At 36.3% G+C, this 144,179-nt stretch overlaps 1 protein-coding gene and 1 pseudogene across 4 annotated transcripts; both read right to left on the bottom strand.

The window, feature by feature from the left end:
- Positions 1-35,351: 35,351 nt before the first annotated feature.
- Positions 35,352-143,761, bottom strand: SCFD1 (sec1 family domain containing 1). Of its 3 annotated transcripts, XM_080809046.1 has the most exons (26): positions 143,688-143,752; positions 140,372-140,510; positions 137,716-137,786; positions 135,225-135,313; positions 132,214-132,304; positions 125,973-126,095; positions 124,362-124,449; positions 120,592-120,681; positions 118,524-118,579; positions 117,409-117,494; positions 115,157-115,256; positions 104,133-104,272; positions 101,342-101,432; positions 100,520-100,593; positions 99,759-99,840; positions 84,188-84,284; positions 79,004-79,074; positions 76,907-76,986; positions 66,916-66,978; positions 60,981-61,056; positions 53,330-53,383; positions 49,656-49,708; positions 47,250-47,283; positions 45,663-45,728; positions 38,757-38,825; positions 35,352-35,569 (listed from the first exon to the last, which is right to left on the bottom strand). In XM_080809046.1, the coding sequence occupies exons 3-26, from the start codon at positions 137,770-137,772 to the stop codon at positions 35,546-35,548; spliced, it is 1,854 nt and encodes a 617-aa protein (XP_080665172.1). In that variant the 5' UTR covers positions 137,773-137,786; positions 140,372-140,510; positions 143,688-143,752; the 3' UTR covers positions 35,352-35,545. The 3 variants fall into 3 exon arrangements, with proteins under 3 accessions (XP_080665172.1, XP_080665170.1, XP_080665171.1); XM_080809044.1 differs by lacking the exon at positions 140,372-140,510 and having other exon boundaries at positions 143,688-143,761; XM_080809045.1 differs by lacking the exons at positions 45,663-45,728; positions 140,372-140,510 and having other exon boundaries at positions 143,688-143,761.
- LOC308346047 (small ribosomal subunit protein eS6-like) lies at positions 62,010-62,786 on the bottom strand (annotated as a pseudogene). Its single transcript has 2 exons — positions 62,744-62,786; positions 62,010-62,585 (listed from the first exon to the last, which is right to left on the bottom strand). The product of its transcript is annotated as a small ribosomal subunit protein eS6-like (transcript).
- Positions 143,762-144,179: the final 418 nt, after the last annotated feature.

Raw genomic sequence — 144,179 nt, 5'->3', positions numbered from 1 at the left:
TCATCCATTTGAATTTATTTTGTTGTATGGTATATGAAATTGGTCCTGTTTCATTCTTCTGCATGTGGCAAAATTTTCCCAACACCTTTTTGTTGAAGAGACCGTCTTTTTTCCATTGGATATTCTTTCCTGCTTTGTCGAAGATTAGTTGACCATAGAGTTGAGGGTCCATGTCTGGTTTTGGGCCAGTACCATAGTGTCTTGATGATTATAGCTTTATAATAGAGCTTGAAGTCCAGAATTGTGATGCCACCAGTTTTGGTGTACTTTTCCAACAATCCTCTGGCTATTTGAGGTTTATTCTGGTTCCATATACTGGCTAAGGGTTTATTGATCTTAGTAATTCTTTCAAAGAACCAGTTCCTACTTTGGTGATTTGTTTTACTGGGTTTTGTTTTGCTTTGTGTTTTTAATTTCTATTTCATTGATTTCTGCTCTGATCTTTATTATTTCTCTTCTCTTGCTGGGTTTAGGCTTTATTAGCTGTTCTTTCTCCAGCTCTTTTAGGTATAGGGTTAGGTTAGGTTGTGTATTTGAGACTTTTATAGTTTCTTGAGAAAGGCTTGTGTTGCTGTATACATCCCTCTTAGGACCATCTTTGCTGCATCCCAAAGGTTCTGATCTGTAGTGTTTGATTTTCATTTGCTTCCATGTATTTTTTTTTGGATTCTTCTTTAATTTCCTATTTGACCCATTCATTCTTTAGTAGGATGGTCTTTAACCTCTATGTATTTGAATTCATTCCAAATGTTATCTTGAGATTAAGTTCAAGTTTTAAAGCATTGTTATCTGAGAATATGCAGGAAATAATCTCAGTCTTTTGCTACAGGTTGAGACCTGATTTGTGACCTAGTATGTGATCTATTCTGAAGAATGTTGGATGTGCACTTGAGAAGAATGTGTCTTTCATTGCTTTAGGATGGAACATGATAAGTATATCTGTGAAGTCCATCTGGACCAGTGTGTCATTTAAAGCCCATTTTTCCTTGTTGCTCTTCTGCTTAGATGATCTGTCCAGTGCTGTGAGTCAGGGGTCAAAGTCCCCCACTGTTATTATATTATTATCAATGTGTTTCTTTAGTTTTGTTAGTAATTGGCTTATATAATTGGCTTCTCCCAAGTTAGGAGCATAAATATTTATAATTGTTAGATATTCTTGTTGGATAGACCCTTTTATTATGATATATTGTCTTTCCTCATCTCTTATTACGGTCTTTGGTTTAAAATGTAGTTTGCCTGATATAAGTATGGCTATTCCAGCTTTCTTCTGATAAATGGTTCTCCATCCCTCACTTTCAATCTGGAGGTGTCTTTGGGTCTAAAATGAGTCTCTTGTGGGTGTCTGGGTGGCTCAGTCAGTTAAGCATCTGCCTTTGGCTTGGGTCATGATCCCAGGGTCCTGGGATTGAGCCTCACATCAGGATCCCTGCTCAGCAGGGAGTCTGCTTCTCCCTTTCTCTCCCACTGCTTGTCTTCTCTCTCTCAAATAAATAAAATCTTTTTTAAAAAAGATTTTATTTATTTATTTGACACAGAGAGAGATCACAAGTAGGCAGAGAGGCAGGCAGAGAGAGAAGGGGAAGCAGGCTCCCTGCTGAGCAGAGATCCTGATGCGGGCCTTGATCCCAGGACCCTAGGATCATGACCTGAGCCGAAAGCAGAGGCTTTAACCCACTGAGCCACCCAAGTGCCCAAATAAAATATTTTTAAAGAAAATTTTAAAAAAATGAGTCTCTTATAGGCAGTGTATCAATGGGTCTTATTTTTTCTTTATATCTAATCTGATACCCTGTGTCTTTGATTGGAGCATTTAGTCTTTTCACATTCAGAGTAATTATTGGTAGATATGAATTTAGTGCCATTGTATTACCTGTAAAGTCACTGTTTCTGTAGATTGTCTGTGTTCCTTTCTGGTCTTTGTTATTTTGGGTTCTCTCTTTGCTCAAAGAATCCCCTTTAATATTTTCTTGCAGGTCTGGCTTAGTGTTCATGAATTCCTTTAGTTTTTGTTTCTCATGGAAACTCTTTATCTCGGCTTCTATTCTGAATGACAGCCTTCTTGGATCAAGTATTCTTGGCTGCATATTTTTCCCATTTAGCATTGAATATATAATGCCAGTCCTTTCTGGCCTGCCAGGTCTCTGGGGACAGGTCTGCTGTCAGTCTTACATTTATACCCTCGTAAGTCAAGGACCTCTTGTCCTGAACTGCTTTCAGGATTTTCTCTTTAATCTCTGAAATTTGCAAACTTCACTATGGTATGTTGAAGGGTTGACCTATTTTAATTTTTATTTTTTTTCAAGGGGGTTCTTTGTGCCTCCTGAACTTGAGCGACTGTTTCCTTCCCCAGATGAGGGAAATTCTCAGCTATAATTTGTTCAAATAAACCTTCTGCCCCCCCCCCCCATCTTCTGGGACCTCTATTATTTGGATATTATTTTGCTTTATGGTATTGCTGATTTCTTGAAGTCTCCCTTCAAGAAAGGGAGTCTCCTGTAGTTTTCTGTCTTTTTCCTCAGCTTCCTTATTCTCCATCATTTTGTCTTCTATATCACTGACTCTTCTGTCTCACTTATTCTAGTTGTTAGAGGCTCCATTTTTTTACTGCATCTCAGTAATAACATTTTAAATTTTGGCCTGATTAGATTTTTATTCTTCTAGTTCTACAGTAAGGGATTCTTGAGTGTCTTCCATGCTTTTTTCAAGCCCAGCTAGTATCTTTATAATTGTTGTTTTGAGTTCTATTTCTCACATTTTACTTATATCTATATTGATTAAATCCCTGGCAGTGAGTTCTTCCTCTTTCTCTTGGAGTAAGTTTCTCTATCTCTTTATGACCAAAAAAGAATAGAAGAGAGAAAAGACAAAAATAAACAGCAGAAAAAACAAACAAAACTAACCAGAAGAAAACAGAAAACGGGAAGGGGGGAGGGGTGTGGGGCAGGAAGAGTGAGGAAAAAAATCAAGAAGTAAAACAGAACAGAACAATTAACTAGATCCTGGGTGTATTTTGGTCTGTTTGTTAAAAGAAACAAATCCCAAAATAGGAAAGAAAGAAAAACTAATATATATATACAAAAATAAAATAAAATACAATGAAAGGAAATAAAAAATAAATAAAACCTATATATGAAAATAAAAATTTAAAAATTGGAAAAATAAAAAACAGCTGAAAAAACTTGTAAGACTATTGAATAATAATAGGAACCCCCCCCCCCCATTAATGCTGTATACTGTTCTCCCCAAGAGCTGAAGTTTTGTAGTTCTCTATGATCAGTAAACTTGGTGTGAGCTAGTTGTTCCTTCTGGTCTTCTGGGGGAGGGGCCTGTTGCACCAATTCTCTTTCTCTTTCTTTCTCTCTCTCTCTCTTTAAATATTTTATTTATTTGAGAGAGAGAGGGAGAGCACAAGTGGGGAGGAGAGGGAGAAGCAGGCTCCCTGCTGAGCAGGGAGCCCAGTGTGGGCTTGATCCCAGGACCCTGGGATCAGGACCTGAGCCAAAGGCAGGCATCAACTGACTGAGCCACCCAGGTGCCCTGTGCTGATTCTCAAGTTCCCTTGCCCTGGTGGAATTTCACCTCCCCTGGTAGGGGGCTGGGCTCAGTGTAAGCAGGTTTGGAATTGCACTGTGTGGTGTGGTTTTGCTCCCTGAAGGCTTTCAGAACCAACTAGGGGGTGGGGAGGGTGAAAAGAGTGGTGCCCCATCTCTAGTCCCAGAGCTGAAAGTTTGAACCCTCCATCAGGTGATATACTTTGTAGTATATATTTTCTATGAGGAAAAGCGGTCATAATCACTCTTGTCTCCCTGGTTTCTGTCCAAACTCTGTGTTTACCCACCCTGTGACTGAGCATTTTTATTTGAGTCTCTAAATTTTATGGACTCCTGTGGCATGCACCTGCACTGTTCTTCTTGGGGGAGAAGGGGGATTGGCCAAGCTTCTGCCTTTTGCTGGTCCCTTCCCAGAAAGCAGTTGCACAACTGTGCAGCACTTCGCAGTTTATGGCAACACAGAGCAGAAAGTCAGCGCCTAGACATGCTGTTTTCATCCAGTTTCCCTGCTCTGATGCCTGGGAACTCTGCCACTCTGAGGCACCCCTATTCTTTTTGTGACCCTCGGAATCTTAAGACTACTGTCCCACCTAGGATTCCACCTCACTTCACCATCTGAGCACCTTTAAGCCAGGAATGTCTCCCACCGTAACTGTCTTATTTCCTCTTTTGTTGAAGATTAATTGATCATATAATTGTGGTTGTTTTTGTTTTTTGTTTTTTAAGATTTTTATTTGTTTGACAGAAAGAGAGAAAGCAAGAGCAGGAGCCCAAGCAGGGGGAGTGGGAGAGGGAGAAGAAGGCTTCCCGCCAAGTAAGGAGCCTGATGTGGGGCTTGATCCCAGGACCCTGGGATGATGACCCGAGCAGAAGGCAGACACTTAATGACCCGGGTGCCACCACCTCCCTTTTAAAAGATATAATTGTGGGGGCACCTGGGTGGCTCAGTGGGTTAAAGCTTCTGCCTTTGGCTCAGGTCATGATCCCAGGGTCCTGGGATCAAGCCCCACATCGGGCTCTCTGCTCAACGGGGAGCCTGCTTCTCCCTCTCTCTCTGCCTGCCTCTCTGCCTACTTGTGATCTCTGTCTGTCAAATAAATAAAATCTTAAAAAAAAAAAGATATAATTGTGGGTTTGTTTCTTGACTTTTTATTCTGTTCTATTCATCTATTTTGTGCCAGTACCATGCTGTTTTGATGACTACAGCTTTGCAGTATAACTTGAAATCTGGAATTGTGATATCTTCTTCTTTGGCTAATCAGGCTATTCTTTCATGACTCCATACAAATTTTAGAAATATTCTAGTTCTGTGAAAAATTCTTGTTTTGATAGGGATTGCATTAAATGTGTAGATTGCTTTGGGTCGTATAAATATTTCTACAATATTTGTTTTTCCAATCCATGAACATGGAATATCTTTCCATCTGTTTGTGTCATTTTTAATTTCTTTAATTAGTGTTCTATAGTTTTCAGAGTACAGGTCTTTGGCCTCCTGGGTTAAGTTTATTCCTAGGTATTTTATTCTTTTTGTGCAGTTGTAAATGTAACTTTTCTTTCTGTTGATTCTATTGGTATATAGAAATATAGTAGATTTCTTACATTGATTTGTATCCTGTAAACTTACTGAATTTGTTTATCAGTTCTAGTACTTTTTGGTGGCATCTTTAGGGTTTTCTATGTGTAGTATCACGTCATCTGCAAAGAGAAAGTTTTACTTCTTCCTTACCAATTTGGATGCCTTTTATTTCTCTCTGTTGTCTGATTGCTGTGACTAGGACTTCCAGTCCTATGTTGAATAAAAGTGGTGAGCGTGGACATCCTTCTTATTCCTAATCTTAGGAGACTAGTTTTTAGTTTTTCACCAATGAGTATAATGTTAGCTGTGGGTTTTTCACATAAAACCTTTATTATGTTGAGGTTTATTTCCTCTAAACCTACTTTGTTGAGGGTTTTTATCAGGAATACATGCTGTACTTCATCAAATGCTTTTTTCTGCATCTATTAAAATGATCATATGGTTTTAATCTTTCATTGATGTGATGTATCATGTTGATTTTTGTAAATACTGAATTACCCTGTCATCCTGGAAATAAATCCCATTTGATGGTAGTGGATGATTTTTTTTTTAAATGCATTGTTGGATTTGGTTTTTTGAGGATTTTTGCATCCATGTTCACCAGAGATAATCACCTATAGTTACCTTTGTTTGTGGTGTCTTTATCTGGTTTTAGTAGTGCATGCCTAGTAGAACAAATTTGGCAGTTTTCTTTCCTCTCTTCTGACTCCATTTTAAATGAAGTTTCCTCTATTCAATTTCATACTAGTATATGCAGTTGATTTTTGTATATTGGCTTAAAACTTGTCACTTTGCTAAACTTAACTATCAATTTTTGCAACATTCTTTGGTATTCTCTGTGCAGATAATCTAGTCATCTGTGAAAAAGATTTGCTCCTTTCAAATTGGATGCTCTTTATTTCCTTACCTCATCATTATTATTTTTTTTAAAGATTTGAGAGAGAGAGTACATGAGTGGGAGGGGCAAAGAGAGAAGGAGAGAACATCTCAAGCAGACTCCCTGCTGAGCACGGAGCAGATGCAGGGCTGGAATTTGTGACCCTGAGGTCGCGACCTGAGCTGAAACCAAGAGCCAACTCCTTAACTGACTGGGCCACCTACACACCATTTTCTTTACCTAAAGGACCTATGTAGGTTCTTTAATGGTTGTTGAGTGAGAGCAGTGAGAACAGACTCAATTTGAAGTCTCTCACCACCAAGTATGATGGTAACCATAGGTTTTCATATGTATTCATTACTAGTTTCAGACACACTAGTGATGAAACTAATGAAACACTAGTTTCATTACACTACGTGGTTGAAAATGTTTATTACAAAGGGATGTTGAATGCAGTCAAGTGTGTTTTGTTTTTTCTGCATCTGTTGAGATCATGGGCTTTTTCTTTTCTCCTCTTTCGTGGTGTATTAGACTGATTGATTTGCAAATGTAGAACCAGTTTTGCCTAGACCCTCCTTGGTCGGGATGTATTCTTTCATAGTCGTGGCTTTAGGTTGCTAATACTTTGTTGAAGACAAATTTATTTTTCAAATGTATTTTTCTTCAGTATGTTGTTTGGTTTTGGTGTTAGGATAATGCTGACCTCATATAATGAATTTGGAAGAGATTGAGTAGAATAGTTGTTTTTTTTCCCTTAAGTGTCTGGTAGAATTAATCAGTGAAATCATCTGAGCATGAAGTTTTTTGTGGGGACTTTTAAAACTAGGCCTCCAATTTAATAAATACTGGGTTACTCAGGTCATGTATTGTTTTTTAAGTGAGTTTTGGTAGTGAAGTGTCTTAAGTCACCCATTTTACCTAAGTTATCAAATTATTGCCCTAAGTTCCTAATTTTTCCTTATTATCCTTTATATCTTTGACATCTGCAGTGACTTATGTATCATTGTCAATATTGATAATTTGTGTCTTTCTTCTTCTAGATCAGTGTGGCTAAAAGTTTATACATTTTATTGAAATTTTTAAAGAACTAGCTTTTAGTTTCATGTATGTTCTGTATTTTTCTCTTTTCTACTTTACTGGTTTCTGTTCTTCATCATTTGTTTCCTTCTGCTTATTGTGATAAAACTTGCTCTTTTCCAGGTTTTTAGCATAGAAACTTAATTATTAAGACTGTTCAGGTTTGTTTTATGGCCCATTATGTCGTCTATACTGATGAATGTTTGATGCTCACTTGGAAAAAAAAAGTGCTTATTCTCCTACTTCTGGGTGGAGTATCCTATTAATATCAATTAGGTCAAGTTAGTTTAAGATACTGCTTAAGTTATCTACACCATTGCTGATTTTTTTGGTACTTGTTCTATCCAATCCTAAGAGAAGAACATTGAAGTTTCCACATAATTGTGCATTTGTCTGTTTTTCCTTTTAGTTTTATCAGTTGCCCCTTACATAACTTGCTGTTACTAGGTGCAAAGATATTTAGGATTGTTAGGTCTCCTTGATGAATTGGCCCACTTACCATAGATAAATGCTTCTCTTTACCTTATACTCCAAAGATAACTTTGTTTGACTAATGTAATGTAATGTAATGTAATGTAATGTAATGTAATGTAATCTCTATAGCTTCTTTTTGACTAAATGTTCACATTTTCCCATCCTTTGTGCTATTGGTTTATTTTTTGCTTCTATATATGTTATTAACTTCACAATACTCAGTTATTACTTATGCTTTAGACAACTGATAATCCTTTTAAAATGCTAAAGAAAAACTCTTAAAAAATCTATCTCCACTTTTTACCATCTTCAGGACTCTTTAATCCTTTGTATGACTCCAAATTGCAATCTAGTTTCAGTCTTTCAGCCGGAAGAATTACCTGTTAACATTCATGCTGCACCAGAGCTGATAATGCATCCTCTTTGTCTAAAAAAAGTTTTTATTTAGTCATTATTTTTGAAAGATGTTTTGTTGGGCATAAAATTCTGACCTGACCTTTTTTTACTGTTGTTTATGCACCGTAAGATAATGTCACTTGTATGATCTTGGGGTTTACAATTTTTCTGAGAAAAAGGTTTGCTCTCTTTCTTTCTTACTACATGATATTTCTTACTTCTCTGATTGCTATCTAGCTTTTCTCTTGAATATTGATTTCTAGCAGCTCGACTTTGATGTGTCTAAGAGTGTGTGTGTGTGTGCTCTGGTTGGATTCTCTGAGCCTTTTGGTTTTGTGGTTCATGAATTTTGGAAAAATGAATAACTATTTCCAAATATTTATTTTGCTCCATTATTTATCTTTTCTCCTTTTGTATCTTCAGTTACTTCTTTTCAAAATTATGTCACAATATCTTGAATGCATTTTATACCCCTCACTCTTTTTTCTGTTTGTGCTTCAGTTTGCATAATTTCCATTTACCTATTTTCAGGATCACTAAGTCTTTTCTCTGCTGTGTTGAGTCTTCTGGTAAACCCATTAAAGGAGTATTTCATCTCTGATAGGTTTTTACTTCTCGAATTTCTATTTGACTTAAAATTTTCACCTATCTGCTGAAATTCTCCATCTGTTGCTCTTGTCAAATTAGTTTTCATTTTCTTTGGATAAATACCCAGTAGTGAAATTACTAGATCATAGGACATTTCTATTTTTAATGTTTTGAGGGACCTGTGTGCAGTTTACTACAGTGGTTGTACCACTTTACATTCCTTCCAATGCTGCACAAGTGTTCCTTTTTCTCCACATCATCACCAGCACTTGTTACTTATCTCCTTGATACTCCCCATTCTGACAGGTGTGAAGTGGTATCATTGTCATGCTTATATGCTCCTGGCTAAAGTGAAACTTTTCATGTATTTGTTTGCTATCTATATGTCTTTGGGAAAATGTCTATTAAGATACTCTGCCCATTTTTTAAGTGGATTATTTGGGGCTTCTTGGTGTTGAGTTGTGTAAGTTCTCCATACAGTTTGGATATTAACCCTTTATTGGACATAACATTTGCAAATATTTTCTCCATTCAGTAGATTGCTTTTTCATTTTATTGATAGTTTTCTTTGGATGAAATTTTTTAAATTTGGTATACTCCCAATAGTTGATTTTTTTTCTTTGTTTCCTTTGCCTGAGGAGACAGATCCATAAATATGTAGCAAAAGCTAATGTCCAAGAAATTACTGCTTGTACTTTGTTCCAGGAATTTTATGGTTTCAGGTCTCCCATTTGGGTCTTTAATCTATTATTTTGAGTTTATTTTTACATATGGTGTAAGGAAGTGGCCCAGTTTCATTCTTTTGCACGTAGTTATCTAGTTTTCCCAGCATCACTTGTTGAAGAGGCTGTCTTTTCCCCATTATATATTCTTGCCTGCTTTGCCATAGATTAATTGATCATACAAGTGTGGGTTCTCTATCCCTGGGTCCTCTATCTGGGTTCTCTATTCTGTTCCATTGATCTGTGTTTGTTTTTGTCCCTGTACTGTATTGCTTTGGTTGTCATAACTTTGTAGTATATCTTAAAATCCTTTTCCAAGATTGCCTTAGCTATTTGAGGTCTTTTGTGGTTCCATACAAATTTTGGTATTATTTGTTCTAGTTCTGTGAAAAATGTTGGTATTTTGAAAGAGTTTACATTGAATCCTTACATTATTGCCTTAGGCAGTATGAACAATATTCTTCCAGTCCATAAGCATGGACTATCTTTCTATGTGTTTGTGTCATATTCAATTTTTCTCATCAATGTTCTTTAGCTTTCAGAGTTCACATCTTTGTCCTTTTGGATTAAGTTTATTCCTAGGTATTTTATTCCTTTCGGTGCAATTGTAAATGGAATTATTTATTTTTTTTTTTGGAGTCAACATTGTTTCCTGATTTATGATGATTTAACTTGTTATTTAGGTGTGTTAAATGGAATTATTTTCTTACTCTCTTCTTTGTTACTGGTGTATGGAAACACAACAGATTTCTGTGTATTAATTTTGTGTCCTGAAACTAAATTTACTTATCAGTTCTAATAGCTTTTTGGTAGACTTTTTAGGGTTTTCTCTGTATAGTATCAAGTCATCTACAAATAGTGACAGTTTTACTTCTTCCTTACCAATTTGGATGCCTTTTATTTCTTGTATGATTGCTGTGGCTAGGACTTTCAGTACTCTGGTGAACAAAAGTGGAGAGAAGCTCTGTTTTTCACCATTGAACATGATGTTACCCATGGAATTTTTTTTTTTTTAAGATCTTATTTATTTGACAGAAATCATAAGTAGGCAGAGAAGCAGGCAGAGAGAGGAGGAAGCAGGCTTCCCGCTGAGCAGAGAGCCCGACGCATGGCTCGATGCCACGGTCCCGGGATCATGACCTGAGCTGAAGGCAGAGGCTCTAACCTACTGAGCCACCCAGGTGCCCCACCCATGGAATTTTTATATGTGGCTCTTCTGTCTCTCATATTGTAGGAAGGTTTTCTCATAACTTATCAACAGATGTTGAATTTTGTCAAATGCTTTTCTGTATCTGTTGAGGTGGTCAATATAATTTTTATCTTTCATTTTGTTAATGTGTATCACATTCATTGATTTGTGGATATGGAACAGTTCTTACATTTCTGGAATAAATCCCACTTGATTATGGTGAGTGATTCTTTTTTTTTTTTTTTTTTTTAAGTAGGATCCATGCTGAGTGTGGAGCCCAATGTGGGGCTTGAATTCATGACCCTGATATTGAGACCTGAGCTGAGATCAAGGTTTAGATGCTTAACCAACTGAGCCACTCAGGCACCCCACTGATCCTTTTAATGTATTGTTGAATTTAATTTGCTAAACATCCTCTGGTTGAGGATGTTTTCATCTATGTTCATCAGGGATATTGGCCTATAGCTTTCTTATTTATTTATTTATTTATTTATTGGTGTCTGTCTGATTTTGGTATCAGGATAATGCTGGATTCGTAGAATGTATTTGGAAGCCTTCCTTCTTCTTCTACTTTTTAGAATAGTTTGAGGAGAATAGGTATTAACTCTTTCTTGATTATTTGGTAGAATTCACCTGTGACTCTACCTGTCCTATACTCTTTTGTGGGGGGGAGTTGTTTTTTTTTTTAAAGTTGGTGTGTGTGTGTGTATGTATGTATGTGTATGTATGTATGTATGTAAATCTTTATACCCAACATGGAGCTTGAACTCATGACCCCGAGATGAAGAGCTGCATGCTCTTCAGACTGAGCCAGCCAGGTGGCCTTCATAGGTTTTTCATTACTGAATCAATTTTGTTACTTCTAATTGGTCTGTTCAGCTTTTCCACTTCTTCCCAATTTCATTCTGGAAGTTATGTTTCTAGGCATTTACATATTTTTCTAGGTTGTCTAATTAATTGGCATGTAGTTTTTTGTAGTGTTTTATTATAACCCTTTATATTTCTTTGGTGTTAGTTATATTTCTCCTTCATTTCTGATTTTATTATTCATTTAGGTCCTTTTTTTTCCCCCTGAATAAATCTGGCTAAGGGTTTATCAATTTTTTTTTTCCTAAAAAACCAGGTTTTGGTTTCATTGATCTTTTCTATTGTAGTGTATGTGTGTGTGTGTGTGTGTGTGTGTGTGTCTATTTCATTTATTTCCCCTTTGATCTGTATTATTTCCTTTCTTCCACTAAACTTGGGCTTTGTTCTTCTTTCTCTAGTTCCCTTAGGTGTAGGATTAGATTGTTTGAGATTCTTCTTGTTTCTTGAGGTAGGCCCGTGTTTCTCTAAATTTCATGACGTTCACTGTAGCTTAAAGATTGTAGACTGTTGTGTTCTCATTTTCATATGCCTCCATGTATTTTTGGATATCCTTTTTTTTTTAAATTGACCCATTGCTTGTTTACTAGCCTGTTGCTTAGTCTCCATGTGTTTGTGTTTTTCCAGGTTTTTTTTTTTGTAACTGATTTTTAGTTCCATTCCATTGTAGTTGGAAAATATCCTTGATATGATTTCCATCTTCTTAAATTTATTGAGACTTGTTTTGTTGCCTAACATGTAATCTATCCTTAAGAATGTTCCATGTGCACTTCAAAAGAATGTGTATCCTGTTGTTGTTGGATGGAATGTTCTGTATGTATCTGTTAAGTCCACCTGAGCTAATGTGTCATTCACAGCCACTGTTTCCTAATTGATTGTCAGCTTGGATGATCTATCCATTGATGTAGTAGAGTGTTAAAGTCCCCTACTCTCATTATATTATTGTCCAATTCTGAGAAACCTGTTATGTCAGTGAAGATTTACTTTATGTATTAAGGTGCTCCAATGTAGAGTGCATAAATATTGATAATTGTTAAATTCTTTTGTCTGATTGATTGCCTTCATTATTATGCATTGTGCTTTGTGTCTTGTTAGTATTTGTTTTAAACTTTATTTTGTCTGATATAAGTATTGATGCACTGACTTTTTTTCCACTTTCATTTGCATGGAATATCTTTTTTTATCCTTTCACTTGCAATTTGTATGTATCTTTGGGTCTGAAGTTAGTCTCTTGTAGATAGCATATTAGATGGGTCTTGGTTTATTTTTATTTTTTATTCATTCTGTCACTCTGTCTTAATAGGAATATTTCAGTCCTTTAAATTTAAAGTGATAAAAGGTAGATATTTACTCATTTCCATTTTGTTAATTATTTTCAGGTGGCTTTTGTAGGTTTCTATTGCTTTTGCCCTCTTTCCTTGTAATTGATGATTTTCTTTAGTATTGTGCTTGTTTTCTGATTACTTTTTGTGTATCTATTACAGATTTTTGGTTTGTGGTTCCAAGAGGTTCATATATAATAACATCCTAAGTATATAGCAGTGTATATTAAGTTGATGGTCACTTAAGTTGAACACTTTCTAAAAGAACTTCATTTTTACTCCCTGCATCCATTTCCTAATGTGTAATGTTGCCTCTTTTACATATTTTTATTCTGTGAATCTCCTTTCCTTTCATGATTTTCTTACTTTTAATTATTACCTTTTATTTTCCACCTTAAAGAAGTTTCTTCAACATTTATTGTAAGGCCAGTGGTGATAAACTTAACTTTTGTTTGTCTGGGACACTGTTTTTCTCTCCTTCGATTCTTAATTATAACCTTGTTGGTTAGAATATTCTTGGATATAGATTTTTTTCCTTTTAACACTTTGCAGGACATTAGGGAGTAGTTTGATGATAATCAAAGTTTTTGCTGAAAAAAAAGCTGATAGCCTTATGGGGTTTCCCTTATACGTAACTAATTGCTTCTCTTTGTTGCTTTAAAAATTCTCTCTTTATCTTTAATTCTTGATATTGTAATATGTGTCATGTGTGGGCTTCCTTGGGTTCATCTTCTTTGGAACTCTCTGTGATTCCTGAACATAGATGTCTCCAGGCTAGGAAAAGTTTCCACTATCATTTCTTTAAATTAGTTTTAAAGAATAGGCTGACTCACTTGTTAGGGTCTAATGCAGCTAGTTACTCTAAGTTGAAGCCATTGTTCATTTATCATTCCAAAAATTCTAGGGCTTTCAAGAATCATGCTAAGTCTATATTACCTGTGCTCTATAAAAACAACAAAATCTGGATGTTAACACATTTCTTTACAACATGGTTTAATGAGTATTCAAAGCCTCCTGTTGAGACTTACTGCTCAAGGAAAAAAAAAATCCCTTTCTCAATATTGCTTCTCATTGACAATACATCAGGTCACCCAAGAACTCCAATGGAGATGTACAGTAAGATTAATTTCCATGCCTGCTAACACATGCATTATGTAGCCCATGGATCAAGGAGTAATTTTAACTTCCAAGTCTTATTATTTAAAAAAAAATGTTTTGTAAAGTGATAGCTGCCATAGACAGTGATTCCTCTGATGGATCCGTGAAAGCTAAATTGCCATCCTTTTAGAAAGGAGGACAAAATAGTAACATTAACAGGAGTTTAGAAGAAATTGATTTCAACCCTCATGGATGACTTTGAGGGGCTTAAGACTTCAGTGGAGGAAGTAACTGCAAATATGGTGGAAATAACAAGAGAGCTAGAAATAGAAGCAGAGCCTGAAGATGAGACTGAATTGTCGCAATCTTATAATAAAACTTGAACAGATGAAGAGTTGCTTCTTACTGATGAGCAAAGAAAGTAGTTTATTGAAATAGAAATCTACTCCTGGTGAAGATGTTTTAAATATCCTTGAAATGACAAAAAAATAAAAGATTTATAATATCACATAAACTTGATAAAGTTTGTGGTAGAGTTTGAGGGGATTGACTCCAATTTTGAAAGAAGTTCTACAGTGGATAAAATGCTATTAAACCATCATATGCTCGATAGAAATCACTTCTGAAAGGAGTGACTTCATTGTTTTATTTTAAGAAATTGCCACAGCCACCCCAACCTTCAGCATTCACCACTCTGATTCACCAGCAACCATTACTATTGAGTCAAGACCCTTCACCAGTGAGAAGATTACAACTTGCTGAAAGCTCATATGATGGTTAGCATTCTTCTTAGCAGTAAAGTTTTTTAGCAATGAAATTTTTATAATGAAGGTACATTGTTTTAGACATCATGCTATTGCACACTAGACAGACTATATAGTATTGTATAACCATAACTTTGTATGCACTGGGAAACCAAAAAAATCTTTTGACTCACTTGATTGTGATATGCCCTTTTTTGCAGTGGTCTGGAACTGAACCTACAGTATCTGAGGTATACCTACATTTTGTAACTTTTCGCTGAATGCTGGACACTGTGTTTAGAATAGTAGATAATGAGAGAAATAGAATAAAAAGTGTGCCTATTTTTTATCAGTCCATGACTGTGGGAAGTTGAGTTAATCTAATCAGCAGTTTAGACGGACTTGAGTTTTGTTGTTTGTATGGTTATCTGCTGTTGAAATTCTTCTGGTAGTTGTTGGCTGGTACCTTATGTGTAGTAAGTGGCCTTAGATGCTCAAAGGTTTTTTTAAATTTTGTTTTGTTTTGTTTTGTTGCAATGTGTGTTCTCTACCTGCAGCTTTTAGGAGACCTTTGTGACCTGATCATCTCAACAAAAATTAAAAATTTTTATACTTAATTACCCAGTTTTCATATGGTTAGGGTATCTTGTATTCTATCTCTTAAGTGGAATTATAACTATACAATATTTTTTTAATAAACCACTTTTCTGTTTAAATCAGTTTACACAATAAGAATTTTGGCTGATAAACGAGGCAATATATGGCAGTAGTTTAGGGCAAGAAAAAGCATTCAGACAGAACTGGTTTTGAATCCCAGCTCTACCACTTAGCTTGTTAATTTTTTTTTAAATTTATTTATTTGTTAGAGAGAGCGAGTGAGCACAGGCAGACAGAGTGGCAGGCAGAGGCAGAGGGAGAAGCAGGCTCCCCGCCGAGCAAGGAGCCCGATGTGGGACTCGATCCCAGGACGCTGAGACCATGACCTGAGCCGAAGGCAGCTGCTCAACCAAATGAGCCACCCAGGCATCCCTTAGCTTGTTAATTTTATTAGCTAGGTGATCTTGAGCAAATTATTAAACCCTGTCCTTCACTTTACTCATTTGTGAGGGAAGGATTGAATGAAATAATGTAAAAAGGTTAACAATTCCCGACCATAGAAAATGCTCAGTGAATGGTCATTATTGCCAGATTTAAATTTTGTGTGAGTAAGCATGGTTAGAGTGGATCACAGGTAGTAGGGAAGAGACCCCATGAGTCTGGAAGAGCAGTTAGCAAATACATTCAGGAGACGAGATGAGAATCATGAGGGCTTGAAATAAGACTGCAACAGAAGAGATGGAGAAGATGAATTTAAAAAGGCTTATGTATAATCACCAGTTCCCTCATGTGGTGCCAAGGACCTTTTCTTCCATCATCCCTCTGCTTCTCTCCTTTTCCATTAACCTCTGTTCAGTCTAGTATGCCATAATCTTAAAGTTGTTTGTCTAGATGTCTTTCTCTCACTATTCAATGGGAATCCTTTGAGGGATGGGCCAAGTGTGACTCTCCTAGTGCTTCATACAGTATCTGGCATATAGTAAGCATCAGCAGGTTTTTTGTAACTCAACAGAAAAGTTGTTCTGTTCTCTTTATTGCTAGTACAGCTATTGTTCAGGTTGTTATTTAATGTACAATTGTTGGAACATTTCCAGTAGCCACATCAGGCTGAGTAACTCTTCATTTTGATTTTAGCTAGATTGTAGATTTTCTGGTGATCTTGTCTTATCTCTCGGTGTTCTGGAGGGGGAAACAAGGGTAGTACATATGCTGTGAAATATGTTGGGGCTTGGGGCCTCAATCAAACAGCTAGACAATCCCACTGCTTTGATTTGTTTGAGAGTTTCATACTCTGTTACTCTCTATTTATGTCCTATTCCACAGAGATAATTTTCTTGATTTAGGTCCCTATTTCATTGCCTATTAGTACACAGTTAACTAACGGGTAACCTGAAGGGCAGAAGTTACCTGTGCTGCCAGTGTCTTTTCCCTCCTCACAGGAAACCCATGATGGGGTGTGCTTGCTGGCTTCTAGGGTTTATCAGTTTATTTCCCCATGTGTAGGGTCCTTATGTAACAAGATGAAGGAAATTATATTTAGCAGAATTCCTTTCAGCAGGAGAGTTGTTTTGTTCAGAAGAATTTCCTTGACAAATTTTCTTGGGGTGAAAAAGAGACCTCAAGGGACCTCACTGGGAAGAGAACAAATAGTGAAAAGATGGGAGGTTTGTCTCTGGCACCTGCAGGAGACCCAGGATCTGGGGCCAGAGAGATGAGGGAAAGCAGCTCGCTTTGTAATGTGACTCCTCTTGACTCTGCTTCACCATCTCCCACATTATTAGTAAACCTACCAGGTTCCTATCATACTTGTAGTGAGTGGCTTTAAAAAAAATTTAATGTAAGAAAGAATCAAAAACAAAAAAACTTGTACGTGAATGTTCATAGCAGCACTATACATAGTAGCCAAAGGTGGAAATAGTCCAAGGGTCCGTCAGTGAACGAACACATGAATAGAATGTGGTACATCCATACAGTGGAGTATTACTCAGCCATTGTAAAGAATGGAGTACTGAGGCAGGCTCCAACATGGACAAACCATGCAAACACTGCTAAGTGAAAGGGGCCAGGCACAGAAGACCACATACTGTATCATTCCACTTATGTGAAATATCCGAATAGGCAAATCCATAGAGACAGAAAGCAGAGGTTCTAGTGTGTAAGGCATGTAGCGCGGAGTGAGTGCTTCCTGGTTACGAGGACTCTGCGGTGATGAAAACCAGAGCCAGATAGTGATGACAGTTGTACAACATTGTGAATATGCATAGTGCCACTCGATGGTGCACTTCAAAATAGCATATTTTACCACATACACGCAGTGTAGGGGCTGGGCTCTGAATGCACATGGGTGGGAGAGGGCAGCCAGGACGGACAAGGGGATGTGAAATCAGAAGAAGTAAATTACAAGAATACCTAGAGAAATGTGGAAGGCCTTTGACTCCTTCAGCCCATGGCATTCGGGTTTGGGTTGAGGTTAACCAGATATTTGGCAGCCCTGATGGATACCCAAAGAGAAATGAGAAGTTTAGAAGCTGTTAATTAAAATTTGAAAGTGCAAGCCACATCTGAATGATGTGTAGTATAATGAAATCCAAAGTACATAGACATTTATAGACTTGCAGTTGATCTAAATTTATAGTATTGTGAAGAATGATTTTTTTTAGGGGGCACTTGTGTGGCTCAGTCAGTTAAGCATCTGCCTTGGGCTCAGGTCATGATTCTGGGGTCCTGGGATCGAGCTCCACGTTGGGCTCCCTGCTCAGCAGGGAGCCTACCTCTCCCTCTGCTATTCCCCCTGCTTGTGTTTTCTCTCTCTCTCAAATAAATAGATACTTTAAAAAATGATTTTTAAGTAGTTTTATGGGATGAATGTTTATATCCCCCAACTCCAAATTCTTACGTTGAAATCCTAAATCCCTATATAGTTGTATTAAGTAGTAGGGTCTGTAGGAGGTAATTAGGTCATAAGGGTGGGGCCTTCATGAATGGGATTAGTATCCTTCTTTTTTTTTTTTTTAAAGATTTTATTTATTTGACAGACAGAGATCACAAGGAGGCAGAGAGGCAGACAGAGAGAGAGAGGAGGAAGCAGGCTCCCTGTTGAGCAGAGAGCCCGATGCGGGGCTCGATCCCAGGACCCTGAGATCATGACCTGAGCCAAAGGCAGAGGCTTAACCCACTGAGCCACCCAGGCTCCCCAGGATTAGTCTCCTTCTAAGAAGAGACAAGAGAGAACTTGTTTCCTCCCTCTGCTCTCTCCACTATGTTTGGATATGACAAGAAGATGGCCATTTACAAACCTGAAAGTGGCCCTCGTCAGACACAGAATCTGCTGGCACTTTGATCTCAGATTTCCCAGCCTCTAGAAGTGGGAGAAATAAATGTTTGTTGTTCAAGCCTGTGGTAATTTGTTATAGCAGCCTAAACTGACTAAGACCTATAGTTCTGGGTGATCACTTGATCTACTTATCATTATCAATTGTGGGTTTGGTTTAAGTCTGTTCAGCGATAGAATTCTCAGATCAAAGTTGAGCTTGGTGAATATGGAAGTAAGACTGATTCCAGTTTTTACCACCATTACTATATTTCAAATATGGATATAGGAAAAATGACCCTAGTATAAAGCTTTCCTTACAGTTGCCTATGGAGGATGATGCTGGGGAATCCCAAAATACTAGAGATGCAGGCTGGGGCAGAGGAAAAAGAAGGGACCTTGTCATTGGAACACATGCTTGCATCGCAGCTCGCTAGCACGGATGGGCCTGGTTGTGAACGTTGCTAAAGAGCTGGTGTGGGACCAGCACCAGCAGCTCATCCTGAAGAAGAGCAGAGAGATGCTAGGATTGTTGTCTTTAGCCCCCATGTCTCCATTGGAATCTTGGAGGGCCACTTGATCCTGAGTGCTGAGTCACGGTGGCAACACTTTTGTATGAAGAGATCACAAAGTTTCATCTCCTTCAAGTCTTTGCTCAACTCTGACCTTTTCAACAAACCCAGCCCTGAACCATTGAACACTACTTTTCCCAAACCTACTTCCCATCCCTGACCTTGTAGTACTTTTTCTTTCTCTAGTAGAATTTATGATCTTTTAACATAATAGGTCATTTATCAAAGTAGTTATTTATGTTGTGTCCTCTCTCTAGAATATAAACTCCATGAGGGTGATGGATTTGTCCTTTGCTTGTGAGAAATTATAATCCTTTTCAGTATAAATTATATTGACCTTCTGCCAACTTAGAGATGACTTTACCTATATCATGTCACCCTCCCGTTGGCCCTCAGGGATAAAATTATCGTTATACCTCACCAAGGTCATTCCTGCTGGAAATCCAGTTCATAGGTACCTGACTTCTGTGGAAATCTTCTCAGCAAAAATTAGTTTTTATTTTGCATGTTAACAATGTTGATTTTGAACTTCAGTGAAGTAGTTGAAAGTGCAGTATGTACAATTTCAACCACATTGGAAAACAGATAATGATGTTGCCAATTCTTAAAATAGACCTTGTTTGGCTAGTAAGAGCCACTTTTTTAAATAGAAGCTTTAGCTACATAATTTAACATTTAAATTTTAGCTTAAAAGTAATTTGTATACTTATTATAGCCACAGTAGCTCTGTTCTGGAATGACTCTCAGTGGGGGGACATCTAAGAGGACATCCAGTAAGACCACACTGTCCAGCAACATCTCCAAACATTTTCTTAAAAACACAAAGAGAATAGCCACATTGTTATAGACACAAACAGGTCAGTTTTAGTCCTACGTGGAGATGGGCTGAGGACTTTGATGATTTCATCTTTTTTTTTTTTTTTTAAATGTATGACAGAATGTACGTGTTCAAAGGATAATTTGACCTGAGAAAAAAATGTGGTGGTCAGGAAAAGTGAGGACAGCTTGTGCTTCTTTGTAATGGGTAAGCTCAGGAGATTTTATAATATCAAACATACAATTTTGATGTGTGGTCCTAAAATTTATTCATGTGTGCTGCCCTCTCACCCCTTCCCATTCTCCATCAATCCATGATTTCTGAGCCTTTTTCAAGTATCAGGCCTCATTCTAGTTGGGGGGTGCAGACTGAGACGAATAAAACTCTGATTCTGTACCAGGTAACACCTTCTGGCTTAGTGAGTAGGTCAGTTTACATATTGTAAACCTCTATCACTTAGATGTGTAACAGGCATTGTGAAGATCTGGTATGGTGGAGAGACACTCTTATGAATAATGCACTAACAGGCCCGAACTAACACACATTTTTCATACCTGAAGAAATATTTTCTTCAAAATTAAGTGTTAAATATTTTCAGGCCTTCCTAATAAGAACAACAAATCAGAGTCCAAGCTAAGGGGTCACTGAAATTTTCCTAGCCCCATAGCCATCCAAAGTCCCAGGCATGAGAAAAACACGAAAGGATTTTTGATTAAGGCCAGCAGTGTGCCTTAGAGTGGAAGAGCGGTCACATTTGTTAAATGCAGAAGAGAGTAAAAACTCCAGTGGCAAACCTTGGCTAGCATGGGATGTTCTGCAATGCCTGGAAAGGAGGCCAGACCACTGTTGCTTTTGTTTGGTTGTAGATTGGCCAAGGGAAGTAGACAAAAGTCAATGAAGACATGGTAATGTTTGTAAGAAAGAGATGGCAGTGGCAGGCTCCAATCTATGTAACAGTGGTTTCTTTTTTTTTTTTTTTTCCTTTTTAAAATCAGTGCTTTTTGCCTCTCAACTCCAAGAGTATCAGATCTCATTGTCAGAAAGGAAATAAGATCATGAGTGCGGATAAGTTGGTGGAGATACTGAGACTACATAGAAGTGCTCGTATGATTTGGGATGAGGACCAGGAAGAGTACCAGGGCAGTAACAGCATGGAAAAGCCAGGCCAGACACATTCCCCATAAGGCACAGTGTCTCAGCTTGTTTGCTTCCTGCTCTGCCTTTGCTAAATCTTGATGTGGTGTTGGAAGAAGTAATCATTCCTCAAATATTTTCATTGAACTAGAAACTGACTTTGGTTGGTACGTAGTGTAACAGTATAGTTCTTTTGGTGGTTACTAGCTGTGTGATCAGAGACTCACTCAGCCTAACTCCAAGATTGTGTGGCTTCACTGCATGGACTTACACAGACCCAGGTAACAGTCCTGTTGCCAGGCTCATGGGAACCCAGGAACACCCATGGCCAGGCTTCATGAGCCGGGGAAAGAGTTCAGTCCCCAAAAGGTCAATGAGGACCCATTGTGACTCCAGTGGTATAGTCTTCTCCCTTCAGGATCAGGACTTCACAAAACCAGCCCTAGTTCTCTACCATCGCCCACCTCAGCCAAGCTGAGTTCCCTTTGTTCTAACAGTCTCTGAATGTCATTCTGCCTAGGAAGCTGGTCCTAACTGCTCCTTCTTCCCGAAAACTCCTTGAGAGAGAAAATCTTTGGGTTTAGTCACCACCCAATGTGGGATTCCCCTCTCAGGCTAAGATTGCCTTACAACAGCTTATAGGTTGAGGTGACAATCTGGTCACCAGTGGCTTGGGTGGTAAGTCACATGCTACAGAATGTGCTCAGGGCAGCGGGGTCAGTAAATAAGGCAGTTCCTCTCAGAAAGGGCCAAGCAAGGGGTAGGTACTCAAGGTTCTTGCTAGAGCAGTTTCACTATTACTAGAAGGCAACTAACCATAGTCCAATTCCCTTGGGGCGGGGTGATGTATGTCACGTGCAAAAGATCAAGGATGGCCATGATGTCAGACCCTATCCAGAGGTTTATAAATAAACTGACAAAATTCACACGAACACATCCCTAGTCTCTCTTACACATCTGTGGGGCCATGTCCAGATAATCCAAATGCTGCCAAGGGGATGGGGTGGCAAAGTCAGGTGAGAGTGAGTCTTGGGAACCACAGTCCTGGCTTCTACTCCCAGCACTGTGACTTGCCTTTCTACACCTGTGATGTTATCTAACTTCTTTCTCTCTTTGTGTGTGTGTTCTAAGGTTTTATTTCTAAGTAATCCTTATACTCACCCGTGGGTTCGGACTCACAGCCCCAAGACCAACAGTTGTGTGCCCACCAACTGAGCCAGCTGGGCGTCCCCAGAAAACCTCTTTCTATGCCTCAGTTGCCTTACCTATAAAATGTATATGAATACCTATCTTATGGAGCTGTGACGAGGCTAGAGAAGAGGGAGTATTGTATTCGGGATGTTCTAGGCTTTGTCGGCACAGTGCAAATACACGTGTGCTGCTTAATGCCTCTGATGTTAGCTGGGTAGACTCTCACATCTCCCTGTTCTTGGGGCCATTTTGGTGTCCCCTGGAAGAGTCTGGTTATCCACCTTGTTGAAGTGAATTCCTGTGAATCTGTAGTTCTTGAGACACAATAGATATTTCTTCCAGCCACTTGGCCCTCTTTCTACTGAACTTTCTCTCCAACAGGAAGGGAACTCCCTCTTTCCCCCTTATTTCTAGTTCTTGTTGGGAGACCAGCAGAATCTACCATGGTAGCAGCTTTCATTGCCTACTTCACCCCCTTGGAATTGGGTACTTCCAGCAGCATGGGTTGGCTTTGGTGGCGCATTTGGTTTTTACCCCAGAACCTTCCCTTTCCTGGACCTCTAGATTGTCTGCAAAGGGCTGGTTTCACTATATTTCTTCCCCCTTTACTGGTGATGATCTTCCTCCGGGGGCTTCTCCTGGCTCTCCTCCTTGTCCATTACCTGCATCCAAATACAAGCCATGGACAGGGATTGAGTTCTCCATCATGCGGCTCAGAGAAAAGTGAGAAGGTGTTTGATACAGAACACAGCTCTTCTGTCTGTGTTGTGGACCCAGCAGAACTCTTGAAGGATGGTCATGCCTTAAACCCACAGCCAGGGCCTTTCAGTCCTCTCCCCTCCTGGCTGCAGCCCCAGGATGCATATGTGGAGTGCTTGGCCCTTTTCCAGCACAGGAAGAAGCTCAGGCACTGGTGGTTACAATCATTTTTATTGCTGCCCAGGACTACTTTAAAATTGCTTTCTGATTTTGTCAATCTAATCTAATCTAATCTATCCATCCAGCCATCCAACTTATCTGGTCTCTCGGTGTTGGAGTTCTCCAGAGAAACAGGAACAAAGTCAGTAGGAAAACATACATATGTAAATCTATATCCTTACATGTATATCTATATGTGATATATTCCTGCATGAATGTGTATATATGCACATACGAAAACAGATATAATGGGAGCTTTGTTATGAGGACTGGGCTTCCATGATTGAGGGGGCTGGGAAGTCCTAGAGTCTGTTGTCTGCAAACTGGACCTCCTGGAAAGCCTGGGGTAGAATTCTAGCCTGGATCTGAAGCCCCGCAAACCAGGGGAGCTGATGGTGTAAGTCTCAGTCCAAGGGCAGCAGAAGACCAGTGTCCCAGTGCAAGAAAGGGGACAAACTCTTCCTCTCTCCACCCTTTGTTTTATCCATGTCCTCCATGGATTAGGTGATGCCCACTCACCAGGGGAAGGGCAGTCTGCTCTACTGAGTCCACAGACTCAAATGCTTATCTCATCAGGAAACACCCTCAAAAACACACCCAGGGATGTTTTGCCTGAAAACCCAGTGGTACTGCTAAGCTGACACAAAATTAAACCTCCCACTATACTATCTCGTGTGTGTGTGTGTGTGTGTATAAATATATATTACATATGATATATGTATAATAAATACATAAATAGTATATGTAGTAAGTATGTACATATAACCCCCAGAATATCCCCACACACAATATACATTATACACACATATGCATACGCACACCTATGTAATTGGTTCTTTGAAATAACAGGCATTCTGGATGGTTGCTCACCGTACTTGGTATTTTCAAGGATGTTTAGGTAGTTTGTGTCAAGCTTTTATAACTTCAGCAACTGTTAAAAAGAGACAGCAGCTTCTTAAGGAGAAATTAGCCTTGGACCTTGTTGGTAAGAACAGGCAGAACTTCTGCAGGACATTTGGATTTTCCTCCTTCTGGTCTCCTTTGTACACAACCAAACCTCTCCCCTGAAACGACATGAGGGAGATGCTGAGTCTCACTGGGGTTCATTTGTGCTGATGACCAGGGGCCCACCTCTCTGGGTCCATGGGGCACCAGAGAAATCAGAAGACGAGCAAAAGGAAGGCCGGCTGTGATCTGACGCCTGAGTCTTCCTGCGATGAAGGAGCTTTCCTCGTGTTTTCTGCTCATGGTGGCAGGTGCCTTTCATCGGGGAGGATACCGGCAGACCTATTTCCTATAATTCTGTTTGTGGATTCTAGTCCTCATGAACACCTGTGCTGCCCCACAGAGATGATTTCCAGCAAGTGGAACTGATAAATCCTGTGTCATGATTCGTAGTCCCTTTATGACCAGGAAGACTTGAGGAGCCTTTGTTAGGCTTCTCCCTGCAAGGAGACTTCTTTTAGAGACACATGGGAACTTGTAGAATTACCTGCTTTCTGATGGCTGGTTGATAAGCATTTGCTTTAAGTCAGCTCGTGATCTGTATGGTTAGCAGTTTGTTGTGCCCATGCTTACATGAAGGTGATGTTCTGGAACTTTCTTGTAGTTTGGTTCTGCTGTGAGGATGCCACATGTTGCCTCTGTCTCGGGAAGAAAATACAGCCCCATGCCTGGAGGGCTGCTGGCCTGGGTGGGGGCCAGCTTGGTGGAGGGGGTCACGGAGGGGATTGGAGCAGTTCAGCTGGGTCTCTTAGGATCCCCCTTCAATTCTGAGTGGCTTTAATCTTACAGTTTCAGAGGTGTTATTGAAGAGAATAATAAGGCAAGGGCTCCTAAACCCTGATGTGCTCTATTCACTTACTACCATTCTCTCTTTCTCTTTCCTTTAAAATGAAATGATTTCTGTACAGTATTTGAAAATAGGACATGCAGTCTGGACATGCAAACATAGGGACCTAGTGTGAGGTCTCATGACCCAGTGCTCTGGCTCCTTAATGAGAGTGCATAAGAGCTTCAGATTCAAAGTGGTCTCCTCCACTCTCACCGTTGGATTGCTTTCCTCCCAAACACGAGCAGTTCATTACAAACCTGAGCATCATGAGCCCTGGAGCCAAAGCCTTGTCTCTGGAGCTGGCTCTGCCCTGAGGTCAGCATGAGGGCTGCCACAGTCCAACATTTCTCTGGATTCAGGGAGCCCGAATGCCAGGGCTCATAAAGCTGAATCCTGGTCTTTAGGGAGACACGGGGGCAGGCTCTTGATGTCGTGTCAGGATTCAGAGTCCATGCCAAGGCAGATACACGGGGTGTAGACACTGGTGGATTTGTCCACCCAAGCATCCAGGGGAGAGGTGACAGCTGGCATGCGTTCCACAGGCAGACCACACGGGGCTGGTCCCACAGGATGCGGTGCCAGGAGGGACATGGAGCAAATCACAGATGGCACCTGGGGAATGAGAAAATTGGTTGACTTATTTCCTTCCCTTCCTGTTACAACAGCTTGGAGACAACTGGGGACACTGTGTGGTGTTCCGAGAGGAGTTGTTTGAACTGCTGCCTACACAGAGGCTGGTGAGGGAGACTTGCCTCCTTAGCTGGGGGAATATGATTGTGTACACACTGGGGGGTGCGCCTTTGATCCCAATGTTGAGCAGCTGGGAGAGGTGCAGAATGGGGATTCTTGCCTTGCTGTCTACAGAATTGGACGCCCATGCCCCGAAGCTTGTGTGATGGCCGTGGCAGCCTTTTGAACAAGCGACACCAGTCTTCAGAAAGGTCTTGGGACGTCTCTGAGGGGGCCACACACAGCCTAAAGATGGCAGCGCTGAGGGGCGGCTCCTGGGTTGTGGCCTGTGAGAACTACTCTAAGACAGCCCACCGCACCTTGTGACTGGAAAGGTCTCTGTGTGGGCGAGTTAGCAGCCCCCTGAAGGGAACAGACTGTCCTGCCCTTTGAACTTAGGGTGCGGCCCCTACTTGTAGCTGACATGTCCTGAGCTTCAGACCCTGTAACGGGCACTTGCGTGGGTGATGTCATTGAATCTGCACAGCGACTTTATGAAGTTGTGATGAGGAGATCGAAGTTTATAGAAATTAAATAGCCTACCTAGGGCCACACAGTCACTGAGCATTAAGGCTGTGGTTGAATTCAGGCTGTCTGGCTCCAGATGTTCTGTTGGGGATTAATATATTTTTAAAAGATTTTATTTATTTATTTGACAGACAGAGATCACAAGTAGGCAGAGAGGCAGGCAGAGAGAGAGAGGGGGAACCAGGCTCCCCGCCGAGCAGAGAGCCCGATGTGGGACTCCATCCCAGAACCCTGAGATCATGACCTGGGCCAAAGGCAGAGGCTTAACACACTGAGCCACCCAGGCGCCCTGGGGATTAATATTTTTTAATAGAGACATTAGCAACAACTCTTGTAGTATCAAATAGCTCTTTTAAATTTTTCACTCATGTCAAGATAGAAGGAAGTGAGTGGTACTTAAAGTATTCTATGACAAATTCAGTGACACTTTCTTAACTTGATTTTTTAAAAATATTTATTTATTTTGGGGGACAGTGGGGCACAGGGAGAGGAAGAATCTCAAGCAGACTCCCCCCTGAGCATGGAGCCCAACGTGGGGCCTGATCCCACAACCCTGAGTGGAAACCAATTTGGACACTCAACTGACTGAGCCATGCAGGTTGCCCCTCTTACCTTGATGCTTAACCAGGGTGTGTGACTCTCAGGAATGACTCTAATTGGTACTTTAAGACAAGGAGTCCAACAAAAGAGAATCTCAAGAAGGGGCTAGCCAACAGTGTCCCAGGCTAGAGAGGGAGAGAGTAAAATAGGAAGTTGGAAGACTCCATCAGACTTGTGACTAGAGTTTGTGAGCTAAAACTACCTATTGTCTCCTTGTATAGCAAAAGAGGTCTTTCCCCTCTCTCACTTTTATTTTTTATTATTTTTTTATTAATATATAATGTATTCTTTGCCCCAGGGGTACAGGTCTGTGAATCATAACATTTCACAGCACTCACCATAGCACATACTGTTCCCAATGTCCATAACCCAGCCACCCTCTCCCTATCCCCTCACCCCCCACCCAACAACCCTCAGTTTGTTTTGTGAGATTAAGAGTCTTTTAAGGTTTGTCTCCCTCCCGATCCCATCTTGTTTCATTTTGCCCCCCTCCTACCCCCCACGACCCCTCGCCCTGCCTCTCAAATTCTTCCTATCTTCCCTCTCTCACTTTTACTGAAGTAGATAATATACACCTGGAACTCAGTTCTAAGCACAGAAAGGGTCTACAGTGAAAGCCCCACTGTCTCCCTCCCATCCCTTACCCCAGACACCTAGTTCCCTTTCCAGGAAGCAAATAATAGCCTGTTTATTGTGTATCCTTCCTGAGATTCTCTATACACACCTAGTAAACCTAAATAACTTTTTTTTTTTTTACACATAGATCATCGTACTATATGTAGTGTTTTACAGCTTTTTGTTGTTTCTAATTTAACAATATATCTGTAGTCTTGTAGACCATCCTATAATAGTACATTAAGAGTTTCCTCATGACTTTTTATAGCTTCATGGGGTTCCACGGTATGGATGTATTCAAATTTATATAATGAGGGCATATCTGATACCCTACCCCCAAACACTGACATTTAGGAAAGATACTGGAAATGGGTATTTCTTTCAAGGACAGAGATGTGTTATCTGGAGCAGGGGAATAGAGTGGAGGACCAGTCATTTGCTGAGGGTTGTCTCTACTGGGTCTAACTGAACCCAGTGAGAGGCTGGGTTTACTTCTGAGAGGCTTTCTTAAAAACTACCACCCTGAATTATGACTTAAAAACTTTATTTCTGAAAATGGCATACCTTCCATACACTGGTTAGAAGCGGCCTGGATACTATCTCCAGTCTTTTGGCAAAGGAAGCAAGTTATAAGTGTTTTTGTTTCTAACTTTGGCATCCCCAGAGTATCTAAGTATCTTTTCTATCTTTTAATTCCTAATATCCTAATATTCCTATTATCCTCTAATTCCTCATGTCAAATGGAAAAGGTTCTAGACTCAGATCTGGCCAGTTCAAATTCCACTACTTACTTGCTGAATGATCTTGGGTAGTAACTGAACTCTACCTTGTAGTTCCTTATCTGTAAAGCAGGATTTGTATTACCTATTTTCTTAAGTTGTTTTTTTTTAATTAGGATTAAATGAGCTAACGTTTAGAGCACCTAACAAAGTTCTTGTCATATATTGTTGAATTAACAACAACAAGCTGTAGAACACTACACATAGTATGATGCTCTATGTGTAAAAAAATAAAAAAATTATTTATGCTTATTACATGTGTATAGAGAATCTCAGGAAGGATCCAGAAGTTTAAATTGTTCTCTTCCTATTCTTTGCTCTTCTGCCTCTTCTATGATCCATGCAATTGATCATTGCTGATTCTTGGATTATATTAATTTATAAACTGGAAAAAGATATTTGTAAATCATTCTTCTGTGACTTTGTTGTAATCTTGGAATATTAATGATGGTAGCACACTTGAAGATTACATAATCTGAGCGCTTTTTTTTAAAAAAGATTTTGAAAAATTATTATTTATTTGACACAGAGAGAGATCACAAGTAAGCAGAGCAGCAGGCAGAGACAGAGGGAGAAGCAGGCTCCCCACTGAGCAGAGAGCCCGATGTGGGGCTCAATCCCAGGGCCCTGGGACCACGACCTGAGCTGAAGGCAGAGGCCCAACCCACTGAGCCACCCAGGCACCCCCTAAGCTTTTTATAAAGTAGAAGATACTGGACCAGAAACTCATTTGTGCGTGAACTGCATAATTTTAAAAAAATGCTCACAGAATTAACAATTTAAAACATATTTCAGCAGCACAAACAAAAAGGAGTCCAAAAACAGTTTAGTCAGTCTTATTCTCACTAAAGTTTATGGTTGTAGACTTAGTGTAAGTAACTGTGGAACAATAAAAATCAGTGAAAATTCTGATATCTAGGGGTGCCTGGATGGCTGGGTTGGTTAGGCATCTGCCTTGGGCTCAGGTCATGATCCTGAAGTCCCGCGATCGAGCCCCGCATCCGGGCTCCCTGCTCAGCGGGGAGTTTGTTTCTCCCTCTCTCACTGCCCCTCCACTCCGCTCGTTATCTCTTTCTCTCTCATAAATAAATAAATAAATAGATAGATAGAGAGATACCAGAATTTTCTTTTCTTTTTTTTTTTTTTTTAAGATATCTAACAGAATAGGGACTTCTTAATTTGTGGCTTGTATTCTCCTGGCGCATTTCAATTCTGAATCTGCGTCCACATCAGCATCAGTTTTAGCAGTTCTGTGAAACAATGTGTTTCCTCAAAACCAGTTAGACTGATACATTGTCCAGAATTTGTCAATTACTTCATGACTTATTTTTCCCCGCAAATAGTAGAAACTGCTCTCAAACTGTCTTAAGCCCAAAAGTAAACATACTGATATGGGAAAGAAAAAAGAAAAAGAAGAGCTCCAGGTATGTCTTGATCCTGTCTATGTACATTTTTGGTCATAAAAAATATGTAGGAGCTATTTTTGTTCAAAAAGTTTACTTCTGGGGTTTCTGGGTGGCTCAGTTGGTTAAGCATCAAATTCTTGATTTTGGCTCAGGTCATGATCCTCAAAGTTATGAGAGCGAGCCCCACATTAGGCTCCCCATGCAGCAGAGAGTCTCCTTGGGACTCTCCCTCTCCCTCAGCCTCTCTCCCCACTTGTGCACACACACACACTCTCAGTCTCGCTCTGAAATTTTTTTTTTAAAGATTTATATTTTGGGGGAGCCTGGGTGGCTCAGTGGGTTGAGCCTCTGCCTTTGGCTCAGGTCATGGTCTCAGGGTCCTGGGATCGAGTCCCGCATTAGGCTCTCTGCTGGGTGGGGAGCCTGCTTCCCCCTCTCTCCCTGCCTGCCTCTCTGCCTACTTGTGATCTCTCTCTGTCAAAATAAATAAAAATCTTAAAAAAAAAAATTTATATTTTTTTTAAAAAGGTGACTTCTGGTTCAGTAAACCTGATCTGAAAAACCCAGTCCTTCTTAAGGTTTAAATTCTATTCTATTCTATTTCAGATTTTATTTATTTATGATTTTATTTTATTCATTTGACAAAGCGAGAGACACAGCAAGAGAGGGACCACAAGCAGGGGGAGTGAGAAAGGGTGAAGCAGGCTTCCACTGAGCAGGGAGCCTGATGTAGGGCTCCATCCCAGACCCTGGCCTCATGACCTGAGCTGAAGGCAGATGTTTAATCACCCAGACACCCCTAAATTCAATTTATAAATGATATTATTCTACAGATATATCTAGCATTTTCTTCATCTCTGACATTGAAGTTTATCATTTCTAGGAGTCCTTTATGGGCCTTTAAAAATATTTTCTATATCTTAATGTCCTACCTTCTTGAATATATGGAATATAGTTATAATAACTATTTCAGGGGCACCTGGGTGGCTCAGTGGGTTAAGCCTCTGCCTTTGGCTCAGGTCATGATCTCAGGGTCCTGGGATCGAGTCCCACATCAGGCTCTCTGCTCAGCAGGGAGCTTGCTTCCCCTCCCTCTCTGCCTTCCTCTCTGCCTACTTGTGATCTCTGTCAAATTAATAAAATCTTTAAAAAAATTATTTCAATGTCTTTGTTTATTAATTCTGTCATCGGTGGCATTTCTCTGTTTGTGTTGAAATGTTTTCTCTTCATGATGCTCTTTCTTGCCCTGTGTCTCATCTGATAAGATTTCATTGGATTGCAGACACTAAACTTACTTTGTTGGGTGCCTCCTTTTGTATTCCTCTATTCCTGAGCTTTCTTACATGTGGTTAAGTTGCTTGGAACAGTTTGATCCTTCTGAGCTTTGCTTTTAAGGTTTATTAGGAGGGACTAGAGCAGCATTTAGTCTAGGCCTAATCTTCCCTATCACTGATGAGTACTTGGCAAATCCTCCATGAATTATGAGGTAATTGGTTGAAGGGAACAGATGCTATTCCTGGCCTCACTTGAGCAAAGAAGGTTGTTCCTGCTTCCTGTGATCGTTGTAGGTAGATCTTTGCCTGGCCTCTGGTTATTTCCTCACCATCTGCCCTGATCAGCATTCATCTGATCCTCTGCAGTTCTCTAGAACTTTCTTCCTGTGTAGCTCTCTTTGCTGTATTACTCTGCCCTGTGACTGCTAGCTGCCTTAACCTAATGCCCAGCTTTGTCTCAGAAATTCAGGGAGCCCTCTCCCTCAGCTCTACTTGTGCTGCAGCCTAGAAAAAAGAAAAAATCCTAACAGGAAGAAAGATGGAGCAAAGAAAAATGGGGAAAGATGTAGGACTCCTCTTTTGCTTTCCTTCTCTTAGGGATCACTGGCCTGTGCTTCCTGATGTTCAGTGTCTGAGAATCACTGTTTCTTACATTTGGGGTGGCATTTCTTTGGCTCTTGTAGGATGTTTAAATCATCCATTGGATTTTGTATCTCGTTTAAGGCTGTGTCTGCTACTGGCTGCAACACTCAAGTTATACTAATGATAGACCCAAGGGTTCAAATGATGTCATTATGACATGTCTGAGCTCTGCATTGTCTTCATTCTCAGGTGCCTTGTGGCCATATCCATAGCCTCATTTTAAGGCCCTCCAGTTTATGTCAGGCAGATGGTGGCCCTCTTGTGCCTTTCCAAGCAGTGACATCAGCAGGAATCTAATTGCTTCTTATTGGCTGGGTTTGACTTCTCCTCTATCCCTTGGTCAATTACTGTTGTTGTCGGAGTATAGTCAGCTCCACCCAACACACAGGAGTGAATGAAGAGGAAGACAGGATTAGGGTGACAAATATAGGAGAAGATGATGCTGAGAAGCAAATCAGCTTATGACAGTCACTTAGCCATAATCCTTCAGGAGATCCTGGAGTTCCTGGGGCTGTCTCTGCATTCTTAGGACACAGTGTCATCATCTTGGTACCTGGAGCCTGCTTTTTCAGCACAATCAACTGTTCCTGTTTCAAGCGAGTCACACTGATGGGGTTGATGCTTGGTAATTTAGAACCATCCTGAGGTTTCTGTTGTAAAAGTAGTTACAAATATGTATTTATTTATTTATTTATTTATTTTTAAAGATTTTATTTATTTATTTGACAGAGATCACAAGCAGGCAGAGAGGCAGGCAGAGAGAGAGAGGGGAAAGCAGGCTCCCTGCTGAGCAGAGAGCCCGATGCGGGGCTCGATCCCAGGACCCTGGGATCATGACCTGAGCTGAAGGCAGAGGCTTTAACCCACTGAGCCACCCAAGTGCCCCAGTAGTTACAAATATTTAAAGTCTGGCACACACTCATCAATATTCAGGGGTATCAATTTTTGGTTATCAAATTTTGAAATTCCATGATTCTTTTGAACCCAGGGTAACTAAAAAAAGTGAGGTCGAATAGTTCCTAGTTCTCTCTGCTTAGTCTGTGTTTATTTTGATGTGGTCATGACAACACATGAGAAATTGTTTCCAGTTGTCTTTATTCACCTGTCACCTCAATATAGTCTCCTCAGACTGTGGAGTCAGGTAGCTCTAGGCCTTGCAATTTGAAAACAAAAAATTTCTGTGAATGTCCACTGTCTGATGACCTGGGCATATTGAATGGAATTTCAATCTTCACACCTAGCTTCAAAATTCTTTTGAATATTACCTAAAAATTTTAAGTTTTAAGGGCATGATTGGAAGATGGACAATTTAGATCATACTAGGATGTGAGTTTGTCTTACAGTTTGTCCCAGAACTAAAGTATGTGATGGAGCTGAAACCGAAGCTTTGGTTTCAGGGCAAATGTTGTTTTGACTTGAATATTCTTCTAATCTTTTTTTACTTTGCCTTTTCCTTTTATTTTGGAGCCCCATCTATGCCCAGTGAACTGATCTTACTATGTCAATACCAAACTACTCAAATTCTGTCAGGTGTCTATGCTTGCCAGTCCATGCGTGAGCTCATCAGGTGGTTTTGGTGAAGGTCCTGTGCTGGCTAGCCCAGGTGAGCTGCATACCTTGAGGGCCCTGGGTTAGCCGCCCTTACTCTGCACAATTCATTCCACACAGGAGGAGAAAGAGGGGAAGTGCCTGGCTCAGGTTATCAGTGAGCAGTGGCTTGGCAAGACTTGAAGCCTCCTGCTTCTTTAGCTAGGCGGTTTCAAGCAGTGGAGAGAACAGATTTGGAGCAGACAGATGTGCATTCCATCTATGGCGCCACCATGTACCAGCTGTGACTTTGAGCAGGGTCCTGAGCTTTGTTTGAGCTTTGTTTCCATCTATAAAATTGGTGCTGTAGCACCTGTTAGTGCTACTGTGAGGACTGATGTAACTTTTGTAAATTGCCTGGCACAGCATTTCCCTTTCCTATTGACCTCTACTCCTGATGTGCACTTTACAATGGCAGGAATCAATTCCTGTGACACTCACCCTTGGGGGCAGATAAAACTGGTTCCTGAATCAGCCAAGCTAGGGGCTTGCTGGGTAGACTTGTTGAGCTGCCCATCCCAAGACCACAGCAAAGTGACCCTTGCCTTATTGTAGACTGCCTGCTGGGGAACCCACACCAGAACAGATGGTGCTAGGCTGTGGACAGCTACAGAAAGGCCAAGGCTGCCCCAGAACTTTTTTTTAAATAGGTCCCATAGAAAGGTTTCTATCTCAGAACCTTGGCAATGACCTTCTTTTGTGTGAATTTGAGGCAAACTTCGAAAAAAACTGTGCATTCATTGATGAGACTAGTTTATTTTTGGCTGCAAACACAACATGAAAAGAGACCACCTCCTGTGTCTTTCATGTAGTTTTAACCTAAAAAATACTTTCTGAACATAAAGTCAAACTTCTTTGTTACTGAGGAAACTGGGACATTGCTTTATCTTCTCTATAGCTTATCACCTTGATTAACATTACTGTCTCTATAACATTGTCTCCTTAAGCCCTGAGCAAGAAAGCACTTTGATCATTTTGGCAGATGATGTGGTATCAGGTACCAAATGTTCCTGTTCCTTACAAATTCTTTCATTGAAGCCCTTACTCCGAATATAATGGGATTTGAAGGTGGGGCCTTTGAGAGGTAATTGGGTTTGGGTGAGGTCGCAGAGGTGGACCCCCATGATAGGATTAGTACTCTTATAAGGGGATCACAGTATTAGGACTCCTCACTCTGTGAAGATACCAGAAGATGGCTCCCAGCGGTACCAGAAAGAGGGTCTTCACCAAACACAGATCTGCTGGTTTCTTAGCCTCCCAAGCTGTGTGAAATACGTATAAGCCATTCATCTATGGTTATGTGTTTTAGCAGTAAAAACATTAAATTCTATCTCAAGAGCAAGTCAGATTAGTAGGCCTCTAACCAAATAGACCTCTTTTTCTTGACCTGAGCTTAGAATGATGGCATTGACTCATGACGGTTGGGAGTACACAAACAGTCCTAGGACTCTTCCTTTTTATCTATTATCAGGATGTTATCTATAACATTATAGATTCCTCTTAATGAGGCCCATTAGGAGGAAAAGGTCCCTGGCTTTTCAGTAAGAATTTTTTCTCTCTAGCGACTGGCTTGCTTTTATCTTACAGCTGCCTTGAGTTTCAAGACTGATCAACATACCTTGTTGGTGCTACATACCAGGAAGGTCTGAACCAAATTTAACACTTAATTTTACATATTTTTAATTTTTTTAAAAATTTATTTATTTGTTAGAGAGAGAGAGAGAGAGCGAGCACAGGCAGACAGAGTGGTAGGCAGAGGCAGAGGTAGAAGCAGGCTCCCTGCGGAGCAAGGAGCCCGATGTGGGACTCGATCCCAGGACGCTGGGATCATGACCTGAGCTGAAGGCAGCTGCTTAACCAACTGAGCCACCCAGGCGTCCCAATTTTACATATTTTTTAGAACTTCATGGGATAAGTGTTTTGTATTGGTCCAATCCAGATATTTGTTGTTGCCTTTAGATAAAGAAGGATTCTGTGATAAAATGTACATAGGTGGGCCAGAGGAAGAAGATTATTAAAGTATCCACTTAAAGGCTAGAGGCAATATGGGGGGACCAGAAAAACATGGGAAAGTAATTTTACAATTAAAATGCATACAAGTAAAAAAAATGCATACAAATAGGAGATTCATGAACCAGTCAAGCAACATTTGGCTGTTTCTTAAATTTTCACTGGCTGCAATCATAACAAATCAGTTACCATACTGATATATATATATATATATATATTTTTTTTTTTTTTTTTAATTTTGCCATACTGATATTTTAACATTATATTCAGGCAGAGTTTTCTTTCCTTCCTAAGCACTTTGTTTCTCATTTGTCAAACATGAGAGAGAATGTACAATTTTAAAAATTTATTTCTGAAATACTTTATTCTTTTAGTTAGTACACATTATATTAAGTATAGAATTTCCTTAAAAATTAACTCTTAGTTTCACGGTTAGGACACTGATATGAAGAAGAAATCATCTGGCTCTTTTGACTTTTCTTCTACATTTATCCAAGTAGATTCTCATATTAAAGTTCTTCCGTGTTATTTCTGTCCGAGTTGTGACAGCTAAAACAAAACAGAATAACTTTAATCAAAAAAGAAATTTATGCATTCAAACATATTTGTAAACACCTTAAAAATGTATGCTTAAATCACGGTAAAATCCTAGGTTCTCATTTCGTTCACTGTGTTTGTATATAGAATAATAAATTTTCACTCAATGTTTACCACCAATTCAAATGTTTAAGTTGATCTTTTAAAACTGAATAATGATAAAGGCTGTCATGGTAAAAAAAAAAATCAATATAGGTAGAAATCAACAAATGGAAAACAAAAACTCTGAGAATAAAGTCAATATTAACTCAGTATGAGATGTAAAGGAAAATATCAGTTGCAGCTTTACTGCTGAGAGTTTACTTCTTCACATAATTAGTTTGATATCACTAGCACATCATTAAAAATTTTAAAAAAAGGTTTTCAATTCTGGAAGGCTGGATAAACTACTGGCCTAATTCTCCCAGGGATAGCAATCATAAACCTTAAACAAAATACAATAAACCAACTACTGGAAGGCCATGGAGAGCAACTGAAAGCTGGTAGGTTTGGGAAGAGAATAGATACTTGGAAGGGGAGACCAGTTAGCACTGGCTGAGTTCCCTGGTTCTTTGGCTCTTAGCCTAAAGAACCACAGTACAGGGAGCAACTAAAGCCTCTGAATATTAGAGGAAATCCTGGAAACGAGAGGGAAAGAGTGAGGGAGCCCTAAATTTTGTGTATAAATTTTTCCTAAACCTGTAGTGAAACCCTGAACCATGCATGAATGAGAGAGACTAAGAAGCAAGATGTGAGCTGCTACCCAAGAGACAGTTTGACACGTTGAGTCTAACCAAGTTAATTGCCTGCTCAAAGCCCAAATCAACACTCCAGAGAAACAGAATTTAGTTTCCAAAAAATATATTCACAATGTTTAGGATACAATCTATCTAAAATTAATATATGAAGGAACAGGAAGATTGGAACCATTCTCTAGGGGTAAAGACAGGAGCTAGTGAGATAGATGATCCATGTGCTGTAATTAAAAAAGACAAGGGTTTAAAACCAGCTATGACAACTATCCTCAGTGAAATAATGGAGAGTATGTTCACAATGAAAAGACAGAAAATCCCAGCAGAGAAATACAAACTCTATTAAAAAACAAAAAACACAAATGAATATTCAAGAACTGGTAAATACAAAATTATTCAAATAGCAAAAAGAAGATAACAAAAGAAAGAGTGAATCTGAAGATAGTACAACTTAAAGTATATACTCTAAAGAACAGAATCAGGGGTACCTGGTTGCCTGAGTTGGAATGGAATGCTACTCTTGATCTTGGGGTCCTGAGTTCAAGTCCCACATTGGGTGTAGAGATTACTTAAATAAGAAAACTTAAACAAAAAAACCCAAACAGAAATGTTCAGAGATGTTTGGCGTAATATAAAAGGTTGAACATATAGGTGACTGGAGTCCGAAAAGGAGAGGAGAAAATTGGGCATAAAATATTTGAAGAAAGAACAGCTGTAGATGGCCTAAATTTGGTGAAGGTACAAACTGACAGAGTCAAGAAGCTCAGTGATCCCCAAATAAGATAAATATACAAGAAGTCATAAATACACAAGAAATCATATATATATACACATCCTAACTGCTAAAAACCAAACATAATGAGGAAATCATGAAAGAAGCCAGAGAAAAATTTCACATCACATGTAAAATTGTATGAATCTTAATACTGCTGCCTTCCTATCAGAAACAATGGAGAGTATAAGACTGTGAAGTAACATCTTTAAAGTTTTGAAAAACTATCAATCCAGATTTCTATATCCAGCAAAAATATTTAAGAATAAAGGTAAAATACTTTCTCATATAAAAGAAAATTAAGAGAATTCACTGTTAGTATACCAGAGCTATAATAAATCCTAAAAGAAGTTTTGCAATCAACAGATGGAAATCAAAATCTACTAGAGGTGGTAGGGATGAAGAACGCTGGAAATCAAATCTGTGTAAATGCAACAGATGACTGAAATGGAAATGATAACACTGTCCACTGTCTTGTGAGGTTAATGATACGTAGACGTAAAATATATCACAATCACAGAAGAGCTGAGGGAATGGGTCTATAGGGTTGCAAGGTTTCTATATTTAATGCAAGTGGCAGAATATTAACTCTAGTTTCTAAATAGTTAAAGATGTATAGATTGTGATCTCTAGAGCAACTGTTAATAATGCAGAGCTCAGCTAAAATATAGAAGTGTTCAAATAATACAAAGGAAGGCAGGAAAGGAGGAACAGAGGATGGCCCAACTATTTCAAACTAAGAGAAAGCAAACAGTAGGGGTGCCTAGATGGCTCAGTGGATTAAAGTATCTGCCTTCAGCTCAGGTCATGATCCCAGGGTCCTGGAATCGAGCCCCGCATCAGGATCTCTGCTCAGTGGGGAGCCTGCTTCTTCCTCTCTCTCTGCCTACCTCCCTGCCTACTTGTGATCTCTGTCTGTCAAATAAATAAAATCTTAAAAAAAAACCAACACAAACAGTAAAATGCTGGATCTACACATTACTTTGAAATTACTGAAGTTGTAGCAATGAATTGAATAAAGAATGGATAAATGAGTAGGTATCTGAGAAAGCAAGTACAGTAAAATGTTAATGGGGAGTGTACCTGTGTTCACTCTACCTTCTTGAACTTTTCTGTATTCCCCTATCAGTGGGCAACTACGTTAAGGTTAAAAATACAAAAAAACACATCCTGAGGATAAGAAAGTTATGCCGGAAAAGGATGGCAGGGATAGGGCATTGTTGGGGTTTTTATGGCAGCCCAGACAAAAATGAGTGAACATTACTGGTTAGACTACAGAGCATTCCCAGTAGTTAGCTTCAAGAAAGTCAATTTCTTAGCCCAATTTGTGAGATGGTTGGCAAAGTCAGAAATGTGGACAGTATAAAAGGAAATGGTGAACCAAATTTTGCCTGAGTACACTACTCCACTTTTAAATTCTCTGAATTTATCTTTTCATAGATTTGGGATACTAGAAATAATGTTACTTATCAGAGTTTTCTGTATAGTTGTTCATAGCAAAATCTTATATTTTTATAGCTCTATGGGTTTTGGCGTCAGCTGGTTTAAATGAAGATGATGATTCTCTTGCTTTCTATTGAAAAACATCAACAGCAAGTTATGGTTTGTTAAGAGAAACTAACAAGGTGCACTTTACCTGTTTTATGAACTGTGTAGCATTAAAAAGCTCACTGCAGCCATATAAAATGTGTTTGCCTTGTTTCCCCTGTAAAAATAAGAGAAAACTCCTATAAGTAAGAAACAAGTAATATTTTCAATATTCCTAAGAACAGTGATCAAGGCTAATAAGACTTTTTATTATTCTTTAAGGTTTTCTTTGGGGGTGGGGGCAGCTGTTGAATTTTAGTGTACACATGTTGATCCTAAAACTAATGGGAAAAAAGTGGTGAAATGGGAATGTTTTTTGAAAAATGTATTAGGGTACCCTGTTGGTACCATTTATACTGAAAACAGAAGGAATCTGATGACCACCGTATTTCACAGGAACAACAACTGTCTACAAAATCCTAGGCCAACATTCTTCCAATGTAGGATCTGTAGTACTTGAAGAAAACATTCAATGGTTTGGTTATGCTGACAGTAGGATATGGTACAAATAGCATGAATTGTCACCGCAGTTTCATTTGTGCAATACAGTATTTATATATTAACACACTTCATTTTGTAACTCCTTATGAATTTCATTCCTAATTTTGGCAGAATGCTGTAACCCAATTATAGCAGTCAAAATGTCTACTGCAGAATTTTGGTAAGTCCTTAATTATTCTATGTATTGTGTACTTCAAGGAAAATTCATTTCTTCTTTAATGTAAAACGTTTATTCTACAACAAAGCAACTATGGTAATTTGTCAAGAAACAGAATTATGGCTTTGTAATATAAGAGAACTTTTTTTTGTGATGTATCAGCTGTATTAAACATGGTTGGCTCAATAAATGTCCTGGCTGGCCATTTCTGAGAACAAATAAATCAACAGTCACACATCACTCTCATTTTTTCAAAATGAGATGTTATGTGCAACAACTCCATAGGGTTAGTCATATAAGAGGGATTCTTGAGGTTCCACAGGATATACTTACACAAGACATTAATAAAGGTAGAGATCACAGCAAAGGAGGATAAAAAAAAAGCATAGGAAACATTAGAAGGGTCCAAATATCCCAGGCACAGCTTCCAGGATTCCATCTTAGTAGAATAGGGCACATTTAATTTTCAATCGTGAACCACCAAGTTACAGTGAAGATAGACACACCCTGGTTGCAGGGGAGTCCCAGTCTTGTCTAAGGGGTCTTTTATACCTCTCTGATCATGTAACCAAAATCAGGGTGCATAACCAGGCTCAGCAGTAGAAGAAAACATGATAGAAATTGGGTGCAAATCATCAATATTTACATTTCTATTAAACAGTGCTGACAAGCTAGTGCAAGTTGCCCCCAGTCTATCTTGGGCCCTAGCCCAGGACTGTATTAATGACTAGTTTAGTACATTACATTCACAGTTAGCCAGATGTCAGCACATGGCTCCCAAGGTTCCCAGAGATAAGTAAGCACAGGGTTGAAATGAACTAGCTGAGATTAATCCTGTACTATAGGTTTAAACATTGCAGTTTACCAATATTCCTGTGCAAACTTCTCAATTATGCACAAACTTGATACTTCCTTCTTCCATTAAAAACTGAACTTTAAGAAATATACCAATACCTGGATTTAAGGTAGCAATTATTAACTACATCTAGTTCATTCTCTAGCCAGTCATCTTCCATCAAGAGCACAATCTGTGGTGGCTTTAAGTTCAATTACCAATACATCTGGTTACTTATTACCAACTTTTTTTTTTCCTTTTGGGATCAGCACGCTTTTACTTCCAAATTGCTTTTGGATATCAGTGCATATTATTTCTGCAACTATAAGAAGAAACAAAAGGCTACAGCTACACTTATTCAAAGCCTATTGTATACTTTATATATTTGTTCAGAGCACCTATGCAAATGACTGAGTCCCCAAATACCCTCAAGAGTCTGAATTATTCCTTTTGGAAATTTACCTTATAACTTCAAAAAAAAAAAAAAAGGAAGATGGTTATTTGTATGATGAAGGATTGACTACCAGTTTCATTTCACAGCTGGTTCTACTGGTATGTTCAGAAGGTCAATGTCCATGCAGTTTTTGTAGTACATTTCATGTGTAAGGCAGGTACATCTTTGCAGAGATGTGAAAAGCCTTTGTGAAACATATTGATTTGGAGGCTACTAGAGTGTCATTTATCTAACCACTGTCGTGGCAGAGCTAGTATGTTCTATGTAACAATCACAAATAATTTTCTTATATTTTTGGAAAGTTGAGTCTTAGCCTCAGTATATTTGAATTTTTTTTTAACCTTTTGACCCCTTTCACCCATTTCTCCCATCTACCTCTGGCAACCACAAATATGTTCTCTAAATCTAAGAGCTTTTACAATTAATTAATTAATTAATTAATTTTTAGAGAGAGAACACGTGAACAGAGGGGGAGAGAGAATCTCAAGCACACTGTATGCTGAGTGTGGAGCCCGAAGCAGGGCTCAATCTCATGACCCCGAGATCATGACCTGAGCTGAAATGAAGAGTCGAATGCTTAACTGACTCAGCCACCCAGGTGCCCCATGAGTTTTTCTTTCTTTTTTTTTTTTAAATGAGTCCACATATAAGAGAAACCATATGGGGTTTGTCTTTCTTATTTCACTTAGGATAATGCCCCCTCCATCCATCCATGTTGTCACAAATGGCAAGATTTCATTCTTTTTTATGGCACATATGCATGCACAAGTTCTTTACCATTCATCTATCAATGGATATTTAAGTTGCTTCCATATCTTGGCCGCTGTAAACAATGCTGCAGTGACTATGAGGGTACATATATCTTCTCCAGTTAGTGTTTTTGTCTTCTTCACATAAATACTCAGAAGTCGAATTGCTGGATGGTAGTTCTATTTTTACTTTTTTGAGGAAACTCCATACCGTTTTCTGTAGTGGCTGCACCAATTTATGCACCAACAATGCATGAGGGTTTCCCTTCCTCTGTGTGGTTGACACACTTGTTATTTATTTATTTATTTTGAGGGGCCGGGGGGGGGGCGGTTAGCCATTTTAACAGGTGTGAGGTGTATTTCATTGTGATTTTGACTTACATTTCCCTGATGATTAATGATGTTGACCATCTTTTCATCTGTCTGTTGGCCATATGTATGTCTTGTTTGGAAAAGAATGTCTGTTCAGGTCCTCTGCACATTTTTAATTGGATTATTATTTTCTGGTGTTGAGTTGTGTAAGTTCTTTGTATATTCTGTATATTAATCCCTTGTCAGATACATCATTTGCAAACATATTTTCCCACTCAGTAGGCTGCCTTTTCATTTTGTTGATGGTTTCTGTTGCTGTGGAGAAACTTTTTACTATGATGTAGTCTCATTTACTTTTGCTTTTGTTGCTTTGGCTTTTGGTGTCAGATTAAAAAGATCACTGCCAAGACCTATGTCAGTCACGGAATTGACTGCTTGTTTTCTTCTATGAGTTTTATGATTTCAGGTCTTATGTTCAAATCCTTAATCCATTTTGAGCTGATGTGTGTGTATAGTATAAAACAGAGATCGATTTCATTTTATTCTTTTACATATGGCTGTCTAGTTTTCCTAGCACCATTTATTGAAGAGACTGTCCTGTGCCCCATTGTATATTCCTTACATCTTTGTTGTAAATTAATGTACCATATATTGTATGGGTTTATTTCTGGGCTTTCAGTTCTATTCCACTGATATATGTGATTGTTTTTATGCTAGTACCATACTGTTTTATTACCACAGCTTTGTAATACAGTTTGAAATTAGAACATGTGATGCCTCCAGCTTTATTCTTCTTTCTCAAGATTGCTTTGGCTATTAATGGTCTTCTGTGGCTTCTGACATTTAGGATTGTTTATTCTATTTCTGTGAAAAAGTGCCACTGGAATTTTGTCAGGGATTACGATGAACCTGTGGATTGGTTTGAGGAGTATGGACATTTCAACAATATTGATTCTTTCCATCATGAACACAGAATATCTCTCTGTGTCTTCAGTGGCTTATAGTTTATAATAAACACGGCTTTCATTAAATTTATTCCTAGGTACTTAATTTTTTAAAATGTGACTATAAATGGGACTGTTTTCTTGATTTATCTGATAGTTTGTTATTAGTGTATAGAAATGCAACAGATTATCTGGGTATTATTTTTGTATCCTGCAACTGTACTGAGTTCTGACAGTTTTTGATAGTCCTTGGTATTTTCTCTATATGTCATCTGCTAATAGTGACATGAGTTTTACCTTTCTTTCCCATTTGGATGCCTTTTCTTTCTTATTCTTGCCTAATTCATACTACATGCAAAATTAACTCAAAATGGATCAAAGATCTACATCTAAGAGCGAAAAGGTTTTTCTTTTCTTTTAGAAGCCTTTTCTTTTAGAAGTCTTTTCAAGACCTTAGATTTGGCAAAGGACTCCTAGATATGACCCCAAAAGCATGAGCAACAATACAAACTGGATTTCAAAAAAAAAAAAAAAACTCTTGTACTTTAAAAAACACCATCTAAAAGTACAAAGGTAAACTAAAGAATGGGAGAAAATATTTGTAAATCACATATCTGATAAGGGACTTGTTTCTAGATTATATAAGGTACTCTTAAAACTCAGTAATAAAAGGGCAGAGGGGTGCCTGGGTGGCTCAGTGGGTTAAAGCCTCTGCTTTCGGCTCAGGTCATGATCCCAGGGTCCTGGGATCGAGCCCCGCATCGGGCTCTCTGCTCAGCAGGGAGCCTGCTTCCTCCTCTCTCTGTCTGCCTCTCTGCCTACTTGTGATCTCTGTCTCTGTCGAATAAATAAATAAAATCTTAAAAAAAAAAAGGGCAGAATACCTAAATTTTTAAATGGGCAACAATCTGAATAGACATTTCTCCGAAGAAGAAAGAGAAATGACCAATAAGTAATGAAGATATGCTTCACATCCTAAGTCATCAGGGAAATGAAAATCAAAACCACACTGAGATACCACCTCACTCCCACTAGGATAGTCAGAATCAAAAAGTCCAATAACAAGTGTTGGTGATGACGTGGAGAAGTCAAAATCTTCATACACTGCTTCTGTAAATGCAGAATAGTGCAGTCTGTTTGGAAAACAGTCTAGCAATTCCTGAAATAGTTAATCATAGAAGTTACAGTGATCCAGGAATTCCACTCCTAGGTATACACCTAAGAGAAATGAAAACATATATTTACACAGAATGACAGCCTATGACCTTTGGTTCCAGGTGGACAGCAACAGGTTTCATCCAGAATAGACAATCATTTTGGATTTGGGTTTGTACACCTGGTTATTGCAGCAAACACCTTTAACACTCTATTAGAAGCCTCAGCAGAAACCATTTCATTTTGGGCTCTTTTTATATTTTACTTGACAAACCCATTTTGCTACAGGTGCAGTTCATTAAGTGTGCTAAGGAGCCTCATATATAACAGACTGACTTACATACCTCACCCGACACAAAGTAGCAGACTGACTAAAAACTGGAACAGACATTTAGACACTTATTTCCTAAACTGGACACCTGTCCTGCTGAGACAGAGTAGCTTGTATGATGGAATGTGTGTAAAATATAACAGGCATACAATTATAGGGGAGAATCAACAGGGGATTGATTTTTAAGACACTGCTGGAAGAATAAGGGAGAGATGAAGAGGGTAATAACATAGGAACTAACAAAAATTTATTCTGCATTTCTAAAAATGTTTTTTTTGTGATCCTATAGTACAGGGACATGGATTAATTGCAAACATGACACCAAAATACTACCTCTAAATCTGTCTGAGGCATGATGGAAAGGGCTGTTTCTACTTTCTGCCTGAAGGTCCAAGATGGGTTCCAGTTCAAAAGACTGAATTTGCAATTACCCATAGTGTAGGTCCTGATGATGCTAATAACATCTAGGAGATAGACACTTGCAATAATTCTAATCCTTTTTCTTTTACAGGTTCTCATTTTATAGGTTTGACGTATTTTCTAAGATCCCTCTGGGAGGCAAAATTAGGATACTACTGCCACTAAAATGTATACAAAATAATTCGTTCAACAACAGAGCTGAAGACCACAGTGTAGCTGTTAACCTAAGTAATGATCTGTTAAAGGTGCTTGGATATGGGAACTTAAAATATCTACTACATGCCTGACCGGTCATAGTATCATGTGCTCTACTACCTATATACCATGTTTTTGTGGGTGGAGGATAATAATCAGGGAAAAAAAATACTTAGTAAACTGTAATCACGTAAAAGATAAAGGGCTTACATACCTACTGCTGATAGTTTGATGTTCTTCTGATCAAAGTGACTGATCAGAGAAAAAACTAGATTTAGTTAATTATCAATTACTTGTTACAAAGAATCAACTTACTAAAACATTTCACAAAATTAAAAATTCTGTAGTAGAAAGAGATAAGCAGTCAAGCTTATACATGATTAAAAACAAGTCTGCAGTAAAATATTTTGGTAGACTGCAATGTTTCTTCAAAATTATGCCTGCAAAATCTCGACCTTTTTAAAGCCTTACATAACACAGGACATAAGGAATGATCATTATTTAATGTTAATTCTGTTGCCCGTACATTTTAAATGGTGTTTTCCTCTTAAAGTTACACCCTCTCCTTCATATACTTTTTGAACAGTTGTCTGTCATTCCCTGCTGCTGTGAGCTTTGAGTGGTCTCTGAATATTTAAAGTCAAATTAAGATAGCTTCCAAGTACATTACATCAAGAAGATACATTATTTTCCAGATTAACTACAATTTTAGGCTAGAAATGTGACAGGAACTGGAAAACAATGAGCTTACAGGCATTTCCCCTTTATGAGGACTTTTAGCCTACGTCCAGGAAAGAAGGTATGTAAGAGTCAGAAGAGCCATCAGAGAATGCTAGTATGCTAAAGACACAGAACAACTGTGAAACATCAAAGGATTAAAGAATAAAAAGGCCAACATGTACCTTTATATAGTCAACAAGATTTTGGTATTCAATGTAGTTGCCTCCTCCCACTACAAAAACAATTGCCTAAAAATGCAGACAAAAAAAAAAAAAAAAAAAAACAAGTTAAGTTGAAAGAAACAGTATTTTACCTTTTAAGCAACATGGTTTTTAGTTCAAAGCATTATTCTACAACTTACATAAAAAAAATACAAACTAGCAAAAGGTCACATCCTAAGCACCTAATGCTACTTCAATTAAAAAAAAATTTGTTTCTAAAAAGCGTAAAGAGGAAAGTAAACCTCATTCTTCAGTTAAGTAATAGCAAGTAAATCTAAAGGGCTTCCTCCAAAAGGCTTTTTAAAAATTTAAGGTTATTTATTGTAGGTAGGAAAAACGAAACTTCGCATATAATTTCTAAACGTTCTTTACTAATTTTTGTTAAGAAGCTTCTTGTATTTCAAATGAAAAGAGTCATGATTATCTTCACAAAAGTTTGGAAGCCAATTTTAGAAACAAGTTCCACACATATAAAACTTTTACCATAGTCTTAGACTTCTTTTTCATGAATTACCTAATTTTGTGTCCCTTTTTAAAAAGATTTTTACTTAAATTCCAGTTAGTTCTATACAGTGTAGTATTAGATTAAGTGTATAATATTAGATCAAGTGTATAATACAGGGATTCAACAGTTCCATAAACATCAGGCGCTCTTTGTAGCACGTGTACTTCTTAATCCCAGTCCCCCCACCCACATCCCCTCTTGTAACCATTAGCCTGTTCTCTATAGTTAAGAGTATGTTTCTTGGTTTGTCTCTTTTTTCTCCATGCTCATTTGTTTTGTTTGTTAATTCTACATATGAGTGAAATCATAAGGTAGGTCTTTCTCTGGCTTATTTCACTTAGCATAATATACTCTAGCTCTATCCATGCTGTTGCAAATGTCAAGATTTTGTTCTTTTTATGGCTAATAGTCCACTGTAAAAATACATCTTCTGTACCCATTCATCAGTCAATGGACACTTATATGAAAAGATGCTCAATCAGCATCACTCATCATCAGAGAAATAAAAATCAAAACCACCATAAGATACCACCTCACACCTGTTAGAATGGCTAAAATCAACAACACAAAAAACAACAGGTGTTGGGGAGGATGTGGAGTAAGAGGAACCCTCTTACACTGTTGGTGGGAATGCAAACTGGTGCAGCAACTGTGTAAAACGGTATGGTGTTTCCTTAAAAAGTTAAAAGAACTACCTTACAATCCAGCAATCATACTACTTGGTATTTACCCAAAGAAGACAAAATACTAATTCAAAGGGATACATGCACACCAATGTTTATAGCAGCACTGTCTACCACTGCCGAACTACGGCAACTGCCCAAGTACCCATTGACTGTATCAGTTATTTTTAGCTTAAACTATTCTAGGTAGTTTTATAAGTCAGGAAAAGATGGTTACTAATTTGGTTACACAGAATTGGATTTATGAAAATTATCATACAGTAATTTTAATAAAGTCATACTTAAGATGAAGACAATTCTTCAAGACTGCTTGGTAATCTTCCTTCTGTTTTAGAGACAGAATTTTTATACAGAACTTACCTCCTGGAATGGATTTTTGTTCCTTGGAACTGAGCTGCAACAAAGAAAAATGTTGGTGAAAATTTCACTGAAGACTTTCACTATGGATAAAAGAAGTAGGGGAAACACACGTACACACACAATTAGATACGTATTACAGTTCTTCCCCCTTCGCTTTCTTTGAGACAGGGTCCTTTAGTTCTGTGTACCCAAATAGTGAATTGGGATGCAGAGGAATATGAGGTACATGTGTCAGTATCTAAAAGGGAGTAGGGCAATCTGTTAACTTTAAAATAAAATCTAAGAGAAAACTGAAAGGGAGAAGGAAACACTGAGCAGCAGCTCTCAGAAGGAATAAGCTAAGTTGATAAAATATATTTTAGTGGTAAATTATATGAGATTTTACTATATTCAACATAATTTTACAGTTTGTCAGTATCTACATCTGTGGAAAAAATTATAAACACATGTATGGGAAGTAACAGGAGGAGATGGGGGAATGAGAGGAAGAATTTGCATTCTACTGCAGCTTATTTCTTTGTATTTCTATATACCATTATATATTATTACATGTATTAGCCTCATATTTATATACTTAAAATGTATTTTAAAAATACTTATTTGGTGTCCAAGAGATCTTTTAATAAAGATATTTTTCAAAGCTTTTGTGAATCACATATATTTGTTTTGGGGCTAAAACAGGCTATACAAAGAGAACTTAGGTTTTCCTCACAAGCAATTTTTTAAAAATCTCAATGAAGAGAAAAGTGCTATTACACCATCCTTAATTACTGAAAGGCCAATTTCACAGCTTTATCATCTTTTCATCATTTCTATGGCCTGTCTGAATGAATTCTCCATAGAAAGGGCCAGAAGCCCACTCGACTTCAACACCTCATCAGCGATTAACCTCCTTCCAGAGTGCTTTAGGTTCCTCTAAGAGTACACATAGAATGAAGAGAGATTTAAATAGCACAGTATTGGGGTGCCTGGGTGGCTCTGCCTTCGGCTCAGGTCATGATCCCAGGGTCCTGGGATCGAGCCCCGCATCGGGCTCTCTGCTCCGCAGGGTGCCTGCTTCCTCCTCTCTGTCTTTCTGCCTCTCTGCCTACTTGTGATCTCTGTCTGTCAAATAAATAAAATAAAATCTTTTAAAAATATTTTAAATTATTAAATAATTTTATTTAATAAAATTATTTAAAATAATTTTAAATTATTTTAAAAATAAATAGCACAGTATTACTAGTTATTAATAACCAAGGTTAATTGTGATGAAATAGCTCAGGAGAAGGCAAAGAAGAAGTTTCTAAGCAGCAAAATATGCCTACTTGTTAGCCATATGCAAATATAAGGATAAAATGTAAGCCGGAGAAAATCAAGACAGGAAAAGAGTTGTAAATCCACTGTCTTAAAGTATACAAATCAGTGGGTTTTACTATATTTACAGAGTTGTACAACTGTCACCACTAACTTCAGAACATTTTTTACCACTCTCAAAAGAAGCCCCATACTCATTATCTGTCACTCCTCATCTCTCCCTTCTAGAATTTATTCTTTGTCAAATTCTCCTTTGCCAGCTGCAGCTGCTCTTAGCAGCTTCTTTCGCAACTTTAGCAACATTTCTGTTAAGAAAATAACCTTTTAAGTTACAGTATAATCTAACAATCAACTATCTAGTACTAGATTATCTGTTCTATTGATAAAGATAAAAGCTTAGGATAAAGCAGAGACAAAGTCCTAAAGATCCCAAACATAAAATGTAGGCAAGAAACCAGCTTCATTCAAGTCTAGGTGAGAAAGAAGATCATTCTAAGAAGGTTTTTTCCCCCTCCTATTTAGGCCTATTCTTTCTCTATGTCTTGTAGGCTATTTTTCATACTCCCATGAAGTAAATCCTGAAAAATGATATCCATAGTGAAGCAAACAAGAACCTTACCATACCATGTTTGTTATAGAGAAATCATCTGTAGAATGTTTCACTGCCATAAAGAACTATTTACAATAATCTATGGGGGCTTAGCTTTTATGGGCCAGTTAAATAAAAATAACAACTGGTATCCAACATAAAGTTCCTGTCTTTGCTTTGGTTCTATAAGAATGTTCATTTAAATACACATCCAAATTCCCCTGCCCCAAACGGTCTGTAATACTGCCATCTTGTCATAAAAAAACAAAAACAAAACAACAAGCCCAATGTATTTTTTTGGTGTGTGAGTATATATACTTGAAAAGAACCGAATGTCAAGTAAGATTAGCAGTGATTATCTCTAGGTAATAGGATTATATATTCTGTTTACTTACCAGTTTTCTACATAGTTTGAATTTTTTAATAAGCAATTACTGATTTGTAACAAAAATTAAGTTATTTCCATTCTTAGCCAGGCGGGAAGACCTACAAACCAATTACACAAGTCAAGAGCTGCTTACCTGTCATTGCCCCGCAGCATTTTGGGATCAAAATATCTATAGTCATCAGTTTCCTATTAAAAAAACAAAACAAAACAAAACAGAACTTGATTTCTCTGTAGAAAGTTCCTGTTTGGCTTTGAATATGTTATTTAATTAAGCTATTAATCTGGTAGATTAATTAAATAAATCTGTGTCACCACCACTACTACTAACAGAACACTTACTACATGTTAAACATTATTCTAAATCCTTTAGATGAAATTACTCACTTAAATCCTCATAACATCTATGAGGTAGTTATTGTTACCTCTGTTTTTTTCAGATGGGCAAAGTGGAGTACAGAGAAGTTATCTAAATTTCCTAAGGTCACATAACTAGTAAGTATGGGAAGTACAGGTTTTGAACCCAAGTAACCTAGTTTCAATGCCCAAGCTCTTAACCACTGTACTATACTACACTAATATTGCTATACTGTCTTGAAAATATACCCATTTTATAAACCAATATAATTATTTTTATTTTGTTTCTGTTTTAGAATTTTATGTCCATGATTTTACTGAATATACAGAAGAACCTAATACAGGTTCATAATCTCTTATTATTTGAAACATTCGGAGTTAGATGTATTCTGGCATTTTGAATTTAAAAAGTTTTTAGATGGTATCATGCATGAACGATACAGTATGACATTCCCAGTTATGGGAGTACAGGTATACAAAATCCTTCACTTTTCAGAACTTTGTAGATTTCTGACGTTGTGGATAAGGAGTTATGGAATCTCTCACCTGGAGATCAGCTTCTAAATAGTAAAGGATCTGCAAAGTACTGTTTTACTGCTGGCAGTGTAACCACTCCCTAATCTCTGCCTCCCTCTCCTTCTGCAACACAGTCAGCCGAAGTAGTCTGTGGCTTGCTGGAGCACAGATGGCTCCATGCAAACCCGACTGATGACAAACCATGCATTGGTTGCCACCACGTAGTACTGTGCTCAGTGGTGGACAGTGCCTAACCAATCACAAAACTCTCAGTGCACTCAAGAGTAGCATCAGAACCCTTCAGCACGTTGCTCCAGGAAACTATTACCGACCAGAGTTACAAGACGAAACCCATCTGATATTTCTTTAATTCCCTTTTAATTTATCCAGTCAAGACAAATCAAAGGGGAACACCTACTAATTGGTAAAAATGCATCTAGAATTAGGTTATAGCATTTTCAGGCCTTTGATATAAGATGCACTGAAGATTACTAGCCAGATCTAACTTAGTCCACTTTGCTAAGCTCTTAAGTATTTTGCTAATCTCTCTTTAATGCCTCCAAATCAAGTTGTCTATCTGGGAACAGGAAAAGGATAAGAGAAAGTGCAGGTAACTGCCTCATCTAGCAGATGAATAAAGAAATGCTTTCAAAGCAGAAAAAATTTAACTTTCTAGTTAAAAAATATCTGTCTGTAGTAATGTGTTTTCAGTTATACAGTTAGAGTTACCAGTTAACTAATAAAGGAACTTACATAATCTGGAGACACATTAGAATAAGAACCATAATTTAGCCCTCCATGTGCCTGACAAATATTGTGGAACACATGTGTATGCTGGAATGAGCAGTAAGCAGAAATACAGGAATAGTAGGTTTTTGGTTCCAATTCTGCTATTAAAAATAGTGTGGCTTGGGAGAAGTCATTTAATATCTTTTGGTTTCCTCTTCCCCACTGTTTAAATTACTTCTAACGGTTCTTTAAACTCTAAAGGTCTGTGATTCCATGAAAAGCATGTTTCTTGCCCTCAGCAATATAGCACAGTGGTGAAAAATGTGGCCTGCCCAGCTCTGCCATTTATTAACTTTGTGTCCTTGGGCAAGTTAATTAACTTTATTGCGCAAAGTTTCCTCACCCATAAAATGAAAATAACAATAAAACGGTATTTTGGGGGGGCGCCTGGGTGGCTCAGTGGGTTAAGCCTTGGCCTTCGGCTCAGGTCATGATCTCAGGGTCCTGGGATCGAGTTCCACATCAGGCTCTCTGCTTGGCAGGGAGCCTTCCTCCTCCTCTCTCTCTACCTTCCTCTTTGCCTACTTGTGATCTCTCTCTGTCAAATAAATAAATTTAAAACAACAACAACAACAAAACCCCCCCCAAATAACAAAAAAAACCAGTATTTTTTGTAGAAGGTTCTAATAAAAACTAAAGGTGAAAAATGTTTTGAATGGTTCCTGACACATAAAAAGTATGTAATAAAAATGAGCTATCATCTTTATTAATGTCATTATTCATTATCTCAACTTCAAAATTAGGGAGAGTAACAAAATATCCTAAATTTCCTTAACCCCGTGTGTATTTGGCATCTAAAATTCTGCATTTATTTATATTTTTAATCTTATTAGTGTTTGGGACAGTATCTCCCATAAATTGAGAGTTTATTATGAAGCAGTGTTCTCTAAGATAATTAGTTATAAATGTATACTTCTCTCAAGCTTTCAGGCTTTTCAAGAACTACGTCTTTGTATATTCCAGGATGTTTTAAGGAAATCTATTGTTACACTACACTGTATACCATTTTCTCTGTATAAATTCCTAGATTGAAGAATCCAACCCTTTTTAGCTTATCATTCTAGAACATCCTCTCGTTCCTTTCATAATTGTAATTGTCCCCCTCGGGGATGTTTTACTACACTCTTTGTTTTCACATGGGCGGATTATTAAATATGTTTATTTGTTAATTTAATGTTATTATTATGTTTCAACAATTACAAAAAGTGACATATTTATCTCAAGATTCTGTTCCATCTTTCTTAGCATGGGATTTTTTTTTTTTTTTAAAGATTTTATTTATTTATTTATTTGACAGACAGAGATCACAAGTAGGCAGAGAGGCAGACAGAGAGAGAGAGAGAGAGAGAGAGAGAGAGAGGAGGAGGAAGCAGGCTCCCTGCCGAGCAGAGAACCCAATGCGGGGCTCGATCCCAGGACCCTGGGATCATGACCTGCGCCGAAGGCAGAGGCTTTAACCCACTGAGCCACACAGGCGCCCCTCTTAGCATGGGATCTTAAGCCTTGCTGCCAAAATCTCCAGAGACCCAGATCCACCCAAACTGATGCTGCCTTTCTTGATTCTAGACTCATGATAACCACTTTCTAGTCGCCACAATAACAGGATGACCTGTTGTATGAAACGGACTGTGACGACCTTCACATTCCTTTCTTGAATTGTGAATGGATAGCCTGGAAAGCCAGTAAATGCTAACAATATTTACCCATTTCTTTATTCACCCAACAATTTCTCCCTCTCAATTTACTTTTCAGCCCAAGACTTCTGTGCCATCTGAACATATGCACTGTGTACTCCTCTCCTAATTTTCATAAGTTAAATTGGTCTGGTATTCCTTATACTACACCAGCTGATGCCCACTAGTTCTTTGTCATTTACAGAAGCTTGCTCTTTAGGATATGTTTTACTATATAGAGAATACAATCTGCAATTAATTTCAATGAGAGCTGGCGAGAACAGTTAGAGCACCTGAGAAAACCAATTCTCATTATCTGTTGATAATGGCTAACAAGGCTCTTTGAGAACACGGACTCTTTCCTTTATGTAGTCTGCTGTGATTAAGCCCACAATGAACTCAGATTTTACTGCTTTTCATGTACCGAGTTTGATATGTTCATGAACTTATAAGTACACTGTTAGATGCTACTCACAGGATTTGACTTCATCTCCATGAGATTGTCTAAAATACGAGTAACAGGTAGATTCTGTGGAAGAGATAAGTATTTAGTTAAATATCAGAAGAAAAACGGAAGTTTTTCTCTATTAAAAAAACAGGTGAATCATTCCAGTTAAGTATGCTTACTTTTCCATTAAACACATTCTAAAATTAAGTATTCTGTGAATGGTGATGTAGATGTAAATACCCCCGGCACTACTCAAGTTTCCAGAGAAAAAATGTAATTCTAAATCAAAAGGTCCTTTTGATGTGAAAGTGTAACCAGGTTTTAATACAAATACATGTTTGGGATTTTTACTTTGTTGGAATGTTTGCTTTTTAATATGACCAATTGCAAACTTTTGATCAAATAAGAATCCCATTTTTTCCCCTATTTCCTTTGTGCAGGTAGTAAGAGTTTCTTTAGAAACAGAGTAACTTAGAGTTTGAAAATGTATGAGATTAAAGAACCTCAAGAGTCTTTCATTTCTAATGTATATTCTCCTGAGCCAAAAGGATACTTGTGCTGTTTGAAAAATGGGGAAATGGATACATAAATCTTATTGACCATTTTTGTTTTGCCTGGGATAAATTCCAAATTTCCAATGACATACTGCACTGTCTTCTTACAAAAGAAATTCCACTCTGAACGTGAAATGTGTAACACTGGTGTTGGCAGAAGACTGCCTCTTGACATGCTTACATGCCTTGGGATAAGAAACAGTATTGCGACATTTCAATCTACTTTTGCCCTTATTTTGGACATAAGACATGAAGTACAGAAACTTTACTAACTATTAGGCTTATTCAAAATGCATTCCTACTGGGATGGTATTCTGCCTACTTTGAACTGATTATTTTCTTTGTAAACTGTGCAGGATGTTTTATAAAGAATATTTTGTATCTTAGAGACTTCCTACAACAAAGGCAACATTAAATCTGATTATTTAAATAAATGTAGATAAAACATTACTATTTTACAAGAGTTTTGCTTTAGTTAGGTTATAAAACATTTTATTGTTACTAAAATGGACTACCACTAGAGAAAATGCTGCTTTGGCCAGACAAAAATATGAATTTTCTTTTCTTTCTCTAAATTAGCAAATAAAACCTTTTAATATAATCTTTCCTAAGTAAAATTAAAGCTATTTCATTATCCCCTGATATCTGTGTTGGCCAGAAACTTTTTAATATAAACAAAAGCACCCAAGGTTCAATCTAACTGAATGTACTTCCTGAAATCTATTATTTGGAATTGAACAAAATAGCGTAGCTCTAAATTTTAACCTGTAAGTTTGGTTTCAAATAAAATTGAGTTTGTACATGTAGGAATAAGTCTAAACCATGACTTTCTCTGAAGAATGACAGGGGGCAGATTTACATCTATAAAAATGTTTTATCCCAAAGAAATAACTATAGTTATATATTTGTTCCAAGTAACACTAACAAACAATGAAGTACTTTGCAAAATAAAAGGAGGGAATAATTTTTAAAGACATTTGGAGAAAGAACACATTAAAATTGTAAGATTATACTAAAATCAGTTTTATACCAATTTCTCTATTTACTACAGCTCTCCATTGAGCTCCCTGAATTGCACTACTAGATCTGTGCCATGGAGAAAAATTCAGAAAAGATGTCATATAATGATAAAGCTGTAAGAGTCATATTATTTTTATATTTGTGACAATAATTGGAAATTTGAATATATCAATGTGTTAACGATAAATCCTCATGGAGTACAAAAACGAGATTTTTCTAAAAAGGTACAACTAAATTTTGCTTTGTATTTTATAGCAATACAAAATAGGTATCTACAATACCTAAAGACAAGCCTGCTAGTGAACAGGTCATTAAATAATGCAAGAAAAACTTCTTTCTAGCAGAATAATCCCAAACTTCATGAGCCCAGGGACAGTTCTTTATGTTTTTGTCTGATCTTTACAACCACATAACACCCAAAGAATCATCTACCACTGCTGCACCATAGGATATTTGCATACTACCAGAGATTTAAGGAAAACTTCAAGTGTAAAGAATGATAAAGGTCCATAATGTTGTTAAAGGCATAAGAGTACTTCAGAAAACAACTTCTGAGATCCTTCTCACCAACTAATGCTCTACCTAGCTTTTGTTCTTTACTTAAATGAAGACTTGAACTGAGTTAATCATTAAATTAATATTTTTGAGAGAGAGTTAGCAAGAATGGGGGTGGGGGGTGGGCAGGGAGTGGCAGAGGGAGAGGGAAAGAGGAGAGAGAATTCTAAGCAGGCTCCACGCCCAGCATGGAGCCTGAGCCTGACATGGCACTCGACCTCACAACCCTGAGATCATGACCTAAGCCAAATCAAGAGTCAGACACTTAACCCACTAAGCCACCCAGTTAATCATTTAAAAGTTTTTTTTTTTTTTTTCTTGAGAGAGATGGGGATGGGGCAGGGAAGGGCAGAGGAAGGAGAGAGAGAATCTTAAGAAGGCTCCATGCCCAGCCTGATGCAGGGCTCGATCTCACAGTCCTGAGATCACGACCTGAGCTAAAATCAAGGGTTGGACACAACTGACTGAACCATCCAGGTGCCCCCAAAATCAATTTTATATTAGTAATTTATATACAAGACTAATCAACTTTTGAAAAAAACTAAACTGGCAGCTAAACACTAACAAAGAGAAAACAACAGAACAAAACTATAAAATTTTCTTTGTTCAACAAATGTTACCTTACTCATCTTTGGAAACAAAAAATTTCTATAGCTCAATAAATGAGACATAAATGAAATTTATTCAAATAAAAACCACTCCATTAACTGTTTAAAAAAAATTCCCAAGCATAGTTTTCAATGTTTTCGGAAACTGTTTTAGAAAAGAATGTAAAATATTATCATATAGGTCAGCAAATCTTCAGTAGTCAGAAGCCTTATTATAGGGGCGCCTGGGTGGCTCAGTGGCTTAAAGCCTCTGCCTTCAGCTCCGGTCATGATCCCAGGATCCTGGGATCGAGCCCTGTATCGGGCTCTCTGCTCAGTGGGGAGCCTGCTTCGCCCCCCTCTCTGCCTGCCTCTCTGCCTACTTGAGATCTCTGTCTGTCAAATGAAAAAAAAAAAAAAAAAAAGCCTTATTATAGACACAGATTTGAAAGATAAGTCTCATACACATGAATATCCTAAATTAAAGATCAGTATTTATAAAATCTTCAAATTTCAGATACAAGAACTGGAAATTTTACTTGGAGAAAAAAAATCTATTTCTAAAAAACACTTACAAGTTTTATGACCATAGTCATGTTGTATGATTTTAGTCACTGGAGAAGTTAAAACAAAAACAATGTTAGTTTTATCTTTGACAGTGTCATTGCTTAAAAGCAAAACTGAAATAAAATATGCAGAGAAATGAAAAAACAATCTAAGAAAAGCAACAAAGCTTTATACCCAAAACAGTTAAAAATTTTTTTCCCTTTAGTTCTCCTAGAATTAGCTACTTGTTGCCCTATATTGCCATCTGGTCTATGGTGACTATTTCTAACTCTCCCCTTGCAGCCCTGGCCTTGGGATGATATTCTGATGCTGAAGTCAGCATTGAGGCTGGGACAACAGTTGCTGCTTCTGATTATCAAAGCCCTAGACAATGAATACTAGTAATGTGGACTTCCTTGAAGAAAATGCTTATCTTGAAGACTGTATTAGTTAAGTAAAGAGTAAGATGAAATGTGTGGACACCAGAAAAACAATGGGAATGAGCAATTATCAATGATGTAAGGGACAGAAAGCTGTCAGTGAAGTAAGGACAGGAAAAGGGAGGGGGAATAAGAGAGATCATCTATTTCCAAAATTTTGAAATTATAAATAAGAATTATAAATCAGAAAGGGATTTATGAGTGAATCCAATATCCACATCAGTATCTTACAAATGAGGAAATGATAAAATATATAGTGTGTGTGTATATATATATATGATATAGTATATATATATTACATATGCAAATGATAAAATAGTTCTTTCATTTTGCATTTTTATATGAATAAATAATTTTTATATGAATAAAAGCTATAAATGAAATAAAAAGAATATCTATTGTCTAGTTTTCTATGATGCTTGTAAGAGCTTTGTATACTTTGTTTATTGGGCAAGGTAAGTTTTATGCATCACAAGTATCAGTTACCACAGAAAACCACCTGAATGATACTCACAGATTTGGAATTTATTTGTGTAATCGTACAAGAATGTGATGAATAATATAGCACGAAGTTGCATAATTTAGAAGTCTTATTTAATTTTTGCTTATGTTAAAATACTCCCTTTAAAAAATGAATAAACAAATTGCAAGCACTGGCAATCAGTAGGTTAAAAAAGAGTTAAAAAAGTATTACTAGGGGCACCTGGGGGCTTAGTAGGTTAAGCATCTGCTTTCCACTCAGGTTGGAACCCCGGGGGTTCTGGGATCGAGCCCTGCATCGGGCTCCCTGCTCCTTGCTTCTCCCTCTGCTCTTCCCCCAACTCATGCTCTGTTTCTCTCTCAAATAAATAAAAGCTTTAAAAAATTATTAAACTGACAAAGCCTGCACACATACACACACACATATGCACACACCAAGGTTGGGAAGGATGTAGAGAAACCAGTGCTACAAGTCACTGCCAGTCAGTAAGTATATGCTTTCTGGAGGGCAATTTGGTAATATTTATTAAGAACAATGAGAAATGCCCACCCCTTTGATTCCATAATTCAGCTAGAGGAATTTATCATATGGAAGTAATCAGAGATGAATACTCACACAGAAAAAAACTAACATTTAAAAATTAGGCATATAACCTTCAGTATACTTATTTTTTTCTTTTTTGAAACAAAAGATCATACTAAACTTTGTTTTTTAATATGGCATTTCTTTTTACTTCACAGTATAAAATGAACTACCCTCTGACTCCCCCCCCAAATCAATAAATATTTCTCTAATTCTCTAAAGTGTATGTCTTATTAACACACACTTTAAAAAAAGCGACATGGCTCTTCTAGTTGTGGCAGCAGAATATCCTACAGATGGTGATAACTACCAATCATGCCAAATTTTACTATTTCAAAGTAGTTTGTTATTTGCAATGTTAAGAAAAGCAAAGGAATTTGAAATTACAGGTGCCAGTTTGTTTTTATACTAAATGAACTTTAAACAAACCAACTTTTGTGTCAACACAATAAAATACTTAAGTTGATCAGTTCAGATACTTCTTACAAACATTAATGGACATGCAACATGTGACTCTTATGGTAATTAGTTAAAAAATTGATCATTTCAAAGGTTAAGTTTGTAATTCTCCATGCTACTTCTATACTACCGTGATTTCCTTCTAAAAGTGACCTGTTAAGAAAAATATGTAAATCTCCTTACACATCAATTTAACATGTGGTTATACAACAGCCACTCTGTCTAGGGAAAGGCTGACAGTGTCTTAGGAGTTGGTAGTTCCCCTTCTGTATCACATAACAAAATCATCTTGTCCATAGTTAATGATAAATTGAGTGGTGTGACAGAATTATCTCCTTGACAAAAACTCTACTCAGGGTCCCCTGAGCTCTCTTTCAATGGGGCCTTGATTTCTGAACTGTGTCCATCTTTGCATAGTCCAATTTAAAAAGAATTCTGTTAAGCTGGTTTAGCGAGAATCTCTCATCTTCAATACCTGATTACCCTAATATCTGATCAGGTTCCTCATCCTCTACCATCTCCCAGGTGATGTCTGATCATTTGGCTTGCCTTTAGCAAAAATCCTGTTAGGTTGGTTTAGCCAGAATCCTCTTTCATCCCTGATGTTTCCTTGCAATTTTATATTCATTGACCCCTAAACTGTTCCTTCGCTATTAATTCCCACTTTTCCTTGATGGATTTGGAATTGAACCCAATCTTCCTCCCGAGCTGCAAAACCCTACTGAGATGGTCCCAATACCTTTTGCAGGTATTGCAATGTCTCGAATGTCTTACTGTTCTTTAACAAGAGTCATGAGTAATCCTCTCTTTAAAGGTGCTAGGTTAAACTTTAAAATATAATATGTTGGTCTCTAATGTGCCCAACTTCCTATTTTGTGCCTTTTTATCTTCTACAAAGAGAGTGAAGAACCTGATTCAGGGAAGTACTATAAATCAGCAAAAGAGTGGAGTAAGTACTTACTAGTAGCTCCTTATCCAGAGAGAGCTAGACTGACCTGAATTCCTAAGAGGGATAGCAAAGCTCAAAAATATTCCCAAGTAATTAGGAAATAATGCAAACTATCTGGAATGTATCCTAAGTAAAGTTTGGAAAGTCATCAGCCGTTTAATTAAATAAAACAAATTAGAATGATTTCACTGTTCTTCACTAATACTACATGGCTTTTATAAAAAAATGTTGCTGAAATAAAAAACTGAATACCTACTGTATGCAAAGTGCTACTGAAAATTCAAAGATGGGGAAAGAACTGCTTTTTTTCAAGGATCAAGAAGTAGTAAAACACACGTCAATTTTATCTCAATAAAACTGTCGGTGGGGGGAGTAAAAATAATGTCAATACAAAATACTACATGTAAATATTGTAATAAAGATAAAAAGTACGGAGGAAGTTCAGAGAAAGATCTGTTTTTTTTCTGAAAACAAGTAAATACTTAATATTCACATCTGAATAACTGCTAATTAACTCTTTTTAAAATCTGTCTTTAAAATCCTTCTCATTATAAATGAGATATTATGTCTCAGATTTTCCTTAAACTATCTCAGTAAAAATAAATAAAAATATATATATACTAGGGAATACAAAACAAGAATGACAGGATGTTGAATACTGAAGCCTGGTGAAGGGTTCAGGAAAGATTGGTATAAAATGCATATTTGAAAATTTCTGTAATAAAAAGTAAAAAATCCTGTTTGAAAAGAAACCAAATTAATGGTGACTCTGAAGCAGAATATCTATATACTAGAATAAGAAAAATTAAAAGATCATTAAAAAGTGTCTTCTGTATAAAACTAAAACTATTATTACAAAATGAAGTGTAAAATCAAGCTACAGTTTCATTATCCCCCCCAAAAATTCTACTTAAAATATTTTATTCTAATTTACACACTTTTAGACTATTAATTCATTCCCTTATTCTCTTAATATACGATAAACCCTAAATCATAAGCATTAGATAGCTTATATCCAAATAGGATATGTTCATTTCTCAGTTAACATACTTTCACAAACCTGACAGCAGTTAAAGGAAAATCAAAGTGTCAATAAAGTCCAAACGAACAAATTTAAAAAAACCCTCTAACCTATATATGTAAAAAGATTGTCATATTCTTAACTATGCCAGAAACAAAGACCCTTTGATTTTACTTTATTCCAAATATTTATAACTTGAATATATCTAGAAAGTTGTTCTAGCTGAACAATCAACCTGTCAACATCTATGTTACCAGAATGGGGGGCACCGGGGTGGCTCAGTCAGTTATGCATCTGCTTTTGACACAGGTCCTGATCTCCCGGTCCTGGGATAGAGGCCGTATCCGGTTTCCTGCTTAGCAGGGAGTTTGCTTACCCCTCTCTCTCTCCCCTTTCCCACTGCTCGTTCTCTCCCTCTCAAATAAATAAATAAAATCTTAAAAAAAAAAAAGTTACCAGAATGTTTTCTAGTAAGTGTACTCACTTGCTGTTTCAATACCAGGTTCTTCACTCCTTCCATAACAAACTGTGATCCTGTATTCATGACTCGTGATAAGAGACTAGGGGCAAAAGAAGATCACACTAAGTATAAATTATCTTTCCAATTTGTTACAGATAAAATATTTGCCTGATTGTACATGACCTGCTGATGCTCACTTACCTACCACTTTTATTCTTAGTAAACAGAAGTGACCTTAACATTTTTGCTTCTATAGGTACCACTGCTGTAATTTTATGTAACAATAAAAGTGATAAAATACTCTGACTAGGGCTCCTGCGTGGCTCAGTCATTCAGTGTCTGCCTTTAGCTCAGGTCATGATCCCAGGGTCCTGGGATCAAGCCCTGCATTGGGCTCCCTGCTTAGTGGGAAGCCTGCTTCTTTCTCTCCCACTCCCCTTGCTTTATTCCTTCTCTCACTGTCTCTCTCTCTCTGTCAAATAAATAAATACAATCTTTAAAAAAAATACTCTGACTAGTCAGTAATGATTCATAAAATCTAAAAAGCTGTCTTCAAATTAAACATTTTAATTGCTTAGTCTTAGCTGTTTAGGCATACCTTGTTTTATCACGCTTCAGTGTAATGCACTTTGCAGATAATGCTTTTTTTAAACAAATTGAAGGTTTGTGGAAACCCTGCATGAAACAAGTTTATTGGCACCATTTTTCCATCAGCAGTTGCTCACTTCATGGCCCTGTGTCACATTTTGGTTACTCTCACAATATGTCAAACTTTTTCATTATTACTGTATTGGCTATGGTGATCTGTGATCAGTGGCATTTGATGTTACTACTCTAATTAATTAGGGGTGCCACAATCCTCCCCATGTAAGAAAGCAAACTTAACTGACAAATGCAGGTATGTTCTGAATGTTCTATCAACTGTCTATTCCCTTATCTCTCTTCCTCTCCTTGGGCCTTCCTGTTCCCTGACACACAATATTAAAATTAGGTCAATTAATAGCCCTATAATGGCCTCTAAGTGTTCAGGTGAAAGGAAGAATCACATGTCTCTCACTTTAATTTTTGATGTCTGATCTTATTTGTTACTCTTAGACAATCTCTTTTTTCACTGGACTCAGACTTAGAGGTAGAAGCTCTTAGAGAGGACAGCTTCTGCCTCTTGGCAATCTGGTCCTGGTGTTTTCCTTGGCCTCCTTCATTCTCTTGGCCAAAACTTTAGCATATTTTGCAGCTTCTTCCTTACTTTTCTTAGTATGCTGTTTCTGCAGAGCAATATGCTGATGTTTGTGTTGGAGGACATGCGGAGAAACAAGATGTTGAATCTTGGATGCTTTGGTTTCTGGTTTCTTACCTTCTTTGTTTAGGGCATTTCTTACAACATAGGTGGACACCACCTTTACAGAGACTAAAAAGTTTGCAGGTTCTGCTAGCTCGTTTGGGCCCCAAGCAACGAGTACCAGTAGTATCAGTGAGTCCAGGAACATCCCTAGGAACATCCCTCCCCGCCTTTTCTCACAATGACCAAGTTGAGAACATTGAGTTTGGCATCCACAAAGCAACCTCAGACAGATTTGTGCTTTCTTTCTTCAGTCCTCCTTGGTCTTTCTCCAGTCTTCAGGAATGCTCCTTATTCAGCAGCAGGCAGACATGGCTGTAAGTCATGGCCCTTTACTGGGAAGCCTTGTGTGTCCTGCCACAACTGATGCAGACCACATAATCCTCCTTCACCCAGAGCACTGTGGCCATACATTACTTATAAAAGAGGTGAAGTTTGTGTTTATTACTCACTTTAGTGAGTTTCTGGCAGCCAGTAGTTGGGAAAGACATGTTCAGCTTCATCCTAAAGAAGCCTACCACCTCTGGGCACCACGAAAAAGAGCACATGTCTCTCACTTTTAATCAAAAGACAGAAATAATTTAGTGAGGAAGAAGGCATCCTGAAAGCTGAGACAGGCTGAAAGCTATGCCTCTTATGCCAGTTAGCAAAGTTGTGAATGCAAAGGAAAAGTTCTTAAAGGATATTAAAAATGCTATTCCAGTGAACACACAATAAGAAATCAAAACAGACTTATTACTGATATGGAAAATGTTGTGTAGTCTGGATAGAAGATCAAACCAGCCATAAAATTCCCTTCAGCCAAAGTCTAATCCAGAGCAAGGCCTTAATTCCCTTCAATTCTATGAAGGCTAAGAGAGGTGAGGAAGCTGCAGAAGAAAAATATGAAGCTAGCAGAGGTTGGTTCTTAAGGTTCAAGGAAGGAAGTCATCTCTATAAGGTTAAGTGCAAGGTGAAGCAGCAAGTGTTGAAGTTGAAACTGTAGCAAGTTATCCAGATTTAGCTAAGGTAATGAATGAAGGGAGTTACACTAAACAAGAGTTTTTCAATACAGACAAAATAGGACTTCTATTGGAAGAAGATGCCATCTAAGACTCTCACATCTAGCAGAATTCAAGGATTGGCTTCAAAACTTCAAGGACAGTCTGACTCTCTTATTAAGGGCTAATGCGGCTTAAATCTACTCTGTGTTCTAGAAATGGAACAAAAACCTGGATGACAGCATATCTGTTTACATGATTTACTGAGTATTTAAGCCCACTGTTAAAACTCACTGCTCAGAAAAACAGAAAAAAAGATTCCTTCCCAAATAGTACTGCTCACTGACAATATACCTGGCCACCTAAGAAGTGTGATGGAGATGGATAGTGAGATTAATGTTTTTTTTAGCTTGCTAACGAACTACCCATTCTGTAGCCCATGGATCAAGGAGTGATTCTGACTTTCAAGTTTTTTTATTTAAGAAACATATTTCGGGGGCACCTGGGTGACTCAGTTGTTAAGCATCTGTTTTTGGCTCCAGTCATGATCCCAGGGTCCTGCAGTCAAGCCCCACATCAGGCTTCCTGCTCGGAAGGAAGCCTGCTTCTCCCTCTCCCACTTCCCCTGCTTGTGTTCCCTTTCTCATTGTCTCTCTGTCTGTCAAATAAATAAAACCTTAAAAAATAAAAAAAAAATTTTATAATATAGCTGCCACATACAGTGATTTCTCTGATGGATATGAGCAAACTAAACTGAAACTGTTCAAGGTTTTACCATTCTAGATGCCACTAAGAACATTCGTGATTCATGGGATGAGGTCAAAATATCAACATGAACGAAAGTATGGAATAAGGTGATTCCAACATGCCAGATGACTTAGAGGGATTCGGGACTTCAGTGGAGGACTGCAGATGTGGTTGAAATAGAGAACTAGAATTGGAAGTGAAACCTCAAGATGTGACTGAGTTGCTGTAATCTCATGATACAACTTTAATGAGTAAGGAGTTGTTGCTTGAGATGAGCAAAGAAAGTAGTTTCTTGAGACTGAATCTACTCCTGATGAAGATGCTGTGAAGACTACTGAAATGACAACAAAGGATTCAGAATATTCCATAAATTCTGTTGATAAAGCAGTGGCTAGGGTTTACAGGACTGACCCCAATTTCTACTCCAAGTAAAAAGCTATCAAGCTATATGCACTGCCACAAAAAAACGGTGAAGGAAGAGTCCATCAACACAACAAACCTTACTGTAATCTTACGGTAAGAAACTGCCACAGTCACCGCAACCTTCAGGAACCACCACCCTGATCAGTCAGCAACCATCAACATCAAGGCAAGACTCTCCACCATCAAAAAGATTATGACTCGATGAAAACTCAGAGGATGGTTAACATATTTTGGCAGTAAGTTGTTTTTAAATTAAGTATGTAAATTTTTTGACAATACGCTGCTACACCTTTAATTGACTACAGTATTGTGCAAACATAAATAACCTGCATGCATGGGAAACCAAAAAATTAATTTTGATTTGCTTTACTGCGATATTCACTTTATTGCAGTGGTCTGGAACTTAATGCACAATATCTCTGAGGTATGCCTATAGTTTTTAGGCAAATTATAATTTGAAGAGAATTCCCTGCTTTCTTGATTGACTTAATACTAAAATAATAAAATTAAAGATAGTAAATAAGATAACTTGTTTTAGGAATTCAAAACACACTAACAAGTTGAAAATACATATGAGTGTAAGTATTATGAGTAGGTCAAAAGTTACTATTTTCTCTACATCACAGAAGCTAGATCCAGTCCTGTTTATATGATCTCCCCACAATACATAACATCTATGATATAAAAATGTGAAGCACAACATAACTCAATTCTGAAGCAATGTTTACTGCTGAATTTTTAACAACAAAAATAACACCAAAAAATGTCGTGCCACATTGGGTTTACATTTGTGGCTTAATCTCTCACTCTGAATCAAAGGATGCTTTGTGGGATGGAATGGTATTCCTGTATTATGATTATCAGAAGGCTAGGGATTATCCTTCAAATCAAGATTTTCCTATAACACATTTTATTGAAATTCTCAAGTATGAAATCCATAAGAAACCTAATAGGCTTTTAATATTTAGTTAAAATTTTATGACATGAAACTGGAAAGTGTATTAAAAAGATGAGAGTAATTTTCCAAATAAATTTCCTTTTCCTTTACTCCTCTCTGAAATGAAGACCTGGATAAGATGGAAAATCCTTCTTTAATAGAAACAAGAGAAAGTAATCTTTGTTTGAATAAGAGTTCAGAGACAGTTCCCTGGTACCAGGAACTTGAGTGCTAACCTACACAGCACTGCACGAAGGTGAGACTGGCTGGATTAATTTTGTCAAAGCACTTACAAGGTCCTGCCTTAGGCTGAATGTTTTTGCTTTTTGCAAATTGTTTCATTAAAACCTGAAGCTCACGGTGGGGCTAGAATAAGACTGTTTTCCCCCGGGCTACACACTTTTCTTCTAAATTCTAAAAATTAAGGAATTTGAAATAAGTATGGTACAGGGAATCACCTTGTTCAGGTACTTTTAAAATAATGCATACTATAGGATGTTCTGGAATCAAAAGTCCGACCCGCCTCTGGGGCTGTCCTCTTTTCATTTAACAGTATGCCTAGGTCTATCCTGAAGCTAAGTCTAGAATGCCTAGCTCCAAATCTATATTACTTATCAACACTGATGTAAGAATAGCTTTAACCTTCATATAACTTCTGAAAATGGAAAATGTAATTTTTTAAAAAAAGATTTTATTTATTTATTTGACAGACAGAGATCACAAGTAGGCAGAGAGGCAGGCAGAGAGATAGGAGGAAGCAGGCTCCCTGCTGAGCAGAGAGCCTGATTCAGGGCTCGATCCCAGGATCCTGGGATCATGACCTGAGCCAAGGGCAGAGGCTTAACCCACTGAGCCACCCAGGCGCCCCTGAAAAATGTAATGTTTTAAGAAGGCAGTAGGAGAAGCCAATATCTCATACCATGTAAAATATATTAACTTACATTTAAAAATGAGAATTTAAACTTAAGGAAGGCAAAAGCATGTTGACATTCATAGCACAATGAAAACATTCTGAATTCAAAGTGTCAGTTTGTTTCTGGGCGCCTGGGTGGCTCAGTTGGTTAAGTGTCTGACTCTTTCAGCTTAGGCTCCATGCTCATCAGAGAGTCTGCTTGAAGATTCTCTCCCACTGCCCTTCCCCCATCGCTCACTCCCTCTTTCTCTCTAAAGTAAATAAATCATTTAAAAAAAAATGAAATTAAAAAAAAAAAAAGACCAAACCTCCCCCCAACCAAAAACAAAGTGTCAGTGAGGCATGTGAGTCTAATTATGATCTGCAGTAGCAGACTTATTCAATCAGAATTATTATAATTATTTTTTAAAGATTTTATTTACTCATTTGACAGAGATCATAAATAGGCAGAGAAGCAGGAAGAGAGAGGAGGAAGCAGGCAGAGAGAGAGGAGGAAGCACGCTCCCTGCTGAGCAGAGAGCCCGATGTGGGGCTTGATCATGACCTGAACCGAAGGCAGAGGCCTTAACCCACTGAGCCACCCAGGCGCCCCTTCAATCAGAATTATTAAAAATACTTACCCCATTGGTTTCGTGGTAGTGTTACCATAGCTGGCAGGAGCTGAGGCCATCTTGGCAAAAGCCCTGTGAAATAAGAAAGTTATATTAAAAAGTTGATTATCAGAGCTAACATTCAGCATCACAAAATTGAAAACTCTATTGGCTGTAATTTTTACTATGCAGACATTTTCTGAAAATAACAATCATTTTTCAATTAATACAGTGTTTCAGTACAATTAGCACTGGAACAAGTACATAAATACCCTTTATATGATTTTTAATCACATAAAATGATACCCAAGTACAGTACAGTTAGTGCTGAAACACTAAGATCCTTAAAAAAACACAAATGCATTTATTTTCTAAACTTCAAGATTTTTTTCCTACTATTATAAACTTATCATTAACATGAAACAGACCTGCTGCCTTAAAAGAACAATCATGTACTGATTAAATCTCTTTATTGTTCCCCACATTCCATACTTCCTCATCCTCAGACATATATCTTTGCTCATACTGTCCTTTGAGGGGAATAAACTGACTGCTTTCTTCTGCAACAGAAATTGTGCATTTCCTTTTAATACTCAGCTCAAAACCACTTCTTTCATTAACACCATTCTAATTCTACTACCCAATGATTTTTCCTTTTAAGAGTTATATTCTACAACACACACTTTTATACTCAATTACATACAGTCATTTATTTTCAAATCTTTCTAAATGTACAGAATCTATTTAACTAAACTACAGAACTCTGAAGGCTGGGCAAAAAGATGGCACTTAGATGTGTTTTTAAAAATACTTCCCTTCTGAGAATATGTTTACTGTGGAGAATCCAGAAAACAGAATGGTCCCAAAAGAAGCCCACCACTTTGAGGATCACTATTGGGATTTTTGTGTATATTCTTCTAATCCTTGGATATATGTATATTAACATATAGACTTTCAAAAATAAAATCATATTATAAATACTGTTCTATAACATTTTAACAGCATACCACAAATATTTTTATGTGACTCAATATTCTCTTTTAATAATTCCTAATTATTTCAACCGTTTTTGTAAAAGAAGAAGTCTGTTTAAATATGAGAAAACTTCATGAGAGTAAAAAAGGAATGAGAATCACTATGATGTGATAGTTGAGATGCTAAAAATACTCTATTTCAATTTGGACAAAATTTGCTGATAATACCATTAGAGGAAACCCCAAACACAAAAATCACACTCTTGTTCAGAAAGGAGGATGTGAATCAAATGTTTTCAGAAGTAGATGAGAATTTCTGCCCTCAACTGATATTTATTTTTCACTAGAATTAACTGAATCTAGACAATAAAGAAGGGTTAAGTATATAATGGTACACTTTTAGGGCTGAACATCATGCAAACAGTAAACACCACCACTGCAGGAATTTTAAAAAAATACTACTTAAGAAAACGAATTGGTAAAGTGAAAGTTAATGAAAAACTAGAATACAAAACTGTATCTATAATAATGATTTCCAAGTCTTAAAAAAAATGTAATTTGCATATAAAAAGATATACACTATTGTTTAGTTGTAGGCTCTGGATGATGAGATTACAGGTAAATTTTTACTTTATACCTGAGTTTTCTAAAATTTTCTTTGAAGAAGTGGTGTTACTCATAATTAGAAAAAATAACATGTTAGAAATTACATATTTTATAACTATATGAAATGATGCCCAAGGCTGGCTTTCCTCTTATAACAACAAATGTTTGATTAAGGAGTTCCAGACAAATCGTAATATAAAAAGGCAGTTTACAGCTTCTCTTTTTAAAAAGACATTTGTTGTATGTTTTTCTTATTACCAAGAACACAGTCAAATAAAAAGAAATTTGAAAAAGCAGGGGTGCCTGGCTGGCTTAGCCAGTACAGCGTGTGACTCTTGCTTGAGTTTGGAGTCATGAGTTTGAGCCCCACACTGGGGGGCAGAGATTACTTAAAAAAAAGTTGGGGGGGGAAGTGCCTGGCTGACCCTCCAACCCTCCAGTCAGTGGACTGTGTGATTCTTGATCCCTGGGTTCTTAGTTTGAGCCCAAGTTCGGTGTAGAGATTACTTAAAAATAAAATCTTAAAAAAAAAAAAACACCTGAAAAAGCAAACAAAAGTATACATAATAAAAAGCACTCAAACTAAAAAACTCAGAGATAGCCTCTGATAACAACTTGGCACATTTCTTAATATAGTTCAGCTTGGAAAGTATATTAAATCTTGTAGTTTTAATTATCTTAAGAAATATTGTGAGGGTAAAGTTTGTTGTAGACAATTTGGAAAATAAAGATAAGCACACAAAAATTAAAAAATTCTACTACTTTGAATTACCCACTATTAACATTTTAATGTATGTCATTTCAGCTATGTAATGATATGTATATGTTCATACATACATACAAACACAGAGATGAATGGATAGAGAGCATACTGTAAAAATTGTCATCTAAGTTTTAGCTCAAATACCACCTACTCAAGAGACTTTCCTGATCTCCTCGACAAATTTAACTCTCACCCCCAACTTAAGATCTTGTCACTTGCACTCATATGTGGAATTTAAGAAACAAAACTGATGAACATAGGGGAAGGGAAGGAAAAATAGAATAAAAACAGAGAGGGTGGCAAACCATAAAAAGCTCTTAAGTACAGAGAAAAACTGAGGGTGCTGGAGGGGAGGTAGGTAGGAGGATGGAATAATTAGGTGGTGGGCATTAAGGAAGGCACTTGATGTTATAAACACTGGGTGTTATATGCTAATGATGAATCACTAAATTCTACCCTAGAAACTTAATACACTAAAAGTTAACTAATTTGAATTTAAATAAAATCTAAAAAAAAAGAAAAATCTTATCATTTGCTGTTATTTTCTTTGTATCACTTAGTACGGTTTAATATTATTCTGTTCCTTTTTCACTTATTGGTTGATTATTGTTCCCTCCATGTAAATTCAGTGAGCATAGGGGCTTTCCACATGTTCACAATTATATTTCCAATGTCTAGAAGAATCTCAAGGCATCGAGAAGAGGAAATCAATGAACAGTGTTATAAACTATTTTTTTGTCATATAACATACGCATTTTCCAGTGTTATTAAATAAGTCTTCTACAACACGATTTTTAATTTTCAATTGTATTCTATCTTTTGGAAATGCCTATTATAGGACATTTAGGTTGGTTGCGTCTAAGATTTTACAACACCAATTACTTCCTTGGGATAAATCCTTAAGAGCAGAAGTGTGCTGTCAAAGATTTTTTTTAAAACAATTATTTTTAGGGACGCCTGGGTGGCTCAGTTGGTTAAGCAGCTGCCTTCGGCTCAGGTCATGATCCCATCATCCTGGGATCGAGTCCCACATCGGGCTCCTTGCTTGGCAGGGAGCCTGATTCTCCCTCTGCCTATGCTCGCTCACTCTCTCTCCCTCTCTCTCTCTCTCTCTGACAAATAAATAAATAAAATCTTTAAAAAAAAAAAAAAACAAAAAAAAAACAATTATTTTTAGAGGGGTAACATGATGGCAGAGGAGTAACCTAAATTTCGTCTGGTCCCAGCAACTTACCTAGATAGTTATCAAACCATTCGAACACCTACGAACTCAACAGACAGAAGAAAAGAATAGCAGCAACACTATGAACAGAAAAGCAACCACTTTCTGGAAGGTAGGATATGCGGAGAAGTGAATCCAAGGTGATATACTGGAATATAGACCGTGGGGGTGGGGGGAGCTCTGTCAGCTGGCTCCCGCAACTGATAGAGCAGCAGAGCACAACGCACAAAACTGGAACTTTTAAAAGTCCGCTTGACTGAGGGAATGTCACTCCAGTGGCTAAGTGGGGGGGGGGGTAGAGCCCTCACTGGCACACTGTGGTTTCAGGACCCTCGGGGTCACAGAAAGACTGAGGGTGCCTGAGTGTGGCAGAGCTCCCAGGTATCAGAGCAGGGAAGCTGGCTGCGAAAACAGAGCCAAGGAGTGGGCTCTTGGTTTGGGGTTGCCATAAACCAGATCCCCAGCACAGGTGGGCCACTGCTCTTCAAGCAGGGACCCAACAAGCAGCAAATCCAGGGAGACTCCCCTACCTCCCCCTGGGAGGAGTGGCATGGGAGCACACTAGAGGAATCTGCTGGGTTTGGAGATTCCAAATGGGGCCCTGTGCTAAAGATGGAAATGCTCAGTCAAAGGCCAGGTGAGCAAGGAGTGTGGCCCGAGACAAGGGAGACAGGAGTGATTAACTGCTTTTCTCTGAGGGTGCACTGAGGAGTGGGGCCCTGAACTCTCAGCAACTCCAGGGCCAGAGATTGGGAGGCTGCCATTTTCATTCTCTCCTCCAAAGCTATACAGAAAGTTTTCAGGGAACAAAAGCTACCAAGAGCAAACCCGAGCATATTAGTTAGCCTGGCCCCTGGCAAGGGCAGTGCAATTCTGCTTGGGGCAAAGACACTTGAGAATCACTGCAACAGACCCCTCCCCAGAAGATCAGCAAGAGCATCCAGCCAAGACCAAGTTTACCAATCAATGAGAACTGCAAAACTCCAGTGCAAGGGGGAATATAGCACATGGAATTCATGGCTTTTTTCCCCATGATTCCTTAGTCTTTCAAAGTTAACTTTTAAATTTTTCTTTTCCTGTATTTTTTTTGAATTTTTCTTTTCCTTTAAATATTTTATTTATTTTCCAGAGAGAGAGAGAGAGAGCGAGCGAGCGCTCAAGTAGGCAGAGCAGCAGGCAGAGGGAGAGGGAGAAGCAGGCTCTCTGCTGAGCAGGGAGCCTGAGGCGGGGCTTGATCCCAGGACCCTAGGATCACAATGCCAGCCAAAGGCAGACACTTAACCAACTGAGCCACTCAGGCACCCCCTCTTCTTTCTTTTTTCAATCAACTTATTATCTTAACAATTCCTTTTTTAAAATCTTAATTTTCACTTTTACAGTCATATTTTATTCCTTCATTGTAGTTAACCTTATTTTTTGTATATATGTAAGTTTTTCTTTCTTTAAAATTTTGTCAGGCAGTCTCTTCTAAAAAGCCAAAATACACCCCAAATCTAGTGGGTGCCTCTGTTTTATTCCCCAGCCTGATTTTATTCTTTTTTTTTTTTTTCCCCTTATCCCTTTGGTTTTGGGTCTCTTCTGATTTGTGTAGTGTATATTTTTCTGGGGACACTGTTACCTTTTAGCATCTTGTTCTCTCATCTATCTATTCTTTTCTGGACAAAATGAAAAGAAAAGAAAAATTCACCTCAAAAAAAAAAAAAAGAGTAAGAGGTACTACCAACTGACAGGGACCTAATTAACATGGACATTAGTAAGACATTGGAACTACAGGTCAGAATGATGATTATAAAGATAATAGCTGGGCTTGAAAAAAGCACAGAGGATACTAGAGAATCCCCTTTTGGAGAAGTAAAGTCTAACCAAGTCAAAATCAAAAAGGCTATTAATGAGATGCAAAAAAAATGGAGGCTCTAACTCCTGGGATAAATGAGGCAGAAGACAGAATTAGTGATATAGAAGACCAAATGATGGAGAATAAAGAAGCTGAGAAAAATAGAGATGAACAACTACTGGATCACGAGGGGAGAAACTGAGAGATAAGTGATATCATAAAACAAAACAATAATAGGGATTCGAGAAGAAGAGAAGGGCAGACAGTATATTGGACCACAGTATAGTGGAGAACTTCCCTAATTTGGGGAAGGAAACAGGCATCAAAACCCAGAAGGCACAGAGAACCCTCGTCAAAAATCAATAAAAATAGGTCAACACCCAATCATCTAATAGTAAAACTTACAAATCTCAAAGACAAAGAGAAAATCCTGAAAGCAGCTCGGGATAAGAGGTCTATAACCTACAATGGTAGAAACAATAGACTGGCAGCAGACCTATCCAGTGACCTGGTAGGCCAGAAAGGACTGGCATGATATATTCAGAGCACTAAATGAGAAAAATATGCAGCCAAGAATACTATATCCAGTTAGGCTGTCATTGAAAATAGGAGAGTTAAAAAGCTTCCAGGACAAACAAAAACTAAAAGAATTTGCAAACACCAAACCAGCCCTACAGGAAATATTGAAAGAGGTCCTCTAAGCAAAGATAGAGCCTTAAAGTAGCATAGACCAGAAAGGAACAGAGACAATATACAGTAACTGTCACCTTACAAGCAATACAATGGCACTAAAGTCATACCTTTCAATAGTTACTCTGAATGTAAATGGGCTAAATGCCCCAATCAAACTGTTCAAAATCCTTGGGATTCAGCAAAGGTGGTACTAAGAGGAAAGTATATAGCAATACAAGCCTTTCTCAAGAAACAAGAAAGGTCTCAAATATACAACCTAACCCTACACCTAAAGGAGCTGGAAAAAGAACAGCAAGTAGAGCCTAAACACAGCAGAAGAAGAGAAATAATAAAGATCGGAGCAGAAATCAATGAAACAGAAATGAAAAGAACAGCAGAACAGATCAATGAAACTAGGAGTTGGTTCTTTGAAAGAGTAAGATTGATAAACCCCTGGCCAGACTTATCAAACAGAAATGCTAAAGGACCCAAATAAATAAAATCATAAATGAAAGAGGAGAGAGCACAACTAACACCAAAGAAATACAAACAATTATAAGAACATTATTATGAGCAACTATATGCCAACAAATCAGACAATCTGGAAGAAATGGATGCATTCCTAGAGATGTATAAACTACCAAAACTGAGCCAGGAAGAAAGAGAAAACCTGAACAGACCCATAACCCCATAACCAGCAAGGAAATTGAAGCAGTCATAAAAAATCTCCCAAAGAACAAAAGCCCAGGGCCAGATGGCTTCCCAGGGAAAATCTACCAAACATTTAAAGAAGAATTAATACTCATTCTTCTGAAACTGTTTCAAAAAACAGAAATGGAAGGAAAACTTCCAAACTCATTTTGAGGCCAGCATTACCTTGATCCCAAAGCCAAACAAAGACCCTATCAAAAAGAAGAATTATAGACCAATATCCCTGATGAACATGGATGCAAAAATTTTCACCAAAACAATAGCCAACAGAATTCAGCAGTACATTAAAAAGATTATTCACCACAACCAAGTGGGATTTATTCCTGGTCTGCAAGGTTGGTTCAACATCCATGAATCAATCAATGTGATATACTACATTAATAAAAGAACAAGAACCATATGATACTCTCAATAGATGCAGAAAAAGCATCTGACACAATAAAGCATCCCTTCTTGATTAAATGTCTTCACAGTATATGAACAGAAGGAACATAACTCAGTTTCATAAAAGCCATTTATGGAAAGCTCACAGCGAACATCACTCTCAATGGGAAAAACTGAGAGCTTTTCCCCTAAGGTCAGGAACACGGCAGGGCTGTCCATGATCACCACTGCTATTCAACATAGTACTAGAAGTCCTAACTTCAGCAATCAGACAACAAAAAGAAATAAAAGGCATCCAAATTGGCAAAGAAGTCAAACTCTCACTCTTTGGAGATAAGACAACCCAAAAGACTCCACCCCAAAACTGCTAGAACTCATACAGGAATTCAGAAAAGTGTCAGGATATAAAAAGAATGTACAGAAATCAGTCGCATTTCTATACACCACCACCAAGACAGAAGAAAGAGAAATTAAGGAGTTGATCCCATTTACAATTGCACCCAAAACCATAAAATACCTAGGAATAAATCCAACCAAAGAGATAAAGAATCTGTACTCAGAAAATTATAGAATACTCATGAAAGAAATTGAGGAAGACACAAAAGAAATGGAAAAACGTTCCATGCTCATGGATTAGAAGAACAAATATTGTGAAAATGTCTATGCTACCTAAAGCAATCTACACATTCAATGTAATCCCTATCAAAATACCATCAACTTTTTTCACAGAAATGGAACAAATAATCCTAAAATTTGTATGGAACCAGAAAAGACCCTGAATAGCCAGAGGAATGTTGAAAAGGAAAGCAAAGCTAGTGGCATCACAATTCCAGACTTCAAGCTCTATTACGAAGCTGTAATCATTAAGACAGTATGGTACTGGCACAAAAACAGACACACAGATCAGTGGAACAGAACAGAGAGCCCAGAAATAAACCCTCAACTCTATGGTCAACTAATCTTCAACAAAGCAGGAAAGACTGTCCAATGGAAAAAAGATGGGTCTCTTCAACAAATGGTGCTAGGAAAATTGGACAACCACAGGCAGAAGAAACTGGATCATTTCTTTATACCACACTAAAAAAACAGACTCAAAATGGATGAAAGACATCAATGTGAGACAGAAATCCATTAAAATCCTTGAGAAGAACACAGGCAGCAACCTCTTCAACCACAGCCACAGCCACTTCTTCCTAGGAACATCAAAGGCAAGGGAAGCAAGGGCAAAAATGAACTATTCAAGGGACTTCATCAAGATGAAGAGCTTTTGAACAGCAAAGGAAACAGTCAACAAAACCAAAAGACAACTGACAGAATAGGAGAAGATATTTGCGAATGACATATCAGATAAAGAGCTAGTGTCCAAAATCTGCAAGGAACTAAAGTCAACACCCAAAGAACAAATAATCCAATCAAGAAATGGGCAGAAGACATGAATAGACACTTTTCCAAAGAACATATCCAAATAGCCAAGAGACACATGAAAAAGTGCTCAACATCACTTGGCATCAGGAAAAATAAATCAAAACCACAATGAGATAACCACCTCACAGAAGCCAGAAGGTCTAAATTAACAAGTCAGGAAATGACAGATGTTGGTGAGGATGCACAGAAAGGGGAACCCCCCTACACTGTTGGTGGGAATGCAAGCTGGTGCAGCCACTCTGGAAAACAGTATGGAGGTTCCCCAAAAAGTTGAAAATAGAGCTACCCTACAACTCAGCAATTGCACTACTGCGTATTTACCCCAAAGATACAAATGTAGTGATCCGAAGGGGCATGTGCAACCCCAGTGTTTATAGCAGTAATATCCACAATAGCCAAACCATGGAAAGAGCCTAGATGTCTATCGATAGATGAATGGATAAAGAAGATGTGGTGTATACACACACACACACACACACACACACACACACACACACACACGATAGAATATTATGGAGCCATCAAAAATGAAATCTTACCATTTGCAATGACATGGATGGAACTAAAGGGTATTATGCTAAGTGAAATAAGTCAATCAGAGAAAAACAATTATCATATGATCTCACTGATATGTGGAATTGGAGAAACAAGGCAGGGGATCATAGGGGAAGAGAGGAAAAAATGAAACAAGACAAAGCCAGAGAGGGAGACAAACCATAAGAGACTCTTAACCTCAGGAAACAAACTGAGGGTTGCTGGAGTGGAGGGGGAGGGAAGGATGGGGTGGCTGGGTGATGGGCATAGGGAGAGTATGTGATATGATGAGTGCTGCGAAAGGTGTAAGACTGACAAATCATAGACCTGTACCAAATAATAATACATTCTTATGCATTATATGAAATAATGCATTATATATTAATAAAAAAATAATCAATTAAGAAATAAATTACCACCTGAAAAAAAAATAAAAACAAAAATTCTAGTTCTCTAAAAAAATTATTTTTATACCATCTAGCAAAAATTGTGACAATCTGTGTTTTTAATAGCGGAATTTAATGCACCAATTAACCTGCCTATATCCTTGGCACAGCACTTTGCTAAATCTTTGCCCTATGTTAATCTGCATTTCTCTACAAGTGAAATTAAAATCTTCTTTTAATGTTTTTGAGACATGTGACCCAAACATTTCAGTCTTTGATGTTCTTAATCTAATCAGTAAAGAAAATATAAACTTGTCTAAGAAAGAAAGTTACCATTTTATGTAATTTTAAATTGTGGACAGGGAGGGCCAGATAGGGAAATATTTATGCTACTGAATTTAAGAAAAAGAAGAAAAAAAGGTACTATTAAATTTTCTTGTTAACATTCCCATTTTCTTGGGAACTCTACTTCTATTGTACTCTCTTATATAAGAAGAAAATAAAACTTACTTCCACTGTTTGATATATTGTAAGGGATTAAGGTTGCATCCTGCATCAGTTAAGGCTTTTTTGTATTGCTCCAAATCAGCCTGAAATAAGCAAAGAATGGTATCATAAAAAATTTTACTTTTGTGAAAGAGAAGACCATTTTGTTTGTTATTATTTGATTAATCAAAAAGTTAGACCAAAGGCATGAGTTCAAATTCTAGGCACCCAAGTAGAGTGGAGTCATATTTTAAGTGAGTATATAAGTGAGCACCTGAGACAAAAATCATATCTAATGAAAATTACCTTTGTCAGGCTCCCAAATCACCTAGCCAGTATTCTGACATCCCTCAGTGAGTCCAACAAAGCCAGTTTCTTCTCCATTTTCAAAATAGACTGCCTTTCCTTGGGATAAGCACTAAATGAATATCTGACTAGACAAAGAGTATTTTAAAACCAGAAACACAAGGGGATATTATGACATGACACTGACTGGAGGGAAATGTAGACTCAGGTTTTCCCCTCTCATATGCACTCTTACGGTCCAAATTCATTAACTGAGTATTAGGTGTCTTACACTTTTTAAACTATTGTTTTCTCTTTCTTGCTATTTTTGTTTCCTGATGAGTAAGTGTAGTTGAATTCCTGTACTTTATAAAAGCCTATCATCATAGTGACTCCACCATAAAAATTTACAAGATAGACATTTAAAGCTCAACAGAGATGTTTACTACTTTGCATTTTTGGGGCTATCAGGCTGTCATAATTTGCTTTAAGCCTTAGTGATCACTTAAACTTATGAAAAGACATGGTCCTTACCAAAAATAAATAAAAATAAAATATGTGGTCAAAATAAGGGAACATGGAATTAAGTTTTAAAATAATAAATTCTTAAGAAAGTACTATAAATAGGCTATAATCCTTTATATATATATATAAAAACCTATATATAAAGCCTGTAAAAATCCCCTAAGATACAGGTATGAGATACTCCTGAAAAGAAAACCACACTTTCTTACTGAATTAAAATAAAAGCTATATGCCCAAAATAAAGCAGAATTGGCCTAAAGGAAATACTGGGTTTCGTTAACTGTTTTAACACACCAGAGATTTTTGACCAAAAGAAGTGTTATGATCAAACAGACTTTTAAAAATAAATGCTGCCAGAGAAGGAAAGAAGTTTACAATTATATCATTCTAGATGTCATCTCTAAAATTCTCATGCTTGTTGCTCATCCAGTAAAATTTCACTGAGTTAACATTAGAGAGAGTTAGCTGGTCTCTAACCCGGCAACAACACTGACACCAAAATCACCATTTGCCTTCAAAATCAATTACCTATACATAAACATTTTTTTCTTCAAAAGCAACTGATGACCTACCACATAAAATGAAAAACAATAAAATTACCCACAAAATTACCCAATCTTCCAGTGAGGGAAAAAAAATCTTTCAGAAAGGAAAATGTATCATTTTCCAATCATTCTGAGGATTTATTGATATAGAAGTTATTTGATTGCAATACAAAAAAGTCAACTTTATTTTTCTATGAATCATATGACAGATATAAATATGAAGTTTAATCTCATTAAATTTAAAACTACAGTATTTATGTAACTTTTTGGAACTCTGAGTATTCTCTCCTACAATTGACTCCTTATATTCTATAATGAACATTAGTTTTAATAACCTTAAAATATTACCAAATTTTTACTTTAGGTTATAGATAAATTCACTGGAAGACATTAGTGGCTATAGCTCAAAGAAAACAGAGTTTTTAAGATTATCACATAATAAGAAATAAGACCAATGTTTCAAAAAGCATAGCAAACTTGGATAACTTAGTTTACAATAGCTATTTTCCAGAAATAAGAATCTTGGCCATTTGAATCCAATTCATATTCCAACAACTTAGAAGTGGTCAGACATTTCATGAGTGGATAGTTCTCTTTGTGACAACAAATATTGCTATAAAACTCAGCAATAAATAGAACTAGCCTTAACAAACTGTTTTTCTTTTAAAGAAAGGAATGAGGTAGTTATTTGGCCATAGTGGTCTTCTATTTTTGAAACAGACAAATATTTCCCCTTCTATCCAATAACTGAACAAGGAGGACATACCTCAGAGGGTGCTTGCTGTGCACTTATATAATAAATAAGAAACAGCCTCATTTTATCTTCTGGAGTTCCTGCTACATAGGGGAATATAAATAAAAAAACTTTCATAATTCTGGTTAAGTATTATAGTCAACACAAGTATATAAAAATTTAAGGCACATAAATGTGAAAAGATAAAATATGGTTCTTGATTTAACTGACTTAAGATTACAGACACTATAACTATAACCATGTACAATACAGATATGGAAAAAATATTAAATGCTGTGGGATTAAAGGAATGGAATACAGAAGTATGTCCATTCTATCTTTCAAAATATCTGTAAGAGATTTACATTTTATATGTGAACTAGGAAAGAAATAAAGGCATAGGTAGGGTAATCACAGAATTCTAAAACAGGATCTTCTGAGATGGAAAGGGGATGCCAGTAATAATTATGTAAGGACAACAGATATAAAAATGAGACTGTTCTGGGAAACTAGCTATATGGTCATTCTAGGTTTTGGGTTACAAAACTTTGGTACTTCTCAAAAGTGTGGTTACCATATAAATGTCTCTTTCTGAAGGGTACCGTATCACTTATAAGATTTGGAAAAAGAATACGTATATATTAAAATAAACACTGTTGTATAATACAAAATATATTTGCCTGAAATTGTTTAAGACAAAACATAAGATTTCAAGGAAATTTCTTGCTTGCAGTGGGTCTGATCTGCTACTCCTATTACCCAGAGCCCAAAACTGGACAGAGAAACTCATTTATTTCCCCCTCTGCTACTGCATGTACTCTGGTGCAAAGCACTGGTCACACAATTTGCACAATTTCACCACCAACAATTAACAATATGCACTCTCACTTCAAAGTGTGTCCTAATACTCAAGAACTTGAAACTGTTACACTTTATTATAGAATAAAAACTAGGAAAATTTTTTCAAAACATGACTAATGAACTATCGATTTTTTATATGGTTCAGAAGCCAGATAACCATTCTCAAATTATCCTTATTCCCTAAATATGACAACGAACGGTAATAAAGATCAATGATGGGTTTTCCAAAGTTCTGATATTTACAAATAAATGTATCTTGGACATTTTGAAAATCAGGTTATGAAATTCAGGGTCTTGTTTAAGTCCTAGGAGAAAGCTGCTATTTTTGTTTAGCAGGTAATTTGTTGGTTGGGTTCAGGCCAAAGTTACGACAGCTTTCTGTGGGTTGTGGCTCCATCACTGATTTATATTTTCAAAAACTTCTGCAGTGCTACTAGGATCTGTCCGACCATCTAGTGGCCACTATGGGAACTGGGAAACTAGCCCTTCAACTCGCAGTCTTTGAAATAATACTGTTTAGGATCTAATTCACGTATGTGCAGCTCAGGGGCGAGCCCAGCAATTCATAAACAACTTTATGAGGTTGCTTTCCTGAGCTCCTTCCTCTCCGCAATCTTGGTAGTTTCCAATTACCCTGGCTTTCCCTTTTTGGTGCTCTATCCCGAAAGCTTTGGCTTTAGTTATCCTGTTCCACTGTGCATTTCCTGCAACTATGACTAAGTAGTTAGAAGGCAAAGAGAAAAACAAACAAACAAACATTGAGGCTTGCTGCAGGCTCTTGGGACCACCACTCCTAAAACAGGAGACAAAGACTCCCCTCCTTCAGAGTTTTAGGGGCCTGTAAATCAACATCCTCAGCATCTAGCATAGCCTTTCTAATAGCAGGCACTTATTCTGCTTAAAGAAGAGGGAGTTCCCATTCTTTTCTCCAAGGAGAAACACATTTTATAGCTGCTATAGTGTTAATAATAAGCCCTCAAAATTTCTGCTAAGGGTTTTAAGAATACCATGATGGTAAGAGTTGGAGAATATCCTGATGCTTATAATAATATTAATCACAGGGGCGCCTGGGTGGCTCAGTGGGTTAAGCCTCTGCCTCCGGCCCAGGTCATGGTTTCAGGGTCCTGAGATCAAGCCCCATATCAGGCTCTCTGCTCAGCGGGGAGCCTGCTTCCCCCTCTCTCTCTGCCTGCCTTTCTGCTTACTTGTGATGTCTCTGTCAAATAAATAAATAAAATCTTTACAAAAATATTAATCACAGAGGAATCAAATGGAAATTATAAAAATGTATCCTTTACAACTGCAAGTACTCTAGAACCTCCAACTGGCAGCCTGGATCCTCTTGTCATACCTAAGCTTCCACCGGAACTGCTTCAATTTTAAAGTCAGTTTTCTTACTGAGTAATCTGATGTATCTTAGGGAAAAGTTTTAAGTAGAATTCAGAAAGCTTTTTATCTCCCTGAATAATTTGCGAGTAAGTTTTTGACCTGCTGTCCCATCATTCCCAAATGTCAGACATTCTCCAATATAATAAGTTCAATATAACAACTATCAAAATCAGGAAATCAGCATTGATACATTAGTAATAACATATAATCCTCAGATGTCATTTCAAGTTTCACCACTAGTCTGTAATATCCTTTATGACAAAAGGATCAATTTTAGAATCATGTGGGATATACAGCTGCCACACAACATACAGTTAACTTCTTCCGTATGAAACAGTTCCTCAGTCTTTCCTTGACTTACATGGCCTTGATGTTTTAGGAGATTACAGGCCTTTTTTTGTTTTTGTTTTTTTGGTAGAATATCTCATAATTAAATTTTGTTTGATATTTCCTCATGATCAGATTCAAGTTATACACCTTTGGCAAGAATATCACAAGAAAAAACTATATTCTTTGTATTGCATCCTATTGGATGGGGCATTATTTCAATATGTCTCGTTACTGATGATGGTCACTGAGATTACCTAGTAAGGGATCTATCGTACTTTTCCACTGTAAAGTTAGTTTTCTCTTTGTAATTAAGAAGTATTTTGCAGGGAGGTAATTTGAAACTAAATATCCTGTGAAACTTCAACTTATTCATTTACTATATCTCTGTGAACTGATGGCTTCCTATTTCATTCAGTGAGTTACAATTTGTTATCATTATTTATTTTGATACTCATGATGTCATGATCTCGCCACTGGGGGCCTCTTCAAGCAGACTTCTAGGTCTCTTTGACATGTCCCATCACTTTCTGAGTATATTCCTTGTTTTCTGACACAACAAACTGTTCTAGGCTCATTTTGTATTTTCTCTTCCTACCTCATTTTGTATTTTCTCTTCCTACCTCAGCCCTGGAATCAACTACTTCTCCAATGAGTAGAAAATGGTATTTATAAGCTAAAGTCTTTATACTGGAGTATTGTTACTCCACCCCTGCTTATTTGGCTGGACTACGGAACACATATAGGTGTACACAACCTATCTGTATTTATTTCTCTGACAAATACGTAGTGAAAACACAGGTCTACAATGACACCTTTAATTCCAATCCAACATTACAGGACTCATTATATTTTTCTCCCTTTCCATATTTGTAACTTCCTTCCCTGACAACAGGAAACCTAGCTCCTTTTGTATTATCTGACATACACACTTATTTAACCAGTCTGCGGTATGTAACAAATATCCTATCTCTGCAGCCATCCCCTTGCCTGCATGGATGTCTTCTCACTCCATTTGGGCTCTGATTCCCTACAGTGGACTCACTCACATGCCTGGCCATACTTCTCACCCCACTTAGCATCAGCTGGGTTGCTCCTGTGTACAGTCACCTTCTTCAATCTGTTAGAGCTTTTTTTTTTTTTTTTTAAAGATTTTATTTATTTGACAGACAGAGATCACAAGTAGGCAGAAAGAGAGGGGGAAGCAGGCTCCCCGCTGAGCAGAGAGCCCAATGTGGGCCTTGATCTCAGCACCCTGAGATCACGACCTGAGCCAAAGGCAGAGGCTTATTAACCCACTGAGCCACCTAGGCGCCCTGTTAGAGCTTTTATATACCATGTTTTCACATGTGGATACTCTGCTCAATTCACTGGTGGCTTTGACACTTCATGGTAGATCACCAATCTTCCCTCTACCCCACATGTGGTTGCCCTTCTCATCTTGCTCAGGTTCCAACATCTTGTTCTGGGCTAAAGTGGCACCAGACTTCCACTCTGCATGAAGGCCTACCTTGTTCTGCAATTCTTAATGTCTTTACAAATAAACCAAAAAAGTAAGGGAAAGAAAACAGGAAGGGTCTGATTGTTTTTCTATCAACACATTAATTTGCTTCAACTTTACTAAAAACTTATTGTAAATAATAAGGAATAGTTCTGAAGTGATGCGCTTATATATTTTTCATTTTTTCATTACAAATGCAGGAGGTTGAGCCCCACATTGGTGGTAGATATCACAAGTGTAAATACCTTCAAAATGCTAGGTTCTCACTACAAATCTAGCTTCTTAAAAGTGTGAACAATATTTACAGCTTCTTAGAAGTTTTTAGGAGTAGAATCTCTAATTACAATTTGGACTTTATTATTTTTCAACTTGGAATAAGGTCTAAAACTCATACCTAACTCTAACTCAAAAACCATCATCATTCAGCTAAATAATCTGTATGCAAAATATAAACTGAACAGCTTATATACTTTTTTATTCATTTTGGAAAAGCACTGAAATTTGAATTGAAAGCTATTCTGAAATGATCAAATCTCTAAAGTATAATTTTAGAGGCTAAAACCTATGTGGATCCCATGATCATTATAATTGAAAGCAATAATTACAATACATTTTTTAAGTACAAAGAATCCTATCTTGTTTTAAGAAAAGCTAATATAGAAATAGTTAAATGCAAATATAAAGGTTCTGATTAAGGAGTTTCTTCAAAAGTAAATTCCCTAAATATTTAAAACAGAATTCAGTTTTAGATATATCTTTTTAGGAAACTCTTGAAGGTTAAACCAAGGTAATTAGAAAATATAACACTTAGAGACACCTGCTTTGAATGTTATACCTTCAAAAATCTTCGAAAATCAGCAGAAATTGAACTTCAGATATATTACCATGTTAAATAAATGAATATAACAAGTTCTTAAATACCATGAGAGAAAAGTTCAATAACATAAAATGCAAATCATTTTTCCACTTTAAGAAATGCTTTGCTACAAACTTCTCAACAGAAAATAGCTCATTTAGTTATCTCATTATTAGCATGTGTTGTCAGAAAAAAGATAATTCTATTCAGATATTACTTAAATTGAAATGCTGGTTTCATCAACTGTGAATCTTAACAGTAACCTTGAATTTATGGTACATACCATCAGGATCTGATATTATATCTAGAAGAGATTTATCCAGAGTAGTTTTGCTCATTATTTTTTCTTCGTATTCAAAATATACGTCTAGTTTTCTTGCCTGTTTCAAAATAAATATTAGATTAGGCTACATCAAGTAATAAAAACACACTAAGGGCCTCTCAGCTTACAAGTTTCTATTTTTTATGATCAATTTTTTAAAACAAGCATTTTCTAATAGAATTTATTTTCAAAGTTTCTTACTTTTGATTACTTAATGTAAAAAACAATTGCCTATTTTATCATATCTGACTTACAAATTTAGAATTAATTCTGCATATTATATGTGTATTAGCAAAGATAAAAATCACACCAATCTCATTTACTATATTAATTAGCAACTAGCATATAAATTATATTGTATTCCATGCAAATTAATGTCAGGTGGTCATGTTATGTTTACTTTAGTGCGCAAATCCATACATTTTCACCTTAACTAGACAGAAAATTACCCTAAATAAATTATTTTCAGTGGTTTTTAAATAAAACTAATTTTCCTACTTAATACTTTGAAGTTTTAGGTAATGAAAAAGTAGTCAAACTAAGCTTTTCTGTATGATATCTCTTCTGATTTAAAATTTATTAAAATTATCCAAAAGAAGTTAAAATGTTAGGTTCCTCCAAAGTAAATAAAAATTATCATTACTGAGTATCTACTAAATTATGATTCAATAATACCAAAGAGAAAAGAATATGATTTCTATTGAAAGTGTTAACAATCTAAGTGGGAGTAGAAATCATTCATGAAATAAATTAGAATACTCAGAGATACCAATGAAGAACCAAAGTATAAACATAGAACATAAATATATTAAGCTAAAACGATAGAATGAAATAAACAGTTAACCAACTGCAGAGAAGAAAGTAATGTATTTTGACTTGAGTTTCGAAAGTGATTTGGGGACATGAACAGAGTTCATGTCAGTGAAACGGATCATACCATGGCATAATCAGAGTGCAGAATTCTGAATGGTAGACTAAGGAGTGATTTCATATATAAGGTAACAGAAAGTCAGTCAGAGTCCTTCAGTCCCATCCCCCCGCAGTGGCACACAAGGCCAGAGTTTTAAATAGATGAAATACTCAGTTTAAAAATCAAAACAACATAAAAAGGTGTATTTTGAGACCTGTCCTCACCCATCTTCTCTTCTACCCCTATGCCTATGGATATTTACTTCAATTATTTCTTCTATAGTTGTCCAGTTCCTTTATGCAAAATCTAAGAAAATAGGGTCTATATCCTAGTATTCTTCTGCTTTCTGACACAAAGGGAATATACTATACTCTTCTGTTCCTTGCTTTAACTTAACAATCTATTCTGTATCAAACATAGGGAATTCCCTTGTCAATCAACTCCTGGTAGGCATATAATGAACTCTGTAAACAGAGTTTTCCTTCTTACAAACCTTTTTACCCTTCATAGTGTTCAGGCAGGAACTATTTTAGCTACTGTATAAAGCTACTTTCAGTACCACAGATTAAGAGGTGAAGTCCTAGGAATGGAAAAATATAATATTAAAATGGACAAAAGAAACAGAAAAGAGATCCTAGGAACAAGACCATGATAGTGGCTGTGGGAATGGAAAGAGACAGATATGTAATAACATGTGAATGGATATGGGAAGCAAAGTAGTGAAAAAAAGTCAAAGATAACTCCAGGGGAACTAGGATGATGGCAGTAGCAACTATGTTAATGTGAACTGAATATTAGACTGGGAAAGGCTAATTATCTGTAGAGTGAAGCCAGGAAAGAGGAGGAGGGAGGTGATAAAACTGTATTAAGCTGACTTTCAGACCCTCAAAATCTTCTCTAGCCAACCTTTTCTGTTTCACCACTATTCACTGTATTTAGTTCCCTTTAGTCACATCAAATAACCTCACTTTTCATTAAACATCATGTATGCTTTTAGTCCTCTTGGGTTTGGGTTGGGTTATTCTCTTAGCTTTTTAAGAATATATTCCTTCTCCATTACCTGTGCAGTGAATTCTATTCATTAAGGACGAGCTTCTCTGCAACTCTCTTCAATCTTTATTTCTTTCTCTTCTTGCCCCTCCCTCAATCTCCTTCTTGGCTGGAAGAATTTATTATTCCCTTGAATGTGTACCATCAGCATCATACATACCTCTTCATAGTATGATCACACTTTATTACTCTTCTTTGTTTACATCCCACCCCTCTAGAAATTGTTTAATCGATTCACCCTAGCACCTGGCTGATAATAAGTACTTGACAAAGTATTTGTTGAATTTCTCAACCAAGAGCAGGACATACACAGATCAAGCAGTCATCTTTAGAAGTCATGAGAGTAGATAAATGAACTTCTAGAAGTGAAAAATGCAAAGAATTGTCTTTGGTGATATAATATATAAAATTAAGTATTCTAAGGGCCATAACGGACTTTAATGTCTGTACGTACAAATCAGGGAAGAAACATGGTTCATTAGATTTGTTTTGCTTTCTTCTTAATATACCAACATACTTACATTTAAAGTTCAAGTAAGCAATAGAAACAGAACCCAAAATAAGTTAGTTTGACTAATAATGGATAGGGAGTTTCTTTTGGAGGTGATGGAAATGTTCTAAAAGTACATTTTGGCTGTGCTTGCACAACTCTGTAAATATACTAAAAACGAATGAATCATACGCTTTAAATAGGTGAACTGTATGGTATGTGAATTATACTTCGATAAAGCAGTAAAAGAAAAGTAACTTAGCACTTTAATATACCAATTCCCATAAAGGAGGGAAAGGAGCAAAGTCCAGATTTTCTAATCTGCATATGAGACCTAGTTTATGTCCAGGATCTATTTGTGCAAGGCACTTTACTTGCAGCTATGGCTTTCAAATGTTTTTAAACAGAGAACCTCAGGATCCTCTCTCTCAAACCGTATCTTCTGCAGAACCCTAAACATAAAAAAGATATAAATGACCCATCAAATGTCCTTATAATGATCTAGAGTACCAGTACTGGTGTTTAAGAACTACTAATTTAGATAATCTCATTTAATTCTCCAAGTAACACTATAAACTAGGAATGATTAGTCCCATTTTAAAGATGAAGAAACAGACACACAGAAACATATATTTATTCAAGGTTACCAGAGTAGAAGTAGTAGAGAGTTGAGATTCAAATCCCGGTCAGACTCCAATGTACACCACAGATAAAGAGTAGGGAAAATTATATTTTCCTCAAGTATAATTTATTGCTTCTTTTGTATATGCTTTATGAAAGAAAGTATATTTGTTGATTAGTACATATTTGGGCTTTTTTTGGTAATACACATAATTTATGTATATGTGGTAAAAGGTTATTTTGGCCAATATATATATTACCTAGAGATCCTTTCTCAGTCTTGAAGTAAAGGAAAATACCAAGAGAAATAATTTCTGTAATCCCAAAGTTTAATTATTTTTATATAATGTGAGTTCAAAGGAGAATACAATTTGGATAACAATAGTTACATGTAAAACAGACAAATTAAAAATATAAAACAAAATAACAAGGTCAAGATAATAAACAGATTTTTGGTAACTTCAATAAATATCAAGAATAAATAGTAGGAAGGGAGTATTATAGAAAACCAAAGGACTATGCATGGAATACAAACTATATCTAGTGAATATGAACTCTGAAAGCCAAGAATTTCTCAAAAATCTCTTTAAAAGGGCTAAGTAAAGAATCTGATTTTTTAAAAATTCTAGTGTTTTTCTCCCAATTTCAGAATTGCCAGTGGAAAATCAGCCTGATGTTTTTTACTCTTCAGTATACTACCTCAACATTTATATTATATTAACATAAAACACACAAGCACAACTTTTTTTGACCGGTAACAGCCTATTTTGAAATAGAACAGAAGTTGGCACTTTTAAAAACCAGCTTGCCCCATTCACTCACAAAAAAGGAGAATTCTTAAGAGTTATCTGGGATGTACAAGTAGTATTCCTAATTTGTCTTTTGAAAAACTATTACCAAGAGACATTTGTCAGATGACCTGTACAGGGCATGAAATCAATTCCTTCTTCCTTTTCTGTAACTTTAAGGGATTTTTCCTTCTCTTACCCATTCTTTCCATTCTAGCTACAAACACTACCATTCTGGTGCTTCCTGCTCACTGCTAGCTACAATTCTCATTCCTCACCTTAGTCTATGACTGGTTGATGACAAAGTCTAGAGTAGTATTTCTTGGCCTTCCCTCTTTTCCAAACCCCAATTCTATCCCCTAGCACAAGTTAGCAGTGAAAGTAAAGGTAAGAAGGATTAGAGTTGGGGCACCTGGTCAGTCGGTTAAGTGTCCAACTCTTGACCTCAGCTCAGGTCTTGCTCTCAGGGTCATGAGTTGGGCTCCATGCCCAACTTAAAAATAGAAAAAAGGAAGGATGAGAGTTATACTTCCTTTTACTATTAGGAATCTCAATATTCTTCTTCTCCTCCTTCTCACAGGACAGAGAGGGGAAGATAAACCCTTCTCAGTTGAAAGACAATACTAGGAATATTCCACATAATGAATTAAACAGGGTTTGAAAGAACAGGGGATTTATGAATCACATCTTATCTACAGTAAAGTAGAGCCCAAGATAAGATGAACTTAGAACTGTATTTTTAGAATATAACCTATACCTAAGTTGAAGATCATTTAAAACCTAGCTTTTCCTTTTCTTTCTTTCTTCACATGTTTAATCCCTACCATCCTTTAGTGCTGTATTTGGATATCCAAACCCCTGGGTGGGTAGCATTTGTAAGCTCTATCATAAGTCTGCAGTTGCTCTGTCACTAGAATATGAACTCCTTGTGACTACTTATTTATTATTATACGCCCTGTCTCCTGCAAGGTAACGATTTCTCCAAATCTCAACTGCTTTTTAGCAGTTATAACAAAAAAGCAGTTAATATATTTTCCATTATTTAGGTGTACATTTTGTTGCATTTCATGCTGGTGGGTTTGAACTGGTTTGCCATCATAAAAAATTATGTGGTGCAAAACCCAGATAATACATGAAATTATCTTTGAAGGTGTTCTATAACATGGGTGGATGAATATATTTACTCTGGAGTACTTGTTCATTTGACAGAGTGACTTAGAAATCATAAATAAAATTCATCTATGCAGTGATGGACACTGATTGTACTCTCAAGGTAAGGAACTTGGTTAGGATCTTCAATTTTGACAACAGGCCAACAATCTAACCACTTATCTCATTTCCAGATAGATACATTTTTCTCTCAACCAAGAACACTGAATTTCTAGCATTTCAGGCCCAAATCAAAATATGCAACTTCAACTTCTCTGCTATCAAATCCCTACCAAAAGCCCAAATGAAAAAAAGTAGGAACATATTATTTAAAGAATATGCAATGTTTCCACTCTAGATACTAAAATGCTATAAACTTAGACCTAACTACATTGGAAACTCGTAAACTCCCTCACTGAATTATATATTTTTAAAAAATTTTTAAAAGATTTTATTTATTTTAGAGAGGGAGACAATATGTAAGCAGGTGCAAGCGAGGGCAGAGGAGGGCAGAGGGCGAAGACAGAGAACCTCAAGCAGACTCCCATCATGACCTGAGTGGAAATCAAAAGTCAAACACCCAACCAACTGAGCCATCCAGGTGCCCCGAATTATATTTAATATTAAACCCTTGACTTTCATTAAAGTTAATATATAGAAGTAATTTTATATTAAAATATAAATTTTATATGTATAAGAGTTAAAATTATATTAAAATTACACAAAAGTGTAACTGATATTAATATACTGTATCATTACATCACTCAATTTATTCTAGAAAACACCCAATATGAGCAATGTATTTTGTAATACAATGCTAAGGAACAGTTTGCTTAGAATAAAAAATATACTTAAAATAAATAAATATATAGAAAGAAAGAAAGAAAGAAAGAAAGAAAGAAAGAAAGAAAGAGAAAGAAAATTTAAGGGGTCCCTGACTGGCTTAGTCAGTGTAGTATGTGACTCTTGATCTTGGGGTCATGAATTCGAACACCATAGTGGGAGTAGAGCGCACTTTAAATAAATAAATAAAAAACTTTCAAAAAGAATAAAAAACTTCTCCTTTCTGACAGGAAGGGTTCTTTTTTTTTTTTTTTTTTTAAATAACTTAATCACATCTGTCTTTTTTTGAATCTTGGTTGCCTGAAAATACAAAGCCAAATTTGAGAATTGTCATTATAACTATATGTCACCTATTCCATTTTTATTTCATTATTTTTGTTCCATGCGCTATTTGTGAAATCTGCCTCAAATCTGTTCTAGGAAACAGAAACAACTTTAATCTATAAGTTATACTATATATTGACTCCTAAAAATAAAATGACTAAAGCGACCTATGTCATAAAAAATTTAACATGTAAATGAAATTGTCTTTATAGATAAAAAGTATTAAAAATACAAATATTAGCAACCTTATTATAATGAAATACCCAAAACCACTTTACTTATAATATTTCTGGAAAAAATAGAGATTTATATGGCACTTTAGTTTACCATGACTCTCAGAAGCATTTAGTTTTAGTTTATAGCAACAATGTGTTGAACTCTTAAAAGATATACCCAGGAAAGGAAGAGTAAATTTAATTTAAAGTAAGTGCCCGAAAGGAAATAATAAAAATTAGAGCAGAAATCAGTGAAATTAAAAACAAGAAATTAACAGAGAAAGATCACTGAAACCAAAAGCTGACTCTTTGAAAAGATCAATAAAATTGATAGATATCTATCCAGGTTAACTAAGAAAAAATGAGAGAAAACACAAATGGAAAATATCAGAAATGAAAGAGAGGCCATTACTACTGATCCTATGACATCAAAAGGATGATAGAGTATTTGAACAATTCTGTGCCCATAAACCTGAGAGTCTAGGTGAAATAACTCACTTCTTTAAAAGACACAACCCATGAAAACTCACTAAAAGAGAAACAGATAATGTGAATACATCTACATCTATTAAAGAAATTGATCAGTAACAAATAACCTTCCACAACAGAAAGCCTAAGGTCTAGGTGTGCTCACTAGTGAATTCTGTCAAACATTTAAAGGAGAAATTATAATAATTCTCTATAATCTCTTTCAGGAAATAGAATGCAAATAATGAGAAACTAGATGCTTTCTAGCTAAGATCAGGAACAAGGCAAGGATGTCACCTCTCGTACTCCCATTTAACACTGTATGGCAAGCTCCAGTTAATGCAACAAACAAGAGAAGGAAATCAGAGGTATACAGATTGGGAATGAAAAAATAGAACTCTTCATTTGCAGAAGACAGAACTGTAATGTAGAAAATTTCAAACAAATTTCTGAAACTAGTAAGAGATTATAGCGCAGGTGCAGAATACAAGGTTAATATACAAAGTCAATGGCTACAGTTGGAAAAAGGCAAGGATGTCCCCTCTTGCACTCTTTCAACATCATAATGGAGGTATTAGCTAATGCAATTAGGAAAGAAAAGGAAATAAAAAGACGGGGAAGGAAGGAATAAAACTGTTTTTGTTTATAGATGACATGCTTGTTTATATAGAAAATCTGAAAGAAACGACAAGAAAAATTCCAGGAACTAGTGAGTGATTATAGCAAAGCTGCAGGATACACGGCTACTATATAAAAGCCAACTTCTTTCTGATAATATTAGCAATGACCAACTTAAATCTGAAATTAAATCAAAAATACTATTTTTCTTTAGTACTCAAAAAATAAGTAAATAAAATAGTTATAAATCTAACAAAATATGTATAAGATTTGTATGAGGAAAGCTATAAAACTCTGATTAAAGAAATCAAACAACAACAAAATAAATGGAGAGAGATTCCATGTTCTTCCCACTTAATCTATAGATTCAATACAATCTCAATCAAACTCCCAGCAAGTTATCTTGTAGATATCAACAAACTGATTCTAAGGTTTATATGGAGACATGGGAGACCCAGAATAACCAAAACAATACTGAAGAAGAAGAAAAAAGATAGAGGACTTTATGACCTAAAATATAGCCACAATACCTAACTATGTGTTACTAGCCAAAAAGGAGGACAAATATATCAATGGAACAGAAAAGAGATACGCAAAAATAGACCCACACTAATACAGTCAGCCTATCTTTCACAGAAAAGCAAAAGCAATTCAATGGAAAAAGGACAATCTTTTCAACAAACAGTGCTGGAAAAACTGGATATCTACATGCAAAGAAAAAAAGTTAATCTAGACACAGACCCTACCTTTCACAAAAATTAACTAAAAATGGATCACAGACCTTAAGGGAAATTCAAAACTATAAAACTCCTAGAAGATAACATAAGAGAAAATTTAGATGACTTTATGTATAGCAAAGACCTTTTAGATACAACACCAAAGGCACAATCCACTAAAGAAAAAAATCAATAAGCTGGACTTAATTAAAATTAAAAGCTTCTGTTCTGTGAAACATACCAAGATACCATCAAGAGAATGAGAAGACAAGCCATAGGCCTGAAGAAAATATCTGCAAAAGATACATCCATTAGAGGACATTTTCCCCCAAAATATAGAGAACGCTTAAAACTCAACATTATGAAAATAAACAACCAACTTAAAAAACAGGCCCAAGAGGGGAACAGACACCTCACCAAAGAAGATCCAGATGGCAAGTAAGCATATGAAAAGATGATCCACATCATATGTCATTAGGTAACTGCAAATTAAAACAATAGTAGAATCACTGAAATCCAACATTGATAACACCAAATGTTGATAAGGATGTGAAGCAACAAGAACTCTCATTCACTGCTGGTGGGGATGCAAAATAGCACAGCCACTTTGGAAGGCAGCTTGACAGTGGGCAGTTTTGTTACAAATCTAAACATACTCTTATCAGATGATCCAGCAACCAACTCCTTGGTATTTATCAAAGGAGCTAAAAACATACCCACCCATAAACCTTCTCATGGGCATTCACAGCATCTTTATTTATAACATATATATATCCAGATAGTGAATCTACCATTCACTACCCAGAAAAGTTTTCCTTGTTGTAATGCCTCCCTTTTGGCCCTCCAACACTCTTCTCCAGGTTACTAGGCAAGCACTGATAAGCATTTTGTCACTGAAGATTAACTTGCATTTTTATGAATTTTATGTAAATACAATCATAGATTCTTTACTCTTCTTTAATGTGACTTCTTTCACTCAGTGTATTTGAAATTCAAACATATTATTGTATGTGTCAATAGTACCCTCCTTTTTTTTTTTTTTAAAGACTTTATTTATTTGACAGAGAGAGAGAGATCACAAGTAGGCAGAGCAGCAGGCAGAGAGCCCGATGTGGGGCTCGATCCCAGGACCCTGAGATCATGACCCAAGCCGAAGGCAGAGGCTTAACCCACTGAGCCACCCAGGCGCCCCAATAGTACCTTCCTTTTTAATTGCTAAATAGTATTCCATTTTATAGATATACCATAATTTATTTATCCAATTCAGCTGTTGGTGGACATTGAGTTGTTTCCAGCTTTTGGTTATTACAACGAAGTTGCTATGAATATTTATGCTGTGTACAATAAACACAGGCTTTCATTTGTCTTGGGTAAACACCAAGGAATAGAATGGCTGGACCAATGATAGGTTTAACATTTTAAGAAACTGAGGAACTATTTTCTAAAGTGGATATACCATTTTATATTTCTATCAGCAGTGTATCAAAGTTCTAGTTCCTCTGTAACTTTGCCAAAGGTTGGCATGCTTGATTTTTAAATTTTAAACATTTTTAATAGATGTGTTGTGACGTCTCATTGTGGTTTTTGCTTCCATTTTTCTAATGATTACTGAGATTGAACTTACTTGTCACCTATGTATCTTTTTCAGGTAAGTCTGTTTAAACCTTTGCCCATTTTTTAATTAAGTTTTTTATTTTCTTATTATTGAATGTTCTAAGAAGTCTTTATTTCTTTGAATTTAACCTTTATAATTGGGTCTCAATGACAATGCTTGATCTTAACAAAAGCAGATGGCAGAGAAGAGCGAGCAAAGAGCTAGAGAAAGGTAATTTCACACTTTTTTTGGAGAGGTGAAAACATTCTCCCGAAATTCACAGAGTGAGAAGTTAAAGGATATTCCAACTCCTTCAAGAGCTACCTTTGGTCCTAACTGAAGAAAACTTCAAGTTCTGACAGTGACTAATCTTATTTGGGTAAGAAAAGGTAAAAAAGACGATGATAGCTTGTCCACTGGGGACCTTCTATTATAGAGTATATTGTCCCCCTGCCTTGAAAAGACACCAAGGTCATATGAACATTTGCTTCGTATATATACTGAGATCATTTAAAATACAGCCAGAGAGGGGCACGTGTGTGGCTCAGATGGTTAAGCGTCTGCCTTCAGCTCAGGTCATGATCTCTGGGTGCCAGGATCAAGCCCCTCATTGAGCTCCTGGCTCAGTGGGGAGTCTGCTTCTCCCTCTCCCTCCTGTTCATGTTCTTTCTCTGTTTCAAATGAATAATAAAAAAAATACATCCAGAGAAATGTTCTGATTTCTAGTACAGTAAAATTTCTTCTCTACTGTGATAGGGGAGTGGTGATCAGTTAATCAAAGTTAGTTAATGTAAAGAATGACCAAAACCCCCAACAAACCTGTGTTGTGTGTGTGTGTGTATGTGTGTGTATTTTCTAAATACTGCCTTTTAACTTAAGACCTAAAACACACAATTGTCTGTCAATCTTGATGTAGGTCTGATACCTTTTCTTTGAGTAGAGGTTTCACTAAACTTTTTTTCCTTTCCTACATAAAGCACACCTATAAGGGATCACCTATGATTTCCAGTTTCAAATTCTCTGAAGTGGAACCAAAAACCTTACAGATATTTACAAAGAAATTTTAGTTTTTTTTCAAGATTTTCCAATTTTTATAGTTAAATTTTCTTTTTTTACCCAGTACAAAGTTAAACAACAGTTAAATCACTATCTTCAGTAAGTCTAGGGTATATACCTTAGTTTTAAAGAAAAAAATCCCTTTTCCTCCTCATACAATTAGCATAAATAGTTTGGAATCAAATATAAATAACTCTTAGAGAAACAAAATTCAACCTGTGAGGCACCCTAGCTGCCAGCTGTCTGCATGTCATAATACGGCCGGCAGCCGCCATGTTTTACAGCGGGAATAAAGGGCACCAGTTAATTTGGTATGTTGACTAGTGGAAATAAATGAAGAGTGTCAACTTTATTTTTAAAGTTTATCTTCCCCTAGAAGAGATAAAGAAGTTGAGCCAAAGTAAAATAAGCCCCCTGAAGGAGATGCTAAGGTTAAAAGCTAGCATTGCTACCAACGGCTAAGCCTTGTTCAGAGTGTAGACCTAAGGCAGTAATACATCTGCTTGATCAGATGATGTCTTTAGATCTAATTCAGTACCTCTTAACATTCTCCAGAAGCAGCAGCAAAACAAAAATGAAAAAAATGAGCACCAATGAAGCCTCAATCCATAACAGCTTTTTAATAGTTTGTTTTTTGCTCATTATATTAGGATAGAGTGTACGGATGTTAGAGATCTTCCTTTCAGGTGGGAGCATTAGGGGAAAGAGCACACCATGCCGCTCTTATCTCTCATCTATTATGACTTACACATTGGTGTCTTTTCCTTTTCTTAGGTAATGCTGAAGAGTACTTAATTCACTTTGACTATGCAGGTGGGATAACAACAACTGAAATAAATTAAAATTTGTCTATAAATTATTTAAGTAACCTCAGAAGTCATTCTCCCAAACCAGCAAGTAGTGAAGCCGTATTTGTCTCAGAAATGAAAGAATTGCTACAAAGTTATTTAAGAGGTATGGATTACTCAAAACAAATGAGAACTCAACAATTTATTCTTTAATCTATTAAGCTAAAGTCAACCACTCAAGCCACTAAAATTATTAGAATATTAATAAACATAGGTAATAATATTTGCCAAAGTTGTGGCAAATAGATGTACTATTTCTAGCTTTCCACTAAAACAATGACTGCCAGATAACTCATGACTATTTCCTCCTAGTATTGTTTCAGAAAATGATCTAAGGAAATGTAAAAAGCAGCCAAGATCTAAACATCCCAAAAGGAGAAATATGCAAAACTACAATAAAGATGAATACCAAGGGAAGTGTTCTAAGATCTCTGCATAAAAAGTCTTAATATTCTTCCTAATGGTAATAAAAAAATATTTACCACTTAGATGAATAAAAGTTTACAAAGAAGCTAAGCTCAAACAGTCAATAAACTCTGGTGAAAAGCGAAGAGATCATGGAGAAAAAAACTAACTTAATATTAACATTATAGCCAGAGGTACATGGTATAGAATAGTAATGGTACAAATAAACATGCCACTTAAAAAGTAAGTATTTTAAGGTTGGAAATTTAATAATTATGGGAGACTTTAAGAAGAAATTTTATAACCAGGAGTAATGAGAAATAATGGGAACAGCAGGATTTATATGCTAATTTTGACAAGGAAGAAGAATAACTTAAAAGAGAGGGTCAACATTACAAGGACTCTTCACAGAAAACATATATCAGAATATTTCTTAGAGTATGCAGTTTATTAAATACAACTATAATTGCTATGTGAATATTTAAGATAAATATGCTCCTTTACCAATGATATTTAAAGACGTTTTGTTGTTGACAGGGTTTCTTAGAATGATCCAAAGGCAACAGTGTATCCTACAGAGGGCATCATTTTCCCTCTGCAAGTGAATGTCCTTTATAGCACGGTTTCTTTAAATCAGACCCTATTAAAAAGGGTGTCTTCCTTGAGTTACAATAAAACAATCATCCCAAAATGTGTGGCTTTTATATAAAACCACTTAACACACTGAATGACAAATTAGTTTGAACTTGTCTTATAAAGAGAGCCAAAATACCAGGTCTTAAAGAAGAATTATGTAGATCATGCATGGCAGCCTGTTAATGTCAGACAGACGGCCTCTATTAGCACAAAGTGATTTTGAAAAACTCACATAAAATCATCAGTGTAAAATTACAAACAAACATCATTAAGAATTTATAGAAAATTCTACCCTATAAAACACTATTTTTCATTTAGACAGCAGGAAAAGCTGTCTTTCAATTCCATGCTTATTTCCAAAACTCACCCATCACTCATACTCTTCAGTTCTCCATTTGAAACATAGATCTGTCATTAATCTCCAATGACTTCCCATCCCACTTAAATTGCTATTTCTCTTGATACCATAGTCTATCACTTTTTCCCTCCTCACCATAAGCACTATTAGTCTTCTTTTATATCCTTAAACACACCAAACTCATTCCCTGTTTTAAGACTTTCGCACTTTTTTGTCTCTCTGACTGGAACGGTTGGCCCTGAGATTTTTACTAAGTGGCTCCATGTGATTCAGGTCTCTATCTCAGACATCACATCAAAGGTGATCTCCCTAACGACTTACTCCTAACCACTTAGAGTAGCCCCTCAGCTGTTCTCTACCATCTCCTATCACCTTATTTTTATATCACCTAAATGACTGAAGTTATCTTGCTTTCTAATTTGGGTACTTTGTTTTGTTACAACAATATTAGCTCCAAGAGAATAGAGACCTTGTCTTATTTATTTATTTATTTATTTTTTTGAGACCTTGTCTTATTTATCAAAGAACTTCTAGGGCCTAGCACAACACACAGTTATTCAAAAAACATGACTTAGTAAGTCAATTAATTTAGCTAGAATTTTCTCAAACCATAAGCTCTAGTCTCTGACTTGGAGTATATTCATATAAATTTGTAGCAGTATAATTTTATGAAGTTTTCTGAAAAAGATGAAACTGAGTGCCTTCCATAGGTACAATAATGAATTACATTGAGTTACACAAAGCAGGTTTGATGGTAGGGGCTGAGCTTGGCATTTTGCTGGTTTTACAGCTATGAGACCAGAGGTCAGAAAATAAAATGTTGGGGCGCCTGAGTGGCTCAGTGGGTTAAAGCCTTTGCCTTCAGCTCAGGTTATGATCGCAGGGTCCTGGGATGGAGCCCCGCATCAGGCTCTCTGCTCAGTAGGGAGCCTGCTTCCTTCTCTCTCTCTCTCTGCCTGCCTCTCTGCGTACTTGTAATCTCTGTCTGTCAAATAAATAAATAAAATCTTAAAAAAAAAAAAAGAAAAGAAAATGTTAAGGATCAATAAACTTTATTATGAAAAAAAACAAAACAAAACAAAAAAACCCTAAAGTCAAAGAAAATCCAAAGAACAAAAATCTTAAAGCCTATATAGGATTATTAACAACTGTCAGAACTTTCTAGAATTTGTTTTTACTTCTTGTCTATTTATTTGCTTGTAGCTCCTAGCACCCTGCCCAGCACACAGTAAATACTCTAAAAATATTTGTTTAATGGAGCATAAGACCCCTAGAATTTAATTACAATTTAACAGATGTAAACTAGACTTATATTTTGTTTTGAAATAATAAATTTTTTAGAACTTTTTATATTAGATTTGTTCTTCACCTTGTAAGCAAAGCTTTTCTTTCCTACTGAAGGAAATTCTCAATATAGCTCTCTGCTGCATAATGACCTCAGGTATTTACAGATCTGAGTAACCTTTTCCCATTTTACAAAGATGGTACATATGGAAGGGAAAATATCATCAACAGAGTCATCTATAGACAGTACAATTATTCTATTCCTATTCCTGTAGGTACATGAAAATAGCAAATATCAATACTGAGATGTGGAACAAAAGAAATTACGCATGTTTAACTTCCACGTTGTACAATGTCCATTATCTATTTGTGCTAGCTCCATCCTATTCTCTATAATTTTTTAGATCATTAAAAAAGAAAAATGTTTAAGTCCCCTTTCCATAATTCAAGGTGTTATCAACATCCTTGACAGGCAAACAAGCATATTTAGCTTTTTTACATTGCTTTTTCAAATGTAATGTATCACATGGAAAGCAGGGGTCCATAATAATCATGTCCTAACATATGGTCAATCTGTCATTGAAATTCAGCTCCACACCCAGAGAATAAGTGACAGTAGAATACTGAGGGACTGATTAAGTCAGGCTGATAGGGAATAATCATGAACAAAGTAAGGAGATAAAAGAGCTATGATAACAACATATAGAAAATATAATCTTTTTTCAAAATCACAGAACAAGGGACAGCAGCTTTAATGGTGAAAGACTCATCTGAAACTATAAGTTAATACTATAGTACTAACTATAATAAAAGGGGTGTCTAAATCTGTATTATTGATGGTTAGACACAAGTCTACTGTTAAGAGTAATAAGCAGAGAGATAGTATTGAGGAAATATTGAGGCAACGTAATAGAAACATCACAGATTCTAACTTCTATTTACTGAACATGTGATCTTACTAAATCACTATTCTTTCTGGATTCTTAAGCTTCCTCATTTGCAAAAAAATGAAGGTAATGATGTTGCCTTTGGTAATGATATCTCATAATGTTATAGTGAGGCCTCAATGGGATAATGAATATGAAATCATTTTAAAAAGTGTAAAACCCTATATAAACAGAATACATAAATACAGTGTGGGGGGAAAAGTTAAATTTACCTTTATATGTTCTAAAACAGCAGTGGCAACATTTGTATGGAGATCAATAAGTCTTTTTTTTTCAAGGAGTTCTGGCAAAGAACTATAAGTATCAAAAAATTGAAAATTAACCATTAAATTTTCTAAGAAAATGACACAGACCTTAATAAAACACACACCTGGGCGTTTCCTCTGAGGAAACTTAGAACAGCAAAAAAGTGACAAGATGACAAGTTAAACTGTTGACCAAATTTAATCTCTAAGCTTTACCACATACAGTATTCACTACTTTAATATAGGTAAAATGCTTCTTGGTTTAAAGCAATCTGTCTATTAAATATCACTATTTCACCATTTCACTTTCTGATTCCAAAATCTGGAGGTTTAGAATATAATCAGATTAATGAAAATATGATTTTACCTATAAATGTAAAACACATTTCCTCTCTTCTTGATGGCATTTCATATCAGAAAGAAATTGTACTTAACCTTTAGTTAATAAAATAATAGCAGCAATGATAAAATTAATAATAACTTATTTTATCACCACTTCTTCTTGGTAAAAATATCCCCATTTTATAATTCTAACTAGAGAAAGAGGCAAATGATCTGCTATATGAAACAGGGAATTTAAATCAGTTTGAACATGTTAAAAAACAGTTTAGTTTTTTAAGGGTCTATGCTATTACCTACTATTTCTTATTATTAAAAATATTAGCCAAATTTTTAACATTCAAAATAAATCTTTCTGTAGACTTAAAGAGCAAATATTGCTTACTTACCTAACAGCTGATGTAAGCTTAGCAGTATTGTCAGAAAGCATACTTATGGCTCCTTCGTCTTCCCCTTCTAGTCCCTGAGGAGGAAAAAAAGATCTCAGAAGCATATAAACCAATATATTCCTAAGATCAGTGATAAACACTAAGGTTTAAGGTCACCCAGAGTAACAATTCTTCCCCTCTAAGGAACAAGTATATCCATTTTTGACAATTCCAGAAACGTTCTGGTCACTACCAGTCTAACTAGTTGGATGATTAAGGACCAGTGGGTATTTTCAGGTAAAGAAATAGGGCCAGAGACTTGCCACAGGTCATGTAGTAATATAAAGCAGAGCTGAACTCTGAGGTCAGGTCAAAGTGTAGTAGAGTGAGCAGCACTGGAAAATATACCCCTAAAATAAAGTCACATTATATATTTTTTCAGATAATAAATTCAGACTGTTCTTTTATTTTTATTTATTTATTTTTTTAAAGATTTTATTTGAGAGAGAGGGAGCTTGAGAGGAGAGAGGTCAGTGGGAGAAGCAGAATCTCTGCTGAGCAGGGAGCCCAATGTGGGACTTGATCCCCGGACTCTAGGACCATGACCTGGGCTGAAGGCAGCCACTTAACCAACTAAGCCACCCCAGACTGTTCTTTTAAAATATTTTGCTCTTCTCATTATTCAGGTTTCTTTTTGACAAAGATCTTTTCTGTAAGTTAAGAATACTTTTCTTATTAAAAACAATGAATGGTTTCAAATTTTCATGAGAAAAAAAGTTAATCTCTTTCTCTCTCCAGATGTCCTGCTTTTCTGTAATTCTAAGAAAGCAAAAGGAATCTTACCATGATGCTTTTAAGTCGTTTAACCTCATCTTCCTGTGCTCTGTAAGATTCTAGTTCTTGCTGAACTGATTCTGCAACTTCTGGGAATGGACTGAAACAGTATTGAGCAAGAGGAACTATGAGCATGACATTAAAACGTTTATTTTTGTGTGATTCCTGAAATATATTCAATGAGGATTTATTTCGATTTTAGTATATGTGCTGCCAAAGCGAGCACTTTATTTCGATTTTAAATGTACCTATTTGAATATATTTAACATATGACACAGCATAAATTTAGCAAAAATATAACCACATATCTCCGTGGATATCTATTTAGATTATTAATACTATTTCTTTAAAATGCCTATCATAATTCTTATACACCTAAGCAAATTTAAATTTATTTCTATTATTTTCATTGACTATATCACATTTTTTTCACTTATACACTATTAGAAAAAAAAAGTGACTGAAAAACAAAGAAGAGAAGGCATGGTATATGAAACATCAATTAAATATTATCACCCAAATTAACACAGAGTGTCACAGGGTTCATATAATTACAAAGATGGCATGCAAAAAAAAAATTTTCATGCAGGTAATTGTGAAAAAAATCTTTTAATTCTGTAAGCTTAATATCTTAGAAGACTGCTAGTAAAAACAGAACATAGGTCACAGTTTTCTTTTGGTCTAATGCCTGACGTCTTCATCCAGGTAAGTGTGTTTTAGCAGTAATTTCTATAGACTTCAGACACAAGTGATCTGCAATCATTGAGAAGCTTTGGTAGAAAAAATTTCATATGTCACTAATCTTGAATAATTCTAAATAAATGTATGTTGACCATAAAATGGTTCATAACAAGTATTTTTCATTTACAGCTTTAGAAGTGGCCAGAAGCTTTTCTTCCTTTAAGAAAGAAAAGGTCATGTCTGTGCAGCAATGAAACAAAACCTTTTAACACTTCATTAATGATCAGCACATTTCATCCAGTAGACTGAGAGAAATGACAGAAGACCCTGAGAGGATTTTGAAGACCATGGTCCAGTTTTGCATTACAATCATAGGCGCTAAACTCAGCTTCAAAAGACTGTATGCTGGCAGAACATAGCACTGAGCATATTAAAATGTGCTGATTGAACGAGAAGATCCTAAAATCTCCAGTATCTTCAGATCTCAGGACTAAAAGACATCCATAACAACTAACATTTACAGAAGGTTTGCTGTATGCCAAACACAAAGTGCTAAGACTCTCTCTCTATTCTTTCATATACTCTAACCACAGTCTTGCTGAGGTACACGCTATTAATAATTAGGACCACGCCTTTTGGGATCTTCCGGGACTGGGCTTTATTCTTGCTTTTATCTCTGATAACTGAATGACTCTGGGCAAGTTACTTCTTTATTTCACTTCATCTTCATAACAACCTTCTGAAATAGGGCAACAAGTAGAATAATCATACCTGCATTTTACTGATACAGAAATTGAAGCTCAGAGAGATTTAAATTACTTGTTTTACTCTATACTAACTGCCAGTGTCTTTGTGCCCACATTACTGTATTTCTAGAATATTGTAGTATGACATTCAGAGTGAGAGTTATTCAGGGCTATTCTTATTTACAAACAAAAAATTAAAATTCTTACTATTCAACTGACTTCTAAGATTGTTCCTAAATATATAAAGGAAATACTCAAATCTTCCATATTTGAATGAGATTTTGTTTCATAAGGTCTTTTCTACCAGAAAATATAAATCTTAAAATTAATTTTAAAATATCCTGTGCCTTTTCTAGAAATAATGTAAATGTAATTTCTTGTACTTTGCCACTATGGCAAAAATCATAGACTATGGAATTCCAAAGAGAAGAAAATTATTTAAAATAAATTATAACAGTACCCAAATTGCCAGTCAGAAAGAGGAAAACAGTGACTTTTCTTTGCAGAGGAAATAAAATTCCTTGTTATAAGCAATGTGACTTTGCAATGTTAAAAAAAAAAGTTATAAATAAAAAGATAAAACACAAAAAACCCAGGTGGTTGAATCAAGTCTCTATCTTACTTCTCTATTAACATAAATGAGGTCAAAAAGAACAGCCATATCAAGGACTTGGTCACATATATAGGTATAGTAATACTTTAAATACTCAAAATAATAATAAATAACATTTTATTTCCATAATTGTTGGTAAGCAGCATTTTTCTCTTAGAGGAATGCTTTTTTTGGGGGGGGGCGGTTACTATCCATGATGACCATTAGGTAACTATTTTAACAATTACTGAGCTCATAAAATACCCTAAACTTTAAGGGCATATAGCAATACATGGGATCTGTGTATCTGCCTGTAAGAAATCACACAACTAATTATTATTTCTAATGTGCTTTAAATAAATGTTTTTCAGGTTTAGGTATTCTCTCTCCACAGAGATTTAAAACTGTGTTTGTATGAAGGAAACATTGAACAAAGAGGGCAGATTATACTTTGACATTTATCACTAAAACCTATTTTAAAGAAAGGCAGAAATGATCTTGCAGAAGGTCAGTGGGGACAGCAACAAAATTTAGAAAGACTATCTATAAAACCTACAAAATCATATGGTATGAGCTTACTGAAAAACAATCAACAAGAAACAACCTAGGAACTGAGAAGAAATAGAAACATCCCTATAGACTATGTAATTATAGCTTCTACTCATTGTGTAGAAGAACCACCATCATCTTTTTGATTTTTTTCATCAAATTCAATAAGTCAGATGACATCTTCATTTCCCTGTAAAGGGGTGAATCTTTAACTTACTGATGTTTTTCTTACCTTCCCTTATGTTTCTGCCAAAATTTATCAACTGGAGTTAAATCATAAGACTTCTTGTTTTTTCTCTTTGGTCTAGCACCAGCTGGAGAATTTTCTACTCCTGAAGATTCTTCCAAATTAACTCTGTTTAAGTGGAAATCCTAGGAAAAAGTAAACCTTTCTTAAGTAACAGTTCAAGAACCATAACATTTCCTACAACAAGGAATGTAACAGAGATTTTTACTGCCTTTTCTAATAATTCTAAGGACAAAATACACATTTGAAATTTCAAGACCTCCTTCCAATGTTTCATTACACAAAGGTACCTTTAATATTTATGTATTTTAGTTAAAGTAGGAGATGCAAATGATTTAAACTTCAAAAAATACATAAAAATCATGTTAAGGTTCTTGTGTATCCCTCTAGAAAAATATTTTTGCATATGCCAGCATACACATATCCTTTTAATTTTAAAGAATTGCATTACATTATACATTTTTTGTACCTTACTTTTCTCACATAAGGATGTATTTTGGAGTTCTTTCTCTACCTATATGTGTACATCTACCTCATCTTTATCATGGTTATATAGTAGTCCAACATTTAGATGTATCTATTTATTTACCCAGGTCTTCTGATGTTTACTTGTTTCTAGTAACAAACAAAATCTTAAATAAATATTCAATTTTTTTTTGAGAGGGGGAGAGAGAGAAAAAAAGAAATAGGGAGAGATGGTGAAGAAGGGAAGGAGGGGCAGACGGGAATCTTGAGCAGGCTCCATGTCCAGTGTGGAGCCCACTGCAGGGCTCAATCTTACAACCTGAGATCATGACCTGAGATGATATTAAGAGTCAGACACTTAACTGACTGAGCCATCCAGCTGCCCCTTAAATATAATTTTTAAACTCTTAGAGTCTTAATGTTTGATCTGTTGATTGATGTATTTTTTAAAAATAACTACAACAGAAGCTACAATAATAATAGCACTTCCTTTTACATAAATTCTAGGAGCTAGATACCACTACGTAATTATAAATTTTTCTGCCTAGAACTAATTTGACTGACATGAGGCTTGATTTTTGCTCTTTCTCAGAAAAATGAACACACAAAAACCAAAATAAAGTATTTTATCTTTTCCCCTTCCTTCCTGCCTTAGACCTGGGGGTTCCTTCATGTAATAGCAGTATTTTATGGTTCAACTCTATTCTGAAGAATAGCGAGCTAAAGACAAAATATGGCTATCAGGACACCTGGATGGCTCAGTCGGTTAAGGGTCTGACTTGTGGTTTTGGCTCAGGTCACGATCTCATGGTCCTGGAATCGATCACAGCATTGGGCTCTGAGCTCAGTGGGGAGTCCACTCAAAGATTCTCTCCCTCTGCCCCATTCTCCCACTTGTACACTCTCTAAATTAATAAATCTTTAAAAAAATAATAAAGACAAAATATGGCTATCAAGAAGTGAGTGAGTGATGAACAAAAAATAAATTATATGGAGAAATTATCTAGCATGGCAATATTACTAACATCTCTGTTCTAAGATATGTTCTTAATAATTAAACTTCTAGGTCTTAGCAGATTAGATGTACTGAATATAATTTGATCTCTTGATAAAACTAGGTCAACAATACTGACTCTAATGCATTAGACCATATCCTGCAACTTTCTCAAGTCCTTTATACAGTAATTTGCTTGTTAATTTTTCCTATGACACAAAAAACAAGAGTGCAAAATATACAGATGTCCAATTGCCATAGCTGATTAGTAAGTCTTTTGACAAAGAGTATACAATGTTGTATTTCGGCCTGCTAATACTGTATCTTTCCTATAGACTCTTCACATCCTCATAGGATAAATACATCAGTAAATTCAATTGCTCTTCGCATCCTCATACTGTAAAATAGTTTATATAACTAACCATCCAAATAGGAAGAAAACACAATAAACAGATAGTAACAGCTAAATCTGAGAAGAACTCTTGCTTTAAAAATTAACAATAGATACCAATAGTTAAATAGTTATGCCTTATTAACTAGAATTTCTAGCAAAGTACTTTCCATAGTGATGAGTCAGCTCATTCAAAATAAAGTAACTTGTTAACAGAACTACTGGTTGAAAAATAAGAGCACATGGGGTGCCTGGGTGGCTCAGTCAGTTAAGCATCTGTCTTCAGCTCAGGTCATGATTCCAGGGTTCTGCGATCAAGCCCTGCATTGGGCTCCCTGCTCAGCAGATAGTCCGTTTCTCCCTCTCCCTCTGTTTGCTGCTCCCCCTGCTTGTGCACTCTCTCTCTCAAACAAATAAATAAAATCTTAAAAAAAAAAAAAAAAAAAAAAAAAAAAGGGGCGCCTGGGTGGCTCAGTGGGTTAAGCCTCTGCCTTCGGCTCAGGTCATGATCTCGGGGTCATGATCTCGGGGTCCTGAGATCGAGTCCCGCATCGGGCTCTCTGCTCGGCAGGGAGCCTGCTTCCTCCTCTCTCTCTGCCTGCCTCTCTCCATACTTGTGATCTCTCTCTCTCTCTCTCTCTCTGTCAAATAAATAAATAAATAATAATCTTAAAAAAAAAGAAAAAGAAAAAGAAAAAGAAAAAGAAGAGCACATACTATTACTGAAGTACTGATGGAATACTTAAAAGAAAACACAAAATGATAAAGAAATAAAAAATGGTAAGAATTTTGAGAAACAACATAATAGCGGCAAGAAACTTCCACTGTTTGCACAACTGCCAGGCAAATAAGGAAAATTCTAGTCTTGGAAATTGGGAAATTAGAACATTCTGTGCTGAAATTAATCATGTTAAAGAAAGTGGACATTTATACACAAATAAAAGACAACAGAATTAGTTTCAACATGATAGAGTCTAACCGTTCCTACTGATAGTCATACTTGCTTGACTTAGAAGACAGGACAATGGTGTCCCAAATCATGAGATATAAATAAGTCCCATTGAGATGAAAAATATGGATATGTCTTCATCAGTCTTAGTTTCTTTTTACAAGTTAAAGCAGACCAGTAAACCCAAACAGAGCTAACATTTGGATGATATGGGTGATACTCATTTATGCAGAGTGAAGATTTATATTCACATGAGAAAAAAAGCAAAGTAAAATAAAAGTAATTTTTCTTTTGGCAAACAATTGAGCCAAATCTAATCAAGTCTCTAGATCTATAAGTTTATAGAAAATACTGAGGATAGAGAACCACGACAAATTGTGTACCTCAAGAATACAATCAACCAAACACAGAAATGTAGGAAATTCTTTAGAAAACCAACCCAATTCCTTCAACCAAAAAATGGCAATAAAAAAGGAGTGGAAAGAGAGGAATTGTTGTAAACTGAGAAACTTAAATATGTACCAACCAATGCAACATAAGGATACTGTTTGGATCCCTATTTGAACAAACCAACTATAAAGATGTGTCTTTGAAACAATTAGAAAATGCTGAATACAGAGATAGTAGCAGATATTACCAACAAATAATTGTTAATTTTGTTAGGTATGATAATAAAATTATGGTACTTTTTTTTTTTAGATAAACACTGGAATATTTATGCACAGATCATATAATGCCCAGGATAAGATGCATATTGTCTGGGAAACTAAATGATGCATATGGGGGGTTCATTACAGTATTTTGCAACTTTGTGTTTCTGTATGAAATATTCCCTAAAAGTCTAAAATTTTATTTATAACTATGAATCAGGACTTATATAGAACCCACAATTGTTTGCCCCTTGCCATAGTGATTGTGAAAGTATGTGCTGAGATGGGCCTCATTAACCTTAATTTGGGAGTGATTATAATATGTTAGAGGTCCTCTTTGCTCACCCACATTGGACAAGAAACAAGAAATACTGTCAACAAAAATAAGTATTTGCTATTTTAATCCACTGAGGTTCGAGGGTTCTTTTATATTGAACAGCACTACCTAATTTATCCTAATTCAGATGCCAAGGTATTCTATATAGAATGAGCAAGGTCAGGAACTTTGATAAGCTTGTTCATTCCTATTAAGGCAGAATTCCTTGTAACGCCAGGAGTCACGGGCTAGAAGCCTCTAGAGATATATTGCTGACAGTATGCAATTATTTTCTACCAGTGTTCATGTCATAATCTCAACTTACAAGTAATTTATTTAGTCTCTAAACTAGTAAAGAACTTGAGCTAGTGATTTAGTGATTTAGAAACACGCTGTCCAATACTGTCCAATACAGTTGATACCAGTCAACATGGCTACTGAGAATCTGGAATGTGGCTAGCCTGAACTGAGATATAAGTATAAAATATATACCAAAATCTTAAGACTTAATATATAATAAGAGAATATAAAAAAGTTTTAAACTGATTATGTGTTAAAATGCTAGTAATTTAGACTTCTGGGATTATATAAAATATATTATTAAAATAAATTTCATCTGTTCCTTTTTCTTTTTAATGTGGCCATTAGAAATCCAAAATTAGATCTGTAGTCCACATTTTATTTCTCTGAGACAACACTGATTCAGAAAGCCTGAGTTTTGGTCAGAAGGTGACAAGAAGGAAAAGAAATATATGTGCAGAAGACCCCTTCCCCCAAAAAAAGGAAAGAAAAATTTAACATAGAATATTTAATTGAAAAAGAAAATCTGTATAATGCGCCATCACAGACATAGACAAATGTCTCAGAATCTTATGTACTAAGCAACTGGGATGTAAGGGAAAGAATAGTATCAACCTAAAACAGATCAGTAAATAGCAAATAATATATACAGTAATGAATATGGAAACACACTGAAAAAATATTATTTTTTAATAAATGAATGAAATCAAGGGTGTTTTCTTGGACTTCACAGAGTCTCCACAACTTTAGTAGGAAATTCCCATGAACAACTTGGATTTAAGTAAAAATTTACCTAAGATATGAAAAACCAAAGCCCAAGTAAAGAACAAGATACCAACAGGAAATAATGTCCATGGGTTTGCCTAATGGTAACTACTCACTGCAGAAGAACAATCGAACCTACCCCCCCACAACCAAGATATAATAAGAAGGAGTTATGACTTTCTAATTATTACTTTTGCTTCTTATATGCCAGTAAAAGCAAAGGCGCACTGTGAAGTTTTTCACCAGAAGAGTTTATTTCCCACGTTAAATGACAAGAATCTTTTTGGCATGCAGGCAAGTTGTATGAATTTTCAGTTGTTTTCACAGTCTGATATATAAATACTATCAGTTCGAGATTTTCAGGTAAAGATATTTAATATAAAAAGCAAGCTCCAATTTCAGGTTAACAGTTCCTATCTAGAACTTTTACTCCATCTTGTGGAGGTAAAGGGTATAATTATTAAGAGTTTTAAAAACTCCAAAGAAACTTCAAAAGCAGCACTTTTAACAACAACAACAAAAATGACATGATAACAATTTATGATATCCCAGTTATAGTTGTTTCACATCTAGAAACTGCATTAAAATTAACAGGAACTACCATATGATCCAGTAACTGTGCTACAGGGTATTTACCCAAAGAATATGAAAACACTAATTTGAAAGGATATATGCACCCCTGTGATTACTGCAGCATTATTTACAGTAGAAAAATTATGAAAGCAGCCCAACTGTCCAATAGAGGAACGGATATGGGTACCTTATTGGTTCAGTCAGTTAAGCATCTGACTCTTTGATTTCAGTTCAGATCGTGATCTTAGGGTCATGGGATCGAGCCCCACAGTGGGCTCCCCTCTGAACGTGGAGGCTGCTTGAGATTCTCACCCTTTGCCCCTTCCCCTGCCTATACATACACACACTATCTCTCTTAAGTAAATAAATATATCTTTTAAAAAAAAAAAAAAAGGTGATTGGGGGGCGCCTGGATGGCTCAGGGGGTTAAGCCGCTACCTCCAGCTCAGGTCATGATCTCAGGGTCCTGGGATTGTGCCCTGCATCGGGCTCTCTGCTCAGCAGGGAGCCTGCTTCCCCCTCTCTCTGCCTGCTGCTCTGCCTACTTGTGATCTCTCTCTCTCTCCGTCAAATAAATAAAATCTTTAAAAAAAAGATGAATGTATCCAATGATGTGATGTATCCAATGAATAATGATGTGGGGTGTGTGTGTATGTGTGTGTGTGTGTATTGGAATATATATGCCTGAATAATGAAACATTATTTAGGCATAAAAAAGAGTGAAATCTTGCCATTTGCAACAACATGGGTAGATCTAGAGAGTACAGAACTAAGTAAAATAAGTCAGAGAAAGACAAATACCATATGATTTCATCTATATGTGGAATTCAAGAAACAAAACAAATGAACAAAGGAAAAAAAAAGAGATAAACCAAAAGAAACTTTTTTTTTTTTTTTAAAGAAACTCTTAACTATAGAGAACAAAGAGATGGTCACCAGAGCCAAGGTGGGTGGGAGGATGGGTTAAATAGGTGAAGGGGATTAAAAGTATACTTATCTTGATAAGCAGACTAATATACAGAATTGCTGAATTACTATATTGCACATCTGAAACTGTAACACTGTATGTTAATTAACATACTGGAATTAAAATATTTTTTAAAATTTAAGAAATTTTTTTAAATTGAAAAATTAAATAAATAAACAGGAATAAGTCAATATAAACTGTGTAGTTAATCTTAACCAATCTCTTTAAAGCGACTATTTTTGTAAGACCTAAATGTTTTGATAATAATGCTGTGAAAAGAGTGCCTACGGTAATATGGAATCTGAGACCCTAACCTAAGAGAGTTGACTAGAGATGTGCATCGGTCTATTATATATAACAAAAACTAAACCCAACAATAACTAAAATGTCCACAGGAACCCACTAGTCTAACCTTCATGCATCAGGGATAACATCTACTTGGTTCACCATGGTATCCCAGTGATTAGCAGTGTCTGATACAGAGTTAGGCACTTAAAAAATACTTGTTGAACTGAATTTCTAGAAACAACTTTTAATTGGCTATTTTTACTATCTTGTTTTAATGTATGTATGTATATATTTCTTGATTTATTTAAAAGATTGATTTATTTATTTCAGAGAGAGCCTGAGGAGAGGGGCAGAGGGAGAAGGAGAGCAGCAAACTCCGTGCTGAACATAAACTTGACTCGGGGCTTGATCTCAAGACTTTGAGATCATGACCTGAGCTGAAACCAAGAGTTGGACGCTTAACCCACTGAGCCACCCAGGTGCCCCCACCTTGTTTTTCTAAAAAGATTATTTTAACTTCCAAAAATAGGAAATAAAAAATTAGTAAATTATATATCTCACAAAAATACAAGGATAATAAAACAGGTTAAGCACACACAAATTAGCAAAAAGGTCCATCAAAAAAAAAAACTTCGTTTCTTAGCCCCTGGTATTCTCATTTCACTCTGGAACAGTGAAAAACTCAAGGACCAGGATTAGCCTTGTCTGCTTCGGGGAAATCTCTGTACTAAGTTATGTTTCCCAATTTTCTCTTCCAACAACGGGGAATAAGAGCACATTCCTTCATGGTGCAATTAGTTGTATATACATATTATCTCCTATGCTCAAAGCATCAAATACTTTCATCAGAAAAGCAATTAAAAAGACTGAAGTGTCTCAGTGCCCTGTCCTGATCTGTATCACCTCTTGCACCCACCTTAAAGCCAGGACCCCACCAACCAAATCTAATTTGAGATTATGAAAACTATTACATCATGCCAATCTCTCTATGGCTCCCTATACCACCAGCTTCAGATTCCACCTCTCATTCTTAACCAATTCCTAAAACCTTTCTGTCATTACCTTCTAGAACTCATACTCGGTCAACAGCAAAATCTCCTATTCTGAACATCTACTCTAAACTTCCACTGTACTTTCTTACTCTAATTGAACTCCAACTGGGTGGACCCAAGACTGAGATAGCTGCCTTCCTTGCTACTCCCAGACTCTTCACTTGTCTTCTTCCCTAAAACAACTCCAGCTTTCAAACTCCTGTCATCAGCCTATTAACAGCAATTCTCACTCAGAGGCAATTTTGCCCCTCTTCACAGCCTTGGTCTATCTGGCAATGTGTGAAGACATTTTGGTCACCACAACTGAGAAAGTGCTACTGGCACCTAGAGGGTAGAGGCCAGGGATGCTCCTAAACATCTCACAATGCAAAAGACAGCCCTCCACAACAAAAAAATTATCAGGCTCAAAATGTCAATGCCAAGGTTGAGAAATCCTGGTCTGTAATGATCCTGATCATTAATGCCTCCTACAGCTCTACAGGACACTCTCTTTGCCTGCATCAGCTTTTCTCTTTTGATCATTCCCACTGACCTATAAACATGCCAGAATGATTATCATTTAAAGATCTTTTTTGACCTCACATTCCCTTCTAGCAATTATCACTTTTCTCAACTGTCCTATGTAGCAAAAACTCTTCTACAGTTTGTGTATATTCATTCTCTCTTCTTCCAATCTCTCTTAAACCCAATTTAGTGAAACTGCTCTTACCAAAGTTAGTAATAATCTTGATGTTGCCACATGCATTGGTGACTTCTTAGTCCTCAGCATTCGTCCAAGTTGACTCCTTGCCTCCTCTCTGAAAACAGTTAATTCACTGGCTTCCAAAATAACAGATTTTAGTTCTTCTATCTCACTACTGGTTGCTTCTTTCTACATTATATTGCTGGTTTCTATTCATCACCCTGAATTCTAAATGTTGAAATGCCTCAGAGTTGTGTTCTTGGACCTCTTCTCTCTTCTATATATGTTCATCCCCTTGGTGATCTCATTTTATCTCTTGGCTTTAAATACCACCTATAAATGGACTACTCTTAAATTATTTCTCTAGACCAGATGTTTTCCCCAAACTCTAGACTCACATCTATTTGGTATCTACTTGAAAATCTTAATAGGCATCTCACATTAACATGTCTCATACTCAACATCTGATCTTCCCCTGAAATTTCTCCTTCCATGTCTCTATCTCAATAAAGACATTTGTCCACTTGCAAAGGCCAAAATTCTGGACTCATCTCTGACTCCTCTTTCTCTTAGATCCACATCTAATTCATCAGCAAATCCTATTCTCCCCACTCCATAGATTATCACAACCCTCACCATTTCCATCCTGTTGTAACCCAACATCATTTCTTGCTAAGATAACTGCAACAGCCTCCTATTGGTCTCTTGACTCTTCCTATGCCCCTCACGAGTCCGTTTTCAACACTGCAGGTAGAGTGATACTCTTAAAATGTGTATCAGATGCCACTCCTTTACTCAAAACTGCACTGGCTCCCCATTTCCCTCAAACTGAAAGTCAATATCCTTATAATGGCCTATAATGTCCTATGCTATACTGCTTTCCATATCCTACTTAACTTTTCCTCCTGCTAGTTTCCACCTGCCTTACTTTGCTCTGGCCGTCTTGGCTGCCTTGCTATCCTTGAACATATTAGGCATCTTTCTGCCTAGAAAGCTGTTCTCTTCCACATAGCTATGTAATTTTACTACCTTACCTTCTTTAGATCTTCCCTTAAATGCCTCTTTTTCAGGGAGATCTTTCCCATTTTAAAATTACAATCCTGTTCACCATCACCTGCTTTATTTTCCTCCAGAGTATTTTCCATCTTCTAAAATGTCATGTTTTATTTTATTTATTTAATTTATTATTATTTATTTTAGTTACTGCCTGTCCTATCATAATGTAAACTTTAGGAAGAAAAGAGTATTTTCATTTGCTTTCTTTATTGCTAAAACTAGGATCTAAAATGTTTTGTCAGACAGCACACCCACCAGTAGTGGCTGAATTCTTCTTCAGCCTGATACCTAACCTCCTAGAACTAGCTTCCCTGTTCCATTACTCAGGGTTTAATTCAGTAGTCCTTCTGATTTTTCTTGCCCTCTCAACTGAATCAGAGTTGCCTACTATTTCACTGACACTCATCCTACAGTCTAAAATGACACAGGACTCTAGGATACAGAATGGTACAGAACTGCCAATTTTCATCACTAATCCTGAAATCTGATTTATTTAAACAAATACCTTAAAGCTAGAATCTGAGCTTTAAAGAAATAAAACAAACAAAAAACCACCTATTATATGTTTTTCATTTCCATATGATATTTCAAGCACTCCTGGCAATAATGATATCATTATATATTATACTCCCTAGAGGCCCGGGCAAGAAGGTAGTAAATTACAGAGTGCTAGTCTTGGCAAAGCCAATGATTTGGGTTCAAATCATTTAACTTCTGTGTCTAAATTTTTCTATCAAACGGGGACTATTCTGGCTTTATTACATAGTGCCTTGTACAGAATTTATTTGTGTACATATTTTCTTCCCATTGACTTTAATGATTGCACCTATTTTATCTGTGTGTATCACAAGCTATACACAATATTTAGCAGATGAATATATGCATGAATATAAATACAGATTTTTGTTTTAAGCATGATTTTAGAAATGTTGAACTACCTCAAAAAACATATGGTGTAATATAAAAAAATACTATTTACGTTTACCATAAAATGAAGCTTAACTGATTCCCAGGAAAAATGGGAATTATAGCTTTCCTCCCCAGGGAGAAACATACTTATTTACTTCCTCAAAAATCACTCACTGAGGGTGATGTCTTGGTTGGTTAAGTGTCTGACTCTTGGTTTGGGCTCAGGTCATGCTCTTAAGGTCATAAGACTGAGCTCCACTCCCATCAGGCTCCACACGGGGCATGGAGCCTGCTCAAGAGTCTCTCTCTCGCTTTCCTCTGCCCCACCCACCACCCCCAACTCCTGCTCTCTTTAAAAAAAAAAAAAAAAAATCACTCACTCATTTTGCTTTCTTCCTTTTCTACTCATCATTGCCAACAGTACAAATAATTTAACACTTTAAAGATCGTAAGTTTAGAACTTTACACTTCAATGCTTCACTATTCTCCAGTATCCAGACTCAGTGATACCAAATTCCATCATTTTTTTGTTCATATTTCTCAGCTCCATCCTTCTCATCTGTGTTTCTGTAGCCATGACATTATTTTTAAGTTAAAAGGACCATTGAATATAACTACATTTTAGTAAAATGTGATATATTTAGCCTCTTACCAGTACATCATGCACCAAGGCTTGATATGTCCAAGTATGGTGTAAAGGAGTTGCCAAATCTATGTTTCTGTCAACAAGGACTAATAAAGGTCTTTGGAAGCTGTAAATATATTAAAAAAAATTATATAACTCTTGATAACAGTTTCTACATCTCAATTTTTCTAATGCTTTCTGGTTTTATCATTTTGACATGAATAGGAAGTATGCTAATATTGACATGCCATAACAGTCTGCTTTAAAAAAATTTTTTTTAAGTATAGTTAGTCAAGTAAAGTAATAGTTTGGACTACTCAGAGTCTGTGTATAGTGCTAGATTATAAGTCTTGAGGAACTGTCTAAAAGAAAAAAAATCTATGCAAGTACTTCTATAGAATAATTTTTATAGTTATCAATGTAAGAATAAGTTGCTTCTCCTTAGATTTTTATTTCACATTTTCTGGGGAAAAAAGGAATAGCTATTATCAGTTCCAGGGGAAACTGTTAGAGCAGAATCTTATAAATTTACAGAAATGTTTGACAGTTTCATAAATTACAACTTTTTTCTGTAAACACAAATTCAAAAAGCAGACCCTAGAGAAGACCCTCGCAAAGCATCCCATTATAATACAAAAAACTAAAAACATTAAGTCACAATGGTACCTATCTATATAATTACTCACTTACCAAACACTTCATATATTGTTTACTGCATTATTACAACTTAGATGTGAAACAGACTATACTTAAAGTAAAGTGAGGCACAAAGTCGTCTGGTTGCCATGCATCTCCAAAAGCTGTAAAGGTCTGCTTTGGCAATATTGTATCAAGGGTATACATCAATTTTCAAAAGATATTGTTATCTAATTATATTAAATATTCATATTTTGTCCTGCAAGAGAACTCTGACCATTTTAGTAACTCATTACACTGCAATGACTATAAACATACACTGCACTGATTATAAAACTCTGCAATAAATAGGAGTGGCACCTTTACCAGCTACCTCATTTATTACTCCAGAGCTAGGTGAAAGGCAAGGAAAGATTGCCTATGGTGAAGTTTCTTGGCTCAGCACTACTGAGATTTGGGGGTTGGATAATTTCTCATTATGGGGGCTTGTCCTGTGCATTGTAGGATGTTTAGCAGCATCCTATAATGCAGCCCACTAAATTCCAGTAGCATCTACCCAGCTGTGACAACCAAACATGTCTCTAGGCATTACCAAATTCTTATTGAGGATCATTAACTTACAACTGGATTCAAATGTCCAAAACAACAGTCCAACAAAGTTACGGACCCCTATAATTTATTTAGAAATGCATCCAACATATTAAAAATAAGACAACTATATTATAACATTAATAAGTTTTTAGGAATTATCCAAATAAAACAGCATCTTTATGTTAGTTTCTAAGGCTTTTATAAGAACACTGTAGAAAGGTAACTATTAAGTAAGAGATGCTATAGTGGGTGGTTCTGTGGGGAAAAAAAAATCAGGTGAGAATTTGATGTTTCTGCTCTCCTTAATGGGAAGCATTCTGAAGAGTATTTAAGACCAGCAATGAAATCACAGAAGAGTTTAAAATAATGTGGGGGCCGAGACAGTTGGAACAAACAACTGAAACATAATGTTAGTGTTAACTCAATAGTATGAAAGACAGTAGGAGCCATCTAAATTGACTTGAAATGAAGTCTATGGAAAAGTTACCATAGAATTATTATCTCTGGAGGGCAGTTATACTGAGTATCAATTTATTTTTACAGGCTTTATTAATTCACTTAAAATTGGGGGTAGGGATTAATTTTCCCAAATACTGTCTGTTCCCCTTGAAATAATTCTCAGCCATTTTTGTGTGTTTCTTTAGTTCTTCATCCCAATATCATCTATTATTTTTAATAAACAAGTATTTCAATGTAAAAATGGAAACTAGTTGATAGGTAGAAATAGACATAAGCATCACAAGTTTTTCACTTACTTTTGTCATTACCAAGAGACCCAATGATAACTGAAATTAAATAGCTTCTGACCTTCAAAGCCATATAAACAGGAAAATCTCTCCTAAAGATGAGAAAAATGCAGAGCAATTTTCATGGAGCTTGAATTCACAACCCTGAGGTAGAGACTTGAGCTGAGATCAAGAGTTGGATATCTAACTGACTGAACTATGCAGATGCCCCCAGAACAGAAATTTCTAACAGAAGGTACATTAAATAAAATATTCCATTTGTATTTCAAGAACAAATTTAGTCAAAACCCTGATAAAACATAATACCTGAATTGGCCAGCTCCAAGTGTGTCACCTGTAAAAAGACTGTTTCTTGCATCTCTTAGATTTTCTCGAAGTTTCTTATCTAGTTTCTGAAAAATCAAATTTGATAATAACTCTTAAAGAAAAATTTCACAGAATTTTATATAGGATAATAAAATGTGTTATTATGAACACTAAGAACATAATGTGTTCTTAGTTTCATAACCAAGAAACTTGGAACTTCTTTACAAAATACTAATTCCAAAATCTAAATATTTTAGTTTCTTTACTGTTCAATAACATCTTAACTTGGACTTGAAAAGACCAATGCCTTTTCTATTGTGACTCAGGCCTGATTTCACTAACAATCACTTTTCACGGACTATTTTTACTTTAGGTACAGAACTGATTTGCAGTAATGAGCCACCCTCTTACCCAATCATAATTCTGTTTCACAAGGAATGTCTCTATATAGTGATGGCTGCAAGAGGCTCCAGAATAGAAATGGAAAATATGAAAGAAAGCAGCCCTCCATCAGTCAATGATTCATTGTGGCTAATAAAACTCAAAAACGTCAGTGTATCTTTCATCTTTCCATATCACTTAACGTTTCCTTTCAGTAATTCCATAATGTCTCTAATCCCTTACTTGTTTTTTAATCTTTAAAGCAAATTTTTGAATGTCCAGTTTATACTGTATATTTTACTCCAATATAGTGGGATAGCAAATGCATGCATTTTAAAAATGGTTATGATTGCCAATAAACATTTCTTAAGAGAAGTTAAATGTAAAATGATCTGGGGGATCAAATAAGTGTAAAAGCTACTTGGAGAAACGAGGCAGAAAGACAAATATACATTTTAGTGAAAAAGAAACAGAGCTGGAATAACATGTCAGAGTAAATCATTTTCTCCATCATTTTTCTCCAACAGTATACAATGACTATTTTTTTATTTTTGGTGGAAACCCAATGTTATAAAATACCAATATTTGCTTTAGTAGTTAATATATAACCCATAGCAATCACATACTTAATATTTTTTTTCATATACTTAGTATTAACAAAAACACTTGAGGTACTTATTGAAAACAACTGATAGAATATTATTTGTCATCAATGGATATCTGTATGAACTCACCACTGCTACCATTTCTGCTGCTGTTCCTCTTGAACATCTGATTATAGGAACAGCACCTATTTTAACAACAGATGTTAGCAATGATTTCAGCTGTTAATAATTAAAATGGATACTTAAATAAAATACCAAACCATCAAAAATACAAGAGAAGTATAAAATTTCAGGCTAGAAACATGAGGATTTATCATCTCAAGAGTAAAAGCAAGATTTCAGAAATGGACACTTTCATTCAAAAAGAAAATATAAGGGAGTAAAAAAAAAAAAAAAGGCCATTTCTGTATGGTATTGGCTTATCAGTGTGACCAGATTTTTTTCAATGAATTAAAACTAAATTAGGATTTGACTCCCTACAGGCAGTTTCAAAGAGTTTGCTCACAGGAATCACTTTAATTTGACTTAATCAAAAAGAATGAAAAGAGATAAGTTAATTTAGCAGTTTGGTATTATTATTCATGATTTAACAAATTAACAATGAAGGATTATAGTCTTTTAAAAAAAATCAATTTAAAAGATAAAAAACCATATTCTTTCAATGTGAAAAGCTCCTAAAACGTGGCCTCAGTTCATTATTGAATCAGCTCATTAGACCTCTTAATTTCTCTTTCTTTATTACTCCAAGTTTTATCAAAGGCTGATATCCTAAAACGATAGGAAAAAACCCAACTGCACTGAAAACCTCAGAAAACAAACTGAGAACATTGTAATATTTATATGCTAAAACTGTTGCATTCTAGATTCTATACAAAGCATGTTCAACTAGAAAAGTAAAATTGTAGAATATTAGCAAATTTTATAAAAAAAGTTTTCTTCCAAGTTATACATGCTTGTCATATAAGATTCAAATATTAGAAATGTATAAAGTTAACCCTTTGATTCTAGCACCTAAAATAATCTCCATTAAGAATTAGATATGGATGGTTTCAGATTATTTTTTATATGTAGTCTTAATAAATGCATTAAAGAAGACTACAAAAAAGAAAAATATGTTATTATACAATTATACATACTATTCTTAAATTTGCCTTTTTCCACTTCATTTTTTGTTGACATCCTTCTACGTCAGATTGGCAGTAGTTTCAATTTCTCTTCTGAAAAAAAATCACTTTCTGATACTTTACATAATAAAGGTTGCTCTAACACTTCAGTGGTCTTTTATGCTTCTCTTTTTCAATCTGCCTTTACCCTGAAAAATGTATCATCATGGAAAAATAAGCTTATGTCCACAAAAAACCTAGCATTCAGTGAAATTCTGGAGTGTGTGTAGGATGGCAAAATAGGTAGGTTACTTAAAAGACTAAAAGTTGTATATCAATGTGCTCTGTTTAAAGCAACAACAACAACCTCATTTTAAGGTACTCAAAAGCACGCAGGAAGTACGGGTGGGGGTGTGTGTGTGTGTGTGTGAGAGAGAGAGAGAGAGAGAGAGAGAGAGAGAGAAACTTTGAAGGAAGAGATATATTTGAAAAAGGAGATACATTTGTAACCAGCTTTTCTCCTGAGGGTACTTTTCAGCTTGCAAGGCACAGAGGAGAAAGAGCTCAAGCAGAAAACAGAAACAGAAGACATAAGGAGCTGAGGAATCAAAGACTGATGTTGAGGGCTGGAAATTAAAGGAGAAAAATCCCTGAAAGGAGGGAGCCCCAAAGCTTACATGTAAATTCTCCTCAAACCTCTGTTTATATCCTAAACTATTCATGGTGTCTCTCTTTTCTTCAATTTTCTCATTTGTGAAATGAAGAGAAACTTCAATAATTTAGTTTAAGTGTCATTTCAACTAGGGTTTTCAGTGTCTGCAGAATTAAAATTGCAGTTAGAAGGTTTCTAAACAGATCCATTAGTAATAGTAAAGCATAAAATCACACATTAGATACTGAACACAAAGTAGCTATAAGTAAATTTAGATGTACCAAAGGAAATGTTTAAAATTCTGAGTATAGTGGATTAACAGTATACGTAAATTTAGTGTTTTCTGGAACCTTGGGAGTGTGCCTTAATAATCACATTTATCTCTATACTTAAAAGTGTATTTGAAACTTTCCTAATGGAATATTAAATATTTTGAACTTACCCAATGTAACAAAAAAGCAGAAGAGACTGTCAACAATAGTGTCCATAACAGTTTCCATCTCTGTGTCTGTGATATCTGGCCTATTAATAGCTAAAATAACATAAAGAGGAAAAGGTTACCAAACTCCTATGCCTTGATAGTATTTGTAATACTCATACAAGTAAAATTTTTCATGTGTTACACTTTAAAGTGAACAAGTATCCATTAAAAATTATACTACCTTAAAAAAACCCACAGCATTTCAGTATCAATAGCAGTGAGTAGTATCAACATCAGACTAGTACTAAGAAAAAAATCTACCACAAAATATATATAAAATTTTTGACAGAGCAAATAAAAAAATAAATATCCTATTCCATAATTTTATTCACAAACATTAGATAGCCTCAAGAAACTACTGAACTTATTACCCAACTACTGCCAAAAAGGACAATGTAAATCAATGATCACAAGACCAGTGTCCCATATCATTTTTTTTTTTGTATTATAGTAAGTTATAGGAACTTCTTTTCTGATGTATTACACTGTACTAAAATGGTTTCTAAACTTAAGAGGCTATACGAAACACTCTAGAAATATGAAAGTCTCTCTGGAAGCTATTAAATATTCAAGAGTCTTAACTGTTTTCCCCAGGGATTCAATTCAATACATAATTCTGGATAATTCTATGAAATCTGCAATTTTGGCAGGCACCTCAGGTGATTCTTAGGGCTACACTTAGGGGAAAAAAAATTGCCCTGAAGACTATACTTGACAAAGACCTTGCCTTACTCCTCCTCCCATCTCTCACAATACCTAGGCCTAGTATCTGACAAGTAGATGTCCAATAAATGGTTGTTAAAAGACTGGCCAGACTAAAATATTATTTATATAATATTTTAAATTTCCCAACACCCTGAATGTGAAAACAAATATAAAATTCAATACAACTTGTGATTATCATGAGAGGAAAGCAGAATCCAACTGTATATATCAAAGTATTTAAAGAAAGTATGAACCATCCAGAGGACTTAATAAAGAATTCAACCAGGCAATATAGAATCTGGATGAGGAAATATACTGCTACTTGGTGTGGCAGATTCAAATCAGAAGACAGAAACGGCCAAAAGACACAATGTTAATTATGTAAATTCAAGGAACACCAACCCAGGGAAATACTCAGCTCATTCCATCAATCAATGGTGTAGGTAAAATCCAAATGGAAGCCTCCAGCCCTTAGGTTCTACACCCTGGTCTCACACCTCTAAATAAGAATTGACTCAATTCTTTGTCCATCAATAACCTCAACTCCCTTATATTAACAACTTGGTTTGTCTGAGATAGTACCCTGACTTTAAGAAAACAAAATCTGCTTCCTTTAAAAGGATAAATAAATCTCCAATGCATGAAAAGTAGGGGAAATAAATAAAACCCAAGATAGTAACACATTATGTTTGGACCAATCTGTTTATCAGCTGAAGCACCTGAGACGTTTGAGAGGATCTGGCATATAATTATGTAATGGTTAAGAGCACTAACTCTGGAGTGAGTGACTTGGTTCAGTAATCTGCTTCTGCCATTTCCATATCAAGTTACTCAATATCTGTGCCTCAGTTACTTCATCTGGAAAATATAAGTAATAATACCACCTACTTCACAAAGTTACTCTGAAGAGTAAATGAACTTACACTGTAAAGTGCATAGAGAACAATCTGTTATTATTATAAATATACTACTGAGAATCTGGGTAATTAACCATATAATTATACTTTAAAATTAATAAATTAACTTATACTTTAAATTTAATAATTTCAGACTTGTGAGTCTTTAAGTTGCGAGGTATAAGAAAATTATATTTATAAGTACCTGAAGGTTTAATGAATTTAGACTCGCTATAAATTTAATTATTCTTAAAAGTTACCTGAATATTTGGGCAGATTTTGCTTATTAGATTAATAAATTTGCCTGGCTTCATATTTAAAGTACTTAAAAATGAAAATGCTAAACTTACAGATGCAATTTAAACTAAGGGAATTCAGCGAACCAAGTTTGCTGACTAAGCTTGTTAATTGGGGCTGTTTAGAATCTAATCTGTTCGATCTGAATTAATCAAAGAAAAAGCTAAGGTGCTTCGTTGTGTTTTTGCTGTTGTTACAGTTGTTGTTTTTATGGATACCTCATGAATTTGCATGTAATCCTTGCACTGCAGCCATGCTAATATCAGTATGGTTCTAATTTGAGTCTACATGCTGCTGAATTGAGCACAAGGTGCTTTGTTTTTATACGAACATATTATAAGTAACAATTTATAAATAACAATTTAAAAGATTCACTTAAAGGCTTCAGGAAAACTAGGCTTTAAACACGTAACTTAAAATACTTAAGTAGCTAGTTAATTAAAACTCAATTAACTGTAAATAGACTTCTGTAAAGAACAACTACTGTCAAAACTCTCTGACACAGGCAATTCAGCAAATGCTCACACCCTTTAGGGATGTTGTTTAATTTCTAAAACACAGCACACTACAGAGCTCAAGAAAACAAAAAACTGATGTTCCCTTCTCAGGGAGCTTAACATCTGGTCCAGTATTTTATAACAGGATACCACTGGCATTGTGGGCAGAACAATTTTCTGTTATGAGCATGTTTACACACTTCAGAACATCTGGCATCCCTAGTCCCTGCTCACTGAATGCTAGCAGCAGCCAAACTTAATATAACAATCAAAAACATCCTGACACATTTTCAAATGCCCCTTTCCGGGGCCACACTCTCCACTCAGGAACCAATAAAATTCTAGTCAGCCCCAAACATCTCAACCCTTCAATAGCAAATTAATGATTATTTGAATGAACTGGCTAATTATATCTACCACAGTTTGTGTTTTTCTCTAAAATATCTGACATAATTAGTGGTCATAACAGTTCAGTTAAGCAAGATGAGTAACTTTTGGAGATCTGCTATACAACACTGTATCTAGAGTCAACAATACTGTATTGTACACTTAAAAAGATAAAGGGACAAAAAGTGTTCTGAAAAAATAAAAAGCAACATAGATAATAAAATGGGGTTTGGGTGTTATGTGTGTGTACGCATGTGTGTGTATTAGTTTTAATCAATATCCAGGAATGGTCAGTTTACCAAAATACTGAATACAAATTCCAGAGGTAGTTAGATAGCATTTGATCAAATGCCAGTATTTAATCCACTAGTGCACGAACAGGGTATAAGAATCAAGGGAGTCTAAAAATCTGTACTTGAGAAAACACCCATGCTTCATTCCATAATAGTGCTATAATAGCTGTTGACACCTGCTGTACTAGAAACTTTTCCAGGCATTTTATACAACTAATTCATTTAATTTCCACAAAAACGCTGTGAGGTACATAGTATTACTATCCCCAGTTTACAGATGAGGAAACTAAGGCACAGAGAAGTAGAGTAAGTTGGTCTTGTCCAAGAGTCAAAGTACTAGAAGATTCATTGAATCCTACTACTAAAATACTGTCTTATTTGCCATGACTAAACCATTCAGGCAAGCTGCTATGTGGTACCTAAAAGGTCAGAGCATTGGTACTTCACTGAACTTACAAAACAACTTTATTACATGTTGCTTCTAAGTGACAGAATTCAGTCTGAATTCTGTGTTTTCTTTGTGTGCTTTAAAATATCTTTTAGAGTTCTACGGCTATAAACAAAGCTGGCTTTTGATTGTACCAAATATGCTATTTTTGTTTACAGTACAACTCATTTTGTTAACAATGAATTATAATATTCCTGTTTTTACATACCACGATACGAAACAAGCTCCTTATTTTGATTACATAATACAAACATATCATCTTCCAAAGTAATAAAATTGAGATACTGATCAAAAACCTAGAAACAAAAGAAAAAGGTTTATAAATCAGTTTTACAATATATTTTTTTGAGCAGACTCCATGCCCAATGTAGGGCTTGAACTTATGACCCTGAGTTCAAGAGTCACACGCTCTACCTACTGAGCCAGCCTGATGCCCCAATTTTACAATACTGAAAGCACATTTAAAATTATGATTATATTCAATAACTGAAAATGATACTATGTAGCAGACAGCCTCCCTGGGTAAGAATAAGGAGTTAATATCAAAAAGGAATATAAACAAGACTTTAACAAAAAATTATCAAGGAGGGGAGTAATATTTTCAGAAAACAAATTTTAAGAAGATATAAAAATTTGTTTAAAGACTGTGGTAGGGATGCGAATTTATATCAGTTTTGAAGAAAAAAATCACAATTTTATTCATTTTAATCACATTTTCCTAAGAAAGTCATAACTATTTTTCCACCATGAACACTTATAAGTGGGAAAGAAGTTATACTAGTTCTTTAGAAGTGCAAATCAGGGGGAAAATTAAGAAAACTCTTTTTGAGATACATTAAATTTAATTAAACAAACAGAACTATTCCTACTATTTTATGTAAAGTTAATGATAAACTTTGAAAAGAACATTTAAGACATAGGCCTCAAAAACTAATCTGAAGTAGTAGTAGACTATCTAAACCTAATCAGTGGGGAAAAATGGGAAGTAAATACATAGTTGTTTAGTCTTTTATTTGCCCTCTATCATTCCTTAGAATTTCAAGTGTTGTTCAAATTCAAGAAGCACAGGGCACAGTAGGGCTATAACTAAGAATAAATTTACAGATTTATTTATAACTAAGCTGAACCTATCTAAAAAGTAACCAAGATATAGAATGGATGGTCCATCCTAAGTTCCTTCTTTTCTTACACTATGCGATATAACTTCTTTGGATCCTCTCTCCTAAGTAGATCTGAAGTTAGAATTGTGACAATAGTGATTATAAATAAAATAATGTCAACATATTTTTAGTATAATTTATAACAACACGATTGTCAAACTATTTTTGCTTTTTTCAAAAGATTTTATTTATTTGACAGAGCAAGAGAGCACAAGCAGGGGGAGCAACAAAGGAAGAGGGAGAAGCAGGCTCCCCACTGAGCAGGGAGCCCAACATGGGGCTTGATTCGACTTTGGGATCATGACCAGAGCTGAAGGCAGATGCTTAACCATCTGAGCCACCCAGGAGCCCCTGTCAAACTATTTCTAAGTTAAACTAAAAAGCTTACAAATCCTAGCCTGAAACAAAGACAGATTTCAGCATTTTATTTTTATCTTTCAAATTCATTGGGTAATAGGTACCTTTAGTTTGGTTTATTTTCCCTAGTTCAAACTGTAGATAATTTGCATTATCAGAACTCTTTCTTAAAGTAATGAGCCTAAATATTTGTTAGGTTGATCTGGTCCTCTACAAATTAGGCACCTACGTCAATTAACAAGTTTCAGAATATACTAAATTTTACAATAACAAAACGTCATCGGCCAACCAAAATCTCTTACCTTGGCTACTTGTGTTACTGCACTGGCAGCCAATGCTGCATTCGCAATATCTTCCAGTTTACTTCTTGAAATAGCAGAAATAAAATTTAAATAATATGATTCATAGAGTTGATTTCGCAGATCCTAGAAATACAACGAATACTTCATTTTTATGAGCAAGTATAAAGGATGACCACAAATAAGAATCTTTTAGATAACTATAAGAGCAAGATTCTGGAGGATAATACACATATTTAAAAGATGGATTATATAAATGACAAGAACAAGAATCCCAAAAGAATAAAGTCATGAAGAAGTTAGTGGTTATTTGTTTGCCAGATATAAAGGACCTATATATTAGTAAAGTTATGATATAATATTACCAATAAAATTCTATTTTAATTATAATGTCACATAAAACTGCTTGAAATAGTATATCTGCATTTTTATTAAAAATATCCAGAAATTATCCAGAAATGGCTCTCATATAAAACGCTTATTATATTTTGCAGATACTGTCTTCTACTGCTCTGGTCATGTAATAATACAACCTATTTCCTTTGCTGCTCAGACATAATTCCAATGACCAATTCCAGAAGTATTACTTCTCAATCATCCAAAAGTAGTATAATTTAAAGTTATGCCAATTCTTAAATCAAATTTACTGATGTTTTCAAAGTCTAGGCAAATAGGTATCTAAATAACCATACAGAAACACCTTGTATATACTGCAGGTTCAGTTTCAAACCACAATAAAGCAAACATTGTAATAGAGCAAGTCAAAATAAATTTTTGGTTTCCCAGTGCTTACGAAAATTATGTTCACACTATACTGTAGTCTCTTAAGTCTGCAACAGCATTATGTCTAAAAAAAGAGTATATACCTTACATAAAAAATACCCTATTGCTAAAAAATGCTAACCATCATCCAAGCCTTCAGCAAGTTATTAGTGATCACAGATCACCATAACAAATATAATAATAATGAAAACGTTTGAAATAGTGTGATAATTACTAAAATATGACACAGAAACATGAAGTGAGCAAATGCTGTTGGAAAAATGGCACTGGTAAGACTTGCTTGATGCAGGGTTGCCACAAACCCTCAATTTCTAAAAAGTGCATTTTCTGTGAAGCACACTAAAACAACGTATGCCTGTATTTCCTCAAACCTAAGATACTGTCGGTTGCAAGAGGCATCATTATGTAACACCAAGAAAGAATTAATTCTGCCAATAAAATTCTGTAACACACCATCAATTTTTTTAAAAGATTTTATTTATTTATTTGACAGAGAGAGAGATCAAAAGTAGGCAGAGAGAGTCAAGTATCATATGGTTTCACTTATTTGTGGAGCATAACAAATAATATAGAGGACAAGGGTGGATGGAGAGGAGAAGGGAGTTGAGGGAAATTGGAAGGGGAGGTGAACCATGAGAGACTATGGACTCTGAAAAACAACCTGAGGGCTTTGAAGGGGCGGGGGGTGGGAGGGTGGGGGAACCAGGTGGTGGGTATTGGGGAGGGCACAGATTGCACAGAGCACTGGGTGTGGTGAAAAAACAATGAATACTGTTACGCTGAAAATAAATAAAAATTTAATTAAAAAAAAAAAAAGTAGGCAGAGAGGCAGGCAGACAGAGAGGGGAGGGAAGCAGGCTCCCTGCTGAGCAGAGAGCCCCATGCGGGGCTTGACCCCAGGACACTGAGATCATGACCTGAGCCAAAGGCAGAGGCTTTAACCCGCTGAGCCACCCAGGCACCCCCACACCATCAATTTTAAGATGCATCTGATATCAGAGATGTTTAAGTGTGAAGATCTAAAGGTTTGGAGCGTGTGTGAGGAAGGCTCCTGAGCAGGGCAGCAGTTTAAAAAAGGTTGCGGGGTTGATTAAAGGATGAAGGATTGAGAATTAAGAGCAATGAGGAAATAAGTAAGTATGCTGAAGATATTGGGAGTCATGTTTCTCACGGTCAGAAAAAAGAGTTCTAGATTTGTAAAGGGAAAAAGAAAAACTAGGATGAATCCTGTATTTCTGAAATGAAATAGTTTTGGATATTACCTGTCTTTTTATCTAGAGAGATAAGGAAGATTTTTAGAGTCAAATGTAGATATAAAAGTATTCATATATATACATACATATACTTCCTAGTTCTGTCCATTGTGATGTCCTAAGAACTCTAACACCTTAGTAGCAATAACTATGCCTTATTCCCAGTTGCTGATTTCTAAATACCATTCTCTACAAAACACAACCAGAGCTCCTTAGAAAATGGCTGAATCTTGGGCTAGAATAAAGTATGAGATGAGACTGAACAATCGTATTGTGCCTGAAAGTAAGGAAGTGGTCTAAGAATGATGAAGACATTTCAAAAGGATGCAGAAATGCAGGATATAAGATCAATATATAAAAGTCAACTGTATATCTATACACTTGCAATGAACAATCCTAAAAACAGAATTAAGAAAAAAATTCCATTAACAGTAACATAAAAAAACATGAGGGAATATATTTAACAAAAGAAGTGCTTGGGGGCGACTGGGTGGCTCAATGGGTTGAGCCTCTGCTTTCGGCTCAGGTCATGATCTCAGAGTCCTGGGATTGAGCCCTGCATCAGGCTCTCTGCTCAGCGGGGAGCCTGCTTCCCCCTCTATCTCTGCCTGCCTCTCTACCTGTGATCTCTCTGTCAAATAAATAAATAAAATCTTAAAAAAAAAAAAAGAAGTGCAAAACTTACTTGCACAATACAGAACATTACTGAGAGAAATTAAAGAAGATCTAAATAAATGAAATGGTATTCCATGTTCGTGGATCAGAAAATTTAATATTGTAAAGATGACAATCTTCTCCAAATTGATCTACAGATTTAATGCAATGCCTATCGGATGCAAGCTCCACGTAGCTTCCTAGGGAAATTGACAACCTAATCCTAAAATTAGTATGAAAGTTTAAGGGACCTAGAAAAGCCAAAAAAATCTGGAAAATGAAGTATAAAGTTGGAGGACTCAGTTTCCCAATTTCAAGCCTTGCTATAGAACAAGAGTAGTAAAGACAACGTGGTATTGGCATAGGACATAGAGATCAATGGAATAGAACTCAGAGTCCAGAAATAAACCAATGTATCTACTGTTAATTTTCTTCTTTTTTAAGATTTATTTGTCAGAGAGAGAGCACAAGCAGTGAGACCCACAGGCAGAGGCAGAGGGAGAAGCAGGCTCCCCACCTAGCGGGAAGCCCAATACAGGACTCAATCCTAGGACCCTGAGATCAGGACCTGAGCCAAAGGCAGATGCCTAATCGACTGAGCCACCCAGGTTTCCCTTATGTTAATTTTCAATAAAATTGCCAAGACCATTCATGGGAGAAAGAACAATCTCTTCAATAAATGATGCTGGGGCAACTGGATAGCCACATGCAAAAGAATGAATGAAGTTGGACACCTCACTCATACTGTATATAAAAACTAACGCAGAATGGATCAAAGATCTAAATTTAAGAGCCAAAAGCACAAAAATCTTTGAAGAAAACACAGATTTGGCCATCGGTTCTTAAATATGACATCAAAAGCATAAGCAACTAAAGAAAAGACCAACTTAAAACTAAGTTTAAAATCAAAATTAAAAATTTTTGTGTTTCAAAGGATACCAACCCACAGAATAGGTGAAAACATTTCCAAATGATATACTTGATAAGGGTCTAGGATCCAAAATAAGAAAGTACTCTAACAACTCAACATTAAAAGAACAGCCCAATTAAATACTGGACAAGGGATCTGAATAGACCTTTCTTCAAAGATGGACAAATGGCCAATAAGCACATTAAAAGATGCTTAATATCATCAGTCACCAGGAAAATGCAAATTAAAATTACAATGAGAGGGGCGCCTGGGTGGCTCAGTGGGTTAAGCCTCTGCCTTCGGCTCAGGTCATGATCTCAGGGTCCTGGGATTGAGTGCCGCATCAGGCTCTCTGCTCAGCAGGGAGCCTGCTTCCTCCTCCCTCTCTGCCTGCCTCTCTGCCTACTTGTGATCTCTGTCTGACAAATAAATAAGTAAATTCTTTTAAAAAAAAAATCACAATGAGATAACACTTTAGGATGGCTGTAATCAAAATGTCAGATAATAAAAAGTTCTGACAAGGATCTGGAGAAACTGGAACCCTCATATACTGCTAGAAAGAATATAAAATGATGCAACCACTTTGGAAAACAGGCTAGCAGTTCCTCAAAAGGTAAACCACATACATGCATTTATATAAAAATATCTGTGTGTGTGTATATTCTTCAAATGCTACATAAACAAAATTAAAGTAATATTCTATATAAAATTTTGTCTCCTGCCTTAAAAAAAAAGTTAACTATAGAGTTATTTGACCCAGGAATTCTATTCCCAGATGTTTATGGACACAAGAAAAATAAAAACACATATATACACAGAAATGTGTACAAATATGTTTGTAATAGCATTATTCCTAATAGTCAAAAAGTGGAAGGAGTTGATAAATCCTCTTTAAAAAATGGCATGGTCAGGTTTATGCAGTATAAAAGAGAAAGCTGGGCATCACCAGCTACACAGGACACAAAATATGTGACCTTCATTAACAATTTAAATACAGGTGACCCTTGAACAACACGGGGGTTGGGGCACTGCACAGGTAAAAATTCACACGTAACTTCTGATTCTCCAAGAAATTTACTACTAATAGTCTACTGTTGACCAGAAGCCTACTGTAACATAAACAGTCAATTAGCACATATTTTGTACGCTATATGTATTATATACTGTATTCTTACAAAAAAGTAAGCTTGAGAAAAGATTAAGAAAAACCATTAAGGGAGAGAAAATACATTTACAATACTGTACTGTTAAAAACCCACCTATAAGTGGACTTCTGTAGTTCAAACCTGTGTTGTTCAAGGGTCAACTGTAGTAATTTGATTCAACAGTCAGTAACAAGATCCTTGTGAGTTTGTGGCAGACACTGTTAGCTACTTATTTAACATCCATTTTCCCCTACTTTTTGCTAGAAGAATCAAGATTTTGTTTGGGGACAATATCATTTAAATATTAACTTTTGTAACCTCCTTTGAGGTTAATTCTATCCAGTGAAACATAAATAAATGAGTGTTTTCTGGGGATTTCTGGGAAATCTTAGCTTTCATGATTAAAACGAACAGTTAGGATTGGCATAATTTATTTCACCCTTCTTGCTCTGAACATAGATGATTTCACCCTCAGATGCCACGTAACATCCAGGAAGCAATAATCAAGACATTGAAAAGGAGAAACCAAAGAAAAGAGATCAGAAAGACTGAAGGAGCCGGAGTCTTTGACTACTTCATAGAACTACTATACCAGCTTGGACCTCCTACTCCGACTTCCTATTATCTTAGAAAAATAAAACCCTATTTTTAAAGTTAATATAGTTAGATTTTCTGGGGTACCTGGGTGGCTCAGTCAGGTATGTGCCTGCCTTCAGCTCAGGTCATGATTTCAGAATCCTGGAATCGAGCCCTTTGTGGGGTTCCCTGCCCCATGGGGAATCTGCTTCTCCTCCTCCCTTTGACCCTCTCTGCTGTTGGTGCTCTCTCTCTCTCAAATAAATAAAATCTTTTAAAAAAAGATACAGGGCGCCTGGATGGCTCAGTGGGTTAAGCCTCTGCCTTCGGCTTGGGTCATGATCTCAGGGTCCTGGGATCGAGTCCCGCATCGGGCTCTCTGCTCGGCAGGGAGCCTGCTTCCTCCTCTCTCTCTGCCTGCCTCTCTACTTGTGATCTCTGTCTGTCAAATAAATAAATAAAATCTTTAAAAAAAAATACATATAGTAAGATTTTCTGGTTTTTAAAACCAGGGTAAGTTTTAATCAATATGCTTCCTCAGCCAAAAAATTTAAAATTTTTCAGTCTCTTTAAAATTCAAAGATAATCTCAAAAATCAAAGTGGGTAATTAAGTAAGACAATTTTTTGATTTTTCTCACTGGAAATCTAAGAAATTAAAAAAAAAAAGATATTATTTATTTGTGAGAGAGAGCACACAAGCAGGGGGAGTGGAAGGCAGAGGGAGAAGCAGGCTCCCTGCTGAGCAAGGAGCCCAGTGAAGGACTCGATCCCAGAAACCAGATGCTTAGGCATCTGGTTTGCACCAGATGCAAAGGCAGATGCTTAACCAACTGAGCCATCCAAGCATTCTGATATCTAAGAAATCTTTTGGAAAAAACCTGTTTCCACATTACAGGGTCAGGAAATTAAGAACTCATATTACCTGGCACATTCTGTCAATATTTTCTTCAGTTGGCATTACAAAGTACACTGCAGGAACATCTGGTATAGGATCTCGATCAGAGTGCAAAAGCCTAAAAGACATAAAGAATGTAAAATTCACTTTTTTCTTTTTATTTATTTATTTATTTATTTATTGGACAGACAGATCACAAGTAGGCAGAGAGGCAGGCAGAGAGAGAGAGGGGAGGAAGCAGGCTCCTTGCTGAGCAGGGAGCCGGATGTGGGGCTCGATCCCAGGACCCTGAGATCATGACCTGAGCTGAAGGCAGAGGCTTTAACCCAGTGAGCCACCCAAGCGCCCCAAAATTCACTTTTTTCTTAGTCACTTATCTATAGTTTTAAAAACAGTATTTCTCAAACTAGGAATTAACCAGTTCAGGGACAAGGAGACCAGTATACTAAAAGTGCTTGGTGAAATTAAACTTTCTCCTTGTATCAGTGCTAATATTATTTATTAATAAGATCCTAATGTCAGTCTTCATCTCCTCTACTACAATCACCTGGTACAGAAATACCAATATTCTTCCTGAAGAAGAACTAAACCACATTCATTATCAATTTTATTTCCAGTTTTTGGCTGGGGGAGGGTGAGTGGGAAGAAAGTGCAGTTCTGTAAGAAGACAAATAGAAACCTGAAAGAGCCTTTAAAAATAATGAAAAATTTTACCCATAAATAAAATCAAATATTTTTTTAAAGTAAAAGATGTATGAATGCTCCCTTAAAACTTTAAGGCAATCTATTTTTTTAATATTTATTGCATCATAAGAATGCACAAGAGATCATCTAGGCATCTCATAGATTATAACACTTGATATTTTCTCCTACAATTCAGGGAGTACCTTGATTCAAATATCCCAGTATCAAATCACAAAATGTCTTTGTTCTTCACTGTAAGATTCTGCTATACTTATATCAGGAAATATCACAACATGCTATCTGTACCATATTCTACTCATCCTTCTGTGAATAATGTACATACAATCTTCCTACACATGCTTCTATACACAATATTGTAGTCACCTCTCTATAAGAAAGAGAGTGAAAGAGGCTACCACTGTGTCTGCATTTAATGACTTCCTTCCATTTGTTTGGATGCTGCTACTGACACCAGAAAGATTACACTGTTATGGCAGCCATTGTATGTCATCTTCTTATGCTGGCTGTCCAATTGCCTAAAGTGTACAACCACCATTTCATCTTCTGAAAACTTATTATTTCCTACAAATCAGCCTAAACCAGCAAGCAGTGTATAAAGTAACTGACAAAGTATTCTTCATCAAATAGGGAAGAATAGTCAGATGCACCTTGCACAGAAATTCACAAGGGTAGCTGTGTGATCTTTTCATGTTCTGGTGACAACAGCAACAGGTAGACAGAAAGAATCTATTACTCTCAAACTGGCAGTCTAGCCTGTCACCCCTTAAGGAAGCACTAAGGCTCACCTCTGTTAGTCACTGTTACTGAACCATTATGGTTCAATAGACAAATAGTACAGAATTCATGGTCAAGCAATCTGAACACTGCTACTAACTAGCTGTATAATCATGGGACAATCACTTAAAGTCTATAAACTTTAATCTTTTTGTTAGTAAAATAAAGGAATTAATCAGTAAGGCAGCAACAGTAACCAATGCTTGTTAATAAACCACCATTTCCAAGGATGACATCAAGCCAAATATCCAGGTAAGAAGGATGAACACATTACCAACAACAAATTTTTATTTTAACTTTGAAATAAAAATGAAAGGAAAATCTATATTCCATATTTCACCAAACCTAAGGTGCTATCAATTTTAAAACATATTATTAAAATAATTTCTGTTAAAAGTGACAGAAAAGGGGTGCCTAGGTGGCTCAGTGTGTTAAGCCTCTGCCTTTGGCTTGGGTCATGATCCTAGGGTCCTGGGATCGAGCCCCGCATTGGGCTCTCTGCTCTGCGGGGAGCCTGCCTCCCCCTCTCTTTCTGCCTGCCTCTCTGCCTACTTGTGATCGTTCTGTCAAATAAATAAATAAATAAATAATGTTTTTTAAAAAAGTGACAGAAAAATGCTGCCAATTTAACCATGATATAGCATTAATTAGAAGATAGATCCTAATTTCAGAAATATAGAAATGTGGAAAATATATTTTAGAATTGATGCAATATAATATTCTATTAATTTAAAACAAATGCTCAAAATAAAATTGAAGAATTGAAGAATTTAACCACATCAGAATGTGTTACTCACTGGAAATCTAAAACCACATGCCCACTAAAAGAGCACATTTCACTCCAATATCTCGTAATAGAATAAGAATTGGTTATAACATCATAAATAGAACAATATGCAAATAGTTAGAATATCTTAAAATTGGACTCCTTTAGTACATAAAAGTATTAGTACATATGCATGAATACAGCCCTTCTCTAAATGTTCTATTCAGCCAAGTCTACAGCTATACAGACTTAATTGCTTAATGCAGTTTGTTTTATGAAACATACCAGAAATAATATAATCAAATACAGTCCGTCGTTAAGAAGACAACACAGATTAAAAAAAAAAAAAAAAAAGACAACACAGATAGTTCCTATGGTGATTAACAGTCATTATTTCATAGATACTTATATTTTTCCTGATAAACTAATTTAGATATTCTTCTTTTTAAAAAGTATATTTAAATTGAGGAATAAAAAATTTTCAGAGATGGAAGAGACCTTAACACAACCAGTTCTTTTTCTTCATTTAAGAGGGTAAACCAGTCTGTACAAAAAGACACGAGAGAAAATTTAAATTCTGAAATTATAAAGCCTCAGATTGAGAATTATTTTTAACTTCAGAAGAAAACAGATAAAAGGAGATAAGAGAAAAAAATGTTGTTTATTACAAGTACTATGGCTAGTATTATTTTCTCTATAAATGTCCCTTAATAATTTGATTTCAGGATGGCCAAATATATCCTTTAACAATGTATCTGAAAACAAATGTCACTATAAATACATTAGAACTCACAGATGCAGAGTGATTCCCATGTCTCTCAGCTCTTTCACAGACAGCAATGGAGAGATGATGTCTTGGCCAAATCTGTCATAAATGAGCACCTAGTTAAAATTAAAAAAAAAAAGCATTTTTAAAGCATCATTATCAGTGAACAGTCATGAAGAACTCATATTAAGACAATGTAGAAGCGTATTTTATTTTAATAAATCATGCATGTGGAATTCTTTTGCTTGACCTCAATTTAATATTTTCCATCTTTTACCAAAATGTCCATTCATGTCATAACCTATTTTTTAAAGCATTACCACTTGTGCTAAAATAAATTAATGTTACATAAATTTATTTCCTGAAATATTTTTCTACAATAAAGCATACTAGAAATAAAATATTCATAAAATTTTCATAAGCTAATAATAAAGGACTTTGAACATACAGCAAACTCAAAGGACTTTGAACATACAGCAAACTCAAACCCCACCAAGTTCGCATATATCCTTTCTAAAAAGAGAGAAGTAAAAATTAGTCCTTCTCAAAACTAATGTGTAACAAGTGTAAAGAAAATTTGGTAATTTAAGCATCTCGGGTTATAAGATTCTCATTTAAATAATTAGGTCCTTTAAGAGTACTTGCTAGCCTTATTTTGTCACATACATTTTTTCACATCCTAAAATATTTTTTTTTAAGATTTTATTTATTTATTTGACAGACAGAGATCACAAGTAGGCAGAGAGGCAGACAGAGAGAGAGGAAAGGAAGCAGGCTCTCTGCTGGGCAGAGAGGCTGATGTGGGGCTCGATCCCAGGACCCTGGGATCATGACCTGAGCCAAAGGCAGAGGCTTTAACCCACTGAGCCACCCAGGTGCCCCCACATCCTAAAATATTAAAACTGACATCTTAAAGGGGTAGTAAGAACTCTGAGTCTTGTAACAAAATTAGTTTTAGAGTTAAAGCAAATAAAAGAGAAGCTTCAATTCGTGTTTTTTTTATAACTACCTCAATAATTCTTTATGGAGTAAGAAATTGCTAATGGGAGGATGAAACACACTGTCATAAAAAAATGCTTTTGCTATATGCCAGCATTTTCTTTAGAAAAGCTAAAATTCAGGCCATCTGGCTGGCTCAGTTGGAGGTACTTGCTACTCTTAATCTCGGGGTCATGAGTTTGAGCCTCACACTGGGTGGAAAGATTACTTAAAAATAAAATCTTTAGGGGCACCTTGGTGGCTCAGATGGTTAAGTGCCTTTGCTCAGGTCATGGGATCTCCAGGTCCTAGGATTGAGTCCTGCATCAGGTTACTCTCTCAGAGGGGAGTCTGCTTCTCCCTAAAATGCTTCTGCTCCAGTTGTAAGAGGTTGGATGTTTCATCTTTCAAAAGTCTTCCCTCTTTAAACCTCAGCATATTTGTATTATTAATCTTGTGATATGGAAGTAGTGGGAAGGGAGAGAATTTGATAAATCTGTACCCAAGAAATTCTCAGGCTATTTAATTCAAAAGCTTAATACAGACTTTAGAGACAATAAATGAGCACTGCTTATGCAAGGGGCAATAAGAGGATGCCCACAAATAAACGTCAAGAAGGCAAAAATTAGGGGTACTCTGAAGCTTAACTTATGAATTCAAAATAGATGACTTTAACCACCTTCAGAGTTAACCCAAAGGACTTTAAAAGGACTCATCAGAGTTTCTGAAACATCCATAATATCAGGTTGACTTATTCTCAATTATTAGCAAAAAAGAAGTATAAAGTGACTATAAACTAGTAAGTTTAACCTAATCAGCTGTTTTCTAATCTCTATGAAGAAAGAAAGTAGCAAGTTTAAAATGAAGAAGCTCAAAGGACAGGAATTTTTAAAGGTTCTCCAGCATTTCTCAAAGGAGAAATTTTATAGATTGTTTTTTAGTCCAGTTAACAGTTTCACTGACAGTTTTATATATCATAAACTAATAAACTGGCATTTTCTAGTTTACAGATCACTCTCTCATTAAAATGGACCAGTTCCCCTGAGTCTGACTAACCTTGAACCAGCGTGCAAGATCCAAATTTGGGACTTGCAAAACTAAGGAACAAAACATCAACCTACTAGTGAGAGGCCAAGATATCAGCTGGATTCCCTAGGTAAGTATTACTATCCTTGTCTTCCTCCATAACGTGTTTATTAAAAAGATTCACATTAAGAGGCTCCTACGTGGCTCAGCTCAGTTGCGCATCCGACTCAGGTCATGATCTCAGGGCTGTAAGATAGAGAGCCCTTATGTCGGGCTCCTCAGTGACCGTGGAGACTGCTTAAGATTCTCTCTCTCCCTCTCCCTCTGTCCCACGCCACCTCCCACCACTTACTAGCATGCGTACACTCTCTCTCAAAAAAAGAAGAAAAAAGAAACTATTCATGCGTTAGAACTAAAATGTGCTACTGTTCAGCATTAACAAGAAATTCCCTCCAATCACTACCAATAAGAGCCAAGAAAAAAGGAAAGAGTCCCCATTAAAATAGTCTCTTACCTTCCATACTGGTTCTCCAGTGCTATTTTTAACATGAGGCACATTGAAATTCAACATACGCTTCAAAGCCACTAGAAATGAAAACAATCATTATTATTTTCAGGATTTCATTCCATGCCCCCCACATTTATTACTCACCACCTCAGAACAAAATGCGCAAATCATTCTAATAAAACTGATTAATAAAATGACTGGACATACAAAAGCAGGATAAGACTTTGTAAGACCATCTCATCTAACAGCTAATTGGCAAGTGTTTAGTAGGAGATTTTTCTGTTGCCAGGTGAAAATGTGAAAAATGTTCAGGAAGAAGCCTTTTTCATTCCTCATGACAACTCCACATAACTTTTAAGTGTTAAAAATTTTTATTGTAATTCCAGTATAGTGTTATACTGGAACATATATATATATGAACATATATATGAACATATATGTTCATATATATATATGTTCATATATATGTTATATATATGTTTTATATATGTTCATATATGTTATATAACAGTGTTATATTAGTTGCAGGTGTACAATAATACACAACTCTGCACATTAGTCAGTGCTCATCACTGTAAGTGTACTCTTTGATCCTCATCACCTATTTCATCTACCCACCCCCACCTCCGCTCTGATAACCATTAGTTTGTTCTCTATAGTTAAGAGTCAGCTTCCTGGTTTGTCTCTCTTTTCTTACCTTTGCTCATTTTGTTTTTTAAATTCTACATATGAGTGAAATAATATGGCATTTATCTTTCTCTGACTGACTTATTTCACTTAGCATTAGACTGTCTAGCTCCATCCATGTTGTTGCCAATGATAAAGGGTTAGCCTCTAAAATATAGGAAGAACTTATACAACTCAACAACCAAAAAATAAATAATCCAGTTAAAAAATGTGCAGAAGACACAAAAAGATATTTCCCCACACTACTTTATAAAGATGCAAAAAGAAATTTTGTCAACTGCAAACTTGCAGTGGTCTCAATAGATAACTGGAGCTATTGTCTATTTACTGTTGGGCTGATAGCATAGATCAGAATCACTTGAAAAATAAAAATTATGTATACTTAAGTGGTTCATATACAAAACCATCATACAGCAGGTCTACGTTGTAGTTATCTTGCAGTATATTTTATGGCCAATTTACCTCAGTATCTACTGAAAAGTTGTACTGTTTAATATTATATGCTCCATGAAAAAAGTGAGACTTTCCCACAGATATGGCAGGTAATTCCTGCTAAGAAAAAACACAATTTCTGGGGCGCCTGAGTGGCTCAGTGGATTAAGCCTCTGCCTTCGGCTCAGGTCATGATCTCGGGGTCCTGGGATCGAGCCCCACATCTGGCTCTCTGCTCAGCGGGGAGCCTGCTTCCCCCTGTTTCTCTGACTACTTGTGATCTCTGTCTGTCTGTCTGTCTGTCTCTCTCTCTGCACCAAATAAATAAATAAAATCTTTAAAAAAAAAAAGAAAAAACACAATTTCTAAAATCAAAGCAGTTATATTCTATATGTTATTGTACTTTGAGGTTTTTATTGCTCATTTTTATGTATGGTAACAGACTCAGAAACATACATTTATTTATTTGTTTATTTATTACATATAACGTACTATTTGTTTCAGGGGTACAGGTCTGTGATTTATCAGTCTTGCACAAGTCACAGCACTCACCATAGCACATCCCCTCCTCAATGTCCATCACCCAGACACCCCATCCCACCCACCCCCCTTCCACTTCACCAACCCTCAGTTTGTTTCCTGAGATTAAGAGTCTCTTATGGTTTGTCACCTTCTCTGGTTTCATCGCGTCAGAAACATTTTCTAAGGAAAATAAAAATCTCAAAATACTTCTATGTGAGGTTGAGAATGCCAATATTGAGGAAGGGTATTAATTGGGTAATTTAATTTTTAAGACTGTCAGCTCTGAAATCTACCTGGCTTTTTTTTTTAATTTTTAATTTTTCTATAAACATATAATGTATTATTAGCCCCAGGGGTACAGGTCTGTGAACCTACCTGGCTTATTTTTAAAACCCTCTGTATTAGGCTTCATTAAGTAGTACAAAATAATCTACAAGTCAAACTTCTACCTATATAATATGTAAAACTACATACTGTATACTATATATAGAATATAGAATTTATCATATAATATTCAAATCACCAGTGTTGTCAATTTATAGTAGACTGATTCATTCACCAGAAAAACTTCTATTAAATGCTTATATTTCTTTGGGTAGGTATAGTAGTATCAGTGTGCATACAGACATGACTTTTTGGTAAAATGTTAGTAGTTAATGCCTAGCCATTAATACACTTTGCCAATAACTTACAGCTGCTTCAAAAGCTTACAGATGTTAGGATATTATATAAAAACACACAAACACACACACAAAAAACACTTTGGTATTTAAAATCGAAATAACATAGAAGGCATACAGGGTGCTGCAGAATTAACTCTCCCATTGAGCTTTAAGGAGTTCTTCCTCCCACTTCCAGGTAATATAGACAACAACACCCTGGCACCCATGGCCTAACGGAGAGAAAATCTTGTTTGTGGGAATAGCTATTCACATTCTTGACACAAAACAACTAGGAAAAACCACAGGCTGGGCTGCATTTGAGTCCCAGGTGTATAGAGTTCTCTAGAACTAGGCCTCACCTTACTGAAAAAGGTGTTTCAGCAGATATTCCCACATTTGCCTTCTCAGGCCCATCTTGGTTAAGTTTCCTCAACTTGGACCTTTGGTTAACTTGTTAACAGATTTTGACACAGTGGATTTGTTAATAAAGTACAGGGTCTGTTTAAAGAATGTGTGAGAATATAATTTTACTTTCATCAGAGTAACTCCCTAAAGGCGTAAATGATTGCTTTTAACTGAAATAGCAAACCAGTTCTCTTTATTGACCCTAAATATACTATCCACATTTGTAGGCTTTTTGTTAATGTAATTTCACGGTCATCTGGAATGTTTTCTTCACTCATTCGCTATATATTCAACTCTACTAACCATGCAACAAATGTTTAGTCATTGTTTACCATCTGCTGGACACTGCTCCAGCTGTTGGCAATAAACACAAAAGACTGAAAAAAAAAGGACCTATACTCAAGAAGCTTTCATTTTGGGGAAAACGACAAAAAAGTAAGTTAAACATGTAGCATGTGAGATCATGACAAGTGCTACAGAGAAAAACAAAGGAAAGAGGGAAAAGAGAGTTGCAGTGTAATTTTAAATAGAGTAACCAAGAAAGGCCTCCTGAGAAGGTAACATTTGAATAAAGGTCTAAGGGAGGTGAAGGAGACACCCAGTTATCTCTTAAAGAATATTCCAGAAAGAGGTAGCAAATAAAAAGGCTCTATAGTGAGAGCATTCTGGTGTGCTCAAGGAAAGAGGAGAGTAATAGAGAGTGAGGTCAGAAAGTTAAGTGGGTAACAGATCATATAGGGCCCTGTAGCCTACTCTAAGATTATTTTGGCTTTTACCGTGATTGAAACAGGAAGCTGTTGGAGAGTTCTGAGCAAATATGTGACAAGATCATCCTGGTACTGTATGAAGAAAAATGAAGAGGAACAAGAATATAAAAACAAGGAGACTAAATAAGAGGTTGCTACAAAAATTCATGGTGTTTTGGACCTGTGTGATAACAATGACAATAATTAGATTGTGGATATATTTTCAGATTATAACTGGTAAGATTTACTTACAGATCTGATATGAGATATGAAAAGCAGAAGTCAAGAAACCTTAAAGGCTTCTGACCTGAGCAACTAACTACAAGGATGGAACTGACATTCTGACCTAAGCAACAAGGACGGAGTTGCCCTTAATTGATAATGGTAGACAGAGTTCAGAGGAAAGGTCTAGGGCAGAGATATAAATTTAGAGATCATTAGCATATATATAGTACCTAAAGCCAAGAGGCTACATGAGATCACTGCAAGAAAGAAAGCAGTTGATCTCTGGCTCCCCAGTGCTGAGAAATGGCGATGTTGAGCAAGAATCCTCAAATGGAGAGGCACGCATGAAACGCTATGGTAACACAAGATTCTCCCTGTTGTACTGAAGGTAAGAATAAAGAGGGGAGTATTCCTGGAAACTCACAAATGAGATGACTTTTGAGGTGACCTTTAAAGGATAAATATTCTTCAAGCAGGCAAAGCAAAAATCTGGCAGGATAGTTACCCTCCCTATGCCTTGGTTTCCTCATCTACAAAATGGAGACAATAATACATGTAAAAATCACTTAAAACAGTGCCCAGCAATACTAAATGCTCAATATCAACTATTATCTACCCAAATAGATTGCAAATTCCTCTGTATCATAGTGTTCTGTACCTAGAATATTTGAGAATTGATTTTGATTTACTTCCCAAAACTTTCTCAATAGTTAAGAGGGAAATGTTTACTTCTGCTACTATAGCACATATATAGGGTTTTAACCTTCTCCGAAAACAGGACAGAACTCAACTAGAGTAGTAATTTGATAAATGATTAATGTGGCATAACCTATCTGGTTATAAGATGAAATCTCACTATAATACAGAAGTTTATTTCCACATTAATCAAAATTATACCGTTGGATTTTAATATTCTACAAAGTTTCTGCATATAAAAATTACGACCATACAAATTTCATTTTTTGAAAAGCTCCTTTGTATTGGTTAAGTATTCCTTGATATGTTGTTTTATTTTAATATGTAGTATGATCTAATTCACTGAGTTTCATTAAGCTACCAGAACCATACTGCAAAGACAAGTGGGGCTTCAATTTGCTTACAGATAAAATGTATGGCAGGTATTCCCCAAATCTTACTTACTTAAATTGTGCCTAACTTCATCTGATAGCTTATACTAACTTATCTAACGGGAAAAGCAGAACACAATTCCATATGCACTCGGTGTCATTACTAGATTAAAAATCTACCAATTTTTTCTTTGAATTCTAAAGGAAGAAATCAAGCACAACCAAAATCCCTTCTGTAAGCCATATTAATTGTAACCATTTATTTTTCCTTTCAGATTAACATGCAGAAGAACATTATTACAAGGGACAGAATTTCCAAATATGCATATTCTTGATGGTTTGTTCCCATTTGCTCCTCAGAATTAACAGCCTGCCAACTTTAGGACAATTAGCTAAGAGGCATAAACCATTAGTCTGTAGCTAACAGGTATGAACCATGTATTTACCAGAAATCTACAGAAAATAAGGAAAAACAAAGTATCTAAGATGGAAAAAAGTTTAAAGTTCAAGGGAAGAAATATGTACCTTAAAAAAAGAAAACAAACAGATTTCTCTGTACAAATGGAAGCTATATAACTGCTCTATCGAGAATGAAACAAACAGTTCTAAAATACTAATCTGTCAAACGGTTAAAATGACAAAGCTACCAATCCATTTGCTTTTTGCCATTCTTCAACTCCATTCCGGCAAGCTAAAGAAGGAAATCTTTATCACTAGGCATTTCTCTTCAGGTACCCCCAAAAGACTGGTCCAAAGGAGAGAAACAGCAGAACCTAAGTTGCTCTGAAAGAACGCCTAAATTTTTTAATTGTGGAGGAAGTGCCCAAAACGAAACTCCCTCAACATTAAAACTAGCAGAGAACTGAACCATGCACAGAAACAAACCCAAAGACTTGATAGGTGGCAACAAGGGGTAAAATGCCAGCTGCTAGATCTTCTTGTGATGCCCTTCTGAGGCCCAGTAGAAAAGGGACAAGAGCAGGACCGCAGCAAACGCCCCACTCTGAAGCCCCTTCTCCTGAACCACATATGAGGGGCCGAGTTCTCAAGCTACTGGTATCTTTCCTAAAAACTCAAAAGGGGAGGGGCTCTCATTGCTCTAGGAACTGGACTGAGCCTCTGGAGGGACGTCTCGAGCTGCACGCACCGCGACCGAGGGAGGGGGACAAGCAGAGGAAGAGTGTGTCTCCACCGCAGGCGTAAAACCGCGGGGAGAAGGGAATAAATCGTACCGGTTTGTCTCTCTCGAATACTAGCTGCTGCAGCGGCCGCCATCTTGACTCCTACCATCCACTGCACGGTTGGCGAGCGCAACCCGAGGATTACGTGGCCGCCTGGACTGCCCCGGAAGCAAAGCCCGGAGGGGCGGGGCCGAGAGAGGCACTTGGGGCCTGGATACGGCCTCCTTCAGCTTTCCTCAAAACTGGGGAGACCCAGGGAGTGGTGTTTACTTTTCAGCTGTGAAGTAATAGGGATTTTTATCCTATCTAATCAAGCTACAGCTTCTCAAATGGTAGCTGCTTTAAATCGAACTTCTAGGGAGGAGCGTGGTGTTAGTAATTAAGTACTAAATTGGTCGTTTGCAGATCTCTTAAATGTTGAGAATGCTCTAGGGGTTTAAAAATCACTCGACTTAAGTAAACGAAGCTCCAGGAACAAAGTAGGGGTTAAAATGCTAGCTCATTTCTGTTTCCAAGTGCAGAAGTCTCCCCCTTGTCCCCCTT

Source organism: Martes martes (assembly GCF_963455335.1).
Source record: "Martes martes genome assembly, chromosome: 7".
Classification (NCBI taxonomy): Eukaryota; Metazoa; Chordata; class Mammalia; order Carnivora; family Mustelidae; genus Martes; species Martes martes.
Note: the sequence above shows the minus strand (reverse complement) of the source record. Positions and strands in the feature narration are given on the sequence as shown.

Coding starts and splice junctions, on each gene's coding strand:
- SCFD1 (XM_080809044.1), bottom strand. CDS start 143,745: ATGGTAGGAGTCAAGATGGCGGCCGCTGCAGCAGCTAGTATTCGAGAG. Junction 118,580..120,591: donor CTGCTTTTTTGTTACATTGG/GTAAGTTCAAAA, acceptor TTGTTAAAATAG/GTGCTGTTCCTATAATCAGA. Junction 61,057..66,915: donor ACTACCACGAAACCAATGGG/GTAAGTATTTTT, acceptor TTTTGCCCCTAG/TCTCTTATCACGAGTCATGA.